Source organism: Cavia porcellus, unplaced genomic scaffold (genome assembly GCF_034190915.1).
Source record: "Cavia porcellus strain 051 isolate PalLab524CR breed Dunkin Hartley unplaced genomic scaffold, mCavPor4.1 scaffold_11, whole genome shotgun sequence".
In the NCBI taxonomy this organism is placed as follows: domain Eukaryota; kingdom Metazoa; phylum Chordata; class Mammalia; order Rodentia; family Caviidae; genus Cavia; species Cavia porcellus.
The window spans coordinates 30302392-30446570 of NW_026947494.1; the positions used below are offsets into that span (position 1 = coordinate 30302392).

A 144179-nucleotide genomic window follows, 5' to 3' on the forward strand; every position below is an offset into this window, starting at 1 on the left:
CCACGGCTCCCACTCTTATCTTGGGGAAGAGCCCTGGATTTATTTAGAGAGAATAAAGTAGGTGTTCTTGGCTCAGTTCCTACCTTCTTCCTGACAGTGAGCAGACCATGGGGCAATGCAGTCCTACTCCAGCCCAGGGCATCCCTCAACCATTCCTTGCATGTGGCCCAGTAAACATGCCTGATTCTGTGGCTCAGTTCACAAGACAGTTTGAAGGTCATGCTTAGCTACCCAACCAGCCTTAGCCACTAGTGAAAATCATATGTTAATTACCCACCAGTATAAAACCTAAATGTCTAATTCCTTATCTCTTTTTCCAATTGTTCAGAACTTGGACAGAGAAAAGAAATGCTATGCAGATGCTTCTCACCTTAGGAAGAGCATACATCTGGATAAATCCCTCGAAGTTGGAAATGCATTTTAAAGAAAGAAAATAGAGCAGTGGAGGATGTAGCTTGGCATTTTCCAAGCATGCATGTGCCCTTGGGTTCAATTTCTAGGAGAGAGACAGAGAGACAGAGGCAGAGAGATGACACAGACAGAGACAGAAACAGAGACAGAGAGAAGAAAATTCATTTAATGCATTAAATCTCCTGAACATCACAGCTTAGACACACAGTGCATGAGAAAACACTAATTGTTTCCCTTCTGTATCCTGTGGCTGACTGGGAGCTGCATGCATCTAAGAGAGTACTGTTCCACAAATGCCAGCAAAAAATCAAACTTCAGGTAGGGCATGCTGGCACACTCTGGAGCCTGGGGCAAGAGAATCACCAGGAGTTCAAGGCCAACCTGAACTACATGGTGAGACTTTGTCTCAAAAAAAATTTTTTTTTCAAAATGTGATTTCTGCTGAATACAATTTATGCTTTTACACCATGGTAAAAAGCCTTAAGTCTAATTATTATAATTTGGAGACTGTCTGTATATTAGACTCTTAGGAAATCCTCACTAAATACTAGGATTTCATAAAACAGTGCAACATATCTGCTAATTTTAAAGTACATTTTAAGAAAAGCAAGAATAACAAAGATAATTGTGAAGAACAAGGGTAGTAAAGGCAAGTCATTATACAAGGGCACAGTAACTAAGCTGTGGTGTTGACACACAGGCTTTGCAAACAGTTCAGTGGCTCAGATGAGAAAGCCTAGAAATAGATCTAATTAAATGTAGAAATATGCAATTATAAAGATGAACGTAAAATCAGAAGAAAAAAAGGAGGATTTTTTTCAAATAAGTGGTATGGGAGCATCAATCTTGAAAAAAATTAACTTGGATCTATACTTGATACTTGATTACAGATAATTTCAGTTTTTTCTGAAAAAATACTTTTTTTCTTTCTTTCATTCTGTGTATGTGTTGTTACTGGTTGTACTGGGGACTGAACCACGGGCCTTTGCACTGAAGTATATATACTGAATAACATTTCTTTTCTTTTCTTTTCTTTTTTAATTTTAAGGTAGGGTCTCACTGTCACTAAACTGCCTCAGCTGGATTTGGATTTGCAATCCTTCTCCTCACCCTCCCAGAGAGCTGGGATCATAGGTGTGTGACAATATGCAGCCTAGAGTAACTATTTAAATTCAAAAAATGAAATAATAAAATCCAAGAAGAAATGGTTGCAGTACTTTTATAATGCTGTGAAGGAAAAATGTCTTCAGAGTAGTCAGAAGATGCTAAAAAACCATTTTTAAAAATGATCATTGCAACTACATATAATAAAAAGTTAAATTCACCGAAAGAACAGTGAGAAGACAAATGATAAACTGCATAAAATACTAGAAATTTAAATCACAGAAGAAAAAATAAACGTTCATAATAGGTAGACTTTTGTTGTTGTTTGTTTTGTTTCGTTTTGATGCTGGGGATCAAACTCACAACAGTATGTTTACCAGGTGAGTGCTTCAGGTACTGAGCTAAATCCCCAGCCCTAGATATTTTTTTTCTGTAGGTTTTTGGGAGAAGATCTTGCTATGTAATAATTCAGACTAGACTTTAACTCACTTTGTAGGCCAAAGTTGCCTTGAACCTGTGATGATCCTCCTGCCTCAGCCTCCATAGTACTGGGATTATAAGTATGCATCACTATGCTGGGCCCTACACATGGAATTTCTAAAAAAAAACAACCATAAGTAAAAGAATAATTCAATCGTTAAATAAAGTATATGATATAGAAATGCCTAATAAAGACATGAAAAGATGTTGGTATCATTCACCAGAAGTAAGTAAAACTATAATAACTCTCCTATTTTGCTTATTAAACTGGTAAAAATAAATAATTTATACAAAATAATACATGGATAATAATTTATACAAAATAATACCAGCAATATTAATATGTTAACAGTGGGAGTACAAATTAATATCTCCATTACTGAGAATAATCTGATCAGATCCAGTCAAAATTATAAATGTACATACACGTTACTTAAGAAATTTCTGTTCTAGAATTATATTCTATTAACATATTTGCATGTTTTCAAGATGATACATGTATGAAGTTTTCACTGCAATGTTTATAATATCAAAACATTAAAAAATCATCCAAATATCCATTACTAAGGAACTGATTAAATCATGAGAGATCTCATTTGGAATGTAGGCTTCATGTGGGAAGGGATTCTTATTCGTTTTGTTCACTGATCAGAACTCAAACAAGTGCTTCATATGTAGCATGAATTAAATATTTTTAACCATATCTATACAAGATAATTCTAAGAAGTAAAAGAGAATGAAGAATCTTTTCAAGCATAGACAGGTCTAAACATATCATTAAGAGAAAACAGAAAGGTAAAAAATAATATGTGCAATATGCTATTGTGTGTGACTATTTATATACAGTACATATATTTAATTACATATGCATAAAATATCTATATAAAAATACAAAAAAAACTAATGACATTCATTGCATCCAGAGAAAAAAGTGAGCAGTTAGGACTGGAGATTGAGTATGAATGATAAAATTTTACTTCATGACACTTTGCAAGCTTGAATCTTGAACTCTATGAATATATTAACTATTCAAAAATAAATAAGATCTAAGTCATTTTTTTAAAATTCACTCTCTTGATTGTGGTGATTTTATGGCTGTGTATATATCAAAGCTTATCAAATTATATACTTTAAATATATACAAATTATTGTACTTTCATTATACTTCTGGAAAGCTGCTTTAAAATACAGTTAATTGGGAAAAGATTGACTATTCAAAAAACAATATTGGTACATTTGGCTACCATTTATAAAAACAAATAGAAAAGTTAGAGCCTTACATCATAACAAATTCAAATGTATTAAAATACTAAATAATAAGCCCAGCACTCAGGAAGCTAAGGCAGGATCACAGTGATTTCAAGGCCAGACTGGGCTATATAGTGAGTTCTAGCCTGTCTGAACTACATAGCAAGATCCTGTCTCAAAAAATAAATAAAATGCAAGATTTTTTTAAAGTCCTATAAAATGTTAGGAAAAATTTGAAGAATATAATATAATTTAATAACTTTTTTTTCAGTACTGGCTTGAATGCAGTACTTCTCCCTGAGCTGTATTCCAAACCCTTTTTAAATTTTACTTTGCAACAGTCTTGCAAAATTGCTAAACTGCCATCCTCCTGCCTCAGCCCCCCAAGGTACTGGGATTCAGGCATGCAACACCGTCTAGCTATATTTTTTTCGTCCAGCCAATTTATAACTTCTGAGCGGGAAGTTCCTTCTAAGAAATAATCCAAACCTTGAAGCCCTAGATAAAAAAAGAAAGGATTACAGACTCACCATTTAATACAGAAAATCTGCCAAAGTAAAACACCATGAATGAAGAATGAAACTAATGTCCTTGATAAAGCAGGAAATTTTTTTTTCTGGGGTTTGTTCGGTTGTTTTGATTTGGGTTTTTGTTTGTTTGTTTGTTTGTTTGTTTTGGTTTTGCGTTTTTTTAATGACAGAGTCTCCCTCTATAGTCTAAGCTGGCCTTCACTATACAGCCCAGGCTGAGCTTGAACTCACAGTGATCCTCCTGTCTCAGTCTCCCGAGTGTTGGGATTACAAGTGTGCACCACCACGCCGGAAGTCCTTGACCAAGGCAGGAAGATACCCAGTGGCATATCAGCATGCAGCCTTGAGGTGCGATGTGGTGCTCAGAAGCGGGAAGCACATGAAAGGACTGGAGAACACAGATCCAGAGACAGCAGGACACTCCGCCTTTCTGCACCACTGCTGATATCCAGAGGCAATGAAGCCCATTCTCAAAATATTACAAAATACATAGCGCACAAAAAAACAAAACAAAACAAAAAGATCGCAGAGAAGCCAATTATCTTGAAATATAGTCATATGTGTGTCTTTCTACTAACATTGTAAATAAGAGATAGCAGCAAATCTAGGAACTACTACACAATTTTAAGGTGGTGTTGTGCACAGATGACTTTAGAGCTATCTGAAACAACTGTAAAATGATGTGAAAATATCTGCAATTTCTACTGGGGACAAGGTCCAGGTACATCCATAATTGAAGGAATTGCTGGTTTCAATGAAACGTTAATGAAAATAAGAAGCACTACTTTTCCCAGCTAAATTCATAGATCGATGAGTCCTAGTCACACCTGCTATGGAAGGTTTCTCAATGTCAGCTTCAGGTTTCTGGGAAAGACTTCTACATAACCTAGAAGGATACAGAATGGCAAAGCGCTAAGTCCCATCAAGTGATCTATCCCCACTGAGGCTGCTCAAAGTTAAACAAAGAAACAAAACTCAAAGAGTCAAGTTAACGTGAACTGCTCCAGCCCTTACCTTTCAGATTCATGACCAGATTCTCAGCGTGGCATGATGAAAATCTCTAGGTAACCAGGCTGGCTGAAAAAATAATTCCCGGGCTGGGGATTTAGCTCAGTGGCATAAATACCTGCCTTGCAAGCAGGCAGTCGTGAGTTTGATCCCCAGTACCGATAATAATAATAATAATAATAATAATTCCCAAACATCCCCTAGAGAAAGTAATTCCCAAATCATTTGCATGACATAATATTTTATTACCAGACATGTATTTAACATACTAGAGAGATTTAAAATTAAATACAGGGTGATGTTAAAACAATGGTACTCTGCTTGTGTTAAATTTAGAAAGAATCTGATACTATTTGATATTCAGTATTTTAAGTGCTTACAATATTTAGTAATTTGACTTATGATTTACTATGCTTTCTTCTCCCTTATCTCACTATCTTCCTCTCAACACTTCCTTGTTTTCTTCACCTTGATTATTATCTATTCTCTAGCTCACACCCTAAAAACTCTCTCTCTATGCTGATAAAGCAATCTAACCTCCACCTGACTTTACCTCTGATTTTTCTTTTGCATCTGACAGACTTTCAACATCTCCACTCATTTTGAGTTCCTGCCCTGACTGTACCTCATACAGTCTGTTCCTGGTCTTCCCCAAATCAGTGAATTGAAACTACATTCCTCTGGTTCTTCAAGCCAAAAACCTTGATGTCATCCTCCAAGAGCCAGTAAAAGCGTATGGAAAATTGGCTAACCATATGAGGCAGAATAGGAGAGATTCAATTAAGCATCATTCCAACTTTCGTAAGAGTGCTTAGTGTACTAGCATGCCTAAAGTTAAACAAAATAACTTGGACTATATGACTTTTAGCTACTCCATTCCATTTCAATTATGAACCTTCTCTAACTTCATGCACTCTCACGCTCTTTGGCATGCTTGTGCAGAACTTAAATTCCGTTGTGTGTGTGACAAATCTCCCACATGGAATTCTATGTAGAATGCCTTTGCCACCTGTACGCCTCCATTTAAAGATCTGAGGAACCCAGAACAGAGTTCTTCATCCCTGATCCCTAACCTGAACTTTGGTCATCCACCCATCTCAGAGTTATACTGTATCTACTCACTTGCTCAAGCCTGAAAGGATTTTTTTTTTTTTTTTTTTTTTTTTTTTGAGATAGGGTCTTGCTTTGCAGTGTAGACTGATCTTGAATTTACAATGTAGCCCAGACTGGCCTGGAACTCATCTTGATACTCTTGTATCAGCCTTCTGGGTGCTAAGGTATATACCTGGGTCACCAAGTCTGGCTCAACCTAAAACTTTATCTTTCATAGCTTTTGCCCAATTTTTATTTTTTATTTTTAGTTTTTGATACCCAGGATCGAACTCACGACCTCATGCTCGCAAGGCAGGCACTTACACCACTGAGCTAAATCCCCAGCCCTTTGTCCATTTTTTTACCAAATCTTGACAGTGCTTATTTCAAATTACACCCTAAATTGTGTCACTTTCACCACCTCTTTGATTAGTCACCAAATCACCACCAGCTCACTAGGGCTTTTTCCAAGAGCCTCTGAACTAGCTTTTCCTTTAACTATTCTCTACCAGGTAACCAGTTATGTTCTAAAATGTCAGTTTATTTCTATGCATTAAGCCCTGCAAGGCTTCCAGCCTCCCTCAGAGTGAGATCAAAAGTTGTTTCCTGCAGCAAGGTACCTTTATTTGCTTAAGATTCCATAAGAGTGATCCTTTCTCTTTTGTTCACGGCTTTATCCACAGTGTCTTAAACAATCCCCAGGACACAGTAGTGTTACTGGAATCTCCTGGCTTTAGTCTCCCTGAAGGCTATGCCAAAATGCTATCAGGCAGCTCCTTCTGACAGTGACTCACTAATTAATTGTTACCAGGTTCTGGGTTGCTCATCTATTCTTCTGGAATTGGAGTCCAGGTTCTTCTCATTTTGAGCAAAGTATTGAATGAAACGTGCAAAAAAGCAGTGGTGAAGTTTATTTGAAAAAGTAAAGTGAAAAGTGAGAGAGAAATTGGCTCTGTGGAGTGAGCTTGGGCCAAGTAAAGAAGGAAAAAGCAATTTAAAAAAAACACCCTGGAGAAGGCAGGATGGGGAGATGGCTATGATAAGGAAAACCAGGATAGCAAGCTCTTCTTGGCATTTATGTCCTTTTGTACTATCCAAATCTCAAGGAAAGCAGCAAAACTTCTTCATATCGGTCCCAAGATGTGGTGCTGAGATCCCACAGCTCAGGCTGACATCAGGTCTCAGTCATCTTATTGAAAATCTGCAGAGTTCTCGTGAGAAGTCCAGGTGCAAGGCTCTGAGAACTGTTCTGCTCACGATTCCAAGTGCTTTGTAATTAATCATACTTACTTCCCTAGCCATCTCTGCCATGCTCTAATCTCCTAATATCAGTAGAGCTCAATATACATTTGTTGCAAAAAAGGAGAATTACCCGCTTAATGTGGAGTGAAGGTTGGAGTATGAAGCAGTTTAGGAAGAAGGGCAACAGTAACATTTTATCCTGTTGTTTTACTTCTTTACAGAAAAGAAGGTATTTTGAAGACCTGAGTCTTCAAAAACTCCAAAGGGAAAAGTTAGTTAAGCTTCCTAAAAAGTCTAAGTTCTATATAATGACTAAACGGGCACTAGGATAAGACACCAAAATCTGTGGGGACAATGTGGCTAGATCTGAAGGAATTAAAAAATGTTACATTGATTCTAAGAAGAAAATCAGATAGTCATCATTTAGTCTGAATTGACTGTATAATAAGAATCTAGGTCTTATCTTTCACTGGAATCCATTTTTATGCTTTTGAAAAATATTGTGCCTTTGCCCACTCTCTTATTTATAACAATAACACAACACACTAATAATATAATAACAGCATTTTCTATTCATACAGTCTCTGTGCATTTGTAAATCTCCAGGCAACACCCAGTGAGTCAGGACATGCCCCAAAAAGGGCCTTTTCGGCTTGGACCACTGCCAGAATGGGGACAGCCAGACCCAAGCCTCTCTGTGTGAGTCAGCACCATTCACGGACTGGAGGGAGAGAACCAGGCCTCATCAGGAAGTGATCCCCACCTGAACACCATATCATTTTCATTGTTTTATTGGGTTGGGTTTTGTTCTCTTTTGTTTTGTTTGATTATGTTAAATCCGATGGCAAAAGCAACTACTTAAAAGATAGCAAGACATTATGGTAGCTATTTTGGATTTACTACTGGCTTGTTTTGAAGTCCTTTTTTACATTCATAATTTTGTTTTTAATGTTTGTATTTCTTTCTGTGCTGTTCAATTTTTACTATGTCCAAAGGTATCCGCAGCTATTTTGAAGACACAAAAAGGCATTATGGTAACTAGTGTTGATATTGTAAGGTTTTGAAGTCCTGTAGCACTTATACTGGTCTATTTTAATTGGTTTTATTCTGTTTTATTTTCCTTGATTTTATCCTCTTTAAAAAAATAAAGTGACTTTTCCCAAAAAGCCACAATATCTCAAAATAAACATTGAGATCTAGCAAGAAGACCCAAGAGAAAGCTCAAAAAGGTCAACAAAATAATGGATTCTGAGCAGAGCTCCATGCCCTGTGGATTTGTGGATCTGTGCGACTTTTTTGTGTCTGTGAATAGCTGGGAAGACCAGTCATTCTGGTAGGTAAATGAAATGTTAGAGGTGACTCCAGGATTAATAATAAATGCTTCTTCATGGGGCCACATCTGGGAGGAGTAGAATTTGCTGGGGCCTGATGAGGGTATAAATTTGTATTAAGATTGGTGGAAAGTAACCACTCCCTAATCCATACCCAGACATTTAACCAGGAGAAAAAATCCCAGGCTGGGATTTTAAATTGGGACTGTATGTTAATCACTAAACTTCTCCACAACAATAGGATGCAGCCTTATCTGATAGCCCCAAGAAAGCATCCAAAGGAATCCTGAAAGGCTGCAAAAGCAGAACCAGAAGAAAAAGCCCTGAGTATAATTGCTTTTGGTGGAGGAAGGATAAATACACACAGCCCTCTGGAAAGGTAAGGACAGATATACTATGTCCAGGATTTGAAAGGAGAGTTCCATTTGGAATTAAATATTACATTTCACAAACATAGCAGACATCAAAAAAGGAATTCTGACTATATAATAAAATTACTCACCCTTTCTAGGTATGGCGAAAGTGCTTATTCTAATCTTTTCTATCTGGTTCATAAATACCAATGATTTTTATCACCTGGTGAATCTATTGCCCCCAAGTCAGGTCTTCCTTTTATTCCTTTGATGGAATAAAAACAACAACAAAGTAACCTAGAGTTTTGAGCAAAGCATGGATGAGGAGTTGTTGGGGTGGGGGGTGGTAAGGGGCATCCTGGTTCCTTGTTTGTTTGTTTGCTTACTCACTTTTTGACAAAGGGTTTTGCTATGTAGTTCAGCCTGGTCTTCAGCTTACTATGTCGGCCCGGCAGAGGTCAAACTCATGGTGATCTTCCAGCCTCAACCTCTCTAAGGCTGGGTTTATACTCATGCATCACCATGCCTTCCGTTTCTTCTAATAGATATCCTGCAATATGGGAAAACATTTGCAACCAAAAAATCACTCCCACAGTATCTTACATTTGGATATATTCCTTTTGATCTGTGAAATTTGGGTAGCTCTTGGAAGGTCTTAGGGTTGATTTTGTTGTCATTGATATTATTACTTGTTATGCCAAATGCCAGGATTTTAGCATTCCACAAAGTCTTTGAATATACACTCTCCTTTGATTTTGTAAATCACACCCTAAATACAGTCCAAGAAATGCTGTGATTGTCCTGTAAGAAAGCCAGGTATACTTGTTTCTGTTGTTGTACTTTTCACCTACGTAATTGTCCAAAATTATGTAGCTTCTCTGTCTCTTTCTCTGTCTCTCCCTCTCTGTATGTGTATGTGTACCTGCTTGTCTGTCTGCCTGTTTGTCTGTCTTTCCCCTCACCCTCTTGCACTGTGTAAACAGCCAGTGTGGGCTCCTTGCTGGCCCTCCTCACAGGACTCTGTGTCATGTTCTGCCTCAGCCATGAAACCCTGTCTTTTCCCCAAGATATGAGTTAATTTCTCTCCTGCCTGTCTAGGGGATTTTTGAGCATTTTTTATAAATGGACACACAGAAATTGTACATATTAATAGGGTACCATGTAATGTGTCAATACACGTATATTTTGCATGTTTAAATGAGGTTAAACATGTTGACCTCAAATACAGGTCATTTATGCTGGAAACTTTCCAAGCCCTTTCTTCTACCTTTTTTACATGCACAGTGCAGTATTGTTATCTGCAGGTGCCCTACTATGCCATAGCATGTTGGGGAATTTTATTTGTTAGTGTCTCTTATCAGGTCTTACTCTGTCACATGTCTCGACATGCATGGCTTCCCTATTATGTTGTGAAATCCTCAACCATTTTGCCAGTTTGTGTAACCCACTTTCCCTCTAGTGCCTGAAAATTTACCGTGGGATTCTGAGACCATATTTTCATGGGGAGTGTTAGTCTGGGCGAAGCAAAATTGTATGGCACCAAAGTATCTGAGCTTCGAATGCAAGAGGCCTGGTGTGGAATCCTCCACCAATCACTTAACCAGTTTCTGGCCTTGGCAGTTGTTAATTCTCACAGAATTTGAATTCCTTCATTGGTAAAGCAGGAATAATACAATTTAGTTAACAATAGAATTGTTGTGACAAGTAAATGAGGCAAATACAGTGTTGCTGGCACAAAGCCTCACACATAGAAAAGACCAAAATATTCTTACCACATGTTAAATCTACTTAAATAAATTGGAAGAGATTGGGGTGAACAGGAATTTCATCAGCCCTGCCAATGTTACCCTCTTCCAAGAACTCCTCTCTAAAGAATAATCACTTTGTCAAAGTGCTTACCAATAAAAATACAATGCAAGTCACATACACAACTTAAATTTTTCTACTGGTCACAACAAAAGAAACAGATAAAATTAATTTCAATTAATTTTAGTCACCGCCATATATTTGACACATTATAACACGTTATTGATATAGTTATTAATGAAATGTTTTACATTTGAAAAAGGCTAATTTTCCAAAATCCAATATATACTTCATAAATAAACAGTGCATCACAATTTCTACTTACTGTGTTCAAGTACTTAATAGTTGTATGTGGCTGGTAGCTACTATATTGGGCAACCTAACATTGTAACGCTGGATTTGAAATACATGCCTCATAAGTGAATCATATCATACCAAGCTGCACAACTGCTAGGAATGCCTAACCGGAGGGGAAGAACAGAGATTCAAGATAAGACACAGAGATAATTTCAAAAGAGGGGCCGGGGGCTCTTGCCTCTAGTGGACAAGGAGCCCTGAGCAGCTGGCTCGCTTTGTTTTTATTCAGCTTAGGGAAGGGCATAAGCAATTCTCATCATTTGCAAAGCATACCCAGGTAAGTATTTCTTTAATGAGATTTCACTGTTGTCGACTTCTTCCCTGGAACTTGCAAAGTGCAAGCCTATCGGCACGGGGCACTTTGTCGAGGAGGGACCAGCTTGCTGTCCTCTCCTCTGTGTCTGCGGGGAAGGTCACCTGACCCTATGACTAGTTTCCCACATCACTGAATGTAATCAGTATTATACAATAATGTGTTGCTTTAAAATTAATAGAACTAGTAGCACTAATATTATATTCTGGTCTTTTTAATTTTTAAAATCTTTTTAGCTTCTGATCTACTCTTTCATTTGATTCACTTTGGCAAACCATTGATTTTTTTGTTGTTGTTGTTCATTTCTCACCCTTGCCCTAAGCTTGATGAGGTCACAGGATCCAAAGCACATGACCAGCCTCTCAAGATGGTGTATTTTATTGCCACCCACCTCCAGGCCTAAGTCTGAGTTCTGAAACAAACCCCTACACATGCTACTGGTGGTAGAATTTGTTAAACAAGTCATGTTCCTACAAAAGACAATTGAGGTGGCACTAATCCTGTGGGGTTCCTAGAGTTCACTTTATGCTTTTCGTCTTTCTCACAAAGGTTACCTCAGCTTAGAAGGATTTTATTCTTAGAATTCTAATACTTTGAGTCTCCAATTTGGCCATGCGCTGGTACTTGGAGCACAGAGAGTCCAGACACTGCGCTGGGGGAAGAGGAAGAGAAGTGAGGAGAGGAAGGGGGAATAAAGGTGAATCCAGTGGCCTGATGAGTAATGCTGTTGTTTATCTCATGGTGAGATTTTATTTGAACAAAGGGTTATAAATCCTTGGCTCATTTCACTTTTGCCTTAGGAGGACTTTTTTACAGTATCTGCCTAACCCAGGTCTCCTGACCCTGAGATTCAGTGCATTTTTCTCAAAGCCTGTAATTATCGTTGCTAGTTCTACCTGGTCATGTTAAGAAATTCTGAAGCTCTTACTGGGCTTGAGCAACTGTCCTAGAAATAAATACTCTTAAAACTAGAACCTGTTGGTGTGTGCGAGCAATTGCGTGCATTAACTTTATGTCAGTAAGTGTGATTCTCCGTTGCTGAGGAGGCATCTATCTGGGAGAAGAAGGCTTGCCTTTGTCTCTTCTATGACCTGGAATTGAACAATTTTCCTGTCCGTCCAAAGAAAGTAGGATGCTCAAGCAGCCCGATGACCTTCCTTCCTGGTCTTTGAGTTTAGACTCAGTCTACAGACACAGCAGAAGGGACTTTGACTCAGGAGAACAGCATAAACCCTAAACCTGTGTTTTAACACGTAAACTAACTTTATTGTGTCCTTACCCCACTCTCATTGCTATAACGGCACCTAATCACCAAAAATTATTTTAGCCACTAAGGTCAATTTGTGATCAAGGTCCAGACAGTTTCCATCATCCTTCCTGATTTCTCAGCTCCAAGCTGCATTTTCTGTTGCTCAAAAAATTTGCATATTTTCTCAGTGCCTGTTTCTGACTCACAATAAACAATGCCCAGACCGCCTGCCAAAAAAATGTCCAAATGCGAAATAGTTGCTATAATAGTCGTTTTTGTGATGGCAACTTTGAGCTGTGTGCTTTTAAATTATAATTACTTTTTCCTTACAAAAGATGTGTATCTGTCTTGATTGCTGTAATTATGATTCTATACCAGCAAACAGTTATAAAAGAGTCATGTCATCACTGTGCCTCATAAAAACTGTGTCTTTCAATAAGCTTCTTTTGGTGACTGTATTATGTTTGTGTTTAACTTGTGGCAGGGAACCGTAATGAGAAGCTATTAATCATTGAGTATATAAAAATGTGTGTGCTTAACTAAATACTACATAGAGGATATGGCAAGCCATTATTGGCATGACATGATTTAGAACTGGAAAGGGACTAGAGAAATAGAATCTAACCCAATTTTATGGATGATATTCATTAAGAATTGGAAGTGGAAGCATGTGGTTTAGTGACTGCAAACTCAGTGTAACTGTAGGTCAAGGGACCTAAGTTCTAAACTGAACCTGCACTAAGGAATTATGGAATAAACAGCCTTGACTTCCCCATTCATCCTTGTCTCCAAATGGTTCTGTGAAGAATCCACAGATCGAGGACCTGGAAATAAAAAGGGGACATCAACTGGACCTGACCCTCCACTCATTCAATTAGAGAAGCACCACTTGGATCTAGTCTATATTGTAATGTTTGGTAAAAGAACTCGCTGGCTTTTCTTGATTTTAAGTTTGATGTTTACTGATGTTTCCTCAGTCTGAGAATCACAGATGGATCGAAAAGAACTGCAGCACAGACTGGTACTGACTTTAGAAATGCACACGGAGGGGCTGTTGGGACACATGGGAGGGACCCGTTGGATCTAGAGAGTAGGAGCTTAGAGTCCATTTCCCGGACATAAAAGATGATAGGTCTTTCTCATAATGTTCTTGATTTTCTTTTCTATTTAATAAAAGTTCCTGGAGACTTCTTTTGGAAGAAGATGAGAAAGGATGAGAAAAGTTCCAAGAACTGCTAACCAGAACCGCTGCCTGACTGTAATCTTGGGAAAATTGCTCAACCAATATGAACTTCCATGTCAACATCTGGATATACATGACCAGTAATAATTGATAGTTCCTCAAAGCACTATCTTGAAGATTAGATAACATATTTAAAAGTACTAATAAAACCCTACAAAAATGTTGGTTATTGTTATTAATACTGGAAAAGGCTTTAACTCCAGATGATTGACTTGATCTTCCCCACTAAAGTAAAACTGGTCCTATAGAGGACTGGCTCATACTGGGCAGCTGGAGAAAGGACCACTTTACAATATTAATAGTGATAACAATTGTGACTTCTTCATTAAAAACTAGATCCTCTTGAATTTTAGTATTTTTTAAAGGTGCTGGAGATTTTACTTTTTTTCTTTTCCTTCTGTAATGGTGTTTAAACCCAGGGCCTTTGCATTGAGTTATCTCCCCAGATCTTTTTTATTTTTAATTTCAAGATAAAAATCTCATTGAATCCCTAAGATGCCCAGGGCTTGAACTTGAGACCTCCTGTCTCAGCCATTCAGAGTGCTGGGATTACAGACCTGCACTGCCATGTGCCCAATAATGGCTAGATTTTTTTAAGACATCCTTGTGTCTGAATTTAGCTAATTTGAAATAAAAGCAGTTGTTAGCTAGGTGTGGCAGCACACACCTCTAATCCCAGCACTGTGGCAGCCTGATACAGAATATCACGTTGGAACCCAGCATGAGCAATTCAGCAAGATCTTGTCTCAACAATTAATCAATCAATAGAAAAAAATAAAGGAAAAGAAAAAAAGGCCTGCAATATAGCTCAGTGTATAGGCCTTGGGTTCAGTACCCAGCATGGCAGTGGGGTGGTGGATTAAAACATATGAAAGACCAACCACCACCAGTACTGCTTCTCCTATACCCTCTGCTCGTCTCATGTTATGCTCCGAGGTCAAGTCAGGTCCTGTTCATTACCTTAACATTCTATGATTTCAATATTGAAGAATTGACATTCCTTAGGGCAATTCTGCAGTGCAAACTATTTTGAAAAGGAATGATTTTTTTAAAAACATCTCCTGAAATTAAAAATAAAAGTGAAACATACTCACTAAAAGTTAAAAGATTTCCTTAATCAATTTTCTCAAAGAATCCAATTCACCATAATTTCCTTATTTTGAGTGCTGAAATCTGACTGTCCTGTTCAAAATTATGATCAGCACTTGCTTATTATCTTGATCTCTCATACTTCAAACCAGCTAGTGGGGATGCTCCACTAAAGAGTGAAATTCATTTTTTCTTGTCTTGGCAGAGTTTGCAAAAGGAATGGCATTTGCCACATGTGTTTGCTTGTGGTGACCGGCTTCTCTTTCTTTCTCTCTCTCTCAGTATGTCTCTGTTTCTGTCTCTGTCTCTGTCTCTCTCTCTCTCTCTCTAATTCTGGAATCCTAACATTGATGATTTCCTGGCTCTGTGTTCCTACTCCTAAGTAGCTTTAGATGAAATACGAAAGTTTACTCACGGTTTCTTGATCTCTCATTTTTGTGCAGTTCCTATGAAGGAAAAAAAAAATCTCCAAAGCTCAAGGGTCATAACTATAAAGTAGAAGACAAAGGTAGAAATACACTAAGTAAACTTAGGTTGTCCCTTGAGCATTGTTAATATAGCTTTCCAAAAATCGAAGGCAGTGCTTAAAAGAAGTAATTTCCAATGTTTCCTCCAGACTAAAACCTAGCCATTCCAATGAACTCTGATCTGAGACTCTTTGCATCTCATTTTCTCATTAGGTTTTATTACAACCAACAAAACTTTCGGTGGTGAATTACTCCCCTTCTCAATGAACACCAGATTGGTATCATAACTGTACAAACTGAAATAATGAAATGGTTTGTAACCAAAATTTAGGAATTGGAGGCAAACAAGATCTCATCTCTGTGCTAACCAAAATGTGGTTTTCCAGCCTTTCTTCTTCTTGCTATGAAAAAATATAAAATATACAATACATACATACATACACACATACATAAACAGAAGTGCCACTGGGCTTGAAAGCCACTTCAAATTATCAGATTTCCTTCAAGTTCTCTTGAAATACAAAGCACTTCAAGAAGTGAACAAGAAGCTTCTACAAGAAGCTTTTTATGTAAGCAAATTGAATCTAAATTCATAGATCAAGTAGGAGCTGGTATAGTCAATAAATACTTTTAAAAAGTAGTCATAGGGCCAGGTGTAGTGGCACATGCCTATATTCCCAGCACTGAGGCTAAGGCAGGAGGATTGCTACCAGGTTGAGATCAGTCTGAACTACAGAGCAAGATCCTATCTCAAACACACACACGTGCACACACGTGCACACACACACACACACACACACACACACAGTAATCATGGTACTGAAAAATAAAATCTGCCCCATGCATTCAAGCCAGAGACATAAAACAAGTAGCTTTGTTTACACACCACACACACACACACACACACACACACACAAATCACTTGGTTTCACACTCTTATTGTGCTAGCCATTTGTAAAAATTGCTTTATTTTTACTTCATATCAGGCATGAAACAGGTTTTTGCCCTCAAAGAACTTACAATTTAGTTCAGAAGCCAAAACCTATGATGATTTTAAAAGGAGACAAGGTACAATTAAATGCTAAATAATGTGGTACAGATGCTAAGCAAGCTACCCGATCAGAGAAAAGGAAAAATAGCTGAGAGCTGAAACTGTAAGAGAACACATTTTCAAAAACTCAAAATAATGCCAGATTTAAAGGTTGTTGTAATTGCTGTTAATTTGTAACTTTAAGGCATCCACATGATACACCAACCAGTAGTTGCTCAAAAGCGTATCCATGAGCAGTTGAGGATGTCAGAAGATATTTTTTTATAACTCCCTAGATCTGCTAATGAGGAACAAAAGTACACACTTTTGTGTTGGATAACAAGACACATGAACTGAGCAGATTTTGCATGGGGAATTTAGTGAACAAGAACACAAAACTCTGGCTATAATTTTTGGTAGAAGTCTTGGTTTCTAATGGACTATTCTCTTCTTCTTAGCAAATTTTAAGTTTTGTGAGTGAGTCGGGCTCAAAAAATAATTTTTGATATCTATTTTCGCAATTTATTTTCCTTTTAAGCAAAATGAGCTAGAGTGCCAGTTGTATTCTCAAAGCACTTGACCGTCTTCTAACTCCTAAAAATGCTGTGTAGGAGGTGTCCTGTATTCTTCACACCCCAGGCATCTGAAGAGCAACTACTCTTTCACAACCAGGAGACTCTGAGTGAGTATCTGCACTCTGGTCTTAAACATGCTGGCGAAGATCCTAGTTCTTTGTATTTCTCACCTTTTCAGTCTGCTGTGCAGGGAACCAGAACTCAATTAGGCTTGTAATTATGCGGTTTAAGCTGCTAACACAGAGGCATGTTGAGTTACTTTAGGAAAGTGTAGAGTATTAGAGTTCGCATTTTCTTTCTATATTTATGTTCAGGATCTTCCCGAGAAACGTCATTTGTATTCCCAATTCTTTTTCACAACATTTGTACAACCAGGCAAAAGAGCACATTCTCGTGTTCCCTGGAGGGGAGGGAGGAAACCTGCAGTAATGGGAAGTAATTAAACTTAGCCTTAGAGAAGTCTTTGAAAGTGTTCTAATCAAGACTTCCAGCTTTCCCAAGTGTGTGCGAGCTTTATTTTCCAATCTTCCTGGTCCCGATCTTGCATTCCTAATGAAAAGTGAGCTGACAAAGCGTGAAAGTGGTCTGAGCCAGCAAGCCTGCATTCGGTGAGCCAAAAATTAATCAATATTCCAGAAACCTCGGGGCTCTCCCCGCCTTCCCGGTTCTGTTTTCGTTTCCCCGCTCCCCCTTTCCCGCGCCCAGGCTCCGCCCCGTTTCTTAAGTGGCCCTGATAGTAACTTGCAGTTGGCGAGCACATGCAGAGGGTCCGGGCCAGCCTGCCGCTCGCTCGCTGCGTCCTGCTGCGCCGTCCTACCTGCCCGGACTGCACCTTGTCACTGCCTGGGCTGCCTTCCACCCGCTGGGAAATCAGAAGAGGTAAGCGTCCGGACCCACGATCCAGCTGGGTTTCCTTTCTCTGCCCTCCTCCCTGCCAGTCCACGTCGTGCTCCAGCGGAGCGCAGGAGCTGGCCTTGTGGGTGGGTGGATGGAGTCCGCGCCAGCAGCTGAGCGTCCGGAGCGAGCGTGTGGTGTCTGCACCGGATCCACTCCCAATTTGGATCTGAGTCGCTCAGGGTGAATTAGGGGTAGGTTGTGGTTGGAGATCAAGAAGAGAGTCGAGATTGAGCCGGTCTGCTTTAACGTGACGGGCTGGTAAAGAGAATCCAGCGCAGTTAGAAAAAAATAGAAAAAATCTGGCTCTAAACTCCTAATGCGGTGCAAAGTCTTAATCAAGCTGTAGATTTTCAGATCCGTGACCTCAACCCGCAATTTTGTTTAAAAGTCAAACTGTTAGGCAAATCTTTTTTCCACCCTTGGATTTGCCGAAGCCTGCGAGGAATCCTGGGTGTCCAGTTACCTCCCCGTAGACGCGCAGCCGCGCTCTCCCGGCCAGTCGCACCGTGCGCAGGCACCCGCGCTTCCCTGCCCCTGATCGCGGGAAAGATTAGGGGTCACCACTCTAAAAGGCGCGGGAGGAGTCCCTTGGTTTTCCAGAATCGCTGATTGCCAGCATGGAAAGGTTTTCTTAATTGCGTTTGAATAACCTGAGTGCTTTAAAGAAATTAGAAACCACACACTGTAATGCTTGGATTGAAAAACTGGATCCTCCTCGTTACTTCATGCAGAAATCCTAAATTTTAAAATACGTAGGAGTCAGTGATAGTTTCCGCAGAAGACGTTGATGTGTTTGCCGCACAGGCAAATGCCACTTTGTCTTTGAGTTTATAATAAAATGAAAATGAATTATAATTTCAGATAATTTGTTAGACATGCCTGGAGCACTTGGTTATTTCATGGAAAAAAATTCAAAAGGTATCCTGTAAAGTAGGCAGAATTTCTCATATCCTCTGTGCTCTTTTCACAACGATATTACTGGTTGATATTCTCATATTTTTTTTTCTTTCTTCTCAGAGTCTTCCATAACCCAGGGTCACTTAATCTCTGAGTTGCCTGACCCAGGCCCACACCCACCACTCCCTCCTTGTAGTCTGGGCTGACCTTGAACCTGGAATCCTGTTACTTTAGCCCCTAACTGATGAGATTAAAGGTGTGGGACACCACACCTGGCTTCCCCCACCTCTTTTTATTTTGAGACTATGCTTTGCCAAGTCGCTAAATTGTCCAGGCTGGAGTAGAACCTGCAATCCTCCCGTGATAGCCTCTGGAATAACTAGGTATAAGCGTGTGCCACTTGGCCCAACTCTTTTTTCTTTTCCCCCTTAATGAAACTAATCAGTTACTTTACTACATGTAGCACAGTCACCTAATGATTATCAGTATCTTAGCCCTTTTCATTGACCTAGTTATGCCTTCAACCACAAATACAACATGAGTTATCACTCAATTGTCGAGTACTTCCTATATGTTGAGCTAATTGGACATTTATTGAGCATGTTCATTGTGCAAGGCCCTTCACCAAGTTTTGGGGGTAGGCTGAGGATGGAGGGTGCACCTCACGTGTGGCTCAGAAGGGCCCTCTTTTTAGCCTGATTGGAGGGGAAAGGACAAACTTTGAGAAACAGAACACAAATTGCCACTTCTACATTCTGAATTTATACCCATTTCTCACACATGGTCCTCTACGATACGCACATTCTAGCCTAGAAGCTGCATATTATGGCTCGCCAATCCTTGATTTCTCCTAAGATTATGCATTTTACCCATAGCCTGCCACAGTATGGGGCAGCATTGATTTCTCATCCCTGAAATCTGTAACTCTTGTCTCTTTCTTTCCTGGTCTAGTTGTGTTCTCTAACACCAAAGAGGAGATTTGACTTTCTGGGGTAGTTCCAAGAGACTGAAGTGTGAAGAAGAGACATTCTCAGAAAAATAAGACATGACCAAAGGCAATGGGGAAGAGCCCAGGATGGGAGGCAGGATGGAAAGATTCCAGCAAGGAGTCCGCAAACGCACACTTTTGGCTAAGAAGAAAGTGCAGAACATCACAAAGGAGGATGTTAAAAGTTACCTGTTTCGGAATGCTTTTGTGCTGCTTACTGTCACCGCTGTCATTGTGGGTAAGTCACATGACAAAAAGCAAATACAGAAACAAACAAAAGAAAATCCTGTATCTTGTTTCTCTGGGGGGGATCTGGCTGCCTGAAAACATTATCAGATAGATTCATTGTAGATATTCAAAATGATAGCCCAGGCTCTCCTCTGAATCTGTACATTTTTCCAGGAAAATTAGCTTGTTGACATATTCGGAACAATATATGGTAAACACATGAAAATCTGAAAGAAGTTTCACAATGCATTATGCAAATCATTCAATTGTGTGGCAAAGGGAAAAAAATCAATTCCTTTCCATCTTGTGTAGGAATAAAGGAGCAATCTAATCATTAGGGATGAGCAGTTAAGTAACAATAGAAACAAGCAAACATCCTAGATTAGGCCAACATCTAATCATTATACAGCGTCAACTTTCCCTTAAAACTAATTTATACAATTAGTAACCCCCAAATGAGGTATGGTTCCTTAACTGTAATTATAGTCTAATTGGTGCTAACTTGAAGCTGAGCATCAGTGCTTAAGCACATAGATCAAATCTTTTATATGTTTGCATGTTGTCACCCAGTGACTGGGAAAAAATGGTAAACTGTGGTTCAAACTGGCCTTGAACTCATTATGTAGCCCAGAATGGCCTCACACTGGTGGTGATCCTTCTGCATCAGCCTCCCAAGCCCTGGGATTACAGACATGCACTAGCATGCTGGCACCAGCTTTTTAGAAACATTTTAGTCCCTTCTGAATGTAGTATAGTTGGCAGTACTCTGTACTAGTAAAACATTATTTTGTTTTGTTTATTGATAATAAAATTTTAGTGTTACCATTGATCTTACCTTACAACATAGCTGAAAAAAATACTTACTTGGAGTTTTTTATGAAATTAATACTGAAGTCCTTAGGTTGGCAAACATACACACCAAAACCTGGTTATAAAAAAAGTTCTAACTTAATTTTATATTAATTGGGTACCAAAAAAGGCAATCATATGCAGTGTTAATAACTGCCTTGGAATTAGCCACAATCTCCAACTATAAAGAAGGAATGACTTAATAAAAATTAAGAAAATTCTTAGCATCTAAATATGACTTTTTTCAGGAAAATATGATTCATAAGTTGCAGACAAATTAAAATATAGTTTGTCATGAAACTTGAGCTATATCCCATTTCAATACCTTTGGCTCCTTTTCATGACTGTTGATTAATGAGCATTCAATTAATTGTAAAGAAGCTCAAAGAGAATAGGTCCTGCTTCACTCAGAGATGCAATGGCTTTCTTTTAAATTCCCAACCTTGAGTATATTCCTGGAAGAGATAGCTCAGTGCAGGTCATTGACCTGAGACTCAAGGCAAAAATGCAATATCTTGATCTCATTACGTAGGAAGAACTACGTAATACTGAGAGCTAACATTTAAGTAGTGCTGTTCCAGCTCTTTTCTACGTGTTTTGCAGGTATTAGCTCACTTAATCCTTAAACAAGTCTATAAAGTGAGTGGGCAGGTATAGAAATGAAACTGGTCATGGAGAGATCAATCAACTCACACGAAGTCACAAGGCTATTAAGTGCTAAACCAGGAAGTCAAACTAGTCTTGTGCCAACTGCTGACCAGTCGACATCACAGGAGAAATGCCAGGAAGAGAAATGTTTCCATGTGTGGGTGAAGAGTAGTTAGCAAGCAGAGCTAGATGCAGTCATATGTCATTGTCATTTTATGGTTTGATTTGCTCAATTAAACTCAGCAGAAAACTTAACCTTCTCATTCATTTGACAAATCTGCATTAATTTTTTATATGTAACACCTATTCAAAGTGTATTGTAAACACCAGAAGAATTCAGTATCTAATAGAGAAATAATTCTGCTAAAGAATACAGGAAGACAAATGCTTGGAAACGGAAGTTCCTAAATATAAAGAAATAGTATCTCTAATAAATAAGAAGAACACACCAGGAGTTGAGGTCTGTTTTCCCTAGGAGCTCTAAGGTTTCTGCCTAGCCCAGTGAGGCCTTTCCTCCAATTTGTGAGAACTGCAATGAGAGTTGGCTGAGCTGGGGTAGATCAGCTGGCAGAAGGCCTCATGGTTGGCCTTACCAGTGGAAACTGAGGAGTTAGGAGCAACGAGAAGAAGGCACTAACAAAGGACACATTTAAAAAAAGAGTTCATTGACAGGCAGCGAGACCACCAAGTCTACACCAAAGACTAGGAATAACAAATAGATAATTTGGTGACAAAACAGATTTAGGAGAGAAGGAAGAACCCTTCAGTTATCGGTTGGTATGTCATGCAGTGAAGACCCAGTGAAACAAAGACTCCATTTATCTAGTCACTAGCTTCCACGTCTACATCAGTCTTAAACAAAATAAAAGCAGAGGGTATGTCTGGACACCAACTCTTTTATTCACCGCACTGATATGATAAAAAAGAACAGGAAAGATACTAGCAAGGAAGAAGGAAATAGTTATTTCCCAAAATATATTATGAAAAGAACTATAGCTATTACTTAAGTTTCAAATTCTTAGACTGCAAGTTTTTTAGTAAAAAGCACTGGGAAAACCTAGGTAGCAAAGGTGATTTTTTTTGTTCAATCTGTTCTGTCTTTTTAAAATAAAATGAAAACATACTTAAAGTATAGAAATGGAAGCTAGAAAAATATCATGAAGGAATAGAAACATCCAAACTCATATATTCAGAATAAAGCAGAGAATAGTAAATATTTCAGTATCCTCTAAAACCATACAACTTCTTATACAGCCTGATTTTCCATTTTAAGGAGTGACATCTCCAGTGTTGTTTCTCAGCAATGTTTAAGTCTCAGTGTGCAGTACAATGACAAAAGCTCACGTACTTACAGCAAGTTAGCATCCTGACAAAAGCTGTTCTAAGTTTCCAGTCCCTTTAAGAGGTTTTGTTCAGAAAGTAGTAGGATAATGTGTATTGCAGGGATGTGGCAGGCATCTGTCTGACAAAAATACACTGAAAAGGGTGTTATTCGTCCTCCAGAAAGCACTTTCTTGTCTCAAACTGTGATGAGTTGTGTTAGAGTGACCTCAACATTTTGCTGAAAGAAAGGGAAAATCATTTGTCTTATTCAAGTCACAGAACACCAATTCTTTTCCCCAAATTGCACAATAAATAAGAACCAAATCTCAGCAAAGGATTATGAAGAAATGGATCATAAGACCCACTTCAGGGGTGGGACTCTAAATAGAATTGCATGGAGTCAGACGGTGGTTTCAGTTGATGGAGTTTGTGGATACAGTACTGGCATCTTTCTCTGTCAGTCTTGCCATCTATACATACTCAGAAAGTTTGAGTTTCCCTTTGCGTAGGTTTGAGAGAAATTGATACTTCTCAAAAAAGAAAACAAAGGGCCTAAATTTTTATGAAATAACATTACTCCCTGGAGCAAATTTAAATTTCACTAGAAGTCATAAATTTCAGTTCACTTCTATAAAAATATCTGGATGAACTGGTCATCATGAATGCCTCTTGGGATAGGAATCAGGTTTCTACAGGAAGGAGTAGAATGAATATTATTTTCCTCTGAATAAATTTTGGGATAGTTTGAATATTTTGTTATTTATAAGTTATTAATATGTCATCTGTTAACTATTCTCTAATAAATAAATAAGTTAAATTACTTTTTTGTTTTTGAGACAAGGTCTCTGTAATTCAGGCTGATCTTGACCTCTCTCTGTAGCCCACATTGTCCTATAACTCACACTATCCTCCTTCCTTAGCTTCCAGAGTGTTGGGATTACACCACTATGCCCTGCTCAAATCACTTATTTTTTAAAAATCCAACGCCGCTCACCAATTTAAAAAACATTAAATCCTGTGTATCTGGCCCTGCGCTATGCAATTAGTTCAGTGGGAGAGAATAGATAAAGAGAAAGATGAGAGGATATGCATCAGTCAGTGACTACAATAGAGAAGTTTGTAATGAATTCTATAGTTTTAAAAAATGAAATTAGATGAGCATGGTGGGGCATACCTGCAATCCAACACTCAAGAGTCTGACTCAGGAGAATTGCCTCAAGTTCAAGGTCCATCCTGGACTTGGTACTGAGTTCAAGGCCAGCCCAAACTACATAGCAAGACACTGTCTCCAGCAAAAGGTGGGGGTGAGATCATATTATTCATATTGTGTTGTGTAATATATGGCGTCTTTCTCTGATAATACTTTAGAGATTCCATTGTCATATAAGCACCTGCATTGAGATTCCTACATGTGCTATATTGAGAGAGAGACAGAGAGAGGGAGGGAGAGAGACAGAACGGCCTTTAGTGAAGAATAAACCTAGATGCTTACGCTAGATCTGTTAATAGTTTCTATGATTCTAGAGAAGATTTTAACATTTTTTTAGCCTCGGTTTCCTCATTGGTCATTATAGGTATAATAAAATAATAAACGCTGCTAGCAATAATATAATGTTCACACTGCATTCTGACTATTCTTTCGTCTTAACTTTAGTTAAACATTCTAACAACCCAGGGAAGGAGGCATTCTTACTTCTTTCATTTTACAAATGAGGAAACTAAAGCTCAGACCTTTACCCTCCTACTGGTGCATATTGAATGGAATTCGAATCCACCACTCCTGTTTCCTGCTCTTACCACACTGCTCTGGGTGCCAGTCCCTGCTCCCAGGAAAGCATGACCTCATTTTATTAGGACAATTCACTAGAAGTCTGCACTGAACCTCCACAGGAGGGGTGGAAAGGAGATTTTTATTGGGAGATTATTAGAATCACTCAAAGACTTGGTGATTGAATGAGAGAGGGCATCCTACAGGCTGATGACTTGATTTCTTGACTGTATGACCAGGTTATTGATGGCACCCTTTTGAAGGTAGAATGCAGGAAGAAGCTTCAGGAGCTGGGAGGGCTGAGGTAAACACAGACAGTGATCTCTGTTAGGGGCACAATGCCACTATAGTACATGTACAGTAAAGCAAACAGCCCCACCTTCTCCAGACTGAACAAGGATGATACTGTCTTTGGATGTTAGGCAATGATTAGTAAATTTGGTATTCTAATGCACTAGCTCCTCTGCCTTTTATGGCTGAAAGCATTCATCTTTCAAGAATGCCATGTTGTATTCTGTACCTTGGACATTATCTGGCTAAGGTGGACTAGTTCAGCCAAGCAAGTTAACTGACGGATGTACTATCAGCCGGCTGCTGGGATGACCCAGCTGGTTATAGGACTGCACTGGCTACCTGCTTAAGTTACTGGAACAGGCAAAGTCTGACACCCAAATTGACATCAGTCCCACCTTCTGAGTCTCCAGACACAAGGGCATCTCCACACAAGAATCTAAAGAATGGAGGACTGGTTTTCAGGTCTAGATTAATGGTTTCTTCAGCAATTCTAGAAAATGAGTAGAAGACTTTTGGGGAACTGGAGGATGAGTGGTCCTGAGGCAAGCCTTCTCCTGGAAGTACCATAACTGACTATGCTACAACTGTTTCAAAGCTCCTGGGAAAGAGGCATGGGGAGGAGGACGCTGAGAAATTGCTAGAAATAAAAGACACAGGGATAGGAAGTAAGAACTTCTGCCAGGAAACAAAAAAAAAAAGTCAAGGTGGGTGTTATGACTTGCATTTAGGTGTTTCCCCAAACGCTCATGCCATCATTGGTAGGGCTTTTACAGAGGTGACTGAATCTAGAGTATGTGACACTGGAATTTATTTATGGCACATAGTGTAATGCTGGGATCAAGGGCTCTAGGATTAAGAGTGTGAGTGCTACCAGCCCTAAGTAGCCTGGATAAGGTATAAGGGATAGAAAGAGTTATGGTCATTGTCCCTTGTTGCTTTGTTATCTTCTGCCCACGATAAACTGCTTCTTCTCTGAGATACCTGGCTGCTGTGTACCAGGCCTTGGAGCCAGGCAATTATGGACTGAAACCTCTACAAACTATGAACTAAATAAACCTGTCCTCCTTCAATTTTGGGTATTGGATATTTTCTATCACCAAGAAAACTAACTAAAACAGAATTTGGTACAAGAGAAGTGGGTCCATTGCCATGTTAGTACCTGACCATATGGTTTAGGAGCTTTTGGAGCTGACTTGTAGAAAAGGGAAGAGTTAGGAAAGATTTGGAGATGCTTGCTGAAAAACAGAGCTAGAACACCTGAGGCTGTACTTGATGGGAGATTCTGGTCAGAGCTCAGAAGGCCAGAATGCCGCTAGAAATTCTGTCGGTAAATATCAGGTTCAGGAGATTTCTGCTGGGAAGAAGGACTGTATTGGCTATTTGACTCCAGACAGTGTATCTTATGCATTTACAGAAAGTTTGTCTGCATTTGCTCTTGCCCAGAGACTTTGCCTGAGACTTATATTAAGGGGTGAAGACTAACTAGACAGAGGAAATTTCAAGGCAGTCTAATGTTGAGGCTGTTGCATGGCTACCGTTGGGGGCTTTTAGCCAGATGTATTTTGACAATTAAGAGCAAAGAACCCAATGGAATGATTTTGAAATCATCCAGAAAGGAAGTCCCAGTAAAGCTGTAGCCAGCAGAGATGGAATGGAGGAGAAATTGGTCACTGAGAAGCCTAGCAAGAAAAAACTAAATGTTTAAGAAGACAACAGAAAAGATGACCTGAGGGCATCACAAGAACAAACAGGACCTCGTTATTTGCAGCTTCAAAGTTGCAAAAGTGAAAGATTTGCCATAAAGCACCATGTTCCCTAATGGTGTCAGCCTAGGGAAATTTTTCTTCAAGATTTGGTTCATAGACCCTAACATCCGAGAGAGAGGAAAGCCTGGCATTGCTTCAGTTGGGAGCAGACCTCAGCAATATCCATGTGATGCTGGTCTTAGGTGCATTCAGAATACAAAACTTGTAGGATCAAGGCTTCCTCCCAAATTTCAGAAGAAGCTCTGGGAGGCCAGATATTGTACTCCTGAGAGGAAGAAGTATGTGAAGCTGTGAGTGTAAATGCAGAGGCGTAGTAGAGATCCCAGAAGTTTGGAGAAACTAGGAACATGGATTGTCTGAGGGAAGCTACAAGGAGGGAGCAGAACAGGCCCCAGAGAGAAGCCATGGGAGCTACAACCACTAGCAGCATCATAGAGATGGAGCCACCCAAGTCCTTTGGGGTTCACAACTTGCCAGGGATGCTGGAAGTAGAACTACAAGATTTTATGTTTGCCTGCCAGATTTCAATCTTGTTTTGTTCCAGTTTTTTGCTATTCCCCATTTGTAACTTTTGGAATAGAAAGTTGTATCTTGATCCATTGAATACTGGAATTATTTAACTTTCTTTTCATTTGTACCAGGGCCGGAGGCTAAGAGTTTGCCTTACATGTCAGAGGAGATTTTGGACTTGGACTTTTCAGTAATGCTGAAACAGGATTTTGTCAGCTCTTACAGATGGACTAAATGTCTTTTGCATAAGGGAATATGCATGAGTTGTTGGGGAATCAGAGTGATTAAATATTATAGCCTGTGTTTAAAGGTCCTTCCAAAACTCATGCAGTCCTAGGTAGGCTTTTTCAGTGATGGCTAAATATAGAGTGTGTGACTCTGTATTGATGCATGGTGCATCAAGGGCACTAAGATTAAGGGCATCAGTGCTACCCACCCTAAGCAGCCTGGATAAGACATAAGGGATAAAAAGAGTTACAGTCATCCCTTGTTGCTTTGCACCTTCTCCCCACAGTGAACTGTTTCTCTTCTATGATGTCTGTCTGCTATGCTACTCTATTGTGCCGATTATGGACTGGAACCTTTACAAGCTGTGAGCTAAATAATACTTTCCCCCTTAAATTTTGTGTATCTGGTATTTTGTCCCAGCAATGAGAAAACTAAGTAAAACAGTGGGGGTGGCATGTGCCTGATAGATGTGTAACACACACATAGAACCTTTTCACTTCTCTACCCTCACAAAGCTTTCTAGGGAGTTGCTTCCCATTGTGTGGGTGTATCTAGGAAGGTATAGTGGGGATCCTAGCTCTAGGTTCCGGAGGCAGGCAGACTAGGTTTATGTTCGAGTTCTGGAGCTGAGCCTCTGTTTCTTCATATGTAAGAGACAATAATTATAAAAACTGTCTGCCATGATTTGTATCCCCATTCTGCCATGGACAAGTTTTGTAACTTTAACTGCCTTAAGTGCTTGGCAGGTAAAGTGTCCATAAAAAATGCAAACCCCTTGTCTTTTGTTTATATCCTTGCAATCCATAATGTGTACTAATTTGGCAATCCTGATCTGCCAGACAACTACAAAAGCCAGGAATTGGAAACACTGAGGGCCAGAAGATATTTACCAGGCCTAGGTTTAGGAGAAGTGGCTCATATTTCCTATAGAAGAGAGTCATGAGAGTTGTAGGAAGAGACTTAATAGTTGTCAAGGGCCTTGAGAGGCAGAAATGAAAACCTCAAAGTGAGTGATACTGACAGTATCTGACTCAGACTTCACTGGCCTCTTGAGCAGAATCAGAAAGTAATCCCCAGGCAGCTGTTATCACAGCACAGACTATCCAGTGGGCAGGAGCACCTGGCAGGAGATGCCTCTCTCAGGAAAACTAGAAGGTACTGAGCAAATGTTTTTTTATAAATGTTCTAGTGTACTTGGATTTCTCTTTTGTTCCTGCCACTCAGGTCCTACTGGAGAACTCCCTGCCTCCCTGGTTCCTTTATTGCTCCAGCATTTTGTGTGTGTGTGTGTGTTTCCTGCTCATTAGAGTCAGGTGCTGGTGACAGAGGAGAGGCCAGAGCCTTGAGAGAAGTGTGGCTGGTTTCCAACCGAATTGGTCAGGGTTATTATGAAGCAAAGGGTAAAAGTCTTGATGTTGCCTGAAGATTATCTCTGGATATCTTATTTTGCTCTATTTCTCTTCCTGTTAATTGAGATACTGAAAAAACTCTAGATGTTGGAAAAATTTGAAACTAATCAGGCAATTTCTAATTTTCTCTTGCCAGTAAGCAAGTGTGCTTAGAATAATTATTTGCAATAATAATACCTTCCATTTTTGTGCTGTTGCAGTTTCTGAAGCACTTTCCCACTGTACTCTGCACCAGTGTATACCCACACCCAGCCCGCTCACTTTCCAGGTCCTATCTGCAAATTTCTGGAATGCAGCTAAGATGCACTAAGAGCCTCAAGGTCCTGGTTACAGGCCCAGCTCTGCCATCAGCTAAGGCATTTTATGATTTAAGACAAACTTCTAGGCCACTTATTTTCTTATCATTAAAATAAATGTAGACTAATATCTGCTCCCAACTCCAAAATTGTATTAAATCTTATTTGCCTTGGGCTGAAAAATCAGAACATGTGGAGTTAGATATACCATTTTTGCTTTCCAATGCATGATACTGTACTATCGTAAGACCCTTTCTCTGGGACTAGTGATCTTGAACTCATTTGAGCTGTTCTCTCCACGTAGCAAGTAGTCACCTTCTCTCCTCTTGCCTTCTCAATAATGTTATTGCCTTCTCGGTAATATCCCAGCTCTGGCTGAGATGATTGAGCAGTGTTTCCTGCCCAGGCTTTAAGGACACAGGAAGAGCACACCTCCACAGAAGGCATATCTTTCTGCTCATCTTTCACAAATCAGAGACAGAACAGTGAAAGCCTTTGTTTTTGCACTAATATAAACAAGGCTATGTGAAGGAGGCAACCAGAGTTTAAGTGCTATCTTTTCCAAGTTGCACATTCCAGGTATTAGAGTACTTGTTATTTATGGGACACTGGGATGCTATCATCCATCAGGTATTTGGCCTGGCAGCTGAATGGGCTGCATCATTGCTGTGAAATGAGGAAACACACACAACACTTCAGGACACCAAGTTCAGCCATCACACAAACCAAGTATAAGAATGGGTCAGGAGTGTTCATACCACCGTGCCCTATTAAGAGATGTGCATTGTAATCATAGATGATACCTCAGCAATTTCACAATCCTGAAAAAGTTGAAATATCGTGAATAGTTTGCAGAGAATGATGGAAAGAGACAAAGGTGCTCAAGAGGTTTTGAAACCACAAAGGGAAGGATAAAAATCCCAAAGAGGTTTAGATATGATAAGCCTGGGTGAATTAAGACAGGGAGTAGGGCAGGTACTGTTTTTCCCTTTGTGTACCATACCAAGATGCGAAGGTAAATAGGAGCAGTGAGTTGAAAGGCACAATCAAGTTTTGAATTTCAAGACAGAGTTCCTGTCTCCAGAGAGAGTAATTCCATTCTTTTTGTCCCCAAAGAGACTTCTCCAATTCTCCAACAATGAGTCCAGGCCACCAACTGCTGCGGCTTCCCAGAGAGAACAGTGGACTGTTAGTGAGAGAGCTGTGTAAGATGAGGCCCATTTATCCCTAATGACAGTGGAGATGGGCAATATCTGGCCTTCTCACCCTGAAAACATGCTCTGCTTTCAAACACTTTGCGTCACACGAAATTCCATCTTTAAAGCAAGTAAGACAAACCCCTAGGAATATGTGTGCTTAACAGGAAGTCTGCTGGTTTCTACAGTTTCTCCATGAATGTAAAAGTAAAGGCACCAAAAGAAAATCATGTCTATTAAGAGTCTGCCCGTGACCAAAGTCATCTCCATTTTTGTTTATTTAGATTTGTGTACATGTATGTGGTGTTGGACATTGAACCCAGAGCCTTCCCACTGAGGTACATTCCCATCCTTTTAAAAATTTTTAAATTTTGACATAGGGTCTGTCTAAACTACTCAGTTGTTAGGCTGGACTTGAATGTGCAATCTTCCTGCTTCAGCCTCCCAAAGTACTAGGATTACAGCAAGTGCCACCATACCATTTGGATTTGCTTTTTTAAGGCAAGTGAAGTAAATACATAAGCAAAGCTGACATTCAGTAAAATTTCCAGGGCATTGCAAGTTCTGATATTAGTGCTTTATACAGAATGAAGGATAATGAAAGAACAGATTACCTTTGCTACATGGTTAGAGTATCAGTTTTCAGTCGGGCATATAGTGCTCATAACTCCATAGGCAAATTGATTGAAGCAGCATATTGGCGTACACAACTGAGTTCCAAACCTTTTCAGATTCACTTCCTTATCCCCAGAAAAACACAGCTGTTGGGCAGAAAGTGATCCATTCACTATAAATCAAGCACAACTAGGGACTTTCCTCTGAAGGTCATTACAGAAGCAAGTTAAAGCAATATTGAGAAACCAACTCAGACTGAAAGCAGCTTTTTAGAAGAGTCTGGGCTTCTGGCAGAAATGGTGTAGACAGCTGAGTGTGGTGGTGCATGCCTGTAATCCCCAGCACCTGGGAGGCTGAGGCAAGAGGATTGCCAAAAGTTTAAGGCTAGCTTGCACTACATAGGGAGACTCTGTGTCAACAGAAAAGAAACAAAAAATGTAGAGAGGAATTCAGTAAGATAAAAATAATTCAAGAACCTTTCCTTTGGTTATTTGTTTTGTTATTTTACTTATGCGGCAGATAAACTTACTTTTAGTTTAAAATCAAAAAAACATAAAAAGCTATAAAAAAGAAAGTGTCCTAAGACAGGTTTGGTGGCGTACTCCTGTAATCCCAGAACTCAGAAGGTTGAGGCAGGCGGATCGTTGCAGGTTCAAGACCAGCCTGGGTTACAAACTGAGCCCAAGGCCAGCCTGAACTGCATAGTGAGACCCTGTCTCAAAAAGACAAAAGAGAAAGAAAGTATCCAAGATTTAGCCCTTACAAGTTGCTCTGCTATAAACATAGCTATGCCTGCATCACTGTAATTTGATGACTTACGCTCTCTGGGGAAGACATCTATGGAAGAGCTGTGTCATGTGACATTTCTAAATTCAGTTCTTTGAGAAATCCCCATACTGACTTCCACAGTGGTCGTACTAGTTTGCATTCCCACCAACAATGCAGAAGAGTTCCTTTTTCACCACAGCCATGCCAGCATTTGTCATTGTTTGATTTCCTAATGATTGCCATTCTTTCTGTAGTAAGATAGAATTTTAGCATTGTTTTAATTTTGCATTTCTCAGAGTGATCAGAGATTTTGAACATTTTTTCATTTATTTGTTAACCATTTGTATTTCTTCCTCTATGAAGTGTCTGTTCATTTCTTTAGCCCATTTTTGACTCATGTGATTAACAAAATGTGGTATCTATATATAATGTATGTATACTCTGCTCTTAAGAATGACAAATTTGAGGCATTTGTAGGAAAATGAATGCATCTGGAAAATTTAGTACTGCGTGAAATAAATTCACACACCATATGGTATCTCTCATTTGAGTGAAGCAAAATATAAATAAGATGATAAAGGATGGATAGAAAGGGACAAAGGGACAGATCTTGTCCACTAGGGAAGTGATTTAAAAAAAACAAGGAGAAGGGAATGAGGAAGAAGTGGAGGAGAAATGAGGGGAATAAAGATACGTCACATAGAGGCACCTAATGATGCTAATCAGTGAAACATTAATTGTCATAACATGAACTGAGACAAGTAATATTAAGTATGTAAACGGTGATGAAGAAACCAAAGAAGAAGGGAGAAAGATCCTAGAAAAAAAAAGCTGTAGTATGTACCTGTAACTACTCCCCAAGATAACTGTAAACTGCGTGAATTGCAAGCATGTACTAAAAAAGGTAAATTAAATTTTTAAAAAATGAAAGTATCCCACCTACTCCTGTGCCCCAGAGATCTGGTTTACCTTAGTATCTTTTTCTTGTGGTCCTGTAGAGTACATTTTGAGTGTAAAAATAAGAATATATTTATTCTTTTTTCTTGCCTCTTGCACACAAAGGCTATCATAGTACACAAAGCTTGCTTTCCATCTTATTTTTTTACTCCATGCAGTGTATCTTTATTATTATCCTAATTAGCACATAAACAGGTTCCTTATTCTCTCTTGAGGCTACATTGTATGAATGTACCATAATTTAAGCAATTCCCTATTGATGGGGACTTAAATTGCTTCTAACCTTTAGATATTACTATTGAAATAAACTACGAATAATCGTGTACAATAGTTACTTTACCCAAGTAAAGTATGACTGTGGAATACATCTCTGGAAATGAAGTTGCTGGGAGGAAGGTATATGCATTTGTAATTTTGACAAATACTACTAAGTTTTACCCCATAGAGATTGTAGTAATTTTCTTCCTTAAATGGCGGGATATGTGCTGCTGTCACTGCTAGAGATGAGGACCCATGGACTTTGAGATTTTTGCAGATTGACAAATACATTAAGGAGACAAAGGAAATCTGTGAAATGAAAAACAAATACAGTTTCAGGACAGATTAAGCAGGTACAGATGTTCCTGCTGCCTTGTTCCAGTGGCTGGATTTAATTCAGATGAGATATGCAAGCACTGTCACATAGCTTACCATCTACAGTCCTCATGAAAAACTGAAGGAGTGGGGCCAGGGATACAACTCAGCTGCAAAGCACTTTCCTGATGAGCGTGAAGTCGTGAGTTCAATTCCTGGTATAAAAAAAAACCTAAAGGAGCAAGGTTTCAGTTTTTTTGTCTTTGTTTTTGTTTTTTTGTTTTTCCTGAAACTTTCCTCCCTCAATTTAGGAACTGAAACCTTGAACAATTTGCCAGAGGTTCTCAGAAATAAAAAGATAACTGGAAACTAGACTCTAAAAGCAGGACCACCGCCCTCCTGGCCGGCACCTGCTCTTTGAGGTGTGGTCTAGACTGTGACCCCCATCAGTATTTCCACAGAATTCTTATGGTTTGTGTCTAGATGTCCCCACAAAGTCTCATTTGGTCATAGGTTTTTTTGAGGGTGGCTGAATCGAAAGTATGTGATTGATTCATACTGTAATGCTGGCATTACAGGTGGGTGATTTCCAGGATCAGTTCAGTGATTGGATGAGATAAAAGGGGCTCGAGGACATAGCTCAGTGGCATGGTCCTGAGTTCAATTTCCTATACCAAAAACAAACCAATTGAAAGAAGCTTTTTGCTCTCTCTCTGTCTCTGTCTCTGTCTCTCTCTCTCTCTGTCTCTCTCTCTCTCTGTCTGTCTCTGTCTCTCTCTCTCTCTCTGTCTCTGTCTCTCTCTCTCTGTCTCTCTCTCTCTCTCTGTCTCTGTCTGTCTCTCTCTCTCTGTCTCTCTCTCTGTCTCTCTGTCTCTCTGTCTCTCTGTCTCTCTGTCTCTCTCTGTCTCTCTCTCTCTCTCTCTCTCTCTCTCTCTCTCTCCCTCTCTCTCTCTCTCTCTCTCTCTCTCCCTCTCTCGCGTTGCTTTTGCTGTCTTCCACTGCCATGAACTGTGGCCCCTCTACCAGGTGCTGCCCTGTCTTGGAGCCAGCCAATTATAGACTGAAACCTCTACAACCTGTGAGCTAAATAAACCTTTCCCCCTTTAATTTTGGCTGTCGATATTTTGTCTGAGCAATAAGAAAAGTAACTAAGGGGCTGGGGATTTAGCTCAGCGGCATAAGCGCCTGCCTTGCAAGCAGGCAGTCGTGAGTTCAATCCCTGGTACCGATAAAAAGGAAAAAGACCAAAAAAAAAAAAAAAAAAAAAAAAAAAAAAAGAAAAGTAACTAAGAAAAAGCTGATGACGTAAAGACCTGAGCACAACAGTACCCACTGCCCACAGCAGAGCAGAAGATAAAATCAGAAAATACAAAGAAGCTTTACTGTCTGTTCTGCACAGAGACATGTAAGTGAGCAGAACAGAGGCTCTGAAAGAACAGAAAGGGGAACACATACGATGAAGGAAATTGGGCACATTGCTGTGCACTTGTAGATGACACAGGAGAAAAAGGTACCACAGAGAACTTGGAAAAATTTAAATGTTTTTCAATTCCAGTTTCTACGCATTCATAACAGTACATTCTTTTTCTAGACAGCAAAACAGGTTCTGATGAAATAGGAGTGTTTGTTATGAAGACTCCTTAGGGAAACACTGAACCCCTTCTTTGGCTTTTCATAGGAGAAAGTATTTAACAAAAATATATCCTCTTTCATAGCATACAGTCAGCACAATGAATTTTGATCCCCTTAAATATCCCAGTAATGATATTTCCTACATTCTTATTAAAATAAGTAAAAATGCTATAAGTAAAATAAATAAGTAAATAAGTAAAAATGCTATAAGACTGTAAACTGGGGGGGGGGGGCTGGGGATTTAGCTCAGCGGCATAAGTGCCTTCCTTGCAAGTGTGCGGTTGTGAGTTCGATCCCTGGTACCAATAAAAACGAAAAAGACAAAAAAAAAAAGACTGTAAACTGGGAGTGTAAACTCCCAATCTGAATATCATTCATGAAATCTATGTATTACATAATGTCACCAAGAAGCAAATCTGATAAATTTGTTTCAGTGCTAACAAACCTACTAGGAAGTAATCCTGATTTGTGTTATTTTTGCGAAGTAACCAGCAACGAACATCTGTTCTTTTGCACTACACATCTGGTGGCAACAGAGCTTTTCATGTGGCCAATGACGATTAACTATTGCTGTTAAGGATGTAAATCCTGAAACCAGTCAAGATGCTTCAAGCTCGTGCTCACTAATGGAGGACTTGCTCATCTCTGCAGCTAAGCTACTTTACCAAAGGGAAGCAGGACTCCTGGGTCCTTGTCCAAAGATTTGGCCCTGTTGCCTCTCACTGAGAGGAAGAACTGAGTGAAGAAGGCTCTCAGACATTTGTGAATCAAGCTGAGAGGACATCGTTTAGGGAAGGCATTCTGTGTTGCTAAGCTAGAGTGGAATCAGAAACCAAAATGCCTGCCTCCAGAAAAGCAGTCTTTGAATTCAGAGCACTTCCTCCTGATTTCTCTCCCACTTCCCCATTTTTTTGGTACTGGAGACTGAACTCAAAGCCTTCCCATTGAGCTACATCCCCAGTCGTTTTATTTTTTATTTTGAGACGTGGTCTCACTGAGTTTCCTAAGGGAATCTTGAACTTGCATTCCTCCTGTTTCAGCCTCCTAGAATTGAGATTACAGGTGTGCACTACCACACTGAGCTTCCTCTTGATTTGATTCTGGTGGTTAGCAAACCCTACCACTGGCTTGGAGCAGAAAGCTGAAGGAAATGTCTTTTGTTTTTTCATCCAACAAATGAGTTGAAAAAGTGCTAGATGCTGAGTTCATCAAATAAAATTAATAAATCTTTCTCTTAAGCTTTAGATTCAGTTATTCTGTCAGGCACGGTGGTACACACCTGTGATCCCAGCAGGGAGGCAGGGAGAATTTCTGTAAGTGTGAGGTCTGCTTGTGCTGCATAGTGAGCTTAAGGCCATACTGCACTACATGGTGAGACTCTGTCTCAAAACAAAACAAAACAAGAAATAGATTTAGTTATCCTAAATCAGCTGCTTACTGTGGCAGTAAGTGCACATCTTGGTCTCCCTTGCACCTTCCGTGGCTCCACTGCACCCACCATGTGGTCTTGGCAGTGAACCTCTTAATGACACTAGCTCTTCGTCTGTGAGGGAGGGATAATAATAACACTGGCTTTGATTGCATATCTGAAGCAAAGTGCTAGTGAGGTCCTAGCACCTGCCTTGTGGCCAATGACGATTAGCTGTTGCTGTTAAGGATAGAAATCCTGAAACCAGTCATGGTGATGCACACCTATAATCCCAGCACTCTGGAGACTGAGGCAGGAAAATCACAAATTTGAGCCCACCCTAGGCAACTTACTAACCTAGCAAGATGATATCTTAAAATATAAAGAAAAAAAGGCTAAGAATGTAGCTTGGTAAAAGGCCCTGGGTTCAATTATCAGGATCACAAAAAAAAGAAAGGAGGACCCTGAAATATATTTTCATTTAATTGTTTTTCCACTTCTATTACTGGTGGTTTCCAATGATTAAAATGTGTTCAATAGAAGAAAGACAGAGGCTATTTTGGTTAGTAAGTTTTGTATAAGCTTAGTTGATTCATTTCTTTTTTTTTAAGAAAAAGGCATTTGGTATAGCTCCACAACAAATAAGAAGACCTATAAAGTGGTCCCCAATGTGGTGGTGAGTGCCTCTGGGGCATCTCTGGGAGATCCAACATTATTACTCAAGAGCATGAACAATGTGGGAGTTAAAGTTGAAGACCTAGGCCCAGTTCCTTGGAAGACACAGCCAACAAGGGCATGCTTATGTTTGAGAGGCACTAAAAGTGTAGAAGAAAGAGCACTGGGTTTTGTTTAGATCAGCTGCTCCTTAGCTTTGTAAGCTTGAGCAGGTTAAATAACTGCTAAGCATCGATGCATTTATCTTTAAAATAGCATGATAAAATTGACTTTATAACTTGTAAGGAGGGAAAAATAACATCATTAGCACATAGCAAGGACTCAGTTACGTTCCCCTTCCTCAAGACAATCTCCCCTTTCTTTAGAGCATAAATGACTCACTTGGCAAACCCAGAAGCAGTAAGCCTAGAAAAGCATAGTCAGAGACAGAGTGATTCAAAATGTATCTGAAGTTTATTGTCCATAGATAACTATACTCTTCAAATGTTTGATTTAGCACCATGCCTTATAAATAATTGATTGTCCTGGTTATTTTTCTCTTGTTGCTGAGACAAAATACCTGATGGCCAAAATGAAGGAATGCAAGGTTTACTTAGCTTACACTTTGTGGAGGTTTTAGTCCATACTCATCTGGTTCCAAGGCAGAATGGCCTGGCTAAGGGGCAACTGTTGTGGCAGCTGCAAGCAAAAGGGCAAAAAGGGAAAAGCATGCTTCCTTCCCTCCCTTACATTATATGCAGTCCTGAGCAGGTGCAGTTCTCAGGCCACCAATTTCAGCACTAGATGATAAACCCATTCACAAACACTAGACTCAGCTACCTCCATGATTGCCTGAGGCTTTGGGGGACATCTACACATAAACCATAACATTGATGTTACAAATGATTTGCATTCTAAGGTAGCCTGCCAGATGGGTAAACCTGAAACACTAGTAGGACTTCACATTCTAGATAACCTATCTAATACATCCCCCAAACTACATACATATACCCAGCTCCAGATCATAATGTCCCTTTCTCTAAAGCATCCACATTCCATTCTCTCTGAGTGTGTACTTTTAAATTATGCCCAGTAAGCCTGTTTATGCCCCTCAAAAAAAAAGTGATGTTCTCTCTTTGCTATCCCCAGTATAACACAGCAATTTTAGAAAATGTGGATTCTGTAAAGAAGCTGAGACATATCCTAGAGCAGCTGAGGTCAATTTGTTGACTGTGAGGAGACACTCTAAAAAAATCACAGTTCTTAAGACATAGTCCCAAGACTGGTCTTTAACTGGCATTTGATCAATATTTAAATTGCTGACACCTTCCTCTGTTCAAATTCCAGGTGATCAAAACAAGTTCCCTGTGTGTACTGTATACATTTTTATTGTCATGGAATGATAAATGTTTGAGGGTTTTTTTGTGTGTGTGTGTCTTTCTGCAACAGGGTCTTACTCTGCAGTTCAGGCTGGGCTGAGCTCATTTTGTAGGCCAGGCTGTTCTGCAACTTGCAAGGATCCTCCTGCCTCAGCCTCCCAAGTGCTGGAATTACAGATGTGTGCTACCACATCTGATTTGAATACATTTAAATAAAGATCAGAAAACACAAAAACAATTCCAGTAAAATTACATTTGTTTGAAATTAAAGCAAAATACTTATTTTTATGTGGATTATATGTGGAAGATAAAACACTTATCTCTGTGTAACTTGGCTTCCATATGAACAAGCAGGAAAGAACAACATGTAACTAAAGGCTTTTATTAATTCTTCTGTGTTGTGGATGCAGCTGTGCTGAACAATGCACACTGAAAAGTAAGATTTAAATCTCTTAACCCAAATTAAGTTCCAAGAAGATTAAAGAGTATTTTAAAATCAAGCACATAAAGAAAAAAATGAAGTAAAGGTTTGCCAAACTTGAGAGTATCAGGGAAATTAAAGTTTAATAACTCTTGAAGAAATCACCTTTAAAATGCATTCATATAGTTTTATGTTAACTATAGAACATTCTAGAAAGAAATTCACTGAAGCATAACAGTGGTTGCCTTTTCTCTTCGGGAGAAGCAGGAATCATGAAAGATGCTTAAGAGTGGAATCTGAATGAAAACTGCCTGGGTTTAAATCTCAGCTCTGGCACTTAAGCATGTTCAGTTCACAGTGATTGGGTTTCTCCATCAGAAAACTGGTGATAAGATACTCCTTACCTTCTGGGGTTGTCGCAAGGATTAAGTTAGTAACACAGAGAAAGCACTGGCAATACTGCCTGGCATATATTAAGAGCTCAGTAAGCATTAACTAATTTCCTTTTTAAGTGGCAGAACCCTTTTTAAGGAGGCAGGTCTTACCTCTTTCCTTGTATTTTCCAAATCAACTTTTCTCTCAAGCATATTACTAATACATTTGGGGGGAAAGTAATGTCTTTCTCAGAGACCCTGAAACTTAAGTCAGCTGAGATCTTTAGTCACATGCATTAAAACATTTACTAGAAATCATGGTCTATAGCAGGAGAATGGACACTTCATGGTTGCTGAGACTCAAGAATTAAAATTGCAGTTGCAGCACAGATTGAAATGAACTTTGTGAACCATTTCATAAGAGAAAAAGCTTATTTCATAAGAATTTAGGAAAGTTTATTTTTTTATAAATGACTGCTTGATCCTTTGGAAAAACTTCTCATTTCCTGGCTTTCTTTTCTCCCCCTTACCCCCTAACCCCAACTTCTAGCTTCTACCCAACTTGGCATTTTCTTTCCTCTATAACGTCCACAGACTTTTTCTTTACTGAAATCACACTTTAGTAGTATAACACATGGCTCAATTACTTTTCTCAGGTTGCAGAGACAAAGTACCTGACCTAAAGTTAAAGGTTTATTTAGCTCCCAGTTTAAGGAAGTTTCAGTTCATGGTTGGCTCAAAGGCAGAGTGGCAAGGCAAACAGGAATCACACAGCGGAAACAGTTCATGGTTGGAAGAAGATAGCAAAGCAACCAAGGGACCTTAGCAGCAACTTTCTTTATACTTTATCTCGGCTACTGGGCTCGGGCAGCGCTAGACCAGTGGACTTATTTAGTGATCACACACCTTTAATCCCAGTATTACACAATCTAGATTCCACTACCTCTGAAAAAGCCCCATGTATGACGTCATGGTGTTTTGGGAAGACATCTAGGCACAGCCATAACAACAAATTTTGAAAACACTTACAATATTGGAATAAGTAAATTTTCTTGGGCAAAGAAAATAAATTAGAAGAGAAAGAGCAAATGTATTCAACATCTTCATTAATTTCTTAATGGGTCAACAGGTTGCATGCATAATTAGTTTACATATACAACTGTCATTCTTAAAATATGTTTTGAAGTTCAAGGAGCAGAGAAAAAAACTGAAGAAGAAATTGCTTTCTCCTTCTCTAATTTTGCTCCAGATTTTCAAGGGAAATTTTTTGGGCATAAGTCTCTGCTCATTTTTCAGTCTTCTCTTACCAGCAGCTAACTATACAGTACAGTTGTCAAGGCAATGCAATACCATGTAGACAGACAAGGAAATGTTGAAAACAGATTGACAATGTGAGCATGGAGTGGGGGATAACTGGGAAAAACTAAAATCACATTTACCTTTACATATGTTATTGTCAAGGCATCCTTTTTCCTCCATACCATCTTCTTCATGAGTGCATGACTTGTTTCCTAACTGTGCCCAAATCTCTGTACCTTTGTATTAAGCCCTGTCAAAATGGGTTCTGGTCACACAATTCAAGTCACACAAAGAAATCTTTCACTTGCTCATTTTTCTGTCACTTCTATTTGAAGGCTTAGACCCAAATACACCCCTCTAGATCATGACCACAAAAAGATGCAGCCCATGATCTCAAAGCTATACAAATATTTGCCGATAGAATAAATTTACTCTTATCAGATATAGACAACCAGTAGCAAGATAGTCACTCATTTTTCTAGGACTATTGCTTTATTTTTTTAAAAAACTCAATTTTGGCCAGGGATATCGCTCAGGGGTACAAGTGCCTGCCTGGCAAGCGCAAGGTTGTAAGTTCAATCCCTGGCATCAAAAACAAAATAAATAAATAAAAATTTAAAAACTCAATTTTTCTTTCTTGAACTCTCCCTCTCTCCTTTTTCAGGAACAATCCTTGGATTTACCCTCCGACCATATAGAATGAGCTACCGGGAAGTCAAGTACTTCTCCTTTCCTGGGGAGCTTTTGATGAGGATGTTACAGATGCTGGTCTTACCACTTATCATCTCCAGTCTTGTCACAGGTACCATATATGGTTTTTGATCTTTTTTAAAGTGTGCTTATTGCAAAATATGGCTTAGAAAAGCAAATGCTTTAGGTTTCTGCTGGATGCATGCTCTGTTCTAGCAAAAAAAATAAAATAAAAATAAGTCCCTTCAAAATGATGGAAAGGAGGCTTTAGTAATGCATGAATGATTATAACTCTCATATTTTATCAATCACAAGAGGAAATGGATTTAAACAGCCATGTAATCTGGTCTGCCTCACCATGAACGAGGTGCCCTGCTAGACACCACACGACCAGCCTTCCCTGACCGCAGTGATGTAGTTGACAACAGCGTACAACAGGTCTGTTTTCTCACCCTCTTATCCCACCCAGATAACATCTGGTTGGACAGCCTATTAGCTATTGATGCAAGAATGCTTGTTCTCAGAGCCACCAGGATTGAGCGGGAGCCTTCTTGGAAGCCTCATCAAGAGGTAATGCCCACAACACACTCACCAACTCTGCTGCCACCAACGCTTTCTCTCTTCCTGGTGTACCCGCATGATCTCGTTTCCTCCTTCAGTTGCCCCTACACACCCTTGTTACCTTTACACTGGTGGGAGATTGGGGAGGGGGTGGGAGATTGCTCTGACAGATACTTTGTCCACTGACACTTGGATTTTTAACCTGTAGAAGCTTTGCAGGATAGGATTCTATTTTCTCTGACACTGCAATAACAGTCTACTCCAGGATGGAAAAAGGTTTAAAAGGTCATTTGCTTACATGACTGACAAATACAAATGGAGCCAAGAAGTTGCAGAACAATGTTACTTCGTTCCTGCCCACTCTTCTCTTTCCCCACAGCACATCTCTAACTTGGAGAAGGAATTTCCCTAGACACTGCCCCAGCAAGATGGTTTCTGGGTTTGTAGCTAAAGCCCAGAACTAAGGTACTGCTTACTACTGGCCCTGCCCTTTTCCAGCCATGGCTCACTGTCCTCTTCTTGGCATTTCACGTCACCTCTTTGTGAGCTGTCTCTGAGCGTCTTCCCCTCTCTTGACAAGGAGTTCTCAAAGATACTTATAATCTCCTCTCTAGATCTCTGTGAAATGAGAACTTCATAGTGCAACTCAAAATTATTAACAACAACATTCTGACCATTCCATACCTTGGAGGGCTAGCCACTACTTGGCCATAACTTGGTTACATTTTTCCTCAGTACGTTAAAGATCTCTGCTAGCTTCCACTTGTCCAAGGCTTTAAACAAGTAATTGCACATATACAATCTCTAATTGGAAAGTGAGTTGCTCATAAATATTGAGAACAGTTGATTTGGGGAACTTACTTGTGAAAGTGGGCTGGTACATTGCTGGTCAGAGGTAATCATAGTCATGACAGTTCTGCTCACAGAAGCTGTCTGTACTAGACACTGACACGAGGGCACACTTTCTATTTTTCTTGGAAATAAATTCTTTGCAGAAAGCACTTATAGGTCAGAAGCCATACCTAAGATTTTATTTAGAAGAACAACAAATCCCTCTTTATCATCCCTAATGTGAAGCCATCTTAATTGAGATCTGAAATTTCCATGGATGCAAACTAAGGGGTCTTGAATTCCTTCATACTATTTCTTCTAAAATGCAATCAGTATTTAGAGGTTTCTCCTTTCTCTATACCAAGAGCCCATAGTACTTCTTTTTAAAAGAGAAAATTCTCTACATGATGTAATTAGAAAAAATGATACTTCCCCTTAGTGGCATGGTAGTTGACATATAGCCTCAAGTGGAATTCCATGGTATTTGTAATAATTAACCAACTTTATTGAATGAGTAAAATATTTCATTGAGCAATTTTACAGAAAAAAACTACAGTCCTTTACATGGATAAAAAAATTTTGGTCGTAGGTTGGAGAAATTATCAGTATTTACAATATTGTTATTAAAAAGAAAAGAATTTGAAGGTGAAAACAACCAATATAGAATAAACTTTTATAATGTAACCTAATTGCAAATTGGGGGTACTGCGCATAAACAACCAAGAGAGTCTTAGCTTTTACTTAGGACTAAATTAAGATAAGAAACCTCAGGGGCGTAATTTAGCTTTGTCAAAAATCTTTTTAAGGTGTTTGACCCAAAGAACTAATTTTTAAATTGTAGGAAGTTAGATACTTGGGATTAATTAGGATGAATGATTGATTAAGAATTTCCTTCAAGGTTTTGATTACAGTGATTCTAAACCAAACAGGGAGGTTCTGATCCAGTAGGAATGGGGAAACTTTTGCTAATTCTATAGGTCCTTGGAGTGTCTCTGTGTCCTGGGAAAGGGTAGAAGGAATGTGTTGCCTAGGCAGAAAGCAAGTAAAGCTCCCTCATTCTGGAAGGGAAAAGCAATCTTAAATGCTTCTAGTTGTCAAGGGGTAACACACATATATAAAGCTGCCCTTCAGGCTGATTTTTGTTTTCCTACTTTGATAGAGTCATGGATACAGAGAAATATTTCTCTTCCACAGGAGAAGGAGCAGACAAGAGTGATGATAAGTGAGAAGTGATTGCAGTGCAGAATAATGTGGACAAAGGGGAGGCAAGGAGACTATTGGGACCCGAAAAGTGTAAGGCTAATCAGCTCCAGTTGTTGCCAGGTATCAACAAGAGCCAAACATTCTCATTTTTTTTTTCAAGAGAATTTAGTTATCCAAATTTTTAAGAGGTCTTCCATAATTTTAAATGTTGATGTGATTCACAATACAAAACATTGTAAGCCAAGCAAAGAATATCTATTCATGTAGTCCAACCCTTGGGGTTCCACTGAGGGAAGTGAAGTTTGGATTTTGGTATTAAATTATGAGGAACACACTGTTAAACTTGTGTATCCATCAGGCTATCTCAGGGTTTCTTACATTGCCTGACTCAGCCATTGGCAGTCTTTTGCTAAAACTTAACTCATAATGGTGGAGTTAGCTACTGAACACTATTTTATCCTGGCTGAACAAATAGTTATGGTGAAGGCTCTCTTCTCCATCTTCTGGGTATGCCCACATTGTGTAGAAGGGGTGCTGGTTTTTCTGCGCCAGATAAAAACATCATAGTGAGAATTTGTAGGTCACTAGCCCATAGAAATTGTTTTGCAGTGGGAACATGCTTCATAGGCTTAGTGCTCCTAAATTCAAGTGTCCTGTAGTTTGTGCAATAGAAAGTTAAATTGCATGAAATCATTATTCCTTTTTGCTTTGGAAGATTCTAGGGAACATGTTATATGTTTAATTATACCGAAGTCATATTTAGGGTTTTTTTGTTTGTATCTGTTTTTTGAATGGTTAGTTTTTGCAGTTTGGGGAATTTCTGTTGCTGTTGTTTCTGGTTTTGTTTTGCTTTGGTTTTGTTTTTGTTTGTTTGTTGATTTTTTAATTTATGTATCTTTAGTAGCGCTTATGCTAGGCAAGTGCTGTACCACTAAACTTCATCACCAGCCCTTGTAGTCACATTTAAACCCTGCAAAAATCTAAGTTAAATTTCTGTACTTGAAACATTGTGTTTGTGAGTTATAGCTCTAAAGTTCCTGGAATCTTAGTTCTCCTTGTCCTGAACTGAAATTCCAATCTTTCCAAACATCCCTGGTGTGTATTAGCATTCCAGAAGCTGCCAGGGAGAAGCTGGGAGAAAGCCTAATGGCTACATTTGTACTTAAGTATCTATTTTTTTAAACAAGAAGAATGTGTCTGTGCCAACACATCACACAATAAGACAGGGTGTTGGCACCAATTTTTATTGATTTGGTCAGGATCGTAAGCCAACTAACTATTTCATGCCAGAAATATGAGTTGGTCTGGATGGTCAGCATGGTGTAAATTCATTGGATAATAATTAAGCACCATATCTGGTTTGCTCTGTGGACATAATTACTGCCTTTTCCCTAGTTCTGAATTTTCCTAGAAAACTAGAGCTTTTTCTCATTCTAAATGAGCATTTCCCACAATAACTAGCCGCAGAAGAAATCTTTGGTGTTAGCCTAGTTTTCCAGAAGGCCTAGCATTCATTCACCCCCTCATTCATCCACCATCATTTACTGTATCTGACATTGAGCTAGACACAGGGGCTATCTGAATACTAAGAAACAGTCCCCCAAATGTGTGCTGAGTGAAAAAGATGAATGCTCTCCAATCCCTTCATGAATGTGCTATACGTAAGCAAACATTCCATGCCAATTCCACTGGTTCTGTGTACTCTCAACAAGAGAGAACTTGAATGATTTTTGAGACCTAATACCAACTCTGATTTCTAGAGTCCAGCATCTCCATTCCAAAGCAACTAATTAAGAATTTTTCAATATGGATGCCACCCCTATATCATTTACTTTAAATTGTCTTTCCACTGACATGCTTTTCTTTTTTTTTTTTTTATTTAAAGGAAAAAAAACCAAAACAGTATAAGGGTACAAGTAATACAGAATTTCAAAAAAAACAGTAAGAAATCACTAGTTAATAGATTACGTATTGTCATCTTAGAAATAGTGGTTCAAGTTACAGGATTAAAGCATACAAAGTAGACATTCAAACAGTGAGACTGCAAACAGTTGTGTTCAATGATCCAACAAAAACTTAGTAATATGGTCATCTATCTTAACACACCTAAACACACTGGCAGTTGTATCCTTTAGAGCACTTTTTTTCCCTCTCTTTTTTACAACAACATTTACACATTTTGGATTTTATTACTCCCATGGTTCTTACAACATGCTTTTGTTAATGATGCTTCAAATCAGTACCAGAAATGGAAGCCCCCTATTCCTGTTGAATAAAATAATAAATTTCAGTGTTACAAAATTTTGAATTGATACAGTTGCCTGACAGAGGCTCAGAGAGTCTGAGACCACCCAATCTGTGGTTTAAGAAGAATAGGGATGATTAGCAAACACTTACAAAGCATTGAATACTTATGAACACTGAAATAAGACTTTGCCATCCCTGTAACCCAAAGAATGCAAAAAAAGAATGACTTTTTTGTTAATTCTACAATTTATCAATTGAGGAAAAGTTTCTACACCATCAGAAATACTATATTTACCCCACATTGGAAAACACTGATATAATCCAGCATTCCTACAGCTTCTCTTCCAAATGATTATTTGACTTCTACCTGGATATTTCCAGAGGGAGGAAGTCTTTAGAACTCATTTGTCCTTGGAAAACTAACATGTTTTTTTCATATCAAAAATAAAACAGCCAAGTGCGGTTGCATATTCCTATAATCTCAGCAACTGGAAGGTTGAGGCAGGAGGATTGCTGTGAATGCAAGGCCAGCCTGGCTTACAAAAGTTCAAGCCAGCCTAAAATGCATAGTGAAATCCTGGTTCAAAAAGACAAAAAAATAAACAAAAATAAAGCAAACAAATTTTTGAAAAACAAACTCTTGCTTGCTGATAATCTCGCCATGGGACAAGTTCTGTGATGTGTTAAATATTATTTAGGCAACGTCTTGTCTAATTTGTAGGCCAGTAGACTCAGTAGAATGTAGGACTTGATGACAGTTGAAACCAACAAGTTGGAATGACCAGCAAAGGGCTCTGCTACTTGAGAAAGCAATGAGAATACAGCAGTGCCCTAGTACCAGCTGTTAATTGGTTCCAGGAGGTGTGATGAGTAGCAGACAAATTGTTTTGGCTAGAAACAGTACCAAGTTACAAGGCAATCAGCACAGTCAAGTTCTAGTGTGTGTGTCAAGTACCCAATGATGAATACCACATATGTTCCTATCCAAATGCATCCAGTACCAAATCCTACCAGTTTCAAAGCAATCCAGTACCAAGGTACTACAGAAACAATGAATGCTGTGCCTCAGATACGGCCCTTTGGCTGCAAAGAAACAGTTATGATGTGAGCAGACTAAAGTTTTTGTCATTTCATTTAACACAAGAAGTCAAAAAATGAGATAGATAATTCTTAATTGTTGAGCTTGTAAAAAGTTTGTTAAGGTCTTGCAAAAATGAAAGCCAAAATCACTTAAGAGAAATTTAGTATTTTAACCCTAAGTCTTCATTGTTAAGTCTGTGATGTGTGCCACAGTCAATTTGAATATTCTGGGCACTTAAGAACAAAGAAATTTTAAGGGTTGGTGGTTTCTCCTATACATACATATTGTTTTAAAATAAAAAGCATCTATCTTGGAGAGGGAAGATTCTTTAGGCTTCCTTTCATTCTCTGTAAAATGGAGGTGACAGTAATACCAGTGTCATGGATTACTGTGAGGATGTATTCCTTGCACATAGTCTGTATTTATTTAGTGGTAGCTGTAGGTAGTCAGAGTAGCGGCAACAAAAGCCGTCCTCTGGCAGTTTTCATCATACAAATGAAAATCCAAGAGCAAGATTTCTTCAAGGGCACATTATTAAAGCTCCAGGGTCTGTGGCTTTCATTTGTCTATGATCCTTGCTACAACCAGTTTTCCATTAGGCAAATTAAAGAAACCATAAATTTAATCCAGTAACAACACTGGGAGCCAGAGAGAATTCCTTCCTCTCTACCAGAGGGGATTAGTTTCTGCCCTGCAGCATGGAATTCAATTTCCTTTATCACAGCTGCATAATTCTAAATATTATCGTTGGTTATACAACTGCCCAGTCTTCCCTGAGAAACTCAGTCCCAGTGTGTGACATCCTGAATTCCAAGGGACAGTGAATTCCACGTGCTGCTGACACACTGAAAAGAGCCTTTCCAGTTCATGGAAACTGAAGGCAAACTGAGTCTCTGTCTCAGTACTAGAAGCACCTCGTGGTGATCTGTAAAGAAACATCAGCCCACAGGCCATTGTGTTCTCTGTAGGTGCTACTCACAGACAGGGGCAAGGATGGCTGAGCCGTGCCTAGCTAGGCTGCAGGATGCAGTGGGAGAATCAATCTGTGCAGTAAGAAATCTTGGGAAATAAATTTTTTTGACCATTAAGTACATCACCAGCTTAAAATGTTTTTTCCTCCTGTGCGTTTGGGTTTTAGTGAGGTAGACAGTCATGGGACTCTCACCATCCTAGAAAATGTCCTTGTTTCTGTTACAGACAGCTTGATTCTGGAAGCCAGGTATGTTTAGGATGTAAGGATACCCAAAGGAAAAAGACAAAATGACTGTCCTGCAGGAGTTGATGATCTGGTTGGTGGAGACTGACTCACACTAGGGTAACACCAGCAGGAGGTGCAGCCTCAGTGGGGGAACAAGAGGGAGAGAAACAATCTGGCTCTTCCTCTGCTCCTCCAGTATTCAAGATTCCTTGCTAGAAAATAACTCTGAGCAGGGAAAAGGTGGTTTTACTTGTTTATTATTTTGTCCTGTTACCTGAGCTTTTCACCACTAAATGCAGTGAGAGCTAGAGGTGGATCCTTTGAGCTTCGCAGAAAAAGTCACCATGGGGAATGTGTCCTGACAGATGGGAGGTTAGGAAGAAGAGTGGCTTGATGAGGCAACCATAGAAACCGCCCCTGTTACAGGTAGACTGTGAGCTCTTGCTTTACGAAGAATGTAGCAGTAATACCATGCTTCCTTCCTCCCAGCGTGTCTCCCCTTGAAGGCAGACATCCTGCTCTGCCCATCCATTCATTCTTAGACAGTTCTGTGTGTGAGGTTTACCAGTTGGTGGTCATAATTGTGCCACATAGAGCAAGCAAGAAAGATGGCTTTCCAGATGATGTTAGGAGAGAACCTGGTGTCTCCTGGACATGTGAGTCCCACCTGGGTTCCCACGCTACCTAGTCAGCCTGGCCATCTGCCATACCCTGCCATGATCCTAGAACTACCTCTGGCCCTCCAGGTCCCCTGTGACATGGACAGGTATTCAGAACCTCTTCCATTAACATGAGCTGTTGCCAACTGCACCAGCTCAGCTAATGACATGTTTGTTTGTGGGACAACTGTTGTGGTAAAAGTGGAACAGTCTCAGGTGAAAGGCCAGAAGCCCCAAGATTTAGTGTGGGGTGCTGCTTTCAAAAGGCTTAAACTTATACAAGTCAAAAACTCTTATCTGTAAATTCCAACACTTTCAATCTAATCAGTGATCTGGGTCCGTCCTTGTTTGAAAGAATTTTTTTGAATTTATTTTTAGAAAATAGAAAATTAAAAGCCTTCCTTCATCTCTAAGAAAAATAAAACATTTCATGTTGACTGTCAGCGTGATTATCTCCTTTAGATCACTGTGGAACTCGAGTCTGTGGGCAGACTTGACAATAGAAGCTTTTCTGCTAAGATGACAGTGGTTCCCAGAAGAAAGAATAAGGGGTGAATTCCTACACTGGGCTTTGTGCTTGAGGGTGGAGGTGGAAGGTGAGGAGTGGGAGTATTTCTAAAGTGAGATGCCATCTTATTCCCTTGTGACTTGTCGCATTCAGTTGAAGAGGACAACCTGTCCCAACGACTAGTCATGCTACCACCTGTAGGCAGTACTCAGGCCCCCAAAGAGCTCTTCTATGAACTGGTCCGAAGTGGGGTTTGGGAATCAGTGTCTCTTTGTAGTTCCTTGGGTCATTCTAACAGTGCACCCTGGGTTGACAATGACCACTTTTCAGTTTCCCTCGCATTGCTTTGTTTTCTAGTGCCATAGTGGCACCACTTATTTTATACTCTGAGTAGTTTAACTAAACCCTCTTACAGGGAGCCTCTGAGGCTTCCCCCAGGCTTTCCTTCAAGGAGTCTCCCAGAGGCAGAAGTTCATTCACATCTTGCAGTTAATCCCTGCCGTGTGGTTTGCTATTAATTTATCTGTCTTCCTCACTAAAGGTACCATGTATTTAGCCAGCGTATTCTTTGCATTGCTGAGAGAAGAGTCCAAATGCTTAACATGGCAAATAAGACCCTTTCCAGCCCACTGCTTCTCTGATGGAAACTGCTTCCTCCCAGGCAGGGTTCTGATGCTCTCAGCAATTCACTCTTCCCCCTGATGCATTTCCCTCATGACTTGACCTCTTCCCCAGCTCCATCCCAATCCTTTAACTCCTTCAGGGTCCAGCTTGGCTTTAGTCCTTCCGTACAGCTGTCCCTGCTATTTGCAACAGTAAGCAAGGATCCCCTCCCTAGACACATGTTGCTGTTATTTGTGTGTTGTCATCACACACTGAAAATGTCTTTTTCTTCAACCAAATTAAAGGCTTCCCTTAGGAACGTGCTTTCCTTGTGGCACCCAGAGCAGAGTTTACACTGTCTGATAGTATACCATTTTAATGCTTCCTCTACATTACAAAAACCATACACAGTGTATTAAAGGTGACACATACGTGTGTGCAAAAAGTGAAGAGTGAAATGCCACTGTACAGAATGTACAGAGATGAAAAATCTAGCAGGATATATTATAGTAGCTTTTTTGATTTCCTATCAACTTGAAGTCCTGTAATACCCCCAGTATCTTGTGTTGACTGATTAGACTCTATTCTGCTCTGTATGAAAGTATCAAGTATCAGAGTATAGGCAACTACTTTGAAGGCAATAAGATTCACTATGATGCCCATTCTGGTTTGACTATTATCCTCTTATGAGATGCTGTAAGATTTACAAAGTTTAGGTTTTATTGGTCTTGTTCTCTACAGTTTTGTTTAACTTTATAATACCGAAAGAGATAGACAATTCTTCTTAAGGAAGCAAGAGGCATTATGGTAACCATTGTTGATAACCTTGTACTCTGGTTTTATATCATGTGCTATGTCTATCCTTGGTTTTGACTGACAGCTTTGTTTTATCATGCTTGATTTTATTCTCTTAAAAAAAGGTAATAAGATCTAAGGGAGCAATAAAGCCCAAAATGTGTAAATTTTGTTGTAATAAAGAGAGGGAAAGAAAAGTGCCCTGAAGGATACAACAGCAAGGGTGTTTAGGTGTGTTACATAGAAGACCATATTAATATTTTTGATTGGATTACTGAACACAATTGTTTGCAGTCTCACTGTTTAAATGTTCATTTTGTGTGCTTTGATCCTGTGACCTGAAACACCATTTCTAAGATGATGTGAGTAATCTATTGACTGGTGATAGCTTACTGTTTTTTGTTTTTTGCTTTTCTGTAGTTCTGAATTACTTCTACCCTTACACTGTTTTGTTTTGTTTTGCTCTGGTTTTTTTTTTCTCTTTTTCCTTTTAAATAAAATATTAAAGAAAAAAAAGAATATACAGAGATGGTCACAACCACAGCGTGAATCCTGTTGGAGAAACAGAGGGTGGAGTGGGTGAGCATTAAGATTAGACCAACTCAGTTCAAAACCCGGTATGACTCTGGACCTAGGGGTGGAAACCTTTCAGCATCTGAGAGGCTGAGGCAGGAGGATCACCACTAGTTCAAGGCCAGTGTGGGCTACATGGTGGACTCAAAGCCAGCCTTAACTACATAGCGAGACCCTATCTAAAACAAAACAAAACCCATTGTGGCCACTTTCCAACTCAGTAATCATCGCAGACAAGTTACTTTGATCTCTCTGCTTCAGTCTCCTCATCTACAAAATGGGGATTAAAAAAAGTATCTACCTAATTGCATTGTTGTAAATATCCATGTTGTTAAGATCCTATAACACTTTGAAAACATTGTTTGACATACTGTAGCTACTAGAAAATGTGAGCTATTAATTTTTCACACTTCTTTTTACAAGCTTACACACAAATATATTATTTTGTTAACAAGAATCATATGTGTTCTGCAATATGATTTAATAAAGTAAATAAACAAAGTTAATAAGGCCTGCAATGTACAATAGATATTGTGAAATGGAAAGAAATTGTTCAAAAGGAGAAAGGAACTAGGATGGGTAAAAAATAAAAGGGCAGCAGGAAAAAGGGGGGAAATTCAAGCCAGTTATGTATCAGTAGCTCTTAGTTCATTAAAAAGGAAAGGTTGTGCTAATGTCAATTGGAGACATTTGCATGCCCACTTCTGGTAGCCTGAGCAACTACTTTAAAGGTAACAACATGTAATTCATAAACTATTGTTATTCTATTACTTCATTATGAAATTTTGTTTTATGCTTTTTCCATAAAATAAAAAAAAATTTTTGGCTGTTGCTCTATTTTACTAACTGCAAATATGCCTTAGCATTGAATGGTTGGACTTTCTCCAATATTTTGTGTGTTCAAACAGTTCTTCAGTAAATTTCATTATTTACGTATATGTGTTCTATTTCTGCATTATGAATTACTAAAGCAGCTGCTCAAATGTCAAGCATGATGTAAATATAATATTTAGTATTGGAATGGTTCGAATCGTGCTGTAAATTGAATGCGTGGCTCCTAAGAGTGTTTGTCGTAAGAGCTGAATATTATTTTAAAGCTAACTTCTGGGAGTACTTCACAAAATTTTCCCAAAGTGAAAGATAATAATTCATGTAAAAAAATCTTAATATCAGTATATTTAAAGTATACCTTAAATATTTAAGAAAAAATAGAAATATCAATATCTTGTATTTGGAAATCTTGCCATATTTTTTTAGGTCGGAGTAGAATTTTAGTCTTTTCTTGACCCTGTTCTTGACTTTTCTGAAAGCATTTCTTTAGCATGGACCCCAAAGACACTTTTAGAGGTAGACATGAGTGTAATAATTTCAAACTAAAACTTTGTAACATTCTTACAAATATAATTAGCACATTTACATACTAAACTATATATGAAGTGTGCATGTTGAATATGAGAAAATGTGGCTGTTATGCCATAGAAGAAAAAACCATGTGCATATCTTCATAAACACAATAAGCTATTGAATTTAAGTGTGACTGATAATCTCAAATTTTCTAATATCATTTGAGTCAAATACTTCGTAACTTTCAAGCACTTTTTCTATGAGCATTCAGATAGTGGGCAAGAGAAGCTGAAGAAAAATCTATGGTGACAAGTCTTAAAACTGTGAATTTAATCTATCACGGTTAATTTGGTACTTTTTCTCTAAACTGTGTACAAGGCATCATTATTTGACTTTAGCAGAAAACATTTGAGTGTAGCTTATAGAACACAGATGTTTGGTGGGAACTGACTTGAAGTCACTATGTAATTTCCCATTAAATAAACATCTGAACTTTAACTCCCAAGTGAGCCCAAGGGCCTGAGGTGCTATATACAGTCAAAGAAGCACATTTTCTTTATGTGAAAGATACATTTGGAGCAAGGCATATGAGCCTTCCATGGCTTAGAATCATACTTTTTGCCACTCACTTTAAACTCTCCCTTGCTTCCTAGAAGGTAGAAACTTATTTTGCATTTGAGAAAGTTCTTTACTCATACGAAGTCTATAAATTATTTCTTGGTATTGGTAGCCCTAGGGTTATCTTATTTCAAGATTGCACTTATTTTTTAACTGGCCTATTGAGAATTCGTTCACATTCATACAGTTGACTCACTTAAAGTGTGTAATTTAATGGCTTTTAGTATATTTACAGATTCATATAACCAAAATCAATCTCAGATTTTTATCCCTACAGAAAGAAACTCTGTATTCTCAGGTAGAGTTCCCCAAATCTTCCATCCCCCAAGGGCTAAGACCATAGTAATACAGTACTTCTTCCTCCATAGATCTACCTCTTCTGGATGTTTCTTTTACATGGCATCATGCAGCATGCAATCCTTTGTGACCGACCTCTTTCACTTAACATAATGTTTGCAGGCTCATCCATATTGTTACATGTACTAGTATTTCATTCCTTTATGACTGAGTAATATTCCAGCATATGGACATGCCACAGTTTATTTTCCTTTTGGTTGTTGGTGGATATATGACCTGTTCTAATTTTTGTTTTGTTTTGCTTTTTGCTATAATAATGCTGAGATATCTGTAGAAATATATTATCTTTTCTTAGATAGGTATTTAGGACTAGAATTGCTTGGTCATATAGCAATTCTTGATTCACCTTTTCAAGAATTGTCATAGTGATTTTCAAAGTAGTTGTGCTATTTTATTCCCACCAGCAATGTATGAGGATTCTAATGTTTCCATTTCTTGTCAATTCCTGTTATTATCTGTCATTTTGTTATTATAGATTTGTCACAGTGGGTATAAAACATTATCTTATTGTGGTTCAACTTGCATTTTTATCTTTTCATGTTCTATTGATTATTTTTATATTTCTGTAGAAGAATCTTTTCAGATCCTATGCCCATTTTTATTTGGATTATCTTTAATGAATTGTAATAGTCTTTCTATATTAAAAGGTGCATTTTAAAAAATTCTAGACACTGGGTAATATAGCAATTACTATGCAGTTGGTCATAAGTGAGATATAATCACTTTTGAGGACGATTCTTTGCTGCAGTTAGTAATATAAATAAGTGCTCTTTATGCTTGTCACAAAGTATAGTGAAAACAACAAAACATTGATGAAATTTTCTAGTTCTATACTATTAGGTATTTATAAAATAAACTTTTCACCTTCTTCAAAAAAGAAAATAATTGAATGACATTGTCTAAAACAATGGCATGTAATCAAAAATACATTTCATTTGTTTTAATCATAAGAGAACTCTTTTTTATCTACTGAGTTTTGTGTTTTAGTTAAAATTTCAAAGGCATTAAAGAAAGTATTTTGGAGTGGTGGCACACATGTATAATCCCAGCTCTTGTATAATCCCAGTCCTCCTGGCTGAGGCAGGAGAATCGTGAGTTCAAGGTCCACCTTCACTACATAGTGAGACCCTTTTGCAAACAAACAAATAAACAAAAAAGGTAAGTAGTTTGGAAATTAAAAATGTGCATTTTATATTTCAAAAATGTTAGAATTCAAATCTTAAGTCTTTGACTATACTAAGATAACGGTAAAATCCTTTGAAACATGGATATTAAACTCACAAATTATATCTTTTTGTTGCACTAAAATTTAAGACACATTCATGTCTTCCGTTTACAGTGAATAACTTAATTTTAAAAAGTAAAGCATTGGTGATGTAGCTCAGCATGCAAGGGTCTGGGCTCAATCCCAATACTACAAAACTTGATAGTATAATAAAAATAATAGTAATACATAAAAATGAGGCAAATTACACACTAATTAGAATATATTGTACTGAACTATATAGTTATGGTTATGTGTTTTTACCCACAATAAAAAATTTAAAAATAAATATGACAGATGTAATATTTTAAAGTTAATTCTTTTAAAGAAGGCACTCTAAATGGCTATTTATCAGTCTAACCTACTGCAGATAGAGCATTTATGCAAAGTATTCAACGCTCAGCACTGACTGCTTTGAGTTAGTTTTCTCTTTATCCTGGATCTTATTTTCTGAAATGTGTCATTCTAAAACTTGGGTTTTCCAGAATGTGAGTTGTAGAAGCAATGATCAGGTATTTCCCAGCCACCTCTGGGGTTGCCCTAGGGTGGTTGGGTGTGAGCATGAGGGTTAGAAAGACACAGATTACAGCAAAAGAACCTGAGTGCTCCAGTTCCTCTAAGGAATATGGATGCGGAGACTAGAGTGAATACAAATCTCACTGGTATGAAGTGGATTTGACAAGCTGCCTGGTCTCCTCAACATTCAGAACGGTCCTGTGGCTTACAAGTTCTGCTTAGGTCTTTTGTGATAGTATTGAATTATATTTCCATTATAATGTTTTTATTATGTGTTATAATCTCAAATCAGTTATTTTCAAATCAGAAAAAAAAAGCAAATGTTTGCTTTCCATAGGTATTTGTACATGAGCATTTGCAAAGAAAGCCCCTCATAGGTAGGTGGTGCACGCCTACACTTCCTGTACTTGGAAAGCTGAGGCAGGAGGACTGTCCTGAGTTCAAGGCCAACCTGAGCTACATAGTTTAAGGCCAGCCTGAAACATAATGAGACCTTGACTCAAAAAACAAAAAAAAAGAAAGTCCCTCAAGTAGTATTCTTTTAGGACCCTCCACTTTTGAAAGTATTACTAAGACCTCCAAGTCTTAAACTCTTCAACTTTAGGAAACGATTTTCACAGCCTTTGGATCATCCAGACCAAAGTGAACCTAACTGGAAAGCTTTCCTGAGCACACTGTTCTCGGTCACTTGAGAAGTTGTTCATTCAGCTTCTCTCTCATCTCTTGAGTCCCAGGAGAAGCTGCAGAGAATCTAGTTTTGACTGACAAGTCAGTTTTTCATGATACGTGTTACTATTAAATTTTATTCCTCAAGCCAAACATTAGAGTTTGTTCAGCACTGTTTGCCCACCATGGTTGGACGAAACCACCTTCTGGTATGTGTGCTGGCTTCGTTCTTCACCCACATGACTGGCTTTGGAGGCTCAGCGCCAGAGTGGCCTTTCCAAGTGAAGCTACACAAAGGCAGAGCCTGTCGCTGCTGTGATCACACCTGGCTGTCAAGCTCATCTGCATGCTTGCGTCACACAGGCAAAGTATGCCGCATTCACCCGACATTAGTTATGCTGTTGGGTATAAATCGGTTCAAAAGATTGGAATCGGCTTCATAAGATGTTTCTAACTGACATCATGTCTATTTCCAAGTCCCAGGGCCATTAGCCAAACTGTGTCTAGTCTAACAAAATGAGGTCTCCTATGACATATGTTATAAAGTACGCTTGCTTAGTTACACTATTGGAAATGTGTAGGCTTCTGTTCTTTGTTTTGTTTTAGCTTCAAATAACAGTCTAATTTGATTGTTTTCCTCTTAAAGTACTCTTTGAGCACTGCAAGTTGTCAACAAACACTCACTCTTGACCAATTTCTATTTTCAGCCACATGCCATTCATAATGCAATCTAGTAAGAGTAATTGAAGGAAACAATTTAACTATTTCTGATGTATGAAAGAAAAAATTAGCTGTCATGAATTTCTCTGGTACAAAGCATACTTGATCTTTCCAATGAATGTTTTCCCTTTTGATGTTCAATCAAGAGACAATTAAATTCAAATATTTTTGTTGTTGTTAAAGACAATATTTTTTTCCTTTGGCATTCAAAACAAATGAGTCCAAACACTGTTCAGAAAAAGAAAAAAAGGGAGACACACACAGAGCGAGAGAGAGAGAGAGAGAGAGAGAGAGAGAGAGAGAGAGAGACCAAATGTCTCTATGCAAATTTAATCAATTTTACTCTGGCACATTTCTACCATTCTACCTATTAGTCTAATTACACTGAAGAGTATTTGTAAAAAAATTAAAATTGCATCAGGATTCTCCCATAGATGTGGACTTTTGTCAGCATCAAGGTTTGATCAGATTTTGACTAAAGATATTTTCTTAATGAACTTCCAGAGTCTGAGGATAAATATATTTTATTTTAGAGCTGCAATCAGTTTTTTACAAAAGGTGGCATTTGCTACAACTACTAGACTTTAGATCAGTTTCTTGTATCATAATTTATTGTAGTAGTAACTTTGTGACTTTTTGCTTCTTGTTTTAATTTATCCCAACATTTATTAGCAAATTAGTTTGCAGGGAGTATTCTGTAGTCCTGTTATTTGAATCATCCATTATTTCTTACAGAATTAGAGAGATGTGCAAAACAGTTTTATTCTTCTAAATATCTTTTCATTTAGTTTGGTTTTGGTTTTGGTTGTTTTGCTGATACTAGGGATTGAATCCAGGGCCTTCCCAAGCCACACTCGGGTCTTCCCAGCTCTATATTCTGGGTCTTTTATTATAAGGCAGAATCTTTCTAAGTCAGTAATAAGTTGTCCATGCTAGGCTCAAAATTGTGATCCTCCTGCCTCAGACTCCTAGTGTGCCGGGATTATAGGCTTGTGCCACCATGCCCTACTAAGTTTTGCTTTGTTTTGTTTTGTTTTATGTGTCCATTTTGAAAGAAAATGAAGAGAAGAAGTTTCCCTGTTCTGTCCTTACCAACACGCAGGACCTTCTTCAACCTCGTGATTTGCTTTTAGAGGTCCAGTGCCAAAGCCTCCTCTCCAAGTGAAGGCTGCGTGAAGGCAGAAATTCCAGGTTTTCAATGCAGGATCTTTCTGAGGAAATTTGAGATTTGCGTCGAGATCTTTTTATAATAATCAATGTAATTTGAAATACAGTTCTTAATTTAAATCTACAAAATACACCACTTTGTCCCATAACTAGTCAGACCTTGATGCCCCACACTCCTTGGGATAATTTAAGAATTTGAATTTCACAACCTTTAGTTGCTCCTGGAAGGTATTTATGGGCTTAACAAATTTTTCTCATAACCACAGTGTGTAAAACAGCCTCTAGCCTTCCTATCACATTGAGGTACTGGTATCAATTTCTATACACTCAGATTGTCTAAATTCACATTCAAAAGGTGCAGCCTCATTGGCAGTGAAACGTGGAAGTTTTCAGTCATGAGCAGGCCCAGAGTGTCTCTGGTCTTTAGAGACAGTAATTGCTGGTTTTATCTTCAATCGCATATATTGGAAAGACTTTTTCAGAGAAAGTGTTGGACTTTGACCTCTCATGACCTTTGTTGCATTAATAGCTTAGCCTCAAATGTTACTAAGATTTCAATAGAACAAAATATGAGAATAAAAAATTCAAGAAAACCACCATAAATATATAATTTTATGCTATATACAATGAGCATTCCTGGCTATACAATGCAGTTATTATATTCTTTATGTATGCTTAATTGTAAAAGTCACAAATCTACCCTAAATGGATGAATTTATCTGATTGGCTCATCAGTAAAAGATTACCTCCCAAAACATGGAACACAGGGATAAATTCCTACTACTATGATTCCCAAAGAAGAATAAAATCTTATCTTCTGTTGGTTGGCAAGTTTAAGATGGAAGGATGATATAAAGAGCAGGTCTGTGGGCTTTCTGTAACTCGTATCTTTTCTGTTTAAAAGTAAGATATTTCTATTTTAGGAGATTCCTTCCAACAGATTGGTTCTAGAGCAATTCCTGATTGTGTTGAAAGAGCAAGCTATAATCACTGTGAGAAAATCCTTAAAAAAAATCTGTATCAGTGAATCCTCAAAGCACATTCCAGTCTCAATATACTTGAGGGATTTCTCCATCATGAGTCCCTTCAGTACATTTATAATTTGACAAAAAAATTCAAAAATAGATTGCCAAGCAAACATGAAAGCCCTGAGCTTGAGAATGTCACCCTCTTAGCATAAAGGCTAGTGAGGAAACAGATTGAACGCTGAAGAATTTACCTACTGTCCGTACCTTAGAATTTTCATAATCTGAGGGAAAGGCTAGTTTATTTCCTTTTAAATGAGCATTCTTTAAATTCAACTACAGTACTCATTAGAACTTGTTTAAGACTTAACAGTTGTCTTTTATCAGTATCAGCCAGTCCATTTTTTAAAGTCTTCATTTCTTTTCTTTCTTTTTGCCATTTATTGGTCTAAATGAGGCCACATTCATATGTTGAATGTTTCACAAAGTTTCTTCATGTGTAGGTGCTGGGAAGCACTGTCCCCATCTATCTTGGTCAGTATATCTGTTTTCTCATTCCTTTCAATTTGTTCTTTGAAGAGACCAGATTTAATATTTGACACATAAAACTGAATTTCCAACGTCTGGATTTCATGACTTATATCTCAGTGGAGACACAACACCTTCCTCTGTCTCCCCAGAGCACTATTTGTGGTTACGAGATTCAATGATTGACAAGCGTAAAACTCTGTGGCTGAAAGGAGCCTTGAAGAGCCCCAGGAAGCACAGCTTTGAGGAGCAGGAAGATAGAGTCACCTGGCCAAGAAGGCTGAGTTTGGCAGGACCAGACCTGCACAGGGCAGTGGCTACTTCCACATACTCACAAAAAATTCTTGCTTTGGTTTCAAAGTAGCAGGAAACTGTAAGATACGTCACAGATGTATACATGCATAGAATTGTCAGCAAAATAAGCTAATGGACACGGTAAAGACTGCAAAACCCTGCCAACCAAACCTCTTGGTCCCTTTCAAATTACCAAGATTTCCCAGAGCTGATTCACTATTATGAAGGCAGTGAGCACACAGGGAATGAATGTTAAAAGAACGTAAACACAGGAGTTCAGCTTTTTTAAATTTAGAGCCAAAGAACAGAAAAATGATTGAAAGTGGTTTTTAAAAAAAAAAAATTCAAAGGAAACAATTTTAAAGTAGGAGCTAAGTCAGAAACATGGCTTCTCCCAAGCTTGTGGATGTTACCTCCCAGCTCCAGGGACTCCATCCACAGCCCGCACCCCAGGCAACATCCTATTGATCCTAATGGGAAGCAACTGTTTTCTAGTCTCCCAGCCTTCCCCTCAACACAGTCCTCTGAGTCTTACTCTTTTCCTGCCTGCTTTTTTTTTTTTTTTTTTTTTTGCATGAAAACTGTATGACTGTTTTAGAACTCTATTCTAAACTCATTCCCCACATTGCTTTTGGAATAAGCCAAACTTCGAGCACCTTTGGCACGGCTCCTGTTTCTTGCCTTTCCACTCTGACTCCCTCGCCCACTGATCAGCCTCACGTCTGCCTGGACTCTTTCCCAATCTTCTCACCTGAGACCTCCCTCACCTTCAGGGTCTACTTTGCAGGCCACTTCCTCCAGGAAGCCCTTCCCACCCTTGCAGTGTAATTAGGTGGCCCTTTGTCAGTCGTCACCTCCTCCAGCCAACAATAAATGTCAGGAAAGTGGAGACTGTCTTATTCAACACTCCATCCCTGAGGCCTGGCAACAGTTATTATTCCAGATTCCAAGTTACTTTACACAGCGTTGTGAAAGTCTCCACTTTCATTTTTTTAAAGTGTTACAGATTGCATAACACATTTTGGAAAGTTATTGGAAGTCTGCAGGATTTCTGTAACTTGTATCTTTCTGTTTTAAGGTCTAAAGACACTATACTGCTTCCTCAAGCAGTAGTAGGCCACAAAGGCCAACATTTGGACCCCTGACTTAGAGAAATATTGTGCCCCAAACCAAATGGCTTCTTCCTCCTCCGCTTGTCCTCTCCTCTTCCTTCCCTTCCCCCTTCTCCCCCTCCTTTTACAAGAGCACTTTCCAATGCTTTTCCTGGAAAAATTCAGTATTTGGTGGAATGCCTGTGAAAGCCCTAGCTTGCATTCTGCCATAGGATATGAGAGTGTGTGTGTCTGCCATTGAAACAGTGAACATTAAATGAAATTTTTTGCTTACCAGCTAGCTTGCTTCCCTGACAGGCATTTCCGGGTGTGAGAAAAGATTTATTTTGGCACCCACACTCCAACCGGTGTGGGTGCTCACACACGTGGGCTTATATATAGACATATGCACACCATACACCCTCCATCAGTACTTAGGGTTACATGCCTTCAAAGTTTCAAAAATGAGTTTACAGCAGAATAGCTGTGCTCTTGGTAACTTTCAAGGGGAGAAATGTCATCTCTCCCTCCCCTGGAACTGTGTACAATAGCTTAAAAATAGAACAATGTGCATTCGGTGTGTTCTTTTTATCCTCTGCATCAATAACAGGTGTACAGTTACAGACACAAAGAGCTAGATTCACATCTTCCCTAGACCTCTGGAGAATTCCCAGAGCAATACACACAGAGCAAGAGCTGGCTCTAGAATGTTTCGTAAAAGAAAGTAACCCAATATAGCTAAGTATTAATAACACTGCTGTATCACATGGCTTTATTATTCTTCTTCCCTGGTGACTCTAGGATATAAATTCAAGCAGAAGAAAATTTTACCAGGAACAGTTCTTAAGAACCTTTCACACATGTTTTCCAGACCGTAAAATAAACTTCATATCCCTAAATTTGGAATGGGAGAAATTGACATGGCTCCTATAAATTGCAGGCTGTGAAAGGAGTCTGACCACTTTGACCAAGAGCACAGAGACAGCTTTATAAGCTCATGTGAGAAGGCAGATTGATTCGCTAGTTCACTTTTTAATGCATTTTCTAATATGTACGCCTTCAGTTGTTTCCTTAAGTTGTTAATGACCTTTTAGAAGCACTGACCTCATGTTTGCTTTGCAGTTGAATTCTTTGCCCATTTTGCAGGGTGCATGATCACTAATGATGTTACTTAATGAATGTGTTAGCACATTAATGTGCAGTGTGGCCGGAGCATCTCCTGCTGACACACATCTCTCAGCAGCTGCTTGCAATTCCTTCACGTTTCCTCCCTGAGGAAATGGCTCATAATAGATGTGAACAGATGCTAGGTGTTTGGCAACACTGGGAAGGACACTCATTTTCAAAAGTTGGGTTATTTCATGTCTCATTATTAGAGTTTCAACAGCCCTTAGACTCTCCGTGTATTCCTGCGTTCACATAAATACTTAACTTCTGGCTCCACTTTAACCTCTCACCAGTTCTCCTAACCTATTTATTGGTTCTGACAACACCACTGTTAAATTCTTGGCTCTCCAAGTTGAGTCTGGTAAACATGCATGAACGGGTCTGACTTGGCATTAACATTGCTCTCTCTTTTTGGATGAGCTGTTCTGATAGACCACAGTAGTGCTGCCAGAACTCCAACTTATAGATGATTCAAGTTTCCCCAAGATTTCTTCCTCTAGTCCCTCTCTTCTGCTGCATGTGGGTTCCTTTCCCAGCCCTTCACACTTTCCACTTGGGGAATGCTGTGCTCCTGTGGTTTCATGAACTTTGAAAGCAAACACTATGTTAGATTTCCGTCTATAGCTCCTACACCTGGCATCAATATGTGGTCAATATCACGGATGAGCCACAGATGGTTAACTGAAAATACAGAAAATGTTAATGCCTTCTTTATCAGCCTAACTGGAGAAGACTCCAAATCCTTCTTTGAAAGGGTTCTCACATCTTTTCACGCTGTTGGGAATGCACTGAAAATTGTTTGGATCCACAAAGTACGATACAAGTTGGCTAAACTGGTGGAAATCCTCCCAGGCTTCAAAACCCTCTGTGGCAGGTGAAGGCTCATTGTGTATCTTAAATACTGATTCTCCATTCATGGGCATCCCATTCGTTCACCTCACGTCTTTGTATTACTTTGTTCCTATTTGCAATATTTTACCTTCCTGTTGACTAGAAAGCTGTTCTATAGCACCCATGAGGCATTTCCCATGAACAGAGGTCTCCCTAATACTATCAATGCACTTCTCATAGGCACAGACTGCACCATTTCCTGTATTTCCCCTGTCGGGTCTTGTGTAGTTCTTGCTTACACTGACTGTGTTGTAAATAGACTTGACAGCATCTGTCATGTGTTTATGTTTCGTTGCTGGTGCTCATTGCATCTACACTCTCTAGGTCATGCACAGCAGCTATTGTCTAGCTGAGGTTGTTAATTCATTTGATATTGAGCTCTTTCGTTAGCCTTGAGAAGCACCGATGAAAGAAATCACCTAGACTCCAGGCCCTGGGTCTCTCTCCTCTGCAGAGAGACTAGATATCAAACAGGAAGTCAAATTGGAACTCCTCTAGGGGGTGCAGAGAATACTTAGTCTGCTTATGCTTATTTGTGGTCATTCCTGTCTAGTTTTAAAAGAATACAAACTTAGGAGCTACCATACTAATTTCTGTACCAGTCATAGCCCTAAATCCTTGAGGGAGAAGTTACTTGGGCATTCTGGTTTCATTTCTAAAATGGAAATAACGGCAGCATTAGCAGTAAAAACATTCATCATATATACCTGAAGAGAGATCTGGAGGTGAGCTCGGTGCAGACCATGACTATGAGGGTGACTTTCCTGAACCTGTAGTTACGGAACTAATGTCAGTGATGACCACTGGTGTGCGAGTCTGTTTCAGTGCTGTAACTCTCACCTGCAGAGGCCTTTCTGGCTTCCTTGCTTGAGGGTATCAGATGTAAGGCCCTGCCTGGCACTTGCCCAGGGAGAACTGTTCCCTCAGTCATGGCCTGGTCTTCTGATAGCATTCTTATTGACCGCCTAGTCAGGAGCCAGTTTCAGAGATTATGTTGCATGTTACTTCATCCCGTCGGCTGACTTGTTGCCACCCGAGCCGAGCTCCCTGCTGCACCCAGACATTTCCAAAGGAGCACCTGCTCTGGTGCCCCTGAGTATAAGTGAAGTCATTATACACTTTCTGCATCAGAATTTTTTTAGAAACTACTTTGCCAAGAAAATCCGTGCCTTTCCAAGATTGGACAAAATTACAGTTGATATAAATAAATGTAAGCAGTTTCAAGTTGGTCACTTATGTAGTTTTATATACTGTTTTGGTGGGTTCCTTGGTCTTCTTCACCAAACTGAGAGGGTCTCAGTCATGATTTAGCCCCAGTTTCAGACATTTAATTTTGGCTTTTTGATGACAGACTTGGTTTCCAAGGCTGTTTGCAGATTTCTTGTGGGATTTTGTTCTCTACAATCAATTTCCACTGTATAAAGTGAATAACAAGCCTGGAGATGTAGCTCAATTGTACAGAACTTGACTAGCATATGGAAGGCTCTGAGTTTTATCCCCAACACCGAGAAATAAAGGAGTACAAGTCTGAGGCAATGTTTTATGTTTTACTTAAAGTCTACAATACAGCTTGGCACACAGTAATTAGTTAAATACAGTACCGTATGGCTTACATCTAAAGCTATAAATGTTTGAGAACATTATTATAGCTCACATTATGTGTGATTGGTTGGTGACCTTTCTTTCTTTCTTTCTTTTTGTTTTTGTTTTTGTTTTTTTTTTACTTGCCATGATTGCTAACAGCTATTGGTTATGAATAGCATGCTAATGAAAAAAGAATTACTTCCTCAAGTTAAAAGTCAGTTTTAAAATATAGTCACAAAACATCTCAAAATAGCTCCATATACTGTAAAGAATCTTTTCATTTTTAAAAATACTCCTTGTAATAACATTTTGACTGGAGGATTGCTAATCTAATTTGTTTCAGTTATTCTGAAATTTTTTTAGTGTTCCCTAATACTTTGACAATAAGATTGTCTTGATAAAAACAGGGAAGTGGGTCTGAAACTGGCTGAACATTTAGAGTTAGGAAGTATTTAAGACTCTGTCACCCTGGAAAGGTAACTGGAGAAGTACCTCAGTGTGCTTGTCCAAAAACCCTGTTCTATTCCATTTTATCAATGATTCAAAGACATAGTGTTTTCAGGTGACATGAGCCCCAAAAATGATGGCTTTCATTCCATATTGTGATTATTATCACCATCAAAATGACTTCAGGAGGTTGCAATGCTGGATGAAAACCAATGAGATGAAGTTGAGCAAGGAAACGATGTACATTAGTGCTTTTAGGTTCAAAAGGCAGTTATGCAATTACAGGATGGGAAGCAACTGAGCTTGGCAGCCATTCAACTAAGCTTGACTAAACGCTTAATATGAACCAACAGTAGGAAGTGGTGGCTAAAATAGGATGAATGTAGCCGTATGCTTCCTCAGTAAAAATATTAAGAGTTCACTTTATTCTGCCCTGGTCATACTGTGTTGAGAGTAATTTGTTTAGCACTAAGCATATTCAGGACAGACTTTGACAAAGCAAAATAGCTACTACTAAGTTGGTATTGAATCTAGTCCAGGATACATTTATTGGACTCCTGTTTTGGGCAGGCAATGTGCTGACCAATGCAGGCAATAAAGATACAAAGAGACCTTGCCAGACTCTAGCCTCAAGGAGTTGAAAGCTTAAATGGACAGCCCAACAAGTACACACATGACTGTAAAACAAAGCAGACTGTGAAACCAAGAAGCATAAAGAATGTGCTCTGGTATTTCAGGAACTGGACTAGCGGTAGGATTTCTACAGGAAATGAGGGTGTGAGCAGAGGAAGCCTTGAAAGCAAAGATGCAGAAATAGGAAAACCCAAGGCACATCTAGGGAATACCAAGGAGACTAGATTGCTGGGATACCAGGGTGAGAGAGCCTTAGTAGGAAATGAAGCAAAGGCCAGAAATGAAGGAAATGAAGCTTGGGCCAGAGCTTTAGGACATTAACCGAGGGCAGTAAGAGATCCTACAGATTGGGAGCATCTGGAAATAACACTTGAGGACCCACTGGAGAAAGAATACAGATTGGAGGGAGGAAAGAGTTTCACCACTGGCCCGTGAGTTCCAGGGATTACTCAAGGCCCTGAAGTGCATTAATATGGATGGCTGAGTCTTTTTTTCTTCTTAATTGGGAAAGCTTTAGTACATCACCTTCTGAATCAAGCTAGCATGTTGTGAGGTCAGAACTTACTCCAGTGCAAGAGACCTTTGCTATGACAATAGCCCTTGTCATCAATGCCTTACTTTACATTATATGTATCATCCTGTTTTACTATGATGTACACTGTACCTTCAAGTATTAACTTAAACAGACCCCAGGCACGATTCCCTATAGGTGGATCAAATGCAAATCAACAATTGATATCAGCCCAAGGTAAAGAATTTATTTTGCAAAGAATCTCCAAAGCACTATGTATATGTTTGAAATAATGGGTTCTGGCTTAGAAAGACTTTGAACTCAGGTTGCAGCAATGCCATTTATTAGTGGGGTGACCCTGAGTGAGGGATTTAACCTTCTTGTCTCCTAAACTGTAAATGGTGTTGATCATTGTTAATCTCCACTTTAGAGAGTTGTCTGGGAAGATTAAAAGAGATAAAGCATTTAGCGTGGTGCCTTGGCAGGTGTAGGCTTTAATTTTAGATTTCTTATATTTTACAGAGCTCTCATTTGTTTGAAGGGACTTTCAGAACTAAAAATACTTTTAAAGCAATGAAATTCATCACTGATGTATATGCCACTTATTCTAGCATGTATATATATATATTGATTTATTTATTTCTCAGAAAAACTCTATTTACCAAGACATTAAAAGGTTGCATATCTTAACTCTTTAATAATGGAGTAGCCACCATTCAAAGCAAGCTGTCTCTAGAGTTCACAGTGAATCCAACTATTTCCCTCCAATATTTACCAATAGACATCCAAGTTTTCTTTCCAATTGTAGTGCAAATCACCCAGCTTGATAATTTTATGTGTTTTATTTGTTCAGGGCAATTCCTCAGAAATATGTTGTTTTAAATGGTGTTGCTTGTAGGAAATAACCCTCTATATCTCCATATTCCAAAAACATTCAGTGAAAAATTGTGTCTGTACCGAATATATTCAGACATTTTTCTTATTATTCCTTAGACACTACATTGTAATAATTAGCTAGATAACATTTGTATTTCATTATAAATTGCATTCACTATAAATAATGTAGAGATTATTTTAGTATACAGAATAACTGTGCAAGTTATATGCAAACATTACATCATTTTATGTAATGGACTAGAGCATCTACATATTTGATATCTAAGGGGATCCTGGAACCAATATAAAGATACAAAGAAACAGTTGAATATCAGAGGCCTCAGTGTCATATCTTTGTCCAGAGCATCAAGAAAGTCTTCAGTGAATGTTGAATCACTGCAAAAATGAATGAAAATTGGCAAAGGAATGAGCAGTCCTTCTTAGAAGGAGCAAGTTACCCTTCATATTGCTTAGCTACCTCACCTGCACATTCACTATTTGTGAAGGGAAACTCAAAGCCCTTGAGTGACTCAATTAAAATCTAGTGTTTTGCACCATGTTTTTCTTTACCCCTTTTATAAATCTTTTATTCTACATTAATTTTTTAAGCAACAATGTCTCTAGTATTCTCTTTTTTAAAAAATCATCTAGCATGATTGTGTTTTACTCAAACAAACTTCTCCACTGGTTTTGCTCATTCCAAACACTGGTGACAGGGGTCATCATCAATCTAATTCCTAAATTCCATGTTACAGGATTATTTTATCCAACTGTCCCATGCAGTATCTCAAATCAACCAAATGACACATCTACATCCTTTCTTTGTATACTTTTTTAGATTCCTGAAGTCTACTTAGGATAAATGAAGTTAATACAGGGAAATTGTCCATGATTTGCACAGGGAAATTTCAGAAATTCCTAAGTATCCCTTGGAAAAAAATTGAAATATATAAAGTTGAAAAGCTAAGAAAAATTGAGTAGGTATTATAAAAGTGAAGTAGAACATCCATAAACAACTCCCTTCCAGAAAAGGAAGAAAGTTATAAACATGTTGACCACTACTTGTAAAATATATCAGGAATAATTGGATTCCATTGTTACCCCTTGGCAAAAATGCAGCTTTTTTGGTTCCAAGGAGAGAATGTTTTCTTACTATGCATAAGGCAGAGATGAGGGAAGCCAAGGAACTCCAGAACTTAGAATGATTTTTTACTTTATGAAGCGATACAGCTTTATTATTTGGCTCAGGTAACTGAAAGAAAATAATCTCTGACTCCCTGGGCCAGACATTTTATTCCTTTATAGATTAGATAAGAATAGTTGATGAGTTTTTAAATGCAGAAAAAAAGTAATCACAACTAAAAGGGAATGTTGTTGGCCTCAGTCCAAAAACACAGTGATAACAGCGCCTACAGACATTTTCACCCACATCCCTCTTCTTCTTGGTCTTCCTCTTTTGTCTTATCTCTGCATACTTTTTCCTATCCTCAGCCCCAACTCTATCCCCAAATACTAATCTTTCTCTCTGTCTCTCTGTCTGTCTGTCTCCCTGTCTGCTCTGTCTCTGTCTCTGTCTCTGTCTCTTAACTGGCCAAAGGTGGATCTAAATTTTATTAAAAATATATTTATTTATAGAGTAGATAAGGTACACATCTCTGAATTTAATTTGAAAAATAGATATGATAAATGTGTTTTATTCTCTGATTCTTTTTAATGAGAAATTCATCTTGCTGAAATACCTTTATCTCAGTTTCAAGCTACAATCTAACCTGAGTCCACTTCAGCTTGGTCAAATTGCTCTAGGATGCAGGAACGGGGCTGGGGTGAGAGACGGGTGGGCTTCCTTCACACAAGTATGTGCAGCTCCTTGGCCCCGTGGATCTGCTACTTCCCAGCCTCGCACTAGTCCTGGAACTCCACTCTTGCTCCAACTATTCTTTCGGGAAGCAGGGCCAGGTCCAATTGGTTTTCAGCACCCATATGTTGCTTTCAACTTCTATGAGCCTTTCATTTCAATTGCTTTTCTTCTGTGAGAGACAGGCCTTCCGTGGGAAGAAAGGGCACCCCTTGAAGTCTGACATGCTCTGCAGTCAACTCTAGACGCCCTTTGGTTAACTTTGGACAAGTGGAGCCCAGCTGTGGAATTCAGTCATGGCCATTCAGCACTCTGCCACCTAGGAAACAGGCTGTCTTGATCATCTTCCTAAGAAAGTCATGTGGGAATGTCTTTTCCATAGCAGGAAACAGAATCCAAAGTAAAGAGGGCTGTTTTGGAAAGGGCAAACTACTCATCCAGGGGCTGGGTGAAAGTCATAATTCTTTCTGGAAAAAAAAAAGGCAGAGGGGGCTGGGGCTCCGGCCCTCAAAGGACTTCCTCTCATTAAACCAAAGCAATTCTCTGCTCTCTGCAGGCTCCTTCTGTTAGTGAATTCACCTACTCTCCCCACTAATATTAATGTTCCTGGTGGCTGCTGGTGGATGCTCCACCCCACAGAGGGTCTGGGACACACATTCCCAAAGGACAGAGCTTTCTTTTCCAAGTCACTTTACAGGTATGACCAAGAGGCTCTTTGGTCAGCCAGTTACCCGCACTGCCCAACACACACTTTTTTTTGCTTCCATTTTCCGTGATCCTGGGTTTCTAAGTCTTGGCAAGAGGACAGTCATTCCTTTGTGCTCGGCTATTACAATGAGGTAACCAAAGAAAGGGTCTTGGTCTGAGGCTGTCAGCTGTTACTAATCACTACTCCCCAGCTCATCGTGGGTCCCGCTCGCCTCTCCCTCTTGCTCTGCTTAGCACACATAAAGAAGATGAATTACTCTCTGGTTCCTCTTCAAAAAAGCATATTGTGCGGCACATTCCAATATTGTGAGCAAAGGATGGGCTAATGCGGAGGGTAAATGGGTATCTAAATCACTTTGCAGTGGGTCTTGCGCCAGCAGCTGGGGGCCTCTGAGAAGAGAATTTCAGAGTCGCCCTTCCGAGTTTCCTGTGACCTTGCTGAGAGCAGAGGAAGTCCCTGTGGTGGGCTCCCTGGCAAACTCCCGACCGGAACCGTCACAAGGCTGGGTGAGGCTGTAATGAGTCTATTGAATGGTCAAGACCATTGTAGAGAAACTACTGAGAAGCCCCCACCAGATGGATTCCCAGGAGAGGGAGGCTCCACCTCCAAGGTTAAGCCGAAGGGCACTAGGAGCTTTTGTATTAGTGGCAGCAGTGATGGGAACTGGGCCTCGGTTTCCCTTCACTGCTTACAAGTTCATTCCCAAAGAATACCTGTAGCCAGAGAAAAGGAATTACATGTTTAGTCATACCAGACCGAAGGTGAAAGTGGTTTATTTGACTTTTTCTGCCACTAATAATATTGTCTGCTCTACTGATTTTTTTTTCCAAGTAGTACTCTTTCACATGGGAATGTTTCTTTTCTGTTTTTCTGTGTTTCATTTTCACAGGGAGCACTAGGGCTCCTGGCTTCCTTTTAAAGCTGCTGCTTTTAACTGTGTGGGGGTATATACCAGTGTTTGCAAACCTCAACTTACAATAGCAAGTATGTTTTACATTGCATTTCTGCAGTTGTTGTTTTGTTTATTCACTCATTCTTCTTTAATATCTGGACACACAGAATGACAGAAGTGACTTTTATAGACTCATCTGCAAGAATGAAATATAGTAGCAAAAGAGGGAAAATATTATAGAGTGGGAGAGGGGGAACAAAGGACCAGTGAGAGAGGTGTCCTGCTCCCAAGGAGGCCGGCCAGCTTCCTGAGCTTCTTACCTTCCTGCAGATACCCGGCAGTGAATGATGTCCCAGCCCAAGAAATGAAGATCCAAGTGAGGCCATGCCATTGTTGCTTCACGAGGTCTATCTCTCATTGTTCCAGACACAGTGCACCTCCTATTTTAGATTAATTCAGAGAAAATCAACCAAAATTGCTGAGTTAAAATTTCAGCATAATTTAAACTAAAGCAACATTAATACTTGTGATCCATCTAGTAACCAAATCTAAGCATTAAAAAAATGTGTGGCCTCTTTCCAGCCTGATAACAACAATGACTGTGGGATCAACAAATAATTATGGGGTGCCTGCCAGGGCAGGCATTGTTCTGGTGGCTCTTTGTTTTCTTTCACTGAGTCTACAGCAATGAATAAAACAGATCGTCCTGCGGTCTTGGCACGAAAATTCTACTAGAAGGAGACATAGACTGATTGTAACTGTCATTATGAAGGGCTTTCTTTGAATGAATCTTTATGTATTTAATCTTTTAATATAGGTATTATTAACTTCTAGGTGAGAAACGGAGGCTTATAAGGGTAAAACAATACTTTGTGAACAGTATGTTTAAAATTTATGTACTTAACTAGTAATAATAGCACCTAACATGTGTTGAAACCTTACCATGTGCCACGTACCACGTGGAAAGCCCCTTTTTATGTTAGCTTTCATTATTTACACAGCAGAGATGGGGAAATGGAGGCTTAGCAAGTCCACATGGTTCCAGAGCCAGGGGTAAAAGTCAAGCATCCTAACTTCACAGGTACCATAAATATATTTTTTAAAGGAAGGTTCTTTTTAAAACACCCAATATTGGCCTTAAGTCATTCAACTACTGTCTTTTAAACTAAGTTCAGAGATTACAACCTGTTCACAAACTGTTTTTAAATTTTTTTTTTTTTTTTTTTTTTTTTTTTTTTGTCTCTTTGAGACAGGGTCTAGCGCTGTGCAGTTCAGCTGGCCTTCAGTTCACTTTGAAGCCCAGGCTGGTCTCGAACTTTCAACAATCCTCCTGCCTCAGCCTCCCAAGTGCTGGGATTATAGTCATGAGCCACTGTGCCTGGCTAAAATTCTGATGCAATCATTCAGTACCAACAATTTGGAACCTAACTTGTAAAGATTTGCCTTCAGTTCCAGAACTAACAGACTCAGAACTTTTGCTTTTTTACAAGCTAGTTTAACTTATAAAGGTACCAGAAGAAACTAGTACAAAACTGTATATAATTTTAGACAGAGATTTAAAATGATTTGCTCGCTTTGCCTACCCCACCCTCATGCCTTTCCCCTGAAGGCTCTTTGGCACTCTGGCCTCACACCCTTGCCTGGAGAGACAGTGTACCCTATATCCAACAGTGGATATCTGCTTAGGGCTCAGAGGTCAACTTCTCAATCCATAGATATGAAGTACTGTATTTTTAGAGTTTAATTTTCCTACTAAAAAAATAACTCACCTTGTATTCCCATGAATACGGTACATATCGAGCTCATCCTGACTTCCTTGTTGTAAGCTTGCCCATTTTTAAATCCTAGGAGGTCTCAGAACAGGAGGCTTTCATTAGATGTGTGTCTGGGAAGCACATCGTGGAGTAGGAATACATCTAAAATAAAATAAAAACTGAAGCAGAACAGTCTTTTTGAATCAGCATTTGCCATCACCCTTTTCTGTCTCCGTGGACCTGGGCCAAGGGCCTTGGAAGAAAAATGAAGTATCATGAGGAAAAGTGGAAAGACAGTTTGAAACTGAAGACCGCTTCTCTGGATTTCAAGTTTCAAACCAGAGACAGGAATTGTTGGGGGGAAATAGACTGAAACACATTAATTTATAAAGCATAGATTTTTTTCATCAGTTGAGAGAGTAAAACCCAGATAAATGATAGAACCTTAGGAACCTGGCATTCCCTTTAATGCTTGATTGATTACATATTGTATTTACTCAAGAGGTAATACCAAATATTACACCAAATGAAATTGGACTTACAACGCAGACTTACAAGTTGCACATACATATTTATGAAATAATACTTTTTTCTCTTTTCCCCCAAATCCCATTAATTTGTTGAATATTTTTTGTGCTAAGCTAATTACCAAAAGATTGTCTTCATAAATAAGATAACACTTCTGTCTTTGCTCCAAGAATTTCTCCTCCTTTCCTCTCTCTTCCAAGTGACAGATGCCTAAAGTACTCAAGTGCCTGAAGCAAAGTTTCTGATTGTTTACTTTTCAGAAAGCTTCCTGTTCAGTCCCCTTTTGATGCTTACATCATTGGTGAATTTACAATAGGTTTGCAGAAATAATTTCTCACTTGATGACTGGCTATTGATAAATCATGAGAAAGAAAAATAAAGTTCCAGTGCTCACAGCCAAAAAGAATTCATGGTCCTCTAGCCTTCATTAGAACAGGCATACACTCTAGGCTGTTTTTCTAAGAATGGTAAAGAGTTTGCACTGATATCAGCTACTGTTTCTGGTGACCAACTTTATATGTAAGTAGGTTTAAGCAATCAAGAGAAATTGATCAGATGCCTCCCAAAATTGCACCCTGAATAGAATTTTCCTAGAGCCAAATACCTTATCTCAACATTTAACTCAATGCAAGAAAACTAGAGAAAGTTAGCACGGAGAACAAGCAAGCCCAGTGTGGACAGCTCCTTGCTTGTCCCTGATAAGAGAGGGAGCACAGTAAAAATGCTCTGCTGGAAATGTGGGTCTGTCTTTTGCTATGTGCAACACTAGGCAAGTTATTTAATTTCTTTGACTTCTTTTTACTTCACCTGTAAAATAGTATCACCAATATCCGCATTGTACGGTTGTCATGGAATCAAATGAATCTATAGCACCAGTCAAAAGTAGAACCTGGTAAGTGAAGAACTATAGCAACATAAACTTAAGTCATAATGTACAACATATGCAAGCAAACAAACATGTCCTTTTAACTAGAAGGGCCATATGGTACTTGCAGCAATAGTGAAGTATAGAATTTCTCTGAATTTGAAGACAGTTTTGTTCTTTTTTTTTTTTTGACAGTTTTGTTCTTGATAGCAGATCATTTTCACAATAAAAGCATCAGGATGGCTTAAATAGGCTTAGCTTAGTTCAGATCAAATGAAGAAAAAGAGACAAGTCAAGATCATGATCTTTTCTACTTGCTCTGGAATGTGTTTCTCAAATGTATATTTACATGGTTGGGGCCATACACTCTCACAAGTGTTCCTTACCCAAGTGACTTTCTATGTTCTTATCACTCCAGTACTCTTTTCTTCCCTGTATTTTAAAATACGTGACAAAGATCAGTGCAAATATTAGGGCATTTCTGCTAAGGCTCCCTTTCTGCTAAGTGACTTAGTACTTTGACCTTGCCCCAGACACCCTGACGTGTGTTTAGTCCCTGGTATAAAGCATAAGCTCTCACATTTCACAATTTCATGATGAAGGGGAAAGAGGATGGTCACGGAGCTCAGGGGAGTGAGAGGAAGAACGATGCCCTGCTCACTTGGGGTTTTGTCTTCCAGAGGTCTTGCTCCGTTTTCCTGATTGCACCAGTATCAAGGCCATTGGATGTGTAATCGATTGTACACATCTGTCCTGCTGTTGCCCTGGTGACAATGTGTGGCCTTGTTCCTGGTGGTTTCTTTAGTTTTACAAGCTGGAGCACCCCGGGAGCAGAGGTGAGCAAGAGATCTTGTGTGGGATATCAGCCTTCCCCTTTAGAAGAACCTACATAGAGCATTGGTTAATGAAGATACCCTCCCTTCCGTGGCTGAAGCAACAACAGCTGTGGTCTTACTCTGTTTGAAAGGAAAAGAACCAATGTGCAGAACTGGATGGAAGAGGCTTCTTATTTGGCTATTTCTCTGCACTTACTGTTAAGCACATGGCTTTTGATGGTTTATTATCAGCTACTTTAGAATTGTGAAGCATGGAGAAAATACTTTCATATCAGTTTCATTTAAAAGAGTAACTTTTGAGCATATAAACTTTGCTTCCCTGAATGACAGTCCTACAGTAGTAGGTACTGGATTCACTTTCCCTGTCCTTTTGGCCAGGGGTGGGGGAGGATGATGACACCATCTCCTTTGTCTGCCACTTTGATTTCCAGTGTTATCTTGACCACTTGGCGTTCTTTCTGAATAGCTATAGTTCGGGATGAGTGGGCACGAGCCTCAGAGAAGAGCTGGCCTGAGAATGCAACAGCACCACAGAATAGGAGGCAAGAGGGACAGAAAGCACCTTGAAGGAAGAAAATACCGCTGCCTGGTGTCTCCAAACAGAGTTTCGCAGCCTCGTGTGTTTACACCACTCAGTGGGTCATCAGGGAAGGAAGCAGAAGAACTGCAGGCTTCAGTGTCAACAAGTTCAGGCAGTCAAGGCAAAAAGAGTGGGCCCCTTCTGAGAGAAATCTTTGCAAACAGAGGACGGTCAAGATAGTTTGAAATGTAATTCAGATCTGAGAATGAAAGTGGGTGGGTGAGGAGGAAGGGCACTTCAGCTGACAGCAGATCAGGTCATTTATAATGTAGTTTAAATGCTGAAGTGATGCCATCACTGTAAATGGATATGGTGCCATCCACTGTAAATGGACCCTAGGTTTCAGGGACATTGGCAAAACAAAAGGGATCAAAGCCATGCACTTAAATGAAAGTTGGCCTCCTCATTTGTGGGAGCACAGAAAGCTCACTAAACTTAGTTTACCTGAGATCTGAGTTTGTGTCTCTAGTTCATTCTGCTTAATGTTAATTAAGACTTCAGACTTAACTGTTTTTTAGTCTGACATATTAGTTGTTAAAAATATATCAAATACTGAGTAAACCAGGTGTGGTGGCACACACCTGTAATCCCAGCACACTGAGGCAAAATTTTGAGCTCAGCCTGGGAAATTTTATGACTTAGCAAAAACTGGTCTCAAATTAAAAATAAAGAGGGCTGGGGATATAGCTGTGTGTGAAGTCTGGGTTCAATCTGGGGATTGAACTACTACTACCACTACAAAAAAAAGTAAATGCTTGTAAATGATGATTCAGATACAAGTGAAATTATAAATTGGAGGTCATGGATTCAATTTCCACCTTCAAATACCTTTATATCAAATCAACATTTTGGGGCAAATCCAACCAGTCATCTGGCAATCATGGGCACTATTTTTCTTAATATTTATCTTAATCTAAATACGTTTGTGTAAACATGGTCACTACCTAAATATTAAACTACCGTGAGAATCTGATACCTACCATTTGACATATAGTATAACATTTAATATATTTGTGGAAACACAATTTTAAATAGTAAATAAAATAGTCCAATTAACTATAATTGGATTTTATTATACTTGGATATTAATGTTATCATGGGTTGGGGAGGGTAAAGAAAAAAGAAAATTGAGCAACTAATGAAGCAGAAGAGTCCATGTTATTATAAATAATTTAGCTTTTGAGGATTCTGTGCCATTTCCAATTATTTTCCAGCCCAAGAAGCACTGAAATTTGTCCAACTAGCTAGTAACATTCAAGATACCTTAAGACATGACTAGAGGGCTGAGGATTTAGCTCAGCGGCATAAGCACCTGCCTTGCAAGCAGGCAGTCGTGAGTTCAATCCCTGGTACCAATAAAAAGGAAAAAGGCAAAAAAAAAAAAAAAAAAAAAAAAGACAAGACATGACTAGACATGCCTAAGACATGTTTGTTTGACTAGATGTCATTTTGTCTAAAGTAGAATTTGAAGGTATCTTCAAATGAGGTGAAGAAGTATTTTTAATATGAATATCAGCAAAATGATTTTTTTTTTTGATTTTATGAGATGAGCTGAACTTCGGCTATAGAATTCAACATTTACCTAAAATGCAAATTGGAGGTAGATCAGCAAAGTGACTACAATAATGACTTGTTTTACATGAAATACATTAAAAAGACTCCCCAAAACATTAATAAAATAATAATTCTTTGGAAAGAATTCAATGGTGGTTAATCTGTATGAATAACCACAGTGCTTTAACTTCAATTAAACTTAGATTATTCTGCTGGAAAAGATTTTAAATATTTCTACACACGCACACACTACTCACATTTATAGATTCTCCAACAGGTACTAACCAAGGAGAGATTTCCACTGCACTTTCAAACCACTAAAGAGCAGATTTTGTTTGTCCATGTGAACTCATCTCCCGGGGCTGAAAATGAGAGATCACCTGCTCACTGGCACAGCTGATCCCTAGCCATCCTGACTTTTCCCTCCACCTTCCGTGGTCCTCTGAATAAATCTGGGGCCAAGTTCTTGTTACGTGCATTGCTGAGTGGGATGAGGGTAAGGGAGTAAAGAAGGAAATGCTGTTCCCATGGTCTTCCACTGGAGAATCCCTTGGATTGACTTCCTGAAATGTCCTTCTGTTTGCCTTCTCCAGGAATGGCGGCCCTAGATAGTAAGGCATCAGGAAAGATGGGGATGCGAGCTGTAGTCTATTACATGACTACCACCATCATTGCTGTGGTGATTGGCATAATCATTGTCATCATCATCCATCCTGGGAAGGGCACAAAGGAAAACATGTACAGAGAAGGCAAAATTGTCCAAGTGACTGCTGCAGATGCCTTCCTCGACTTAATCAGGTAGGTCCTTACAAACCTGTCCCCTTATTTTGGGAAGCTAATCAAAGTCTGGAAGAGGTACTTGATTGAACCAGCTTGGCTTGGCTTGAAATGAAAGTCACATTTTCACTTCTTTCTAACATAAACTGAAGAAAGGTACTATATTCTGGTGTCATATGGAAGAGGTGAGAAGGGCAAGGAGAAAGACAGATTTTGAGAGCCTTGTTTTTAGAATTCAGAATCTCATCAAGTTTTCTCCACTGTGATATGCATGCACATTGGAATATAAATGATTCTTAACCTACTTTTTAAAACTTATGCTTTAGGGCTGATTTTTAGTCTAACCATTGAACTCATAATTTAGAATGTATATCATTGTTCATTATAAAAAACATAGTTACATAAGGGACTTTACAGATCATTTGGTCATATCTGTCCCACGTCTTTCCTTTTGAACTATTTATGAAGGATTTGGCAGACTAGTTAGAATATTGAAGGATGAATTCTTCATCGCTGTTTTATTACAAACCACAGATATGGATTACAAATGTTTCATCTCACACTTGAAGCTCACTTGGTAATTGATGCCTTTTGACAGAACTTTGAAGTAAGCCAAAGTTTGAGCCTGATGCTCTCCTACTTTTTTTCTATAAATCTGCCCTATATTAGCAGGTCTTAGCAAGAAGTATACTGTATACTCAAAAGGAGGAAGAAGGTTTGCAAAGACTTAGGCATGGCTAAGGAAACCTCGCAGGGATGATGAGGTATGGAGAGCTAACAACAGTGGGAAGCTATTTTGTCCCATTCCTGATTAGGAAGAGAGCTGTTAATAGAACACAGAGAGCCATGGGAGAGGAGCTTCGGGGTAGGAGCTCTAGCTTTAATTGGAATGAGGAAGCTGCCACTAAACTTGTTAGCAAGAGAGCTAAGAGAATATATACATGGGCTGCTTTCTCTACCCTATACTCTGTCAGCACCACTAAACAACCCCACAGGCAACCAGAAAGCAAGAGAATCCATATGTAGATTGACCATGGAAGTCAACCAGTGCAAAAAGTGAACTAGAAAGTAGCTCTAGAAACTTTTTTTCCAGCTCCAGAGATTTCCCAGAACAGGCTTCCACATCCCACATCTGCTTAGTATCCCTCCACTGTGTAGCCCACCCAGCCTGTCCTCCTGAAACCTAGCAACAAAGTGACGAGGAAAGGACTTCCCATGGCCACCTGAAGAAGGCTCATTCAAGGGATTGATTTCATTTGTCATTGTAAGGAAGGGGCCCATGAAAGTAACATTCACAAAAGATTTGGGAGCCAGAGAGTCTCATCACTAGCACCTCTCAATTCCCACCATGGGCATCACCTAGCCCCGTGGTGTCTCTTCTTGAAAGTCCTTTTCAGAGAAATTAATAACAATGACCTAAAGGTAAAAAGTCACCCTCTAATATTCTACCAAATTGTCACCCAATAAGCATGTTTATATTTAGTTCATGCAGGAACTTCAAACTGTTCATCATATTTTCATGAACTTTACTCTCAAGTAATTTGAGTTGGGAATCCTATAGTAACTTTTCCTGTAATTTCTGCCTTTGCCTGAAAAATTGGTGTCTTTTCATTCCCAGTTTTATTGTCCCATCAGAGCATGTGAGTCTGTGCCCCTCTTTGCCCTAGCAACAAAAATATGAATATCCTGCCACCACTCAGTCACTTGGCTTCAGCATTTATCCTGGAATCTCCTGAATGCATACATTTATCATATAAATTAGCCCATAGAGCATAGATGAGCACAGAAAGGAAATACGATGATCTAGATAGTAAAATGAAAGGAACAAGAATTGAGAGTTGTTAACTATGACTTTAAAAGTGTGTAACTTCTGGATTTCAAGTTTAAGATATAACTGCCTGGAGCAGGCCTTCCCAGTCTTCCATCTTGGACCCTTAATGATGATTTAATCCAGTCTTCTCTTTAACTGATGAATCAACTGAGACATAAGTGGGTATCACGACTTGGACAATGTCATACTCCCCAGCTACCGTGCTGTCTCCCAGAATGAACTCTGACACTGCTTTGACAGTCTCTGAGGAAGTGACAAGTGCTGCTGCATGGGCCTCGAGATTAGATTTTGTAGCCACCAAAGAAGCTCCAGCAACTCAGTGCCAATGTCCCATCCCCCATTAGACCTTTGGGAGAATTTTTTGAAGAGTAGAATTTAGAATCCAAACATGAGTTATGATTCAGAACACTTGGTGCCTAAACACACAACACAAAACTAAGATGACCACTACTGAATAATATGTCAGTCAGTTACACTACTAATGTAGTATAGATGTAAGACTTTTTCAGTCTCACTTCAGTCTTTTCAGAAGGAGCATTTTGATTATGTAATAGTCAAATGAGGACTCTCAAAGGCTGGCAAAAGGACTTTTGAATTGAATTTGTGTCTTTCTTGAAAAATGTGAGTTACATGGGCCACACTTAGTAATAATCATAGGTTCCATTGGAAGTCATAAAATCCTCCCAGATCTTTGTCTTTTTCTTTTTGTTACTCGGTTCAGTAGAACCTTTTCTTAAACACAATCAAGCACAAATTTACTACAATATTTGGGAAGTCTGTCAAGTAACTGCTGTTTTCTTTGCAGGAACATGTTCCCTCCAAATCTGGTGGAAGCCTGCTTTAAACAGGTAAAAACCACAGCAACTCATTTACCTTCAAAACTTTCCTTTGGCCTGCTAAACAAAGTGGGAACCCACCCCACACCCCACCCTACGCACACAGCCCCTGCAGTTTCTCTGCCATGAAATGGAAAGCCGCAGGGTTTTCTAGGAAACTTTGGGAATTGGGGAAAGTGGTTCTTACCTCATACTGAATGCTTACTAGTTGTCAGATGTAGTGTGTATTGCCCCAAAACAGCACACTGAGTCCCTGCTATTGTTAAGGGGGCTAATCAGGAGACTGCCTTCCTCTCCTTTTCCCTCTGCTCACATACAAAAGCCCACCAAGCAAACAGACTCCAGTATAAAATGCATTAACAATTTACTTTAAACAAGATTGAATTGGTTAGTACAGTTTCTAGGTTTGATTTTTAAAAATCACTGAGCTGTTTTTATTAGAAGTCTGTTCAGAACATGCAGGATATCTGAAGAAGAACCACATGGGAAATGGCATCACCATATACAGAAGGCTTATTGTGTGCTATACACTTATGTTATATTTAATCTTCGCATAAGTATTATGAGCACTATACCTTCATTGGGTTGATGAGGCTCTCATTTATAAGAAGAAGATTATCTCGTAGACACAAGTTCTAACAAATGGAAAATGGCACACCTACCCAGAATTCAGATCCATTGGACTGACTGCAGAGTCCATCCATTTCCTGCAACATTTGCTTTCCAGAAAGCAACATTCTGGTGATGAGACACTTACCTGAAAACTATTGTACAGTCCAGTTCTAAATTTTTAGTCTTGTATTTAAGCAGTTCTTGGCCCACAGAATACAAATACATTTTACTTCCAAGGAATAAAAATCAGCAATGTTCACTCTAACCTTGCTTAACTATAAAAGCTTTGTTTCTTCAGGATATGAAAAGGCGAACAGCCATTCTGGATTAAATAGTACACTTCCCCAGATGCTGTCAGTTCACCTGTGTGGTAGCTCCCTAACATTTCTGCTTGTAATTTTAAGACAAACAAGACAAAATCCCAACCTCATGGAAAATAAGGTTTGATACATCTAAGTCTCCTTTAGTTTTCTTCTATTTCAAAAATTATAAAGACTGTTTTAATAGGTGGTACATGAGCACATTGAACAATTCAAACAGCATCTTTTTTCTCTTAAAAAAAAATCCTGAGAAGCCAAAATCTAACTTTCTTTATTCAAAAACAGCTGTATACATAAATAATAAACCCTTTTCCACCCAATCAAGCAAACACAGTACCAAGAATCTGACTATTCCAGTTATTCAGCTGGATCTGGGTGATATAAAAAAAATGCTGATTTCCAGATCTTTCAGGTGGGAAAAGTGCTGATTTGCACAGATTTATTGTATTTAGTTTGGGAATGCATTTACAGGATTTTGAAGGGGAAGTGTCGATGTCCGCTCCCGGCCGGCAGGAAGGACACACGACAAAGTCTGGTAGTGGACAACCTTTTCTTTTTATTTTCCTTCTCCGTACAGCCTGCCCTGGGTTCTCCCAGCTGAAGCCTCCTCTGGTCCGCTCCCCGCGGCTCCTTTTGTGCTTCAGTCTGCCCCAAAGCCTCTACCGGTCCGCTCTCCGCGGCTCCTTTTGGGCTTTTACTTCTGGGCTTCTACCTGGCTTCTTCTTCCGCCCAGGGGTGGCACCGGTATATATACGGGTACAGTGTCCAATCATGTTAAAGTAAGCAAGGCAAGCTGATTGGCTAACATCATCAGTTGCCAGGCAGACTATATTGTTGAGCGGGTTGTTTACGCGGTAAGCAGGAAACTAACATATTCGATGGGAGGGGCAATCTACCTCAGGCTTTGCTCTTTACCACAGGCCGCACGTCCGCCGCGCAAGGCGAGCTATCACAGACGCGGCTCCCAACATCTCCCCCTATTTTATTTTTTATGAATGTGCGCATCGTAGCCCTTCCTGGACTGGGTGCAGAGGCTTATGCCCTATGTGTAGGCCCACCGTAGGTCCTTGGCTTAGACCCTGGTTGGCCATGCCATGGTCTGCCAAGGCCCTGAGGCCCTCGTCCTTTTTCTAGGGCCAGGCACAAACTGGACGGAACCTGGATGCACACAAGCTTGCACTCATTTCCTCTCCGTAAAGAAATCCCCTCGGAGAGAAATTTAGACCTGGGCAGCATCTAACAGTCCAGCGGCTTACGTGCAGGATGGGGTAGGGCCTGGCTTAGGTTGAGTCGCACCGGGGGAGTACGCTCTTACCCGTCATTGACTCTCCTACCCTGCTATGTATTGTCACCTTATGGAGGAGAATGAGGGATGCCCGCCATATCTAGACTCGGTCGTGGGCCAATTGAGCAAGCCATGCATATGCCTGAGGATCTTCTTGTCCATTTCGGGCTACCGCTATTTCTATTCATCTTATTGGTTGGTCTGTGATGGATCTCCAGTAGGGCAGGTCTGATCTTCAGTCGAGGGCTTTGTTGCCCGTGTCAGTCTCTCCGGTATCCACAGTGGTTCTCGTCCCGGTTCCTGTGGGAAAACACAAACCGCGCCTCGGTTCCAGCTGACCACTGGATCCGGGCCCATCCATTGTCCTGTCAGGACATCTTTCCACTTCACCCACCCTTTATGGTTGGGGGAAGGGTTGCAGTGCTCCACAGCTGGGGAGCAATTATCATTATTTAAATTTAAAAAATTGTGTGTGAATAGTGCCATGGATAATCGTGCCTTTGGGGCCAGGCCTTGGCCTACTCCCCCTTTTTGTTTTTGTAAAATTTCTTTGAGGCTTCTATGAGCCCTCTCAATGATTCCTTGACCTTGGGGATTGTATGGGATACCATGTTTTAATTGAACCTCCATCATTTTGCAGAACTCATTGAAGGCTTTGCCTATATAGGCTGGTCCATTATCAGTTTTTAATATTTTTGGTTTGCCCCATGCGGCCCAAGCTGCCAGGCAATGATTGATCACATTAGACACTTTTTCACCTGTTTCTGCTGTTGCGAATATGACGTGAGAACAGGTGTCTGTGGAAACATGAACATATTTAAGAGTCCCAAACTCCTGTATATGTGTGATGTCCATCTGCCAAACATCACCAGGGATCAAACCTCGAGGGTTTACTCCCATCGGTATGGCAGGTTTGTATGTGGCACAGGAGTCACATAGTCGCACGATATCTCGTGCATCTGCTCTAGAAACATGGAAATGGTTTGCTAGTGTCCTGGCATTAACATGAAACTTATCATGGAAGGCACGGGCTCGCTCGATTGGTGTTAGTAAGGTAAAAATCCATAACGGGCGAGTGGCAGTGTCAGCAGCCGCATTCCCCTGTGCCATAGGCCCTGGCAGGGATGTATGTGCTCTTATGTGGGTGGTGAAGACCTTATGGTGTCTGTTCTGAAGCAATGTCTGGATAGACAGGAACAGTCCAGCCACTGTGGAAGTAGATCTAATTAAACTGGCAGTCTCAAGCACTTGCATAGCATTGACCACATACCTAGAATCGGAGACAATGTTAATGGCTTCTGAGAACCGTTCAAGAATCATTTTAACGATCTGCAGTTCCACCACCTGAGGCTGATCTGGTTTAAATTGTATGGTAACCGGGGGCTTGCCTAGGATCACATAGGCGCCTATATTGTAATTGCTGGGACTAATGGCTCAGAGGCAGTAACCTTTGGAAAAATTATAGGGTGCTGAGTGACAAATGACAAGATAGGGTCTTTAGGGTATTGATTGTTTATATCCCCATGGAAAACACATCTCAGAATGGCCCAGGTATCTATGCAGGCAGCCAGGGTCTTGATCTGGCTGGCGGTATAGGGTACTCGGATGGCTTGTGGTCCTGAGCCAAAATGTTGGACAGCTCTATCATGCGCTTCAAGGGCCAATGAAGCAACTGCCTCCGGGTAATGCTCTATGACTTTTGCAGGTGAGACCTTAGGGTGTATCCACAGTAGTGGTCCTTTCTGCCAAATCACCGCTGTAGGCTGTAGACTAGTCTGTAGCAAACAGACATCAAAGGGTCGCCCTGGTTCAATTCTGTGTAAGGTAGCCCCACCTAAGGCTTCCTCCACTCTCTGTAAGGCAGCTCTTGCCTCAGGAGTGAGCCTCCTGTGGGAGGCTATATCTGGGTCTCCCTTTAGAAGGTCGAACAGGGGTTTGAGATCTGAATTTGGTATATGTAAATATGGCCTAATCCAATTAATGTCTCCCAATAGCTTTTGCATGTCATTTAGGGTCCTAACGCCATCCGTCCTAATGGTGACCTTCTGTATAAGTCTGGAGGCGACACTGAGGTCCACACCTGCTGACCCAGGGGTGGCCCTTGTTGAAGGCTGCCATCCTGAGCTGTCCTGTCTCTGGCGCGGGGGCCCGCCTGTGAAGGGGGCCCCCTCTGGCCGTTTTTTGGCTCTCTAGCATCTTGTCCACAAATACGGTTGCCCTGAGCATCAAAGACCGACCTACACTCCTCAGCTTTGTGTGATCCCTTTTTGCATCGCCCACAAACATATGGTTCTTCATTCCTAGGACGAGGCCTAGCATCTGCATTGTTTGGGCAGTGACGTTTAATGTGTCCTGGCTCCCCGCAGGCAAAACACCCTTTAGCCTTACATTCCCCTTCTAACCCGCGAGGTCCCCTCTGCTGTACAGCCGCGGCCAGGAGAGCAGCCACTCCCGAGTTGGAGAGCGGCCCCCCTATCTCTCTGCATATCCTAATCCAGGCGTTGAGGTCCTTGTTCTTATGAGGAGCTATCGCTGCCTTGCACTCCTTTGTACATTGCTCAAAAATCAGCTGTCTTACCAGCGGTTGAGCCACTCCCGGATCAGAAAATATCTTATCGGCAGCATCTTGCATTCGGGCCACAAAGTCAACAAATGGCTCTGTGGTACCCTGAATTATTTTTGAAAGACACAAGGAGGCTGTTCCGGCACCGCTTACCTGTTTCCAGGCGCGGAGCCCTATGGCATTGATTTGTTCATAGACAGCGCCGGGGAACTGGGTCTGGTCATCAGCGTGCCGACCTTCTCCCATAAGCATTTCCTTGTTCCACCCCCGGTTTCCCCGATTGGCGTTTCTCTCAGCCTGCTCTGCAGAGAACTCTGCGTACCAGGCTCGCCAATCCAGGTAACTGCCCGAGGGCAGACACGCCTTTGCCAGCTGAATCCAGTCCGCGGGGGTGAGGGGCCCAGAAGACAGATTCTCCAGCATGGCAATGGTGTAAGGCGCAGTCGGCCCAAAGGTTGTAACTGCATTTTTAAGTTCTCTAATCTGCTTTATCTCAAAAGGCTCCCATACATTGCGTCCCTGGCCCATAGCTACTTGTACAGGAAATATCCCGTAGGGGCCACTATCTATCCCAGGTGGATGTACCTCATGAGACAAGCGTCCCCCCTGCCAAAGCCGCCTGTAAAAATACCGACCCGCCGGCGGCGGAGCATAAGACAGCGGCCGTGATTGGGCAGAAAATGGGGGCCCGTGCATCACTTCCTGTTCTGGCGAAAGGGGAGAGAGCTCCCAGGCAGCCGCCTCGTGGCGAGGAATCGCCTCCGGAAACGGCCCCCAAGGTGGGGCGGAAGGCTTCGCCTCCCTCTCGCGCCGGGGAGCGCTCAGGAGCTCTCTACTCCTCCGCAGACCAGGTTGAGCAGAGCGCGATTCTCGGGGCAACGCTGGAAAAGAACCCTGCGACTCCTTATTGAGCGACTTAGGCTCCTGACAGCTAGTCTCTTTGGCCTCCTTGCCATTCAACTTTCCCTCGTCCTCGGAGTCAGACGACTCCGAGGCTAGAGCCCCGTCCTCCTCCTTAGCATCCTTGTTCCCCTTGACGGACCCCTCTCGGGAGCTCCCTGACTGGGCCTGCTCAGATACCCTGCGTACTTTTGTAAGCTCTTGAGAGCTTTCTCCACAACCACCCTCGCTCTTAGTGTTGCTACCTAACATGTTTCCCATCTTTTAATATGTTACTCACCGCGTGAGGCCCAAGGAATCCGCCACTTACGCGTGAGCCTGAGGGGAGTCTAAAAGCCCTGTAGGTGCGCGCCACCCAGAGCCCAGGCTTATCCCCAACTCACCTGTCTCGCAGCTCTGTACTGGAGCGTTGTCCACTTCCACGTCTCGGGGGTGATCAGTCCCCGGGCGGGCCTCCAAATGTCGATGTCCGCTCCCGGCCGGCAGGAAGGACACACGACAAAGTCTGGTAGTGGACAACCTTTTCTTTTTATTTTCCTTCTCCGTACAGCCTGCCCTGGGTTCTCCCAGCTGAAGCCTCCTCTGGTCCGCTCCCCGCGGCTCCTTTTGTGCTTCAGTCTGCCCCAAAGCCTCTACCGGTCCGCTCTCCGCGGCTCCTTTTGGGCTTTTACTTCTGGGCTTCTACCTGGCTTCTTCTTCCGCCCAGGGGTGGCACCGGTATATATACGGGTACAGTGTCCAATCATGTTAAAGTAAGCAAGGCAAGCTGATTGGCTAACATCATCAGTTGCCAGGCAGACTATATTGTTGAGCGGGTTGTTTACGCGGTAAGCAGGAAACTAACATATTCGATGGGAGGGGTAATCTACCTCAGGCTTTGCTCTTTACCACAGGCCGCACGTCCGCCGCGCAAGGCGAGCTATCACAGACGCGGCTCCCAACAGGGAAGCAAAAGTATCTCCCCAGATCTTTTTGGCTTAGACCAGAATGCAAATGAGGTTGCAGTTTCTGAGTTGGCTGCAAACTGGGTCTAAGGGGAAGGAATTGGACACACAGAAAAGGCTGATGGGGATAGAAAAATCTACCGTGGGCAATTTATAAAACGCATAAGCACCCAAAAGAGTAAAGAGATTTGGGAGGTGACTAGATTCTTTGTTGCTTAAAATTACTAGCGATACCACTGATTGTTCAGGGATGTGTCCACAGTACTAACAGATAACCTTGCCCTTGTTTGGGAATAATAGATTCCCAACAGACCAGAAAGTCTCCCGCTTACTCTTGGCAAAGAAATGGCCAAGCACTTGACGTCTGGCCGTTCTTTCTCTCCACAATAAATCCAGTCAACATCCTTACATTATTACTCACACTGTTGCTTTGCAACCACCAATATCAAGACTAAGAATTCTACTCCTGTTAAGATCATAGAGAGATGAGTTTTATTGTTTTATGTTATCACAGCGACACTATCACCATCTTTTGCTAGGAGCATCTATGCAAAGCCACAGTAGAAAGGCCGTCTCTTTGGTTGGAAGAGAAATGCCACTGTAGACTTGAAGAGAATGAGTTGTCATCATCAGCTGTTCATCAGGCATCTATTCCTAAGAACTGAAAATATCAGGAATGGTTTGATGACCAGTTACTTAGGACTTTTTACTTTTAATATCCACTGAAATATCCAACCAGGTCTAATTTCTGAAGGACTTTGTCACTGAGCATCATTAGCCAACATTAGCATAGTACTGTAAAGTTTACAAGATGTTCTCATATATTATTTTTTGTTTGATCACTAACAACTCCATGAACTAGAACCGGTGCAGTTATTCTTGTTTCATGGCTGTGGAATATGAGAGAAAGGGGAGACATAGCTTATCGGTGATCCTGTAGCATGATACCAGAATAAAGTAAAAGGACTCTTGGAAATATTTGAGTTTATGGCTTTTTATAATCCCATTATTGTCGTTTTATTGGGGTTTCAGAAGAAAGCAACTCCACATGTGTGTGTTTAGTCCAATACCTTAACTAGGTATATCTCCTCCCTACTGTGATTTATTATGTACTTGAGCATGTGTATGTGTTACGGTTGTGTGTATTTGAGTACATATAGATATGTCTGTCTGTGTTTGTTGGGAAGTATGGGTTTACCACAGATCCATAGAGAAATAGAAGGATGGATTAATAGAAAAGACAGAAAAATAGATAATTTCTATAACACTCTGCTTTGAATATAATGTAATATTTATTATTGTGGCAAATTTGGAAAACAAAACAATAGAAAAATGATAAAAATCACTTTGAATTCCTGACGTGCTTTTTATTTTTAAGTTTAAAACCAATTATGAGAAGAGAAGCTTCCGAGTGCCCATCCAGTCCAATGAGACCCTGCTAGGTGCCGTGATAAACAATGTGTCAGAGGCCATGGAGACGCTCACGCGGATCACAGAGGAGATGGTTCCAGTTCCGGGATCTGTGAATGGGGTCAACGCCTTGGGACTGGTTGTCTTTTCCATGTGCTTCGGTTTTGTGATTGGAAACATGAAGGAACAAGGGCAAGCCCTGCGAGAGTTCTTCGATTCTCTTAACGAAGCCATCATGAGATTGGTTGCAGTGATAATGTGGTAAGTATTTCTGTTTGCTATGTAACGGTCTGCAGGATGTATAATGCCACCAAAATGTGTTAAGTACTGAGAAAGACATCACAAGCCAGTTGCAGGGATCTCACTCTGGTAAGCACAAGGAAATCAGTGCATTTCTGAACCTGTAGAGACCATAAACCTATACGTAAGCCTCTCGATAAGTTTCAAAAGGTGTCAACTCCTTTACCCAAGTGCCAGTGGAACCCCACTCCTCATTGGCCCACTTTGTATCTACACAGTTATTAATTTCAGACATATTCAGTGTCTGCTACATGGCAAGTAGAGCATGCAAGGCACTGGGAATACAGCAAAGAAAACAGCATGCAAGAACATCCTCAGGATCTTTCATTCTTTAAAGGAGACAGATATAAGCAAATAAATTACCCAGGTGCTTTAGTTATGAAAGCTGTGAAAATATAAAATAACCTGCATGGCGAAGAAAGACCTCTGAATTGATACTTTTTTTGCTAAGACCTGAATGCTCAAGAGAAGCCAGTCCCACAAAGTACCCAAAGAATAGCATTTCCACCTGAGAGAAAAGCAAATGCCCTACACCATCAGATGAATTGAGATCTCCTCTCTCTATTTGAGCCCTAAGAGAGAAATGTACACACCAATGCTGATGCAATGTACAGAAGGCCTCATGGGAAGTACTACAGAACACAAGCCACAATTTATAACATAACTTTCTCTACTAAAGCTAAGAGCGAGAGACAAAGGAAAAGACTAACCCCAAAGAGGAACAGTGACCTTGGAATGTAAACTTTGCCCAGCAGAGAAAGAAAGCTTTGCTTGATTTAGGCCTCATGTGGGGGTTACTTTCCTTTTATCCTTTATTTTTAATATCCAAACTCTTTCCTGGCACCTGAGCAGGAAGGCTCCCATTGCTATGAAGAACATTCACTCCCCAGCGTGATGAAAAATGCCCTTTGTCTCTAATGCCACCAAAGCCCAGAGGAATCCACTTTTTAGGAGTTTGCACAAGACAGATATGAACTTGGGCACAAAGACAGGTCAGAATGTGATCTCCACAGGACCCTCCAACTAGAAAGCTCCTTTGAAATCCTGGCAAGGCTGAAAGGGGACATTTTTCTTCATATGATTAAAATGCCTTCACCTTTCACCTCTTCCATGAAAGAAACTCATTGAAGACCACCAAATGAACCTCACATGTAGCTTTTTTAGCTGTACATTTGCTTATACATTTGACACTGAGTTATTACTTTCCTGAAAACAGGTACTCCCATGATTTCCTAGTCTGCATTTGTAAAGGACTTTTGAAAGAAGCACTGTACTATTCAGTTCACAATAAGTCCTCTGCAGTTCCCAGAAGACTCTATCCTTAAGGGTGATAACATCTCTGTTTTTGGTAATGTGAGTTTAGTGGTGATTTACTGTACACTCATAAAAGAGAGTTGAGAGCTGGGCTGTTGAGCCTTTGGGTTATGTCAGTATGTTCAAATCACTTTTTATCAGTTGTTCATTCCCTTTGGAATCTGCAGGAGAAAGCTCACAAATGGCAGAAGCAGCCTGGAGGCAATAATTATTTAATTACAATACCTATAATCTAATTGTGGTAGAATGTGTTTGCATATTATTAATTGTAATAACTGAGTTTATTTATATACTATTTAGAGCAAGTGATATTAGTTTTGCATTTGCACTATAACATGAAACTCTCTCTTAAAGTAAGTTTATTTAAGTAGAAATGGTGATTTGAACAAAAATACTAAGTAATGTTTAAGTGATGTGAAGATATGGAAAAAAGTAATAAAAGTGATGCTGGGGTAAGAGACCTGACTGTAAATCTGAAACACAACAGCGTGGGTCTCGTGCTTAACCTCAGGAAGCAGGCTGTGGTGTGGAAGGTGCACCCAAAGTGCGGATATAGGTTGCGGGATTGTGGCAATTCCAAGTTCTTAGCAGTGTTCAGAGGCAAGAGGAGTGTGTGAGTGAAGACCAGAAAAGTGGCCTGGGTACAATGACAGAAAAACTACCTAGTACAGGGGAAAGCTCTGTGCCTAGCTGTCACAAAGGTGTAAGAGGGTAAAAACATGTCTTAGAGCATGATTGGGTGACAGGAAAGTCTGACTCAGCAATATCCAAGGAAAATTTATATTAGAGGAAAGAAAAGAATTCACAATTTCTGTAAATTCTGAAAGAGTCCTGGTGAATTTACATGGTACAGCTCATTAGAAATCAGACTTTCAATCGTGCATGTGTTGCTTCTCCATAGGTATGCCCCTCTAGGTATCCTCTTCCTGATTGCAGGGAAAATTGTCGAGATGGAAGACATGGGTGTGATTGGAGGGCAGCTTGCCATGTACACGGTGACGGTCATTGTGGGACTCTTCATTCATGCAGTCATTGTGCTACCTCTCCTCTACTTCCTGGTAACCAGGAAGAACCCTTGGGTCTTCATTGGAGGTTTGCTACAAGCACTCATCACAGCTCTGGGGACCTCTTCAAGGTATGCACGCCCGGGTTGGTCAACTTTTCTGTCACTGAGACAAAATACATGACAACTGCAACTTAAAGGAGGAGTCTAATTTCGCATGTAGTTTTAGGGGTTTCAGTCCATGGTCAGCTAGCTCCAAGGCAGAAACAACATGACATAAATCCATAGTGAAACAAATCTGCTCATTTCATGGTGGCCAGAAAATAAAACGTAAGGGAGGAGCGTGGAGAGAAAGGGAACAAGGACCTGATACAGTCCCCAAAGTCATCCCTACCCAGACACCCCTTATGTGTGCTTTACTAATCTAAGCATCTCTCAAGTCAATCAGATTGGCAGTCAAGCCTGACCATCACACTCCTCCAAGACAATGTGTCTAAAATTTTAATTTGAACTTGAGCTTCTGAGCTTAGAGGTGGATAGAGGCATCTGAGCTGGGTTTTAAACTTCAGGAAGAATGAATTTGCTTTTTCATATCTATTTGGAATACAAAGAATCATTGGTTGCATATTCTTTTGTGGGGAACAAAATGGAAGTCACCTCTTCTTTCCTGTCCATTGCCACCATTCTTTTGCAGCTAAGGTGGGAGAGTGACTTGGCATGGGGTACTGTGATGGGGGAAAAACCACCAGTGATGCCTCAGAGGAACCCAGAGGCAGGACAGCTGCCAAGTGATCCCATGAGGGGACCACACTGTTCCTGACCCTGCTCCCCTTTTACGCAAGTGCAACTTAGTTCCTTTTAAGTTAGCAAGAGAAAGGAACTGTCTGTCCAAAAGAGCAAACGCAGACACAGCACAGGACCCTCCGCTGATGGCCTTGTTTTACTGTTCTCAGTTCTGCCACTTTACCCATCACCTTCAAGTGCCTGGAGGAGAACAACGGTGTGGACAAACGTGTCACCAGATTTGTGCTCCCTGTGGGGGCCACCATTAACATGGATGGAACAGCCCTCTATGAGGCTTTGGCTGCCATTTTCATCGCTCAAGTTAACAACTTCGACCTGAACTTTGGACAGATTATTACAATCAGGTACAAAAGAAGAGTTCAAGACAATGTTTTCTTCAGAATAGATTTTTAATGAATAAACTAGAGATCAAGGATGGATGAACAAATAGTTGGAAAGAGAATCCCACCTACACAGGAGATTGGGGGCATAGCTAGATATTTTTATTAGCTATGACAGATGTACATGCTCATTAACAACAAAATGAATAACAGAGAAATGTATAAGGTACACAGGATAGCTTATCGGCCACCATATCACTGCGTCTTTATGTAAGCAATCATTATTAATGTTTGGCTTGAAAAGAAGTTGGTCTAACTTGGTCTATGCACAGGTCTCGCTCTCTCTCTCTCTCTCTCTCTCTCTCTCTCTCTCTCCCTCTCCCTCCCTCTCTTTCTCTCCCAGGAACTGAACTCAGGACCTTGTGCTTGCCAGGCAGGCACTGTGCCACTAAGCTAAATTCCTGGCCATTTCTTTTTTTGCAATTAATTATACAATATATACTGTGTACCTTTTGACTGGTTTTCTTATCAATATATCATTTACAAATTAAGCTCATTCTTTTTAATGCCTGCAAAATACATAGTATTTCTTTTTTAAGTTAAATTATATTTCAATAGTATATCAGCTTTTATAAGCAATAGTGGAAAATAAAAATACACTTTGAGAACTGAATTCCCCGCCCCACCCCCCGGGGTTAGTTTTTAGGCACTAGAAGAAAGATAACATCATACTGGCAAGTAAGACTGAGAATTTGATTTTTACAAGGAATTTTTTAAACAATTTTGTTTGAGGTGCTTAATGAAAAGTTATTTTCTTTTTTTATAGTTTTTCCCAATCTCTTAGTTTCCTTCTGCAGGGGCAACCAGTGTTACTTGCCAGTTTCTCTTGTACCCTTTCAAAGATAATCCATGCATAACCTTGTGGGGACGGGGATCCATATGGGAGTACAACTCTCTTTTGCCTACTGAAAGTTACTATGTACAAGTGACCCATAATTCTAAGTGGCCACAGGAGACTTTAAGCATCATGATCCAGATCTGCCTCTGCTCTTCACTGTTGTCCATGTTCGTCTCAATTATTATGAACAATATATTTAGGGGGTCAAAATAAATCAGATTTTTTTCTTTTCACAGCTTTTTATTATGAAAGTTTTTATACATATAGAAAAGCTGGAACAATGTTATAACAAACATCCTCTACCTAGGCCTAAAACTTGTTAATATATTGCCATTTTTGCTGCCTTCCCTCATCCCTGCCATCATGACTTTACAGCTCTACATCATTTAGTATGCATCTCCTAAGAATAAGGATGGTCCTCTACATAGCCACACTAGTAAGAGTCTTGAAAAGATTTCCAGAATGTCTAGTCTATCTTCAGATTTTCCCAGTTGTCTTCAGAATAGCCTTTTCTCCCAGACCAAGACCAAATCCAGGCTCATGTGAAACATTTAGTTTTATGGTTTCTTTTCATCTTTATCAGTAAACTCACATTCTTGTTATGTTTATTTGGAAATAAGTTATCCTAGGCTTTGTATATATACTGTATGTTATTGGGAAACGGTATTAGCTGTAGGGTGCATTGCAATAAAAGACGGTGATACTGGTCATGGCCAAAGATCATTCACTGACCTAGAGGTTGTGGGAACCCTAAGCCCAGTCTGACCACTCTGGGGACTAGAAGAGCAGTATCTTGGCTCACCTGTAACCTATTCTTGGGCGTACTTTGGCATATTGGGCCAACATCCCTAAATCAGAAGAAAGGTTCAGTTACATGAGACAGAGAGAAAAACAATGAGAACAGTATTAATGACTTAAACAAGATAAAGTTCGTTTCTTTTTCATGTCTCTGCTCCACAAAGCCCTCAAAGCTATTGAGTATTCTGCTAGGGGACCAAGAGTGTGATTCCAAAATCTCTGGGGTATTACTTTTATTTGGGTGGTCTAGAATGACTGATCAACATCCCCAAATTTTACCAAGTAGAAAGTAAAGATGTGCCATAGGCTTTAAATTAATATTCACTTTCCCAAAAAAAGATAAAAATAGATTTCACGAAATACTGAATTAGAAAAAAAATAGATTATTTCACCCATGTACAAACACTTTCAGGAACCTGAGAAAGAATGTAGACATCAATTCCTTCATTTAAAGATGGCTGAAATAGTTTTGCCAACTTCTTGAGGGTGGTTGTGAGAATTATGTGAATAAGCTGTGTTTAGCATACCAGGTAACACGCTAAGTATGTGATGAATATTAACATGATATTAGTGTCACAGTTCTCTTTAAAACTCACTTCTGTTTTTCTGAAGCATGTCCTCTTTTGATAACCTGACAAGTCAGGCATTGTTACCAGGTATGTTTTGCAGGGTGTTCTCCATGGGGTGAGATTTGTAAAAATGTTTTCTGTTTTGGTATTTATCTCAACAGCATCACAGCTACGGCTGCAAGCATAGGGGCAGCTGGGATTCCTCAGGCGGGCCTGGTCACCATGGTCATCGTGCTGACCTCTGTGGGCCTGCCCACTGACGACATCACACTCATCATCGCGGTGGACTGGTTCCTGTGAGTATGCATACTCTGCATCTGCCTCACTTTGCAGGGCACCAAGAGGCATGCCTGTCAGAAGAACTTGGCCACTGTCTGAGCCCTGGCCTGAGGTGCTGTGTGAACTTACTCCCCTGTCATCCTGCAGGGAACATCTGGCTGCCATGCCTCTCACCCCATGAGCCATTCAGGATTGGGAAACCTGCCCTCTGCAAGCCAGCATGAATTGGCAAGGCTTTCCCTGAATTGCACAACACATGCCCACAGTGGTCCCACACGCTGGCTCCAGCGCTTCCTCCTTGCACGTCCCATTCCAGTAGTGAAATGCAGGGCAGATGCTCCCATCTGAGCTGCACGAGCTGAGCGGTAGCCATGCGGACAGTGGGAAGAGACCTAGCATCATTAAGTAGAACTAATTTCAGGTTCTTGGGAAAATTTTAAGAAATGTAATCCTGACCACCGGGGTTCACCCTGTGCCCTCTTCCCTTGTTCCAGCCAGCAGTCTCTGCCCTTTACCCCTCACAAGTCTACTTCCACTTTTGAAAAAATTCTCTCCAGGATACCCACAGCCTATGCCTAGAAAAACACATTGGGCACTGGGGTCCACCCGCTGACTTCACTAGAACTGATGGCCATGCAGAGCATGAGTGTGCACTAAAGCCAAGGTCCCAGCATGAGTTTTCCGGTTACTTGGATCATGTCCTGGCCCTTAACACTTACAGGTGACACACCACCCTAGTTTTCACCTCTGTGTAATGGGAATGCTCATGTCCTCTGCTTCCTGCTGGTACCATAAGGGTTAAATGCAATGACACATACACCAGCACTTGACTCACTGTAAGTTTCCCAACTATTTATACAACTGCTTCTATATCCAATGAGTTAACATTGGGTAACCTTTGCAAAACTGCACATTCTCGAGAAAATGAGTGGAAAGGGACAAATGACACTTTAGTATTATTATGCAATAGTTTTTCCCTTAGGGACTCCCTAAGTATCTCTAGAGCATACTTTGAGAACTGCTGATATAAAAGAAGGTAAACTGGAGGAAATGGAAATCTTAAATAAGAGAAGAAAGAGAAGGGTCATTTTCCATTACTACAGTCACTTTCAGCGACTGAAAATTGATTATCCATGTGGCCTTAATAATTTTTAATAGCCACTGTTATGAAGTCTGTATGTCTGGTAGGTAACCATGTAATGAATAGATTCATGGCATTGAACTTCAAGAGATGCTCATAGCTGGGTGTGATAGTACATGCCCAACACTCAAGAAGGTCGAGGCAGGAGGATTGCAAGTTTGAGCCCAGCATTGGCAACTTGGCAACTTAACAAGGTCTTGCCTCAAAATAAGAGAAAAAGAAAAAGATTGAGAATGCAACTCAATGCAAAGGCCCTCGATTCAATTCTAAGTACCATCAGGGAAAGAAATAAGGGGGAGAAGGGCAGGAGAGGGGAGAGGAAGGGAGGGGAGAGGCAGGAGAAAGGTGGGGAAGGGGTGACCTCCTAAAGACTTGGTCAGCCAACTCACAATGGAAGCTGAAATCTCGCGATGTTGACAGGCACCTCCTTTTGCCTTCCTCCCCACCTCACCACAGGGACCGCCTCCGAACCACAACCAACGTCCTGGGTGACTCCCTGGGAGCCGGCATTGTTGAGCACTTGTCACGACATGAACTGAAGAACAGAGATGTAGAAATGGGTAACTCAGTGATTGAAGAGAATGAAATGAAGAAACCATACCAGCTGGTTGCCCAGGACAATGAAACTGAGAAACCTCTAGACAGTGAGACCAAGATGTAGACTAACACAAGAGATGCTTTCGCGAGCACCAAGAGTTTGAAATCATCATGACATGTGTCCATCTGGTTAGGCTCATTCTTCCAGTGAGCCCCTTCCCTCCTCATTTCTCCCTGCTCTGATAGGATTGGAAGGCATTCACCCAAAAGAAGGGAGGATTTTGTGGCAGCCAAACTATCATTTTCACCCCACATTTGCAATGTGAAGATCATCTCCTATTAGTCTTATCTAATAAGATAGTAGGATCAAAAATTATCTTGATCAGGTCTGACAAATTTATGTGGCTCAGAATCCCACAAATGTGACTGTTTTACAAGTTAAAGAACCTAACAAATAGGCTAAAATATTTTCAGTCCACTTTCAAGTTACACATTCAAATTACACAAATCCTTCAGAACATTAGTCTCAAAACATAGCAACTCAATGACAGTCAGCTGTCAGTTGGACAGTAGAAGAATTTTCTTTCCCTTTCTCTTCTGATTTGTGTCTTCATTTTCTTGGGAGCAGGAAAATGTCCAGACGCATCCCCCACATTTGAGAAGGGACAGCAGGTGAAATGTCCATGTGGCTTTGCGCAAGTACCATCTGCTCTCTAGGCCTCAGTGTCTTCATCTGTACAATGAATGACTTCCCTAGTTGCCTTTCTGGTCTTACTAGCCCAGTCTTCCTGTGATATCACAAAAGAGCCTGCCCCCAATTTCTGCATGGAATAACCTGCACCAAGTGTCAGTCGATGGAGTACAGGGCTCTGAGAAAGAACATCTAATGAAAGTGAACATTTCTGTATTGGGACAGGGTGGTGAGTGGCTTGCCAGTTCCTGTATTTGAAACGTCAGTTACGCAAGTAATCCAGTAGAAGGCCATTCCAGGAAAGGGATTAATCATACAGCTCTTTGCCCATTTATTTCCAACAGGAGAAGTATTCCCTTCTTTCCTCCTCTCCCCAACCTGAAGGGAAGGATGTCTCCTGCCACTCAACTGACAGAAGATCTTTAGAAAATGAACAGTAGTAACTAGCAAAGGTGCTCATGGTCTTACTGGAACACTACAGAGCTAGAGAGAAAGGAAACAAACATGAGTGGCATTCAAGAGAGGATTTATAATACCAAGATTTAGGTCTTCCTTAAGGGAAAGTAAAAAAGAGCTTCATTTAAGTCTTTTTCCCCCTTACCTGAAACACTTTTCAGTTTTGAATCATTCTCCTAAGAAACATGCATACAAAAATATTACTTCTTGCATATTTTGAAGAAGTCAAATGAATGCACTAACACAGGTCTATGAACTGAGTTGGTGGTCTCTTATCTGAAAATATTTTTTTTACTCTAATCAGGTCTTAGAGAAACACAGTGCTTCCTTGTGTTGAAATCCCACTTATCAAATTATTTAAAACTTGTAGCCAGGGCAGGGTTTGCTTTAGTTTTGTCTGTGTGCCTAAGAGATACAGTAGAAGACAAATCAGTAGGGAGACAGTGTCAATGGGGTTGCAAGGAGAGACAGCAGTGGCATTAGTTTCCAGCAAGGCAGCTCCCAGATTGAAAAGAAGTTTTTGTTGCCTCAAAGAATATCCAGTCAAGACTCTCAGCAGGAGCTGTCCGTGATGGTACCAGCTGTGTTTGAGTTTCTGCCTGAAAATGAGGAAGAATGGACTTAATTATGCTAACAAACTGAAAATCTAGACCTACACCCTGTTATACAATTAGAGACTTTTTTTGTAGAGATCCTGAGCACTATGTGCATCTAAAAGTTAACCTTAGGCTGTGGTAGAGTAAACATTTAATTCCAAGACTCTATTTGGGAAATACGCTACAGATTTAATGTACAAGGCTGCCATGACACTATTAGAGCAACAATTAACTGTGTCAAAATAATTCTGTTACATGGCGTGATGTTTTTATACTAACCGTTTCTTATGAAAGCAGGTCCTCTGGGGCGATCCTCTGGCTGGCCTATCCCAGGCTCTGCATATATACGCGCCTAGTGTGGACCAAGAGGCGTTACTGTATAGGTGTATTTTCAATAAAGAAGAAAATAGTTTTACATTAATATACTCGTGTGTTGTTATTCTTTTCTCTGAAGGAGACGTAATTTTCTTTTCGTGGAAGTATTGCCAGGAGCTCAGGGCCAGCTGGGGAAGGATGCCACACGGCATCATAAAATCTTGGCAGAACGTGCTGAGCGAGTCAGCCACAAGGAAATGAGTAAGAACACCTTCTGTCAGTTCCTAAAACTGGGGATGGAAACTGGAGGCAAGGGGTCCACCCCGCACTTACTTGTCCGGGTCAGATTCAAATTTCTCAGACAAGTGGAATCGTTTTCATGTCGGGATTGGTAAAGTGTAACACAACCATGCCCTTCCACAAAGTGATTTCTGACCTTCAGATTAAGGAGATTTATTGTGTAATTACTACCGCCATTTGTGAAAAGAGCTGAGTAAGAGGTAAGGAGTATTTCAGAACCAACCACACACTAATAAACCTCCCTACTCATTAAGACAGACATGGCTGACTCCTTCCTCACGTGCTTTTTCATGTAGAACTGACAGGCATTCTCATGAAATCTCCAGATTGAAGTTATGTCTAGAGACCCTTTCATCTGACCCTCTACCCAAAGGGGGCAGTCAGCCCTAGGTGGTCCATGTGAAAACTTCAATGGGTTTATACCCTTGGAATGTGAGGAAAACTCTGCATTTGCCTGATTCTCCTGGAGAAATCCCTAGACTATCTATTTCTCTACAAGTTCCTGTTAACCCCCGGCCCCAAATGCAAATCCACCATACTGTACTTGATCAGTACATTCTTTTTTTTTTCAAGGCATACAGTATATGATATTCATGTAGCCAATTTGAGAATGGGAAGGAGGCTGCTGGGAGTTCAGAGGGACAAAGCCTGGTGCCCCTAAGGAAATCAGCATCTGCATACTTGGGACACTAATCACTGAGAAGCCCACCCAGGCCAGGGCCAGGCCCTGCTCCCTCCTGCAGAGACCGATTTCCTCCCCATCTGCAGCCTAAACTGGATCCAGGTTAAGTTGGTCATCTGCCTGGGGAAGATTGTGGCAAGGCCACATGGTTAAGGGACAAGGCAGTGTAATTCCAGTGTGACCAAAACAAGATAAAGCAGGTACAGTTCCCTCTATTTCAGAGCCACAAATCTGTTCACAAGTGGCACTATGAAAAAGTAAACCCATTTCATAATTTTATTAAAAATCCTAGGCCCTCAGAAGTTAGGGTCCGTGGCCCCCTATTCCCATATCCATCCTGTCACCATCGCTGTCCAACTCACGCAGGATTCTTCTTCCCAAGCGAAACAATTTCACTTTACCAGCAAAAGCCTCTTTGCTATGCTTTTATTCCCATCCCCCAACGGAAAATAGAAACTGAAGAGCTGTTCATCGCATGGCTCTGAAGAGAGCCGGGAAGAAGGGCTCCTCTCCTGCTGGAGGGAGGCTTTGTGCACCGATTCTGCTGGGGTCGGCACAGGGCCTCTTTCCGGGCGGCCCGCCGGCCCTGACCCGAGGCTGCTGTCAATCATCGGCGGCCTCCGGGCGCGGGCCGGGGCAGCGCTCCCCTCTTCCTCCACCGGGGTGGTCCCAGAATTGGGGCAACAATGCCCAGCTCTGTGTGGCCTCGTCCTGGGGCCAGAGTACTTACGAGGTGGCAGGCCTAGGGCAGGCTCCGAATGAATAAACCGACACAAAAAGAAGGAAGGAGGAACAGAGGGAGCTGGGGGGAGCGACCCCAAAGGGCGAGAGGAGATGAGCAGTCTCGGGGCTCGCGGAGGCGGTCTGGGGAGCGATGCCCGAAGTAGCCACCAGGGGGAGCACGAAGCTCAGCTGGGCCGAGGTCTCAGAAACCCTAGCGAGGGGCAGAGAAGGGTTAATCTATGAAGACCATCAGCCCCCAGCGGCCCCCATTTCACGTTTCCCTCTGGTCCCCTGCTTCTGCAATAGCTCTCCAAGGGAGCACTTTGCTTTCTGGGCACCCCCACCCTTGTGGTTTTCTCCGCCTGTGTCCCCCACCTCTCTGCATCCTGCTGAGGAGTCTCAGGTCCCCACCCCTTCGCTTTTTTAGTGGGGGACTCAGAAGGTGGCACAGTAACACCTGCCCCCCTCCCCAGCCCTCTAGCTAACTGCTAGCTCAGCCTTCAGCTTTGAAACCGGCACAGTTTGTCAACTTCGACGCCTTCCAAGTAAGGTGGTCAGAAAAACACAGACACCTAGTTAAATCTGAGCTTCAGATAGCTAACTACCGTTTTAGTGCAAACGGCAAATAGCAAAGTGTTAGGATAAGTATAAGGCACCAGTCCCCGTTTCTGTCTGCGAATCTGGTAACCATACAAGTGACAGGAAGGACTGAAAATGACTGACTTGCCTTGATCAAAGGCAGACCATAAGTGAAAGGGTTTGTGTGTTTGGAGAGGGCGCATTGTCTTCGTAAATATTGTTCCAATTTTTAATGTCTGTCAGAAGGCTTTCTTAAGCACGCTTTTAAAAGTCCAGATCTGACATTTCCTACTGTTTACTTGTCCTGGAGACGTTATCATTCCTTGTGCGCTTGTGAATCTTGTGACCACAGCTTAAAAGCCTGATGAATCGCCTTTCAGACTTTACAGAACTGTCTTAAATAAATTCATTAATGTTTCCATTATCTATGCTTGGAATGTTTTAAGACTGGCATCTGTTTTTCTTTCCCTCCCTTTCCTATTTAATCTTTCCCTTTTCTCATTCCTTATTTCCACCCCCACAACCCCCAACCCAAGATAAAGTATTTTTGGTAATCCATTATAGGGCTGACAAATTAGGACAGTCATACAACCTTTTTCAATGATAGACACATTTTTTTTTCATTTGGAGCAACTGTTAGAAAAACATCTGTGTTATTTTTCATGTACTGCTATTCAAAGATAACCATTGTCTAGTCACTATAAAGTTGGGAATGAGCTATTTCTAAAAGATTTTCAGGGAACTCCAAATTCCATGGGTGGGAATAATTCCTACCAAAATCCCCTTCTGTAAGCCACGTCTGAGGAATATGAGAAACAGGGTCCAACTATTACGGCAGAGGAAACCAAATGAAATCATAAACTGTTTCCAGTCATGACATTGACACAACCACATTACGGATAGCAGCCGCCAAGCAGCATTTCTGACCCTGGAAAGTCAGATGGCAACTTGGGGATTTCTTTTCCAACTCCACAGGACCAGGCATCATAAAAAGTCCTGAAAGCAGCTGGCCAGGAGCTTCAAGGCTGAGTTGTCTCAGGAGAAAATAAAAGACCATTCAGCTGACCCAACCCTACCCAGATGTCTAAGCCCCTAACCCCCTCAAGTCTTCTTCAGCAATGCAAATCTCAAAACTGGCACCACATTCCAATGTCTTGGCACTACAGTGCCTTAGAGGCTCGCTTTTCCTTTGAGACCATGAGGGGCAATTAAGCAACAAAACAGAAAACAAACTTGAGAAAATGCTAGGTAAATATCCTATCTAGACTTTTTAAAACTTTATGCTTCCCAAAGCCTAAAGGCCTTCAGCTACAAAGTGATGCTCAAATTCAGACCTGTACACAGGAATGAGTTGAATCCCCAGTGCTAAATACTGATTTTCCGTCCTCTTCCTCTTCCTCTCTCTTCCCTTCTCTTCCTTTCCCCTCTCTTCCTTTCCCTTCATATCTTTCCTTCTCTCTCTCCTTCTTTGTACTAGGGATTAAACCCAGGGCCTTCTCATCAGGTCATCCCCAGCCCTTTTTTATTTTGACACAAAGTCTTGCTAACTCACTAAGTTGCCTAGACTGGGCTCAGACTTGCAGTCCTCCTGCCTCAGCCTCCCAGAGTGCTGAGACTACAGACCTGAGGTACCTCACCCAGCCTAGACCTGAATTTTTGAACAATTCATCAGGGCCCCAGACAGTGATCTCCTTGCACCTCAGTGTCCCCATCTGCACATGTGGAGATGCCATCTGCAAACCTCCTTTCACCTCTGGTTACCATGTGTTGAAGGGGATGTAAAGTCAGATTTAACCAGGCTTCACAAGTGACAGGCTAAACTTCAACTTCTTATCGTGAATGGGTATGACCATCCTTTTCTCATGACACTACAAAGAAAATGAAAGAAAGTATATAGTATTATATATTATATACGTGTTTACATAATATAGGTAAAATTCTCATCATAGTTCTTGGCATTCAGGAAGATTCTTAGTATGTTTGGAACAAAAGTGACCCCACAAAAGGGGAACAAGAGCCTAGGGTCAGCTGGATGGACCCCACTGCGTGGAAGGACCTGGAGAGAGACCGCAGCAGCCTTGTGTCTTCTGTGAGGGCGCTGGGCCGAGGCCATTACCCTGGAAACCGGCCTCTCGAGTCTGCCAGGCCTCTTGCCGAGGGCCCAGGCCGCCCTTGCCAGCCTCCCCCAGGCCTTTGTCAAGCACAGCTCTCCCAGCAGCCCGCGCTGCGTGGAGGTTTTGTGAAGGGCATAATTCGACACTCTGAGGAGACCACCCAGCTTCCTCTCCCAGGGTCTCCCAAGAGTACAAAGCTGTCCCTCTGTGTGCCAGCGACCTCCTGGTCTGCCCAGACCCCTCCCACTGTCCTCCAAGGCCAAGGGACCACGAGGGGCTGTCGGTGGGAACCCAGGGGACCCAGTGCTAAAGCTCTGTTGGCGCACCAGGCCCGACTCCATGCCTGGGATGCTGCTGCCACCCTGTGGCAAAGGCCTGACGGCCCAGAGCCCTGAGGCCCAAGCAGGAGGAAGCAAGGCTAGACCCGGCTGCCCTGTCACACAGAGGGACCCTGCGGTTCCTCCCCTAATTTGGTTAACATACAGTTACAGAGTGTCTACTATGATCCAGGGACAGCCACAGGCAACTGCAATAATACCCGCCCTCGTGACCTACATTTTAATACAGTACTACACGCTCTCCTACCCGCAGTATTTGTACATTCAGATCCTAACTCTCTACAGGGCTGTATTTGGACACAAGACTTTTGGAAGTAATTAAGTTTAAATGAGGTCATAACAGTAAGGTCCTAAGCCATTTGGGTCCTTGGCTTTATGGAGGAAAAGGTCTCCATGAGTACGCACCTGAACAGGGCCCTGGAGAAATCAGTCCTGCTCTAATCTGGTGCTTTCAGCCTCCAGAACTTTGAGAAGTCGTTGTTCATTGGTTTAAACCACCGAGCCCATGGTGCGTTGCTTTGGCTGATGCCTGGGTCCAGTGTTATCACCATTATGAAGAATATTAAAGCTGGGAAAGAACTGGGGAAGGATCGGAGCACTATTTAATTAGGGATCAACGAAGGCTTCCTGAGGAAGCACTGTGTGAGGAGACACCTAGATGAAGGCAAGTGTCAAGCTGGTGGATTCAGAGGGGGGAAAAGGCCTGTGCAAAGACCCGAGCATGCAGGGCAGGCTGCACAGTAGATAGAAGGAGGAGATCAGTGTGGCTGGAGGAAAGGGACAGAGTCCAAAAGGAACCGAGGACCCCTCTGTTATGATCTTACAATCCTCAGTGAGGGTGAGGAGCTTATGCTAGTGTGGTAAGTGATGCTGGAGATTTGAGAGCTAAGCAATCCTTTATTTCGGTTTGAATATGTCTCTTCCAAAATATAGGAGTGGACAGTGTGGTAGATTTCAAGGCGGGCCTTGACAAGGTGACGAGGTGAGCAGGGCTAAGGCTCTTCTAAGAGACTTCCTGCTGCATTAGGCCTCCGGCCCTCCATCCTCCTGCTACAGAGGACAGAGTCTTTCTCTCCTTTGGAGGACTTGGCCCTCACTAGATAGCTGGACCTGCTGGTACCTTAACTATGAGAAAATAAACTTCTGTTTTTTATAAACGACCCATTCCCAGGTATTTTGTTCTAGCAGTATAAAAGGAAGACAATATCTAACTCACGCTCATCTTCCAGGTTGACAGTCCTGATCTTTTCCTGTTTAAGTAGTCTCCGTGGATAACACAGCCACTTTCCGTATAATTGTTTGGCACCTTTCCGTACCACACCCTAGTCCTCTCACTCTCTCTCCGCCCCCAGCCCACCAGGCAAGGCTCCCATCAGACAGGCTGGCTCTCAACCTGACATTCTCACCTGACAGGAGAGAGAGAGGAACTCAGATATGAAACCCACACCCGTGGTGGCCCAGGGCACCTGGCACCATCAGAGGGTAGGCCAGTGGCCTTCTGTCCACGGGGCCCTCTGCTTCTCTCTGCTAGGGCCAGACACTTCCCTCATGGCCTCCCTTCTTCTCCCAGCCACCCAGTGCTGGAAGGATTGGATTTTCTGTTGTCCACAACTTTTCCTACTCAGATTTCCCAATGAAAACCTTGTCATCTGGCTCATTGGGCCCAGATTTTGACAAATAAGGAAGGAAATTGAGATTTTAGAAAATCTCCTCCATAATACCTACCTCCTCCAACGTATTTCCTGGAAACTGAATCCTATTTTGAGATCCAGGGGTGTACCTCAGCAGTAGAATGCTTGCCTAACATTGTGAAGCTCCCAGGTACACACACACACACACACACACACACACACACACACTTATTTTGAAAATCAGACACCAAATACTGTCAATTTCCTTCTGCTATAATTATTCTAAATTCTTCAGATAATTGAGTGACAATGACTAATTTAGCAAAAAGTATATTCTGACAAGCAAAAGAGAAAATCACATCACCTCTCCCTCTCCAAATATTATGTCATGATAGAAAAAAAAAATGAGACCTGGTAATGGAGAAATATTCTTTGGGGTTCCTTTTTATACAACTGGTATTTTAAAGACTGGCTTTCCCCTTCCTGCTTCTCCCTCTGACATGTTTCATTTATAAATTCAAACTTCTTTGGCCCTTTATGCCTGGCCTTGCTTTGCTCCCATAATTTCCTCCACCTCTTCCTCTGAGATTGCCAGCCACTCCAGGTCACGCTGCCAGCTCACCCTGTGCCTCTTTGATGCACTCTAGAGGCCCCATAAGAGAAAAGACAAGGGCCACGCTGGAGAAGGCAAGGAGACCTTGCAGAGTTCAGCCAGTCAAGGAGCAGCGAGGGACCGGGTCTTCTAGTCCCTGCAGGGTCAAGCTTGGATCAAGCCTGGTCCTTTCATCACAAAAGAGCCTTATTAAAAAGAGAGAGGAGGCTTAAATTAAAATTAATGGGAGTCTTTTCAAATCCCTCACCCGGAAGATCAAGGAAATCCTTGACCTAGAAAAGAAGTCACCATTTACCACCCACTTCCTGCCATATGGAAAGCAGAGACCAGGATAGCAATAACATTTCCTCTCGGATTCCCGTTCAGGCGGGAAAAAAATCAAGGAATAGATTGAAGCAGAACAGAGAAGACTTCCAAATTCGCCTCAGACAGACTCAGACTATGCAGTTGCAGCCGTGTGCCCACCTTGCACCTGCTGTGAGTGGTGGAGACCTGGGTCACCCCAGGGGTCACCTCAGGCAGTTAAGCCTGTGCACTGGATTTATAGTAAGAGATCAGACCCTTCCTCTTAGGTGCCACACATCTGGGACAATCAATTTTAGAAACCTATTATCACCTGCCTAGGAAAGCAGTATTAGAATCAAAGATGCTAATGGAGATACAACCAGGTCACACTTATCCATACCTACTACATGCATATGTTCAATAAACTGCAGCGTCCCAGGGCTGAAAAATCAGTGCCTCCGTACAGCCTCACTGGCTATCTACTGTCCTGTCACTTCTGATTAGTTAGCAGTAAAAGCTTTTTTTTTAAATACCACTTCTGGATATTACTACCACTAGTGTCAACAAGTTGTTAGTTTTCACAGTGTTTTTTGTGACCCAGCATGAAAAGGAAAAGATCTCGCCACAAGAGGGCAGCAAACCACTTCTGTTGTGCTTCCCAGCTCTGACGTCTCAGTCTTCTGAAATATTTTCATCTACATTATTTGGACTGAAGTCTGCCTAAAGAGGGTTGTTACACAGGTGAGTTGTAGGAGCCTGGAGAAGCATCGCTACCTGCTCTTTCCCATCCAGATCAGATCGTCAGGGGTCCTTTGAAGAGCTGATTTCTCCTCCTCTTTAATCCACTGGTCTCCCTTGATTGCATATTCCCCCCCCCCCCCCCCCGCACACTTCTCTCTACCCAGCTGCCTGGCCCTCAGACTGAGATTCAGACAGCTTACTGGCTTTTCATTTCTACTTTGCCTTAAGCATCATCTGCTCTTGCCTCTGTGATCAACACCCCCACAGCCCAGGCCAGGACCCTAGAATACTCAATTCCAATCTGGACTCAGACTCCTATCTGTACATAAGGAATCAGACCAAAGTCCTGGGTCTAGCAACCAAGTCGCTATCAATACAATTTATTGAATGCTGCAAACACGCTGAGCACTGAGTTAGCAGCTGCGTGTGCCTGAGAAGAGAAGTAAGGCTAGGAGTTCTGTGCATCCTTGGTCTCAGATCGGGAGTTTAAGTCCTGACTTTGTTGTTCAGTAAATGTGTGACCTTAGGGAAGTTACACCCTCTCCAACCCTCAGATGGGTAAGATGAGTGTAACAATAATACCTACCTTATCATGGTGACCGTGCACAAAGCAGGTAATTACAAAACAGCAGGCTCTATCATCTTAAGAGAGGTTCAGGATTATGTATAAACACACCCAAAAGAGAACAATGCCAACCACGGTGTGGAGTAAGATGCTAAGGGCTCCAGAGAGCTGGCATGCAAGAAAATTGCTCTTTCCTCCAGGAACTGTGAGAGTCAAGACTGAAAAAAAAAAAAAAAAACTCACATAAACTCTGTTTTAAAACAATTCCAGTTCTCTAGTGACTGGTATTTATTACCTTCAAAATTAGGGAGTCAGTCCTCCCAGCTCCTCCCTGACCTCTCAGGGATCCTCAGGCGTAGTTCTCCAGAGGGAACATCTGACCCAGAAATTCCAGTCTCATTCATAATTATGCCCCAGTTCATTGATACCGGCCCACCTACTGTGTGCCATCTAAGCAGAGGTCCTGTGAGGGAAAACAATTAAATGAGTAAAGACATTCCTGTGATAAGTACAAAAACCAGGCAGAGAATCACGGTGAACTCACCTTACAAACCATCGGATCTGTCTTCCTTCTCCCCAGTTCTGCAAGGCAGTTCGTCCATAACTCTGCCTGTGAGCACCACAGGCCTGAACTACAAGCAGAATCCCTTCATGCTTAAGGGTGTTCAGCCACTCGGTTTAGGGCTTAGTCCCTCTTCTACATCAGAAGTATCATTCAGTTGAGCTGTAAAGTTCTCTCAGCACACACAACATAAGAAGCCTTAAGTACAGGAGAGGAAAGTGTATGTATATATTGAGAGCCTGCTACAAGTCAGGCAACTCCTGACAGCCCCGAGAAGAGGCACTATTTTACCCACTGCATATCCTAGCATGTTGAGGTTCAGAAGACAATAACTCACCCAAGGTAAAGTTGTGATCTCAGCCCACAACTACATTCAAAGCAGCTGTTCTTCCCCGTAGTCTACTTTAACTCTGGTCACACATCACACACTCAGGCCTTCAGTCAAAACCTACAGTGGGGTAATCTGCTAGGTTAGTGTTTTTCAAACTGTAGGTTATCAGCTTAGTAGGTCCCATTAGCATTTTGTTTATTCATTTTTTCTAATATTTTGGTGTTGGGGATGGAACCCAGTTAGACAAGTGCTCTACGGCTGAGCTTCATCCTCAGCTCAGTATTCTTTAATCAAAGAATGCAATAATCTCATGTATTAAGGCATTTACTCAAGAATTTTTACTTTGTGTGTATAGGCTTTTGTTTAAAGTTACATTTCATGAGTAACGCATTTAAAGCTACAGTTGATCAATAAAGCAATAGAAAATTTTCACCTCACAAATTCAAGAGTTTCAGTGCCCTCCAGTTTCCAGAACTGACCAGCTTCAAGGAACATTCATCCTTTAAATACAAATTATTCCTTAAGAAATGATGCTTGTACTTCTAGAGCCACGGGTCCCTCTACCTGGCATTTTCCAAATTCTGTTCCAGTTGTGCTAATACATATTCATCTGACTCGATCCCCTCCAAATCGCCACACATTCTAGTGGATTGAAGAGGGGGCACCACAACCGGATCAAGCTCATGACAGGCAGCCATGTGTCCTTGTGATGGTTGACAAGGGAAAATACAAGAGCACCCCAGCACGTAGCTCTGGAACAGAGCGCTGCAGAGGAATTCTTCATCAGCACTGACATCTGGTGGTCATCAAGAGGGTGGCGCCTCAGTATGCCAGGTGCCAGCTGGGACTGCAGCAGGATGCTTCGTGTCCCCACACTCCTCCCGAACCACCTTCCTTCTCCCTGCGCTGGAATCAGCAAGGCGAGGAGAGCCACACGTACTCAGGGTCCATCCTGTCACTGGATCTCAGACAAACTAAGACTCAGCTGCAAAATTAGAATCAGAAAACAATTGACAGTGGGACTTGCAGTATTTTACTTTTGCTAAAAACAACTCCTTGATATTAAGTACCAGATGTTGTTTCCAGCCCCTTCCAAAGCTGTATTTAAATCGTTCTCATCCTTTGAAGTCTGGAGTCTCACTTCCCACCATCCTTGCTTACTTGAAATATCAGCTAATAGTTACGGAGAGGTCACTATGAGGCAGGTGTTCTGAGAGATTTACATGATCAAAATCAAGCCATGGCAACCCTGTGAGATGGACTATTAGCTCACTGTTTTAGTGATAAGGGAAACATGGTGGGTTGAGATTAAATAGCATGCCCAAGTCATCAAGTCTTGTAACTAAATTTTTAAACTCAACAGTGGGGCTCCAGAGAGCACTCTTTTTTTCCAGGGAATCAAACTCACAACCTTGCAACCTTGCAGTTGCCAGGCAGACACTGAAGTATACCCCCAAGAAAGCACACTTTTAACCACTGAGCTAACTGTGATTCTGTGCTTCTTACTAAAATAAGAGCTAATACTTACTAAATCCTTACATGCTGGGCTCTTTATATGTATTTTCTCATTGATCTTTACAAAAACCTTGTGAAATAGTTTTTAAAATTACCTTCATTCTATAAATGAAGTTGTATGGTGGGGATTAGATGAATTATCCAAGGTCATGAGGTAAAGAAAAATGAAATTGGAAACTAGCTTGATTTTAGAGTCTGGCAGGCAGAGCAGTCTCTCCCTGTGGAAGACTTTTCACCGTCAGTTGATTGACAACAATGGAAGTGATCAGACCCAGATGATGAAGGGAGCCAGCCCAGCTTTTGTGACTGTATCATAATGCAACATGAAAGAGAGACAAATAGACATGGCCCAGGTGAACATCAGTTATTTGCTGTCCAGGGTCTGAAGGCAGGTGACAACAGTACCGATGTTAAAAATTTCTCAATTCACTGGCACCATCCCTGACATCCCTGTCACTCCTGTGATTTAAACTTTCCAGTGGCTTCTTGAAACTATGATAAAGTATAAATCCTACACAGAGTTCCAACGCCTTTCTAACTGGATCCCCACTTCCCTCACCATCCCCATCCTCAGTCTTCACCCATGTCAGGATAGAAGTCACAGCAGACTGAAATTCTTACCTTACCATGTGACACTGTGTTCTCTTAACCTCAGGCCTCGATGGCACATGCTGTTTCTTGTCCAGAAACCTCACCGCTCTACTCCAGCTGTCCCTCTGTATCCCCTGGCAGTCTGCCCATCTTCTCTTTGCTCACTCTTCTCCCAACTTCGGTGGGGGCAGCATGGCCCTTGGATGTCTTTTCAGACCTCTCTTTTATGCCCCTTGGCCACCTGGTCACTACTTCTATGGCACAGTGTATACATATCATAATGAGTTACAAATGGTCACGGTGTTGGCATCTATGCCCTTCCCCTTTCCAGTGTTTCTCAAGACAAGTGTGTTGTAGCCAAAGTTTACAAGGGAAAAGATTTTAATAGAGAATATATAACTTACAGGATTATTTTATAATATTCATTTAAACAGTCAAATGAAAAAGAGTTCAGGAGATCTTCCCATACACTAGAGGCCCAAAGAATCCAGCTGAGAGCCTGGATCCCATGGCAATGTTCTTCAAGAGCCCAGCTGAAGAGCAAGAGCCCACAACAGTGTCTTCCATGAGTTCAGCTAGAAGCTTAGGGTCCATGACAATGTCTCATGCAGGTCTGTTTCAAGGATCTATACTGCGAAGGCCTAAAGGTTAGCGATGGAAGAGAGAAAGTCTACACCAGCAGAAGAAGGATCCGTGCCAACAGGCTAAGGGATCTGCACAGGAGCCATGAAGCAATGCTCAAAGCAAGGACCAGAGCTCCTCCAAAGAGAACCACAGCCATCCTCAACAACAGTAAGGACCCAAGCTCCTCCAACAATGAGAACAGCTAAGTTCATATCAGGAAATCCAGTGTAACAAGCTTCTCCAGGAGGATCAACAGCATACCATCTTCCCCTCCGTTTGTCATTTTATGCTGTTGGTAACACTCCTCAACATCACACTGATTCAGTTCAGGTGCATGTTAAACACTGACCATTAACTAATCGACTGGCTTTTGGGATAAGACTATTCATCAGCTGTTCTCAGCTTCTCTGAGAACTGCAGGCATCTGGTATCTCTGATTTATTGAAGGCAAATGCTGGTAAGTCCCTACCTCTCTATCTTCCCTACTACTCCTCCTATTTTCTATATTCTTAACCTTATTGCTATGACAACAAAAATATCCTTGTATTTCTTTAAACATTTGCTAGGATCAGGGACACTTCCCACCAGTAGGCAATGTGGGCCAGGAGAAGCAGCAGCTGGCCCTGCCCCCACGTACCCACCGGCCACCATTGGGTACTGTGGCCAGCACAGGCTGGGAGAATCAGCCAGCCGAGCCTTGGAGAAATAGTTGCCAATGCAAGAAGTACCCGGGACCCCACAACCTGCTTATCTGGAGGAACCCAGGAAAAGGTTAAGACAAAGGAGCAAAAGGCCTCCAGTCCACACAGAGAAAATCTAGGAGACATAGACATGGAAGAGATTGGAAGGTGCATAACTGAAGTTTCTTAAGTGATGGCAACTGAAGTAAAGAACCAACTTCCTGAGGCTATAAAAGAAATAAGATCAGAAATAATATCTCATGGAAAAGAAGAAATGAGAAATATAATAAAAGAATTTCTGAGCATATCTAAAGGATATTTAGATTAAAAATAGAAGAGCATAGGAAAATGAAAGAAATCTTGAAAGAACAATATAGGAAAGATTTAGAATGCATGAAACAGATTCAAAGAGAGAGTCAAGAAATTAAAAACTCCACTGGAAGCTGGCAAAACCAGTTGAAGCAAATGGAAGATAGACTTTCAGATCTTGAAGACAGATTTGCAGCTAGTGATCACAAAAGGAAAGATTTCTTAAAAATAACAAGAAATCTGAAAATAACCATTTAATGGCTGCAAGACAACAAAAACAACCATAATTTAAGAATCATAGGTGCTAGCAAAAGGGTAGTGGTCAAAATGGAATGATATGAAAAGAATATTTAAGAAGTAATAGCAGAAAACTTCCCAAGTATGGGAAAATAACCTGGCATAAAGATAAGTGGGTCATATAGAACTACAACTAGCCATAGCCAAAATAAACCTACACTCAGATATATAATAATCAAGATCTCAGAAATTCAGCACAAGAACAGAATATTAAAAGCTGTTAGAGGAAAGAAACAGATCACCTATAAAGGAAAATCCATGAGAATCATGACAGATTTCTCAGCACAAACCATCATGTCAAGAAGAGCGTAGAGTGAAGTATTTCAAGTCCTTAAAACAATTTCTAACCCAGATTGATGTACCCTGAAAAACTATCTTTCAGAATTAATGGGAAAACAAGATACTTCCATGACAAAGAACAACTGAAGGAATTCAAGACCACCAAACCACCACTACAGAGAGAGTGCTAAGGAATATTCTAGAGAGAGATAAAAATGACCCTCCAGGAACAGCAGCAGAGGAGGGCTGCTGAGTAGGGTGAGCAATTGAATGAAGGGGAAAATAGGGAACCAATGGAAGGAAAATAGTAAGGCAGAGATGAGCCAGTGCATGTTGACCATAACTATTAATGTAGATGGCCTCAGGTCACCAATAAAAAGAAACACAGGCAGAGTGGATCAAGAAACAAGATTCATCGATATGCAGTATACCAGAAATATTTAGCTCAAAAGTAAGTTTATAGATTGAAAGTCAAAGGAGAAAAAACAGTGCTCCACGTGACAGGGCACCATAAAAAAGCAGGGGTAGCTTGCCCATCAACCAGAATGAATAATAAAGATACAGCATTTTTATATAATGAAAAGCTACTCAGTTATAAAGAAGGATAATCTCAAGACTTTTATATATAAATGGATGCAACTTGAGATCACACTCACGGGTGAAATGGTTCAAACTCACATGGATGAATATCATGTTGTCTTCGCAGTATAAAAACTAGAGGAGTCAGTAGGATCCAAAATGTACAACAGCTATTGTGAAAGTGAGAGGGAAATAAACGTCTAAAAAGGCAAAGTGGTACCCATTGTTAATTTCCCGTTATCTTGTTTTGAAGCCTTTGTTCTGTTTTGTTTGGTTTTATTCTATTTTGTTTTGTTTGAGTTAATTATATCTGATGATATGGACAGCTATTTCAAAAATACAAGATACATTATGGTAGCCATTGTTGGTTTCCCATTACCATGCTTTGAAGCCCTGTATCACTTTCATTGTTTTATTTTTATTCATTTTGTTCTGTTTTGTTTTGTTTGATTTTACTATATCTGATGATATAGCTAGCTACTTTGAAAATAAGAAGTCATTGTTGGTAGTCATTGTTGATTTCCTATTTTCTTATTATGAAGTCCTATAGCACATTCATTATTTTGTTTTGAAAAAAAAATTTGCTGAGAAGTCATATGATTTGGGGTAAACTTTCCCAGGTCAAAAATTACTGTATTGTAAGGTGGGGTTTTTTGGGTTTTTTTTTTTTTTTTTTTTTTGTCTTTTTTGTTTTTATCGGTACCAGGGATCGAACTCACAACCGCACACTTGCAAGGTTGGCACTTTGGCCCCTGAGCTAAACCCCCAGCTCCATGTAAGGTGATTCTGATTCAGAGACAATATACTTCACTTGAATTTGCAATCACAGTGTATATAGAATTTTTATTTTGCACCTCTACCGCTGCTGCTTCTTGGTTACCTGTCACCTGTAGGCTCCCAGGGGTTCTATAGATGTCAGTGAGTTTGAGCTGCCCACCAGTGTCATGATGAGCCTGCTCAAGTGAGGGATGAAAGTGGAGGGGTGAAGGAAGAATTCAGAGAGACAAAAGTGTTGATCACTTTAGCAGAGCAAAGATGATGTAATATTTGCCATTTTTCTCTTGACCAACTTTGTGAAGATGATAATTTTTTCTGGTTTCTTACTATTCATTGTTAACACCAAATATACAAGCCACAGACACCATGTTAAGCCTGAAGACATGCCTTTCATGTTTCGGACTGGAGCTAGGATTTAGAAGTTGTTGTAGTCAGGGATTACAAAGCAAACAATTACACATAGGATACAAATTTTACAGAAGTATTTTATAATAGTCACCCAAAGAGTTAATTACAAGAAGTGCAAGAAATCTGTCCACACACTAAGACCTAAGGAATCCAGCTGAAGGCCTGGGTCTTATTGTAATATGCTGCATGAGTCCATCTGAAGACAGAAAGCACATGACAAAGTACCCTGTGAGTCCAGCTGGAGCCACAGAGCCCACGACAACGACTCATGCAAGTCTGTTTCATGGATCTGTGCTGGGAAGGCCCAAAGGTTTTTGATGGAAGCTAGAAAGTCTGTGCCAGGGGGATGAAGAATCTGTGCCAGTCAGCTAAGTGTTCTGCACTGGAGCCAAGAAGCAGTGCTCAAAGTAAGGATCAGGGCTCCCCTGAAAAGTACCCCAGCCATCCTCAGTGACAACGAGATCCTGAGCTCCTCTGATGATCAGAACAGCTGAGTTCATGTCGGGAAGCCAGTGTGACAAACTTCTCCTGGAGACTGAACATCATACCATCTTTCCCTCTAGAACTAGAAAGCAGTAAAGACCAGAGCTCCCCCAAAGTAAACCGTGGTCATCCTCAGTGACAAGGTCCCAAGCATCTCTGACAATAACAGCCAAGTTCATATCAGGAAAGAAGCTCAACAAGCTCCTCTAGAAGAGCCAACGGCAACAGGAGAGCCAGTAACACCACAGAGAAACACCACCACTATGGAGAAACAACAACACCAAACACTTCTTTTGCCTCTTCAGTCTCCTTTTATGTTTGCAATCCTCAGGTGGGCCATCCACGCCCAGCACCACACTGATTCAGTTTAGCTGGTATTGCAAATTGACCACCAGTTACTAATCCAAGTCATACATGCTGAATAGTCAACATCGTGGATCCCTAGTAGTAGTGGAAAAGAAATAATTCCTACATGATTGGTGTTCTTAGTTCTCTGCAAATGGAGAGATTTTGTAATGCCTGTTTTTCACTCTTGTAGATCAAGGAGGAACCTGTTGGGATTTACTTAACGAAAATGCCATTCACCTTTCTATTCTGAAGGGCAATCATTCCCAGTATCAGACCTTGTATCTTTATCTGTGCACGCACAAAATGTTAAGTATGGGACTCTGCTGTGAAAAAGACATGTGGAACTGTACCATCATCCCTTTTATACTCATAGCATGATCACTTTTAAACACACACATACACACACACACACACACACACACACACACACACACACACCTTGCTTAAAACAATTAGCTTTGACAATGTATGTGTAAGCAGAGCATTATTGTATGTTCATTTTCTTCTTTCCAATCATATTAGATAATAGAGACAAGAAAAGTAGGTAAAAGATTACTTCAAGTGATTTCAGGGCATTATTACAAAGTGAGGCTGGGGAGGTTTTTGTCTTTCTGGCAAATTGAAGGAAGCCAGCAGAACAAATCTTGTTTCAGGAGTGCATTTTCACTTAGCTGCCTCTAAATGGAGATGCATTTCTCTTAGAAAGAAAAACCGAAGCTCTTCAACTGACCGAAGATAAAATGACAAATTTGGCCTCCAGCAATATGTTCTTGACAGCTACTAGAGTTTCACGAAAAGAAAATAAGGAAATTAAATTTGACAGAAATGAAGAGGAGGAAAAAAAGAGGATTTTTTCTGCAGTTAGCGTCTCAGTGTCTTTAAAGGATTTTAGAGCAATTCAATAACAGACCACTTAGGTGTCTCCTGACATGTCCTTACAGATGTGAATGTTATTTTAACGGAGCTACCGCCCTATAGGCAAGGGATGGTGCCCACATGTTAGTCCACGGATTGATTGCGTGACGACTTACTCAAGACAACTCGAAAATAAACACGAGCCACGATCTTCCTGGAAATGAATTGTACAGCTCCATCAGATTTCACTTCTGTAAACTCAGCAAAACACTTCTGTAGAATTCTTGCAAAAACTTCTTCTCTGGTTTGGGCATCAGACTAAGAAACTTGTTTGTTCCATGTTTGGATAGCTGTACTACTCTGGGTGGTAGTAGCTATTTAAACTGAAACAAGTTACTTGACTCAATTATTTAAATTAACTGGTTATTTTTAAAGTAAAATGAAATTTAGAAGTTGATTCTTCAGTCACGTTTCAAGTGCTCAGTAGCCACATGTGTGGGCCCATGGACAGCACAGATACTGGATAAAATGTTGCCATCATGATGGAAACCTTTACTCTCTAGTTATCTCTGAGCTAATATGTGGTATAAAAGTGTTGGAACGGCAGGTGAGGTGTCACAAAAGGAAAACAGCTGTGGGGGAGAGGCCACAGTGGACATCTGTGATCATTCGCTGGACAATTTAAGTGGTGCAATAATTGCTGATCCATGTGCCTTGAACCAAGCCTGAGAGAAACAAAGACAGGTACATGAGATGTGATTCCTGCTCTCAGGAAATTCAGAACAGGATGAAAGAAACAGAAACACTTATTACAAAGTCACTTTAATACAGGTTACAGTGCTAAAGGAGACATATCAGGAGAGAGCCAAGGAGGAGCTCTTGGACCATGAATGAAAATTAATGATGAGGGGCTGGGGATTTAGCTCAGCAGCATAAGCGCCTGCCTTGCAAGCGCGTGGTCGTGAGTTCCATCCCTGGTACCAGTAAAAAAAAAAAAATGGAAAAGAAAATTAAAGATGAAATTCCTGGTAGGGACTGGAGGGTAGACGGAAATGGAGAGCAAGGGTAGAAGAAAACACCAGAAGAGAAATGGCAGGAAATGGGGAGAAACATGAGAGTGGAAATGCTGACAAACACAAGTCTAGTGTGAAGCCAAGCAAGCAAAAGATGAAGACCCCCAAGATCACCGATGACCATTTTTTATTAGCCCTCCACCATTATGTTTTGAAAGATGTTTGTCCTCATTGCATGAAATTATGCAACAAATCTATATTCCAAAGTCAGAAAGACTTGGGTTTAAAAACAGAAAAGAAAAGAAAAACTTAGGTTTGACTCCTGCCTTTACTGCTGTATGGCTATGTGATCTTAGGCAACTTATCTCACCTCAGCCTCCATTCTCGTCCTCATTTACACAACTGGATATTTTAATAGCTGTTTCTTAGAACTGTTATGAGAATTAAATGAAATAATGTGTGTAAAGACACTTAACAGAGTGTCTGGTAGATAGCAGGAATTTAAGAGGTGCTAATGTCTCCCCTTCCCAAAGGCAATGGCTAAGCCTGCAGGCATTGGGAACAGATTGCTAGGTTCAGCTTCAGACTGCCTATCACTGGCTAGTGATACTGGGAACACTGCATTCCAAAAGAGCATTCCCAAGTGACAGGTGAGTGTGGACATGTCACAGCTCTTGCTGAACACTCCAGTGTTTGTGTCAGGAATGGCAGCCATTGGATCGGTAGGACTCCATTCGCACTACTTATGTGGAGGATAAACGTTTGCCAGTTCGTCTCACAGTTGGAATTTGAGAATGGTGGGAACCAAAACTGAAGCAAGCACTCAGAACAACTGGGTGAGGGAAAGTTAAGCAGGATCCTGTTTTGTTTACACTTGCATGGTCAGCTCTGTTTTAATCTGCATCAGTAATGACACCTCCCAACACTTCCCATGGTTGACGCTTTTAGAACTTAATCACACAGTGTTGGGCTTATGGTGTTATCTCTTCTGTAACAGATCATCTGCTTCCTTTCATTTATCTCATCTCCCGAGCCAATATGTAATTTTCTTGAAAGCAAGAGATGAGTAAATGTGCTTTATATCCCACGTGGTTTATAGCACAGTCCTGTGCTTGTTGCCAGAGGAAGAAAGCAAAGAAGGGAAAAATTTATGTGAGTGATACAAACTTGAAATAAATAGGTATTTGACAATAAAATTGCCATACTGGACAAGATTTACCTGGTCTCCCACTGTTACCTGATTATCACATCGTGTTGTCTAATGCTGTGCTATGGAAGAATCCAGTCTTTCTTCATGTCAGTCTCAAATAATCAAGACTCAGTCTTGGAAATATGCTAGGAAAATCCTTCAAATTTCTGAAGTTATCACTGTCCTAGGTTATTCTAAAGAGATACATTAAATTATTTTCCCATTTAAAAAATGCTACCTGAATGTATTCCCTTGTAAAACATTTGAATGATAGGAATATACAGAGTGAACCGTGGAAGTTCCTCACCCCCTCATCTCCCTTCCCAATTTCACACTGACAAAGCCCATTTGTTGTGTTTCCCTGAAGCAATCTAACTCATTTTAGGTTCAGGTTAGGCACGCTTTAGTTTTCTCTGGCTACTGTAACAGATTATCACCAACTTAGTGACTTAAAACAGTAGAAATTTATTCTTTCATTGTTCTGGAAACTGGAAGTCCAAACTAATATTACTGAGTGAAAACCAAGCAATGTCATGCTCCCTCCAAAGGCCCCAGGGGAAAATCTATCTCTTGCCACACCTGGCTTCTGATGGCATCTGGGGGCGTCTGGTGGCAACCTTTACTTTGTGGCCACATCATTCCAATCTCTGCCTTGTGACCTTCTCTTCTTCTATGTGTGCCAGATCTCCTCTGTTTCTCACCTGTAAGAACTGCATTGTGATCATATTTAGAGCATGTTGAATAATGCAAGATAATCTCACCATCTCCAGATTCTTAATTTAATAGCTTCTGCAAAGTTATCCTTTCAATGAATAGTAAAATTTACAGTTTCCAGACATTCCCAACCTAGTACAATATTTTGGGGGGATTATTAGTCAGCCCACTATACTAAGTTGATATTTTTTATAAATTGAACCTGTCATTTAAAAATGAATGATAATAGCAATAATAAACTGCTCTCCAGATCTTGTTCATGCTAATAAAACTAAAAGTTTGATATTCTGATGAATTTTTTTTTTCTAACATCCCTTATCCCTTTTCCTCTAACCAACTTAATGATTTTCCTGCTAAGGTCATCTTAAAAGAAATGGGATATTCCCAGGTAATATGCAATTTAAACTCAGTGCCTCAAGATAACTGTTTTTAATCTTCCCCTTTGTCTTCCCTTCAGCAAAGGTAACTGAACTCCCAGGGCTACCAGCCTTTTCCGGCCTGTTGCATCAGTTCACCACTGTGGTTGTCCAAGCTCATTGTCAGAGCACCGTGATGAAAGTTCTACAGCATCTGATGCAAGACTGCTCTCTTGGGGCCCTCATGCCTCAGCAAGTTGGCTGCCTGCCCCCTGTGACAGCCAAGCTGCCTTGCTGTGGAACATTCCCCGGTCCCCAGAGCCCCTGAGATTCTGACTTTGAAAGCAACCTTTGGGGCTGTACTTGTGTAAGAGAACTTTGGAGAACTCTCCACGCCGGTTGGTTCATTAGGCCGGGAAGCAAGGCAGAGATACATGTACAGTGCAGAAGGAAGTAAACACAAAACAAAAACCCAGCTCCTCTGACCTGCCATCCTTTCCTGGTTCATTTGTTCCAACTTGAAAGATTAGATTCTTGGTTCCTTTGTTTTCTCCTGGGATTAAATGTTGAAGGTGATGACTAACATTGCACCTATCAGGAAAAATTGAGTTCAAAATTTAGCACCCACCTACTTACACTCCTTTTCATCCTCACGCCACCTCACCAGTGTCTATTTTACTTTGAAGAAGGAAGCAGTGAAATTTTAATGTGAAACAGCGGCTTCCAGAACTTTCATTTACACCAGTAATTGCTACCCAGAGAAAGAATTTAAAAATTATAATAATAAAGCATAACTCCAGTTTTCCACAGTCTGCCTGCTAGGTTCTTTTCCCCCTCAGTAGCTGGCACCATATTTACCAATATATTTCAGATCAAGCAAGAATAGGTTGACAATATCAGTAATTTTACTATTGGGAGTGCAGACAAAGGGCATAATGAAGTAATTAAACACCAGGTCAAACGGAGCTCATTACACAAATATGCCCACCCTTCTGGAGGGCTGTCAGGAGGAATGAGTGAGGTAATGTGTCCAGGGTACTCTGCACAGCGCCTGCCAAGTGGTAAAGGCTTCATAAATAGCAGTGACCGCTATTATTAGCACAACAGTGGGACCCGCACGGAAACTCCACCCAGTATTAAGGGAAGAGACAAAATGAAGAAAAAAGCACAGCTAAAGGTAGAGAAGGAGAGAAAGAGGAGGGGAAAGAAAAATCAGCAATCATACAAGTTTTACAAGTTTGCCTTGTGATAAACTTATACCCTAAACGCAGTATCATTGCACCAGGTTCACCTGATTGTTAAATACCACCAATTAAGCTAAGATTGTTATGCTTTTCATTTATATCAGAAAACATCTTCCAAGTTGGAAATGTAGTCAGCTCTATTTATTTTCTTAACAAAAATGAAAGACCTAGATGCTTTCGAGTGTGTGTGTGGGGGGGTGGTTTTGGCTTTTAACCGCTGCTCACCCCTGAAATTCAATCCTGATATTATGCTTCATGGGCCATTTACCTATCTGGAATATCTAGAAAGTGTGCTTGACTGGGGAAGCATCCCTCTCCCTTGTGAAATGGGTGACATTTGTGCCATCCTTGTACCTTTCAATGTATTAGAATAAAATAAACGGCTGACATTTACTGCTAAACTTTCCGGGGGAACAGGATTATCAACCATTCATATTCTATTACTTTTTGTGTCCTGTATCAGTCCTTGGATGATTAGAAGAGCTTCTCAACAACACGTACAATATTATGACATATTTAGAATAAACAATCAATAGCAACAGGGACAACATAAAAAAAAAAAAAAAAAAAAAAAAAAAAAAAACAGAAAGTCGAGATTGGGAAAGCCCGTGACAGCTATGGGAGCTGTAATTGTGTTTCAAATTTAGCTAGAGGGAAAAGTTTCCAGGCAGCCAGAGCAGCAACCTAAGAGCGGACCCAGGAGGCCAACCTCAGACTGGAAAGCAAAGCAGGTAAGAGCTACTAGTATAACCAGGAAGCCTACAGGGACAGGCGCCCAAGAGGGCCAGTGATGCTGAAAGGCCTGAGCGTCTGCACATGGACAATCATGAGCCAGATTTAGCTCACTTGGTTCCTGTCTTTGCAGTCTAACTCCACCCCTCCCCCTCCTCTAGCGTGATCTCAGGGTAACACAGAGGACTGGCTGGCAGGCAAGGTTTATTCATCTAATTCTCGTTAAGACGATCTTTAAGGAAGAATCCAAATGCTTTTGAGATCAGGTGAAAAAGTGGTAAACTGAACACCTGCAGTATTCCTGTAGACACAGCCAGGGATCTATTGAAGAAAAGTCTGCTCAAGCCTGGCAGCAATTTTTTTTTTTTTTTTTTTTTTTTTTTTTTTTTGTCTTTTTCCTTTTTATGGGTACCGGGGATCGAACTCACGACTGCCTGCTTGCAAGGCAGGCGCTTATGCCGCTGAGCTAAATCCCCAGCCCCTGGCAGCAATTTAAGTGTTAAGCTTGTGGCATTCTACACCATGGATCATGACTCTGCTCCTCTTGGTTAAAGGAAAAAAAAAAAAAAAGCAAAATGCTTGAAGCAGGTTTTACCAGTCATTCAGCAAAGAAAAAAAAAAGCCTCAGAAATATCCTCATGAGCAATAACTTCTCAGTGAATTTGTCTTGATGAATTAGCTGTACAATATGCCTAAGAAGGATATGATGAATAAACCTGCAACAGGCAGTTATCAGATATGAAGCAGTACAATTTGGAGGACACCTACCAAAAGGATAGTTTTCATTTTAGAATAGTTACTATTGATTGACTTCTTTAAAAAGTAGCTTATAGGACTACCTGTCTGTGGTAGGATGCTCCCGATTCCTAACAAGATACCAGTACGCACAAGGGCTGTGTCTTCCCGTTCTCTATCATCTATAGCCAGGCATGCAGGCGAATGTACAAAAATATAACTTTGCAAACAGATGAAAGTGCAGAGGAAAAATAACCTCAAATTATTATCTAATTTCATAGCAATCCATTCTGGACAGCTCTGCTTCTGACAGAAATATGAAAATACAGTGTACGAGACTTCCTAACATATCTGAATCAGTAACATAATAGATTTTGAGAGTTGTGGACCCTCCAACTGTCTCTTCTGATTCAGTGTGGAGAAGGAATTCCTAGGGTAAACTCTTCCCCGTACCTTGATCCCTTATTCCTCACAATAACAAAAACAATACACCCCCAGTTCTGGAATCTGTAAACATGTTAGGTTATACAGCAAAGAGGAATTAAGGCTAAAGATGGAATTGAATTGTTAATCAACTGACCTTAAAATGGGGAGATTATCTGGGATTATCCTAGTGTACCGAGTGTAATCAGAGGGCCCTCAAACACAGACCAAAGAAGCAGAAGACTAAGAACCAGAGAGAGAAAGCGTGAGGAGAAGGAGAGGGAGAGGGATGAGAGATGGAACCAGTCTTTTGCTGGCTTTGAATATGAAAGGGCAGCAAGAGCCAGGCCAAGCAGACCACTTCTAGAAACTAGAAACTGGAAACCATCTGCAAGAAAACAGATGGGTTTTCCCCCCTCCAGTCTTCACAAAGGAATTTGGCCCTGTTGATTTTAGCCCAGTGAGACTTTATTTTGACTTTCTGACTGTAAGATAATAAATTTACTGTTTTACTAGTGCATTATTTCTTTCCAACTGTAATTCATGCATAGCCCAGAAATTCACCTCTCTGTCTTCCTGATGGCTGTGGTTCTCCAACCTTGGTTACGTATTGGAATCTCTTAGGAGGTTTTCAAAATACTGAATTCTGAACTCTCCACTCAGAGATTCTGATTTAATTAGTCCTGGAGCCATCCCAGGAGTGAGGAATTTGAAAAGTTCTCTGAGACAGCGCTAATGTGCAGGTGAGTTTGACTATCATTAACCCATCAGTGTCTTAATAGTTTTCAGTCTTATCAAGGCCAGATTGAAAGCCTATCAGACTGAAAGTCTGATAAAAGAACAGTAAAAGACATAACTGAGATACACATTTAATAAATTTCTCTCCAGCATAATAGAGGCCATAACTATAGTCAATAATGGAGAAATCACAGCGGAAACTTGCTTGCTCTTTGAATGAAATACTGGACAGAACAGTGGTTCCTAAAGTCCTACATAGATCGGAGTTTACTTACAAAGAAATGAATCCAGAGTATCTAGTTTAAGCAGAAAAAATGTTTAGTACAGGGTATTAAGTGACTGATTGAATGACTAGGAAAGCTGAAGAAACAGCTCCTAAGTCAAGGTTTTTAAGAACAAAAAGCCACAGTGTAGAAATGATTAACCAAAGGCATTTCTGCCTCTGTGTGATCAGAAAGCAGCTGGCTTCAGAATCACACTACACTGCTATTTTCAGGAAGTTGCTACAGTGAGGAAGTTGCCACATTAGAAAGTTGTACTGCATCTGCCTTGATACATCCTAGCTAAGGGGATGCCTGTAGGGGAGCTTCTTAGTATTTCCCCACCTACTTACCAGACCCTACGATATGTTAGTGCCACTAAAGAAGAAAATTCTACCATGACTGTGCTTTCTAGAAAAAAGCAAAAGTACAGCTTCGATCTCACTTCTGCTTTTTTAGGTCTTGTAGAAGAGAGTTTAATTGGCTCAACTCACATGGCATATAAAACTTTAGCTGCAAGAGAGTCCAGGAAAAATAATTCTAACTTCTTCAGTTATAGAAAGGTCTCCAAAGGAAACTTGAATAGTTGTTGAGCATTAATCCCAGGTACATTCATACACTGCTCCTCTGACTTCTCAACATCTATACTTACCTTCTCCTCATATTTTAACACTCAAAGAATATTAATTAAATTTTTCTGAGGAAAAAAGTTGTTTCACCTTGCCTCAAAAGGAAGGAACCTGTGCATGTATCTCTGGGTGATACTTATTCTTTCCCTAGTTAAGTCATAATACATCGTGACCACATAAATTACCTTATAAGGTTTTCCGCCATTAGTAGACCATTTATAAAATTGTCAGGATAAGAGAAAAGAGGAAAATCATTTATATATATATATATATATATATATATATATAATGCATGACATATCAAGCTAGGAACTGTTGGTAGTTGTGATAATTATGTCAATCACAGGAGCTGGCATTTGTAAGGTTTCTCATTACACTATGTTTGGCCTCTCTCAGCATCACAGTTGGACCAGGTTATTTAGCTAGTGAGTTATCCAAACCTTTAATCTTAATGTATCTGAGCTCTTATTAATCTTATTAACTATAGTATATTTTTGTAGTCTTCCACTGAAAGTTAATGTTAAATATATAAATTAACTATATGTACATGCTAAATAAATAATGCTAATATAAGATAACCTTCACAATTGGACATAGCACTACTTTGAGCTGCCTCAAAGGATATCTTAGGTTCTAAAAATATTCCTCTCTACTCTTATCATATAACAGCAATCCTATTTCCCTTGATAATGAGGATTAAATGCCGGGTTAATTTTTTGCCTCTTGGTTCATTGGCAGAAGTTGCCCAGAATGGCCAGTGGTAATCTCAAATTCTAGCTCCATGGGACAAATGTAACTCTTGATGTTTTACACTGAGAAAGATACAACATTGGTTAAGTGGCATTCCTGCCAAAAATGTATACCCTGGGACCAATGGTAAGTAAGTAACATGCCAGACTAGGAAGAGAGGCTTACAGACATCTATAAAAGAAATCAATGTGCCCAGTTTACCTTTTAGAAACTTCTCAATGCGTGCACTATTGTGAACAAATATGGGTCACATCTAGCATCATATTCTGTGCCCATCATACAAGTTCTATTCACATATTTTCCTCTGGTCCTTTTAAACACCAATCCTCTAATTGCTTTCCTTCCAAATCTTTGACCATCCAACTAATCCATGTTCATTACCCTTTACCAATGGATCTGTGTTGACCATTTTTATTCTGTGTTGAACATTTTTATTTTCAGACAACATTGACAAGTTCTGCACATTAAGAAGTTTTCCTTCCTCACTATATGTCAGGGTTACCAGTGATGTTATTTTCCCTGTTGCGCATCAAGGTCCCCACTGAGTGGGGCTATAATTCTGTGTCAGTTGACATCCAACTGATGCAAGCACATCATGTGGCTGATTCCATATACCAGACTTGATGGGGAGCAGAAGAGGAGAGGAAGTTCTTAGATAATGTGTTTACTGAGCTTTCCCCCCCAACAATCTGACGCTTATGCCATGGAAGTGTAAGTCCTTTGTACAGGCAATGTATATGCATTCAAAACCACTTAACAAAGTACTGAAAAATGAAGAATAAGTCTCCTTCTTATAGCATGACTCAGGAGATAATGTCCAGTTCATATGAGAAGCAAGCCAGTACTGTGTCCTGTGTCTCAAAGATAAACTGACAAACAGCATATGCCATCACTCCGCAGTTGTAGGTTTCTGAACTATAAATCTCTTTTGAGAAGCCTGCTACAGGCTTGAAGTACCACTCTCATCTGATAGAGTCTCTCAGCTACTATTTGATCAGATGGTATTATGGCATGTGCCTAGATATCCCTGAAAAGCCTCATGCAGTCCTAGATGGAGCTTTTCTAGGGCTGCTGAATCTACAGTGTGGAAAGCTGAACTTAAGGTTGTCCCACCCTAGATGTGAGTGCTACCTATGCTAAGGGCAAATAACCTGGATAGAGTATGAGGGAAAGAAAGAGGGCTGTTGTGGTTTCTGCTTCCTGCTTTATGCTTCACTAAGTTCTTGCTTTGTTGCCTTCTGCCATCATGAATTTTTCTCCTCTGTGATGCCCCTCTACCATGCCACTCTGTCTTGGAGCGAGCCAACTATAAACTGAAACTTCTACAAACTGTGAGCTACAGTAAACTTTTTCTCCTTTCTTTAACTTTGAGTGTCAGGTATTTTGTCTCAGTAATGACAAAAGTAATCAAGACAAATGGGTAATTAGGGTCAAGTGGTGTGTTGCTTGCACTGCAGCTGATATAGTCTGAAAAGCCTTTCCTGGGCTCTGCATAAAGCTGGCAGCCTTAAAGGTCACTCAATGAATGAGTCTGAGAAGCATATCCAAAGGCGGTATGTGGTGTTTCCAGTAGCCAAAGTGTATCTGTCAAACTTGTGCCTTCTTTTTACCAAAAGATGAAACAACTAGTCTTTCACTCTGCATGAGGTTCCTCAGAGTGCTCCAGACTACTGAATTGACCCACGATACAGCAAACACAATTGGAGTCCATCATCTGCTTATGTTTATAGAGACCCATTGTCAATGCCATGGTTTTTCTTTAAAGGCCAAATACCTGAGTTAATTGAAGATGTGAGCGAATCACTATCCTGCACTTCTTTAAAATCTTTTACTTGGGGGTAATAATTTCTGTAATTCCTCGACATTGTAGTATTTTTGTTTATTTTGCTACTTTAATAGATAGTAGTAATTTCACCTCTGGATGATCCTGCACAATTAATAATCTTTATTCCACAAAGCCAATGGGGCAATTCTCCAGTTGTTAAAATGTCTACTAGAAATATGCATCCATCAACTGGGAAAATAATCACAAAATGACTTCTCATACCTGGTTATTTATCCCTAGGTGCCAAGACAAAATACCTGAAGCCCAAAATTAAGGAAAGAAAGGTTTATTTAGGTCATAGTTTGTGGAGGTGTCAGTCCATATTTAGCTGGCTCTAAGGCAGGGTGGCATGGCACAGGGGCAACATTTTAAGGTGGCAGAAGACAGCAAAAGCAAAAGGGGGACAAATACACCTCTTTTCTTCCCTTATACTGTAAGCAAGCTACCACCCCCAAGCACAGGTGTAACTCATACCACCACCTCCTTGCCCGACTCTTGCACAGGATGAGGATGTTTACAAAGTAAGCACCCTGCATCCCTGCTGAGTCCTTAGTTAAACTTCTAAAGTTCTCAAGCTAACACAATGAATCAAGCATTACAATCCACCCCTTGTCAACTTGGCAACCAGACACATTTCATTAAACTGCTTTCCAGGTACAAAGACATCCTTATTCTTAACATGTCACAACTTGAACATTATAGCACAGGTTTAACAATCTTTAAGAACCAGTATTAAGTCTATCAACATTATATTACATTAGAACTATAGCATTTCTCTCCTGGCCCCCAAAAGACTCATGCACATTCCTTTATGAAAAAGGCATTTAGTCTATCTGCAAGTGTTGCCAAAGTCCTAACAGTTTAGCATTGCTGAAAAGTCCAAGTCCCAAGTCTCCTTCAAGATGTAAGGCTAACTCTTAACTATAAGCCCTGGTAAAATAAAAGCAAAGTTAAATATTTCCAATATTCAGTGACACAAGAAGATAAATATTTTTATTCCAAAAGTTACAAACAGGAAAATACAAAGAACTGCACCAAAACAATTCCAGAACCCAGCAGGGCAAATATTAAGCCTTGTAGTTCCCTGTCCAGCATCTAAGCAATCTGTGACAGATTATGAGCTCCAAAGTGCTTGCAGGATGCCACCCTTATGGCACTTCTGGTGGCTGTAGTTCTCACAGCTTCTCTCTTAGATTTGCTTTTGCTCCCTACTTGCAGCTTTCCTTAGACAATCCACATTTTTGGCTTTTGCAAACTTCCATGGTCTTCACTGCACCTTTGGCTTCACACTCACAGCTGCATGCACTGCCCTCTCAGATGAACACTGCGTGGCCTCTCATGCCTTCTGAAATTGGAGTGGAAGCCTTTTTAACCCCCAAACACTTACATGCTGCATGCACCTAAAACCAGCACTATGTGGATGATTCCAAGGTCTGCTGCCAGCTGACACAGTAGCCAGGTTTTTCTCTCTCTTGGCTGTAGAGTTTGAAATCTTTTTTTTTTTTTTTTTTTTTTGCCTTTTTCATTTTTATCGGTACCGGGGATCGAACTCACGACTGCCTGCTTTCAAGGCAGGTGCTTATGCCGCTGAGCTAAATCCCCAGCCCGGCTGTAGAGTCTGAGTACCTGGTTTGATGGACACTCTGAATCTAATTCTGAGGAATACATTTTCTATGCTGACACCATTCTGGAACATGGTGCTCTTAAAGCACAGGCTTTCTTCTCAGAGGAAAGTCTTTCACTTTTGCAATGTTGAGGCTACAAAGGGTAGAGACTTGCTGCTTCTTGTGATGACCTCAGGCAGTCTTTTATATTCTCCTGTTCCTTCCCAGCAATCAAGATCTCCTCAGCTCTATCTTTGCAGTCCACAGCTTTACTAGAGCTTCTATTCTGTCCAAATTCACATTTTAAATCATCCTACTGGTCTCTTTGCTGTTGACTCACAATATAAATCTGGCTAAAAGCTCCCAAAAGTAGCTATGTCACAATCTCAAGTCTTAATCTTGGTCTCAACACTTAATCTTAGTCTCAGGCAAAGTCTCTCAACAGGAGCAAAATACAGACAAATGTTTTGCCAAGCCATAATATACACCATCTGGAGGCCAGCACCCAACACAGTCCTTTACCCAACAGAAACCTCTCAAATCTGATCTTTACTGGAAAGATTTCTATCAACTTCAAGTCTTCTGAACTCTGACCAGAATCTCCCATACAGAACAGCCTAAGACATTCCATTGCTACTCTTTCAAGTGACAACTCTGAACCTTTCCAAACTCTTCCCACAAGCCATTCCCAAAGACTCTTGAACCACACAGTCAGGTATAGTCATGGAATTGACCCCACTCATGGTACCAAATTCTGTCTTGGTTACTTTTCTCTTGTTGCTGAGACAAAATAGCCAATTCCCAAAATTAAAGAAGAAAAGTTTTATTTATCTCACAATTTGTGGAGGTTTCAGTCCATATTCAGCTGGCTCCAAGGCAGGGTGGCATGGCACAGGGGCAACACTTCAAGGTGGCAGAAGGCAGAAAAAGCAGCAAGAGCAAAAATGGACAAATAAGCCTCTTTTCCTCTCTTATTGTAAGCAGACTACCACACCCTAGGGCAAGTATAGCACTCACACTATCTCTCTGCCCTCCTCTTGCACAGGATGAGGATGTTTAAAGTGAGGACCCTGGCTCTCTGCTGAGTGGTTTAAACGTCTAAACTTCTCAAGTTGCCACAGTGTATCAACAATTGTACCCAATAGATAAACTCACCAACAGATCTGTTGAGATCACCAACAGATAAATTCAAATCCAAATTCCATTTATTACCTCTAGAGAAAGAAACACAGTAGTATTCTCAGTTTTAGAAAATTAATAATGAATTCAATAATCTCTCAAAAAGTCTTAATTTTTTTTCCTTTTCTCAGCATAACGTACAGGTTATTCGTTTTGAGACAGTGTCTCACTATGGAGTTCAAGATGCCTTTGAACTTGTAACAATCCTCCTACTTCAGCATCCCAAGTGCTGAGACTACAGGCATATGCTATCATGCCCAAGTGAGAGCTGAATTATTAAAGAGCTACAAGTTTCTTGGAGAGAGATTTAATCAAGATTACAGATCAAGGGGCCAGGGATATAGCTTAGTGGCATAAGTGCCTATCTGGCAAGTGTAAGGTCATTAGTTTGATTCTCAGAACAAAATAAAAAATTATAAATCCTGGTAGAATGGTCATCTAGAAACCTGATGGCCAACTAACCACCTACAAAGTCTGGTTGTTACTGTTGTCCTGCTGCCAGGTGATCTTTCTACCTTCTTTTGACATTTAAATATTTTTATCAGTCCTCTCCCACTCCAAAATCTCAACAGACTCATTGATAGTAAAACTTTCATGTCAGTAGCAACATCGCCTACCTTCACCACTGGACTGTAGGGGGCTCCACTGAGGTGCAGGGGGGGGTGTTTGTTTTGTTTTGTTTGTTTGTTTTTGTTTTTGTTTTTCTCAATGCCTTGTGTAAAGAGCATCTTTGGTGAGTGGGTCAGGTATATGCATGAAATATGTGTCCATTCAAATGGTTCTTTTTCTAAGTGTTTGGATTTCTTCTCCTACACTTCAGTTTCTGATTTCTGACACCTCAATTTCCTCCCAAGCATAACACTATTTGACCCTGTTGTTAGTCAATTAGAGAGGCTGAGTTACAATCATCCCAATTAGTAAAATAAATCAAGAGTCTTTAGAAAATGCACCATACCAATAAATCAAAAATTTACATTTTTGCTTTTTCTTCTATAATCTAGATTCTGTAATCCATTCCGACACCTATTCTCTATGTTTGGTATTACATAAATGAACAAAATCTTATAGTTGTTTAGATGTGTAAACCTTTGCCTGAAGCTCCTAGCACTTATCTTTCTGACATGTGATGGAGTTTCACTCAGTTATAGGTCTAGAACAATGAGTGGTGGAGAGAGGGTCAAGAAAACTGGCATCCTCTTGCAGTGAAACTAACTCAGCAAGCTCTTTACAGAATCACTAAGCAGCTGAAGGACCAGACTTATCAGATAGGGAAGAGAAGATACTTCTACTGTCAAAGGAGGCTCAATGAAGTTTGGGGATTTGTGTACTTAAATAAAACTGAACATACCACATGGCTTCATTTCAGTCTCAGGGTCCCACTCTTTGCCAATCAATACCCAAACATTTGCATAACAGATCTGTCAGTTTAGATCATTTTTCATCCGCAAGCCACAGAATTAAACTGCATTTGATATTAGAATGCATCATCCCTGTCACTACATGAAATGGGAGATCTTTCTAGCAAGTCACAGTGACTCCTTGGCCCTTTGATTATAACAATAAATTTATAATCTTTAACAAAACAGTTTTTTCTTAATTTCTTCAATGTAGGTAGAGTCAGCTCTCCAACTCCACAGTCTTTATATTCCTCATTCTCACAATAATGCTCATCAAGCACTCAGTCCACCAAAGATTTGCCTTTACTGAGACTCTGAATGAGCAATAGATGATACACCCTACATCACTGTTTTGCCACTATATGCCCTGCTCTGCCAGTATTCCATACTCTGATGTTAACCTAATCAGTGCTCCCTTGGAACCTAATCAAGTCAGAAAAGACTAATCCATATTTCCAATTTCTTTTAAAACTCTGTTGCTTATGACTTTCCTGCACCAGTAGTAGTCACAATCAGCACTCATTTGAAAAGAAAATAAGCCATTCTAGCAAGTTTGAGCATAAAGGAGTTTATTACAGTGCATTAAAAAGCTCACTGGATGACTGGGAAAGCCAAGAAGGAAGACCAAGGTTGAGCTTTCAGAAATGGTTCCCAAAGCCACATAGTTGAGCTGCGTTACCAAGGGAACACCTGAGTCGTCTGAAATTAGGAAACTGTCACTTTCTAAAACACAGTGTGACTACCAAAAGCAGGCAGACACCACATTGTGGGTGTTTCCATGGATAGGAAGCTGGATCCACACCCGACCAGATATGCTTTAAGAGTCACCCCCAGAATGAGATTCCTATGACCTGGCTATTGACACCCACAGACTTCTAACACTACAGCAGAAATGCAAACAGCTCCACAACCAATTCAAAAAAGACACACACCTACACACAGGAAAAGTATGGCTTTACCTCCTTTAATGGCTAATTCAAAGCATATCCAAAGGGCAGAGGTTCTGACAAATGTGGTGTTTATCTTTCCACCTGCCTCAGTGCAGAAAGACATATTAGAAACCAGATGAAGTGGATACTGCAGTAGAACTACTAAACCCATCACAAACCCTGAATATTGAGCTCTAGTCTCAGTCTGATCAGGCATCTATGAAGATGTAACCCTGTTTGCAACCAAGTCCACAGCTTATACTTCTTGGTACACCCACCAATATTTGCTATAATATCTTGACCATTATACACAAACTATAAGTTCTCATAGGTTGAGCATTAGTTTAGAATATATTATAACAGAGAAATATATTTTTGTTCGGTTTGTTTTCTGACTTTGCTAGCTATTACTGAGAATTGGCTCCTCTACCCAGATGCTACACAAAATATTTGTTGTTTATCTTGATGAGATTCCAGAGGGGTTTCTAAACCACCCAAGCAACAGTAAAAGATACTTGGTAACATTGTGGTTTGAAGCACATTGTACAATATACTCATTTCTGGAAATGGGTATAGGAAACTAAAATACTCATTTTTTCCATTCATTTATGAAACAGAGAGTTTAGTGTCTTAAGGAAAACTATTCTATGGACTCTTTCCTTGAAGTCAATAATGTGCCACAGAGAAAAGTCCCAGTGGGGATAACCAGTCTATCTTCTCCAAGATATCCCCTTTCCTATCCTGCATTTTAGTGTCTTGAAACTCCTAAGGCCTCTGGAGTAATCATCCTTCCTGAAACAGAGAACATCTTTGTGTTTCTCAGAGAAACAGCCCACTCCTTAAAGTCTATTCTCAGCATAAAGACTTATTTTGGGATGTGTCCATACCCAATTCACAGGTTGCCAAATACTGGGCAGAACCCACCCCTTGCACAGCCCATAGCTCAATATTTGGGAGATCAGAGATCATCCTGTTCATCCCCCTGTTTTCAGTCAGGACTGCCCAAAATCAATCCCAATCTACAAGAAACTGTAACTTACCAATGATGTGAAATACTAAATAATCATCTTCTTTTAAATCAAGACTCCCTTCTTCCTATGAGATTGAGGAAAGTAGCCAGTCAAGGTGAAAAGGTTTGGTTTCAGGAACATGAAGCAGAGCTTGTCAAGGCCCATAAGGACTCGGAAAATCATATCTATTTAAAAAGTTTAGCATTTAAGAATCAGCATCAGCTTAGCAATGCAGTCCACTTGGATCTCTCTCCTTCTCCCTGTCACTCTCCATCCTCCCTCTCCTGCTCCTCCTGCATCTCTCCCTCCCTTTGCCTCCCCCAACTCCCCCTCACCTTCACCCTCTCCCTTTCTCTCTCCAAAGAAGAAAATAGAGACAATTATTCCAATAATCTAATAACTCCCTCTCATCCTGAGTTACTAGAATAACTGCCTCAGTCTGTAGTGAAGACTGAATTATAGGCTTAGTCTAACTGTTACAGACTTAGACCCTAAAAGTAATCTTTAGGGTTCAGCGGCCTTTAATTCTTACATCCCTCCTTCAGGTTTCACGCTCCCTGAAAATATATGCATTATATATTTTCTTCATCTATCTTCATCTGTCCTTAAATACACTCGAATTCCAGCTTTGCAATCTAATTCTAAATTCTCAAGCCTCAGAGGGAATTGGCTAAGGTGGAAATTTTGCCTCTCTTTATTTGTGTTTTACTTTTTCCCTCTTATCACTGACTTACACTGCACCCTCTTAACATTGTCTGACACACAAACACAAAACACAAACACATGCATACATACACAGTTCTTCTGTCATGATCACAATAATCATAAAGAACATGCCTTGGGAATTAAACTTTATGGTTTCCAATTGTAGAGCTATCTATGAACTGATAGATAAGTTTTATGCTTTGATTTTTTAATTTACAAAATGAGAATTATAGAGCCCCTGCCACAAATAGTTGTTTTTGAGGACTAAATGTATAAAGGTCAATGAAGTCCTTAGAGAAAATGTGTGGTGGAAGGTAATACTTGGTGCCTATTACCTGTATTTCTGGGACATGGCATTTGGATGGTGTATTGAGTAATTACATCCTTTTCTAGGTCTAAAGAAGAATAAAACATGATGCCCCCTCAGAGGCATTTTTATATTTTTCTTTAGTAAATGCCCCTAAGACTTTCAGGAAACCCAAATATATCACTGCTACTCCCAGAGATATTTGCTTTGGTGGCAGCAGGCTTCACATTTTGACTGATCCTGATAATTTACCTGTTATGGCCCATGACTAGATATCCTCCCAAATCCTCATGCAGTCATAGGTGGGGCTCTCAGAGGTGACGGGATGGATCTAGAGTGTGACTAAGACCCCCGCCAGCTGCTGGGATCAAAGCCCTGTGATTACTAAATTAGTCCACTGGTTGGTTTGGCATAGTTCTGGGTAGGATTAAGGGCACCCCAACCTGGGCAGGTATCCTTAGGGTGAGTAGCCAGATAGACTATTGAGGAACAGAAATAGGGCTGTCATCATCACTCGCTGCAGTCTTGCTGCCTTCTTCCCAACATGATCTGTTTCTCCTCTGTGGTGGCCCTCTGCCATGTGTGATTCAGTTCACTATGAACTGAAACCTCTATGACCCATAAGCTACAATAAAATTTCCTCCTTTAACCTGGGTGTTGGTTGTTTTGACTCAGCAAGAAAAGTAACCAAAATATCACCCTTCTGCAGCCCTCTTTTATTAGGTCCACAAAGGGCTTCTCACCTACCAATGACCAAATAGAAAGTCTGATGCTACACACAAGCCTGCCTTTTTTCCTTTATAAACAAGTTCCCCACTCCTTTGTAGGTTCAGTTCATGCATTATTTCTCCTTATTCTGCAGCAGAAGCACTAATAAAGCCTCCTCTGGATATCATATTTTTCCCTATCTTTGGTAGAGCATGGAAAGCTCCTCTACATACATGATAAGAACTGCTCATTTCAAAGGCCACTGTCAGAAGACAGCCAGCAGCTGCAGCTGATAATACCAAAAAACACTGATGCCAAAAGTGGCCAGAAACCAGAGCTGGTAACTCTGAAGACATTCGCTAGCAGAGAACATCAGAGACCAGCATAGAGAATAGCATAGAGAATTGCCAGCAACTGCTGTCTCCAATGAAGTGAATTTCCAAGGCCTGTGGGTAAACTACTTGCTCTGAGCAGCAAAAAAGCCCAGGAAAACTAAAAGGATTGATAGTCACCAGCATTCAAAGCCCAGGGCTGTTAATACTAAAAGAGCCACAACTTGCCAACTCATGAGCAAGGGCCTTCAGCCAGGTGGTAACATCTTCGAAGTCCATGTGGGGACCCTCTCGTTTATAGGACCCTAAAAAAGAGGGTATACAGTGCTGATGGTTGTCAGCAGCTCAAGAGCCAGCCCATCTCCAATTTCCACCTTACGTGTGGCTAAGAATCCATGCTCACCAGTGAAGTACTGGCCACATCAGGGCTCCTTTTAGAAGAAAATGGTCATAGGTTGTCTTTCTTTATTGAGATCCTATAGTTGATGGTCAATGACTCAACACAAGTGTCTGGATAAAGGCAGGCATATAGAAGTGCAGAATATGAATCTTGCCAAGGAGATAATTTGCTTGCTGTACAACTAGAGAACTCTATACTAGTATTAATAGGGAACTGTGAAATTTGTTAAAATGTAGATTCTTAATCTCCCTCTCTAGAGATTCTGATTTAGTGGAACTGGGGTGACCCCTCAGATAGGGCCACTATAGGTGGTCACACACATTATTCACGGTGCTCTTGGAGGAGACACAGTCATAATGATAATGACGTGTGTGTCTCCTAACAGTTGTACAGTACACTAGCTGCACAACTGAACACGGCAGCCATGAGTAACTCTCGTGTAACTGGTTCAATGTTCATAACAAAGAAATACTGAAGGTAACTTGGACATCTGGCCACCTAAAAAAGAATCTAGCAAATGTCAGTTCCTTTTAGTATCTACTCTACATCACAGTTGCTCCTCATATCCCAACAGTATTTACAGCCAGCAAGGGCTGTAGGGGAGAAGGAAAAGTTTAGGCAGAGAAAGGACCAGAACATTCATGCTTCATTATATACAGAAAGTTTCAATGATAGGCTCAGAGTTTAGTCTAAAATATGTCTCTTCTGAGTGCTACTGGCAGTGAAGCAACTGAATGAAACCAAACACAGAGACTGAAGAATGAATTACTGATGAAAACGTTACGGTACTCAAGGCACTGGCAGTGCACTCCCAGCTCCCTTCCCCTTGTTTAAAATGCTGCTTTTCAAGTTCTATTGGTAATGTCTCACTAGAGTTAGAGTGTAGGAAGATTCTTCAAGTCCCAAAAACGCAACCATGCTTATACAGAGAAGATTTCTCATCTAGCAAGTGAGCACAAGTCAACACGTTCTTGGTGAGCAGGGTTAGGTGCTGACAGAGTACAGGGCTACAGAAGGCTCAGTCCCAAGTCAACCCAGTAGATGGGTGTTCTCATGGGGCAGGGGATATGAACATATAAAGACATTAAAAGAAGAGTACAGTGTCAAGTACTGAGTTTCTGAGACTCTCCATGCAATTAGAATTCTGAAATCCATGAGAACAAGGAAGCTGCCCAATGCCACACGAAAGTAACTGAAGAATACTTCAGAGACTGCTTTTGTGACAGACTTGAGGGAGAAACAGACTTGTCCATTTTTCTGCCAACTGAGTCCAGTACTAGACTTGGACTGTGTCCACTTCATATTCATCAGGTCTAATATTTCATTCTATTTTTCCTAAAGAAAACCTCACCGCTGCATGTCACTGGAAATTCTCAGACACTTAAGCTAGGACCCAGGTTGGGACCATGCAGCCACTCTACAGTCTGATAGTGTGAGGCAGTTAACACCTCATGGTGATCCTTGATCATCCAAGGACAGGAGCTTAAGGATGCCTGCTCACATTTTGTTCCTGAAGGGCCAATTGTGAGATGCAGACTTTGTGGCTCTCAGTGGCTCCCAGGTAGTTCAGGCCTCAGTTTCCTACAACCATCAAACTTGATGACTCAGCTTCACAGGCATTGGTATCCCTTCATCTCCTATTCCCCTCTTTTCCCATCCCCTATTCCTGTTCACTGGTATCACTTCCTACAATGAACTACTTGCACACGAACCCTAGTCTCTGGCTCTACTTTCTGGAAGAAACCCAAAAGACTAAGACAAACTGCTACTAGAGCTCAAATATGTTATACTTGATTTGCAGTGAACTCTGACACAAAGCTTCTGCCCAAGCCATTTGTCATCTCAGGAAAGTGCAAACCAAAATACACTAACTGCTTGATTTGGGGGCTTGCCAACATTGAGATTACAATTCATGAAGGCCCAGTGTATGAGGATAAGAAATAGAGAGGAGCATTTTCTATTTTCTAAATTTTTATATCAGGTCAGTGCACGGCTGGATGTATTTGTATATTCCTAATTGTTACATTAAACTGATGAGATCTTTAGAGCCGTATCTCTTAAAAATAAGAAAACCTGGCTCAGCAAGAGCAAGAAGTGACAGCTTCAAGATCTGAAATCAGATCTAGGGACCCCACAATCCACCTCTTACCCCTTATTTACCTGACACACCCTCTCAGTCACTGTTTAACTCACGGGGTTAAGTCCCTCTTTCAAGTGTGCCAAAGGTCTGCATTACTTTTTTTTCAGGTTTTGAATTTGTCTTCTGCAGAAATTATAAGGCCATTCATGTTAACCAGGAGATTTTCACCACACTAAAGTTTGATGCCCCTAGGCCTGTGGAGACCTGCAGTCTTAAAGGACCAAACAGTTTACTGGTGCTTTGCACCTCTTGTCTTGTCTGGTTCAGAGGTCTCAACCCTGCATCACCTAATCTTCCCTTATTGCAAATGAATTTGAATCACTATTGGTGGAGGTAAAAAGAAACTAAGAAGAAAAATCAAGAATTTACAGTCTAGGAAGAAAATTGACCCAAAAGCAGACCTTTCAGCTAATTCCTAGCCTTTTGACAGCCATCAGAAACTTCCCTTTAAATACCTTATTGGATTCTGAAACCACAGAAACACAGTTTAACTCTGGAAACAGGGAAGTTAACCTCATTGCCTAATTTCCTTTGGAATATAGGAGAAATCTGGCTTTGTATTGTAATAATAACTATGCTGCCTTATGTTTACACAGCAATTATGGTTTTAAACATCTTTTAAAGACAGTATCTGGTTTAAAACTTTTATTGGAGATACCAAAATTATACTTTTCAGATTAATGTGGTTAACGGCAACCTAGGATTTGTTCATCTCCCTGAAATAATTTCCTTCAAATACAGTGAGTCTCACAAACCATACAGAAGACATTCTTCAGCCACGATGTGACATACATGCAAACTCCGACTCCCAGGTAGAGCTTGCCACACAGCCCTCATCTCCATGTACATGGTCAACGGCCAAAAGAAAAAGAAAAAAAATACCAATTTGCTAGAATGAAAGTTAGTACCTCTAATTTTGAGTATTATTTCCTCTAATTTTCAAAATTAGTTCCTCTAATTTTGAGTAAATAAATTTTGTTAATAAAAGTGCCTGCCATACACTTGGTCCTAAAAGACATGGCATGTCTTAAAAATCACTTCCAAAATTTATTCAAATTGGCCTGGCAAAGAAAGGTTCACTCTCAGACATAATGCCTTTGACCACAAATAAAATCTCAACCATCTGTTTTCATGCTAAGAAAATGCTATTTGGATTCAGTGATAAAACAAAAAATCCTACCCACATAAATCCAGGTCTTGTTCTCTTACCCTGAAATGACAAGAAAAAGAACTTTGTCAATTAAGATGATGAAGTGTGAACACGTTATTCAAGAATATTGATACCTCCACATACATCTCCAAACTATTAATATTCACATAGCATTTGTTTTTATTTGTGTATTGGTGATGAGGGCTTTTTATAAACAGGGCTTCAGATACCATCAATTTGTTAAGCACTGAAATACTTGGAATGGTGCCTTTATGTTTATAGGTTCTGTTAGTTCTTGGCACCAAATACTTCAAGAGTATTTAACACCACTTATTGATATATGAAAATATACATTGGATCATTAATGAAAAAGAGAAAGGAATTGAGGCCTGGATAGATAAACAGAAACTTCATAATCATGTTTGATAAAGGTGAATTCTGAACCCTTAAACGCCACCCCACTGATGCCTTCTGCTCTGGGTACTGAGGAAGAGAGTGCTCAAAGGGAGGACACATAGAGTCTTCAGCAAAGGATGGAGTTCCAGTCCCACACTCCTACCGCTGCCCTGGGAACTGAGCTCTGAGGACCCTCAGCACCAGATCTAGAGTAAAGGCGGGTGGAGTAGCCTGTACAGACAAGGGAGGTGGGGTGTTTTCCTTGGGATCTCTTAGCTTTTCCCAGCAAGACCACCCCACTCCCACCCGCATGCTGACCCTGCTCCACAGCAGCATCCCTCCTTGGGAGTGAGGAGACTTCATCTCTGAAACATTATCAGCCCAAATCTCAGTGTCATACACAAGTCAGAGGTGTCCTCTGCCACCTTCGCTTGTGACTATGATCCACGTTCTCTCAAGCCGAACACACCAAGTTCTCAAATTAATTCAGAAATGTGCTTCACACCATCTCTCACATGCATAGCTTTCCGTACCACTGTTTCCACCCTAATTCAGATTCTAATAGTAACATACCAGGATTACGACAGCAGTCTCTGTTACTGGACTCGTCGATTGACCTATCAACTGCTCTGTTTCCAAATCACTCCCCTTGAGCATGATTATCTTAATGTCACACTTCTTCATCAGCCTCCCTTCCACAGCTCCATAGTCTGCTGTCTGCAGGATAAGGAAGTATTAAATTGGATGTGTAGCTCACATCTGTAATTCCAGCACTCTGGGAGGCTGAGGCAAGAGGACTGCAAAGTTTTATTTTTACTGTTGCAAATTTGAGCCCAGCCTTGGCAACTTAGTAATGTAGGAACTTAATGAGGCCCTATTTCAAATTCTTTGAAATTTTGTTTGAGAACTACAGCTCAGTGCAAAGACCCTAGGTTCAATTCCCAGGACCTTCCAAAAAAAGAAAAGAAAAGAAGAAAGAAAGAAAGAAAGAAAGAAAGAAAGAAAGAAAGAAAGAAAGAAAGAAAGAAAGAAAGAAAGAGGGAAGGAAAGGAAAAAAGGAAAAGAAAGGAAAGGAAAGAAAGAAATTATGGAACCAGTCTGCCTGCCCCACAATGATTCTACCGCTTCTTAATAAATATATTATTTATGCAAGTGACTGAACCTCTGTATGCCTCAGTCTCCTCATTCTAAAACTGGATAACATAGTACCTACCCCACAGGATTGAGTTGAGGATCAAATGAGTCAGTAACAAAACAATCTGGCCCTTCCTAAGCACCGAGTAAGAGGCAGCCAGCGTGACTGTTGTTATTGAATGTGGGCCAAACTTCTCAGCCTCCACAGCCTGTGTCCCAGAGATACACCCATGAGACTGCAGAATGATGCTTTCCTGGGACTCCCCACTGCTTGCGAAACAAGTTAGAGCCCCGCGTACAGCGACAGCCATGGTGGCTGATGAGTCATCTTCCACTCTAACAGAGTAGAGAATTAATGTGAGCCAAGAGCCTAGAAGAAATACAGAAAGCGGGGGAAGAGAGGTGGTTTTCTCCCTCTCCGCGCTCCCAGGGACACATGTTGTGGTCTGAGAAGCCAAAAGGGATGATTCGGGCTGATTATAATCTAATGAGGCTGCCAAATCAGTTTTACTTTCCAATACAGCGTAATGACTGGTGAGTCTCCTGAGCCTCGAGCCAGGATTGTTTGAACTGGTGGTTTATCTGGGTCAGGCCTGTCGGCCTCCACAGGGACTACTTTGGGAACTGTCATCTTGCAAGCCAGAGCAGGAGCCACTCTAGCTACTGAATAGACTGTGAGGCACATGGCATTTGGAGGGCAAATCTGACTCATGTGCCACGCCAAGGGACTACAGAAAGGGAAAATGACAGGGAGAGAGGCAAGGACAAAGGAACAGCATAATAACTGAAAAAACAGAACATTGTGGGCGGAATAGAAATTAAGGGGAAGAAAGAAGGTGACTTTTTAAAAAAGAAAATAACAGCTGAGTGAAAAAGTATTTTAAAAAAAGACTCAGTCCTGGGAGACAGAAACATGCATATTTAGAAGAAATAGCCAGAACTTCCTAAAGGCTTGAGTGCTGAATGGATTCAGGAGACTTAAGTACACCAGACAAACTACACAAGGATGTCCCTTTGTATTTCAAGCCAAATTATTTGTAAATATTTGCTAATAAGCTTAGTACACTGCCAAGTGGAAGAGTGATCAGCAGACTAGGACAACGTACATCAGCCAGTTGGAATCTTGAAGCTCAGACGTCTTCTTAAGCACAGTAGGTGGCTCAGGGCTAGGGTCACTGGGACAGGAGCACACGCACACACACACACACACACACACACACACACACACACGTTCCTTCTACTGCTTGGAGACAAGCCTGGCTCCATACGCTTGGCTTCTCCCCTTCACTGTGTTTCTCTTCTCTCCTCCTGTCTGCTCCCTTCCCTTTTTCTCTTCACTTCTCTTCCGTCCTCTCCTGCCCTCCTCTCTCCTCTCCATTCTCTCTTCCTCTTCTCCCCCTCTCCTTCCTCCTCCTTCTCCCTCTCCTCCTCTCTCCCCAGGTCAGACACATAGATCAGGTTCACAAGTCAGATTATCCTTTACATCTTCCTACAAGAACAAATGATGGAAATAGAGGAAACATCAGGAAGGACATTTACTTGAGAAAATATTTTTCAAAAGCCAAGAAAGAGATCTCAGAAAGTTTGGGGCCTTTAAATAGGAATGAATTTAAACTGGATAGATGAAGATGGATGAGGTTGGTGAATACTCTTTAGACCAGAGGTCACTACTTTATTGTTGTCCTAAAACTCCCCAGTGTAGCAATGCAATTGCAAAGTAGTTGTTTTGGGTTTGGTGAGCCTAGTGCAGTCACAGGAACTTGGAATGGACGAGGTTCAGATAGAGTGGGAATGGGTCAGGTCCTTGGAGAGCCCTTCAGTTCTTCCCACTTCTCACCAACTCTAGGGTCACAATTCCAACCCAGCCATGCCCATCTCAGTCCAGCTCCCCTGCGTGACTCTCTCCCCTCCCCCTCTCCCCTCACCCCTCTCTTCTCTCCTCCCTCCTCTTTCTCTCCACCAAGCAGCAAGCAAGCAAGCACACATTGCTTCTTCTGGGTCTCTTCTCGCTTACTGTCTCCTGTGTGTTTCCTGAGCACTTTCCAGTTTATAAACACACGTGCAGAATTATGTGACCAATGACTCTTCCCTGACCCATGAGGGCAGGGCCTATGCTAATGCCTTACCATAGCATCCTCAGTGATTGGCATTGTTTATATCATTACAGATGGGAGCTGCTTTACTGTCTAACCAGAATCTCCTGAGTATATGGGAGGGAAGAGGAAGGAAGCTGTCAATTAAAGCCCAAGCTGGGCATGTGACCCTTAGTTAACCAATCTGAATTTTTCTCTGAGCTGTAGCCCCCTGAAGCTGTGAGAAGCCTTCTGTTCTGGTTTTTCTCCTGAAAGATCCCAAGTCAGATGCAAGTGTTTTAAGGAAAGGCTCCCAGAATCAATCAGTATGAGAAGCAGGATAGAGAAGAAGCCAAGCAGTGCGGCAGGTGTGGAACTGCAAACAACGGGAGGCCCCAGAGCCCAGCAGGCCCCTTGTGGGGATTATTGAAGAGATGGGATTGGAACCATAGGAAGGGCAGCCCAGTTGGATTGAAAGTCCCTTCTTCCTTCTCCTTGTCTGAAGCCATGGGTTCTAGATAAAAAGTCGCCAAGCCATCTACTGAGGCTTCATTTCTGGCTCCTTTCCCATCTGCCCTCTTAGACTTTATGCTTTAGCTTTCCCACAGAATTTGCATTTTTCTATTTTCTATCTTACCTGGGTAGCCTGGCTCTAGCTGCTGGGGCAGTAAATGTAGAAATCCCGCAGGCACGGAACATGGAAGCTCTCTGGTTGGCTCCATCTCAGATGCAGTGTGCCTTGTGTATACCTGTGCAGCTTCCTGCAAGAGAGATCCAAGATGAAAACACTGTGCAACTCTAGAAATTTTAGCGGATGCCCTCAATGTTTTTACCTAGCACAGTTTAAATGCCTGTCAGAGTAAAACTGTCTTCCTGGAATTCATTGCTGCATTCATCCACCTTTATCAAAGTACAAGGTACCACTTATTAATGGCTGCTAACCAGTTTTGTAAGTTATTTCATGTATTTCATCCTTGGACTTGAATTTCCCCCACAGTCACATAGCTGTGTTGATTTGAACCTGGCTCTTCTCACTCCAAACCCATGCTCTTTGTTTGTTTATTTGTTTGTTTTGTTTTATTTTTTGAGACAGGCTTTCATATATATTTCAGGCTGGTCCTGAATTCACTCCATAGTTTAGACTGGCCTCAAACTCACAGCAAACCTCTTGCCTCGGCCCCCTGAGTGCTGGGATTACAGGCGGGCACCACCATGTCCTGCCAACCCCACACTCTTAACTGCTTCACTCAACTTTCACCAGCAATCATTTATCCCTCACTAAATGCCAAGACCTAAATCCACAGGGACTTGAGAATGTAGAGAGAAGAAACAGACGCAGTCTCTTTAAATGCTTCACAATAGCTTCTAAATAGAAAATCTAGGTACTGTGCCACTACCAATAGGTCCCACTTGGACTACCGTCTATGCATTCATTCATTCACTCAGCACTTAGCACTCCTCATGTTGGACCCTATTCCAAGCATTGCTTTTCAGCGATCAGTTCTCATAGAGTCTACATTCGGGAATGCAGGAAGGAGAGTGAAACAAGGGGTAATCAGTAAAAATTAAAAATCAGGAAAATGTTGTAGTACGTAAGAGATGATGATCACTATGGGGAAGAAAAGTAGAGAAAAGTAGAAGTATGACTTAAACTACAGTGGCCAAGACTTCCGGGGGAGATGACTTTTGAGCAGAGTTGAAGGAAGTGAGACAGCAAGGGATGTAACCATCTTGAGGGATAGTGGTCCAATCAGAGGAGAGAGGCAGTGCAAAGGCACTGAGTCATATCCCAGAAACAGTGATGGGACTGCTCTAGAAATGAGAGTGACAGAAAGTGCTAACAGAGGGAACAGTAATCAGAAAGGGCAGAAGTCAAGGAACTGTGGCATATGTTGATCCCTAAGGGACCACGGTGCATTGGTCATCTTTCCACGGCTGAGACAAAATTTCTGATGTTTACAATGTAAAGGAGAAAAGTTTTATTTTGGCCCAGTTTCACAGATTTCAGTCTATTGCAGAAATATCATGGCAGAAGGATGTGTTAGAGTAAAACTGCTTAGTTGATGATGGCCAGGGAGCAGAGCAGTGAGCCAGAAAAGAAGTGGCCAAGAACCAGATATAACCCCCAAGATCACAACCCACGACCCACACAAATACACCCAGAACCACGCTTTACTGATCTCTTAGATGTCTCTCAAACTGATCAATCAGCAATCAAGATTGAGCTTCACAGATGGCTTTGCTAACATGTTAGTCCTTCATCTTTCATATCCACTATTCTCAGGATTTCAAATGGAACAAACAGTGCAGTCCCAATGGCAGGAATACTGAAACTTACTAAGCTACTCATGTACCATCCAGCCCAACCCAAACCCACTCAACTCAACCTCTCAAGAAACACGGTGGCTAGAAACAAGACAAAAATCCCCACTTCTCCACACATCCGTAGCTGCCACCTCCCCTTTTTTCCTACAGATTTTAACCCTTCTGGCCAGGACCTTCATCGGCCCTGAGCCTTGCCAATGATGCCTTTCTGCAGGGAGACCTTTGAAGAGCTTCTGCACTGTTCTCAAGACCCACCCCGGCCCGGAGCTCAGATTTCATTCCTTGTATCTGATCATGGCCTTTGGCTTGGTATCCAGGCTCCCTAGGACTCTGATCACACCTTGGTGTTGTCAGCCCCCAAGCTCACATCCACTCAGTGTGTCTCTGATGCCTCTGCCTTCTTAGCCTTCTTAGATGTCACCGTGATCTGACCACCAATAGGGACCAGCCTTTTTCTAAGAACTGGGGCTCCCACCTGAAATCTAGGTGTTATTCCAGGTGTTATTTTTGGGTTGCAGAACTGGATTTTCTTCTACTACATTTTCTAATTTATTACCATGCTTAACTCATCTTTCTTCTTGTTTACGCATGCTGCTGGCTGTCTGCTTT

At 40.8% G+C, this 144179-nt stretch overlaps 1 protein-coding gene across 1 annotated transcript; it reads left to right on the forward strand.

Annotated features, from left to right (window-relative positions):
* The first annotated feature begins 17622 nt into the window (after nucleotides 1–17622).
* Nucleotides 17623–98071, forward strand: Slc1a3 (solute carrier family 1 member 3). Its single transcript, XM_003470216.5, has 10 exons — nucleotides 17623–17807; nucleotides 19674–19948; nucleotides 40970–41107; nucleotides 77060–77264; nucleotides 79880–79922; nucleotides 87913–88205; nucleotides 90460–90693; nucleotides 91515–91709; nucleotides 94112–94246; nucleotides 95827–98071. Exons 2-10 carry the CDS (start codon nucleotides 19768–19770, stop codon nucleotides 96029–96031), a joined length of 1629 nt encoding a protein of 542 aa, XP_003470264.1. The 5' UTR covers nucleotides 17623–17807; nucleotides 19674–19767; the 3' UTR covers nucleotides 96032–98071.
* Nucleotides 98072–144179: the final 46108 nt, after the last annotated feature.

What these genes read in the sequence shown, in the direction of transcription:
- Slc1a3 (XM_003470216.5), top strand. Translation starts at nt 19,768, where the DNA reads ATGACCAAAGGCAATGGGGAAGAGCCCAGGATGGGAGGCAGGATGGAA. An exon ending in TGTCACCGCTGTCATTGTGG is followed by an intron (nt 19,949 to 40,969) that starts GTAAGTCACATG and finishes CTCCTTTTTCAG; the next exon opens with GAACAATCCTTGGATTTACC. An exon ending in TTGGTTGCAGTGATAATGTG is followed by an intron (nt 88,206 to 90,459) that starts GTAAGTATTTCT and finishes GCTTCTCCATAG; the next exon opens with GTATGCCCCTCTAGGTATCC.